Source organism: Lissotriton helveticus, chromosome 12 (genome assembly GCF_964261635.1).
Source record: "Lissotriton helveticus chromosome 12, aLisHel1.1, whole genome shotgun sequence".
In the NCBI taxonomy this organism is placed as follows: Eukaryota; Metazoa; Chordata; class Amphibia; order Caudata; family Salamandridae; genus Lissotriton; species Lissotriton helveticus.
Window position 1 is genome coordinate 704,547,096 of NC_136073.1, and position 144,179 is coordinate 704,691,274.

At 43.4% G+C, this 144,179-nt stretch overlaps 1 protein-coding gene and 1 long non-coding RNA gene across 2 annotated transcripts; both read right to left on the reverse strand.

The window, feature by feature from the left end:
- Window positions 1–4,141: 4,141 nt before the first annotated feature.
- On the reverse strand, window positions 4,142–112,287 carry LOC144798099 (maestro heat-like repeat-containing protein family member 2A). Its single transcript, XM_078668862.1, has 11 exons — window positions 111,635–112,287; window positions 109,189–109,296; window positions 107,232–107,352; window positions 105,088–105,128; window positions 104,664–104,805; window positions 101,728–101,780; window positions 100,373–100,480; window positions 89,909–90,028; window positions 88,865–88,963; window positions 67,174–67,257; window positions 4,142–4,396 (listed from the first exon to the last, which is right to left on the reverse strand). Exons 1-11 carry the CDS (start codon window positions 111,728–111,730, stop codon window positions 4,142–4,144), a joined length of 1,227 nt encoding a protein of 408 aa, XP_078524988.1. The 5' UTR covers window positions 111,731–112,287.
- A 1,992-nt stretch (window positions 112,288–114,279) lies between these two features.
- LOC144798801 (uncharacterized) lies at window positions 114,280–116,437 on the reverse strand. The gene is made up of 3 exons (XR_013603652.1): window positions 116,383–116,437; window positions 114,786–114,864; window positions 114,280–114,369 (listed from the first exon to the last, which is right to left on the reverse strand). It is a non-coding gene; the product is annotated as an uncharacterized LOC144798801 (long non-coding RNA).
- Between the last annotated feature and the right edge of the window lie 27,742 nt (window positions 116,438–144,179).

Genomic DNA, 144,179 nt, shown 5'->3' on the forward strand with positions numbered 1-144,179 from the left:
ATAAAACTACAAGAGCACCATTGTAAGAATTGCACCACCTTATAAGAGCTGCTTTGTCATGTATTTTGGCTTATGGAATAATTAAATTGCATGATATGTTATGTTATGTTGTTCAATAGTATGGTGTGCCACATTTCTCTATGTGTTATGTTGTCATGCTTTTATATTGTGTTTTGTTACCGGGCTGTGATACGCCATACCATTGCTGATTTAAAGAGTGCTGCAGGCAGATATAGGTCTCCTTAAGTGCACTAAGACACAAGAGGGAAGGGGGTGGGCGCAAGAAGGTTTATACAGCCAGCTCCCTTGCGTAGGTGAAGGGCACCATCCAGCAGTTTTAGAGTTGCATCGCCACAAACTTCGTGGGTAGTGCCAGCTCCTCTGAGGCATATTTTCACCTGAGCAGGGAGTAGACCCAGAACCTCTTTATATTCTTCCTCTTTCGTGGTTCTGTATTTCTCTTATCAGGGAGAGGTGGTGGGAAAGCGTTCCTTCTATTGGGATGTTTACAGTGTCTGGCAACCCCCAGTTGCACAGGCTGCTTTCCAAATGAGGCTTGATGGGAGGTCGGCTCAGCCTGGCCTGTTTCCTTTCTCCTGATATCCTGCTTTCAGTTGGGTGAAGGGGCTTAACCAGCTCCGGCACAGCAGCTAGATCGGACCCTCCGTGCAGTTGATTGCTCTGGGTCTTCTTGGTCAGAACCTCGAGACCAAAATGAGCCAGACTTCTCTGTGGCTTCTGTCTAACACCCACATTCTGCCCTCAGGTGCCAAACATTACAGACAAAGCAGTGACCTTTGATGGAAAACGTGCAAAAGAAAGAGATACAGATTTAGTGGTGCTTCTCTGGTTTATTTTCTATGTTCCCTGTAAGAACGTGGGTATGACTGGATATCCCGGTGCACTGTAAGGTCATAATTTACTATGTTTTAAAAGTTAATACATTTGAATATACAATGAAGAATATGTTGTATAATACACAACTTTTGCACCGCTTTTGCCTTTTAAAAAAACATTATTAGGGGAGAACCACCCCCTAACCCCCAAGCCCACTTGCAAGAGTCAAGCCAGCTTACTACGTACTATAGAGCATAGAGGGACTGCTCTGACAAACTATGCCAGGGCTGCTTTGGTTTCCCAGTCTGGCCCTGGCCTGAGAGCTCCTGACTGTGTCCAGAGCAAGGGGGGCCTCCTCATGTACTTTGCAGGGAGTCCCCTCAAGTTTTGTTACGTCACTGATACACAGTCACCCCTACGTGTATCTCCGCCCACTTCCCCAGCAGCCCCATGTCAGCCCACATAGGCCAGGAGCCCACCTTCTCAGGACTAAGGGTTCCAATACATCATTATCCAGAAACTAAAAAAAGTCAACAGAAAAGTGGGCACTGTCCTTGAGAAGCATCACCAGCAGGAAACCCTGTTGACAAACCTAAAGATGGCTATTGAATAGATAGCTTGCACAGCTGATGTGAACATTTGTTGTTTTTTTTTGACAGTTTTGTATTTTGCATAGTATTTTAGGTAGGTTTTAGATAGGGTTTGTTTATTTAAGGTAGCTTTTAGATTTTTATATATTTTGTAATAGGTTTTAGTTTTTACATTTTTATGAGGATTTAGTCGTTAGGGGAAAATGTTTAGGCTTTAAGAAAAAATAAAGAAAGAAAGAACAGAAATACCCCCCAAAATTTCTTTGATTAGGATTTGATGTGTATGTAGTTTATTTATAAGTGTAGTTGAATTTTGCAATGTGTGACTATGTGTGTTAAAGGGGGTGGGGGTTGATGCTTAACATGTCTGTTGTAGTATATGTGTAGCATAGGTTAAGATGAGATTAGGTATGCTAAGGTAGAGTTAAGTTAGTGTAGGATAGGATAGTTTAAGTTAGGTAAGGCTTAGTTTAGTTTACTTAACAGTAGTTAGTGTAGGGTAGCTGTTTTTATTCATAGGTACTTTACATTTCTTTGATTTGAAATAATGGTTTCGGCTTCCACGAATGCTTGGTGTTTTACTGCGGAGGAGTTGTCATATTAGGTTATGTCAATTTGAGCACATGATGTAGGAATTCCCTGCTGTGTTTGTACATATGTGCAACTTTGAGATACCTATGTACAAGAGTCATCAAATTTGCAATGCAGCATTTCAAGGGATCTTCAACAATCTTTGCCCGCTGTAAGTGGGACTCTTTGTGTGAATGGATGCACTGCCCAACACAGGTAGTCACCTACTGTTGCACTGTGTGTGTACCTTTATGCTACATGTATTGTACGGATGAATTTCTCAACCAATAGTTACCATTGATTGCTATTTTGGGACACACACTGGTGCCTGCCACTTACGCACTCACCTTTGCACCATTTTACTATGACATCAGTTTTTATTGGTGACTAGTATCTATTGGAGTGGCCCCCACCTGGCCAGAAACTCCAATCATACTTGTCATCGACAACTTGCTAAGTGTGGCACTTCTTGCTTGTGATTTTATGCAACCACTTTCTAGGTTAGATGAACATTGGTCACACAATTCCTCTTCCCCTGGGCATGTGTAGCTTGTTCCATGGTTCTGTGACCTAGCTCCTAATATTTCATGTGTGTATATAGTAAAGTGTATGTCATGTGTGGTTACACTCACACTCATTGCATGTGAGGGCTCTCAGGGACAGAGTAACACATTGACCATGTGTATGTCAGTGTGCCTTACTACACCATACATCATTTAACACAGGAACCACATTGCTAATAGTTGCAGGTGATGCTTAAAGACATCTAGGGGGTAATATGGAGCTTCCAATATCCTTCAGTGGCACAGGTATGATACCAAATGATAAAGAGTCTGGCCATTGGTATCTTGTTGTTATCATTGCATGTATTAATATAGTAAATATGTGATATCTTTAATGGGCTGACATGTGTGCATTATTATATTGTCATGATTACTGAGCGAGTTATCTGTGGTTGTCTGGGAATGTATTAGTTGCTCATATGCCTCACAGGACCCAATTTGTGCATGTATTCAAATGCATAATTGGTTGGAATTATTAACTGTCCTTCTAGGTACTGATGCCTATTGTAATGCCAGGAAGTTCAGTAGTTCAAGAAGACTTTTAACTTGATGCCATGACATTGGAGGTACTTGATGCTTGGCTGTGTCCAAACAGACCATGTATTAGGGACTGTAGTGCAATTTCCTTCAAATGCTGAGAAGTGGGTTTTGTATTCACACATCCGCCATTGTCTAGTTAGTTGTACCTGCAAAATAAGTACAACACATGGGTTCATGTAAGTGCTTTTATATTCAAGTGTTTAACTGAGCAATTTGCAAGTACCATTCCTTGCAGCAACAACCCCAACATTGTTTGAGAGCCAGGGGATGTCCAGACAGAGTTAAAGGGGGAGACATGTCCTGTGCCATGCTGAGAAGAGAGTGTTTCAGTGAGGAGGAGGTCCACATTGCCATTAGGAAAGGTAGGCCACATCAGCAGTCCACCAATGGATTTGATCAACAGGAGGGCATTCAAAAAGGGGACAGAACCAGGTGAAAAGGGCGGTGGCATGATCCTAAACATGGGTCCAATGAGAAATGGGCCAAGTGGCACAGACAAATGTTAGCGGAAATTGCTCCATCGGAGAAGGTTGAAGTCCCCATCTTTGTCCAATGATGTTTGTGATTCCTCAGCTGAGCCTTGTATTTGTAGTGCTAGAGGCATCTGAGGCACACATACATCAGGGGCAGAAGATGTGGCTACCCTGACTCCTGCAGCATTTACCTGTGCCAGCAAGGAAGGCAGTAGAGTGCAGAAAAGGGACTATTGACTTGTCAGCACAGCAACAATGCTGCGGTGGAAGGCACCCATTGTAACAATATAGGAGTCCTTCTTCTGCTCCAAAGATTCAAGGATGGTGCATATAGCCCCCAACTGGGTGCTAACACCACTGGTGTTACATCAGCAGATCTGTTGTTCTTACCTCATGACACCAGCGATGTCAGCCAGGGACTGTTCCAATCTGTCGAGTTGAAGGTAGATGCCTCTTATTGCCTCAGGGGTGTCCTTATCTGGACTGAGGCACTCACAAACCCCATCTAGGCTGCCTATGATGGTCTCCATACCCACTCGCACCTCATCCACCAGCTACTACTGAACTCCTACCGCCTGCTGTAAGAAGATAACAATGGGGTCCTTGGAGTCCAGGGCTGGCTTGGGTTGGCAGATGGGGTATGTCCAGATGTGGGCAGTTCCTCTGGATACCATGACCCTCTGTTATCCCCTCTCGCTACCAGAGAAGGTGTTCCAATGGCATAGAAGAGTTGCCGAAAGGTGTAATTGTCCATTGGGAGCAGGATGTCATCACCAATAGGCTGCTCATCCAGGACAGGCAACTGTTCGTGTTGTTTCTCCCTCTGCAATGAAATAGAAATATGTTAATAGTGATCTATGCTAAATGTTGACATGAGTAATCTGGGTGACATACAGACTTTATTCTCATTAACTTCGATGTCTACATTGATGTGTAGGACATGTATGACTCTTAGGAAATATTGTCAAGTTGCACTCTAGTTGCCTTGCAGATGGCAGGATCTTAGCTTTGGTCACACTATCACTGTGTGACAAGGGTGACTTTTTAGACCAGACTTTGAAACATAGATAAACAGCTTGCTGGCCTGTCCTGTCTGTGCTGGTATGTTGATGTGAGATCCAAATCTGCCTTGCTGATTAGATTAGTATTTGTTTTTCTTGATGGCTATTCTGAATGCGGTTTCACATATTGACACCACCCCTATGCACATTGCACCACGGCTCCCGGGTACCTGCATTTCCTCTAGGCACTACTCAGCCCACAGCTCCAGGGAAAGAGATGTGGGTTTGGTCATGTATTTGATTTGATCCTGCACTCTGCCTTTCACACACTACACCACTGCATTCTGCATTGTTCTGCTGTCTTGCATGTACATTGTGCATACATGTGGCCCAAGTCTCATATTTCAAGTGCGCGCACAAAACTCACTACACAGTTAGCAACCTTGCCATACTGCAGGGATGTGTTAGGGCATGTACTTACCATGGTTTTCCAATGTTTGTTTACTCATGTGATGTAATTACTAACACACTCTGCTCCATAGTTCAGAACAGTATGCAGTGTGTACGAACTCTGAAGTGTTAGGCCCAGTCAGACTAGGCAGGTTGCTAGCACTGACGCCCACCTATTTCATCATTACAAAATGTGGTTATCCGCAGAGTATTAAACATCATTTGACTGAGACCTGCTCACTTGTACATGTACAAAACTCCCCTGGCAACCCTCAGTTTGTCCCTGGGACTCCCTTTACTGTCACACACTGATGGCACCCATATCATACATTGACTCTCATGTGAATTCAACACCAACATAGTGAGTTAACATATCTAATTGACTGACAAGGCTGCCGATATTTGAGGGCTATGGGTCAAGCTGTACCCCACATGCTAGTAGTCATGATATTCTGTGACATGTACCTACCCAGGGTTGCCACACAACTAGGCCCATACACCTCACCCTCCAACCATCCACAAATCCAGCCCCTAGTTGTGGCAACCTAGCTCATCCTGTCACTTCACAATTCCCATTTACACATGCTACTGCTTTGACATATGTAGCAAGGTAAGATATTTATTTTTTCAGCACCCTCCTGACACGTGCAATATCTTCACCCAGGTCCACATCACATTTAGGATGTAGAACACCAATGACCTCATCTTTGTAATTCATTTACAGCTGCGACACAAGTGTGACACTATCACACACAGCAGTGCATGTGTTTTGCTCAGGCAATCTTGCAGCACTCATGTCACTTCTAATCTCCTTGCCGTGCAATGTCTCTCCATTCAAACACTGTACCAGTTCAATGTACTCCAGGGGCACACCGGGCTCACACACCATCTATTCTTTAAAAAAAAACACACACACACACATGGGGGCTTATTATTGAGAGCCTTGCATCATCTTTGTACCATGTGAAGAGGTACATCCGTGGCGCAGGGCTCTAAATCATATTTCCTAAACTAAGCAAAGTTACCCTGCATGGCTTTGAGTGTCTTCATAAATGTTGATTAAGGCAAAGCAGTGCCTATCGGTGCCTTGCCTTACTCTGTGGTTGGGATATCTTCCATGGGAGTTGGCAGTGGGTGTTTCCAACAGCACCCTTGGATTTTGATGCTGCCCCAGATTAACACATGATTGCAAAAAACCTGGGGAAGTGCAAAATCCTTATGCCTCCTGAGGTGAGGCCTAACAAGTAGTAATTTCTTTATTTCTCCTTGTTCCTTCCTCTTTCTATTTGTGATGCATTCTGCAGCACACATACAAAGAAGAAAACACCTCTAAGCAAAGTTTCTGTGCAGGAAGGTGCCCCTTCCTGACAAAATGTGATCCTGCATGCAAAATATGCACACTTCCACTATGGTGCAAGGGTGCATGTGCTGGCACTAGCCTGCCAAAAATCCACAAGTGCAGGGAGAAAAGACAGGAATGCATCATATTGCATACAGGTGGTGCATTCCTGCCATTTAGCTTTGGCCTAGGGCAGCGGAGCAAGGTGACTGCCTTTCACCAAATTCCTTTCAATGAAGCTCATGATTCTCTGGTGTGCATCACTTACATTCAACCCAAACCCCAGTATGAATTTGCACATGGCAGGATTTAGGGTGGTCTCTACCATGGCAGGCAACACCTGTATGCGCTCATCCCACACATCAGGACAGCTGCGTGCAATGCAGTTTCGTTTTAGTGACTATGCACGCAGTTCTTCACATGTTCCTATGTGGTGATACTTCACATAGCCCGCACTGTAGTGAGAATATGGGGTCAGCTGCAGACATTGTTAAGTTAGCATAAGTGAAATATATGCTTAGACACCATTTTTCTGCTTTTGCACACGACACTGTATGACTCTCTTCTCGTAAATACAGGGCTTGCCTTCTTCACATGAGAAGGGTCTGATTTTCACATATCTATACTTACACTGTGCTCTCTGTCTGCACAGTGTGTTCAAGGTCGAATAACAATGTATGCTGTTGATTCATGTTAGTCAGTCCCACGCACATAAACATAACAGGAGGCACAGCTGCCCAAAAGAAACTCGGGTGCTTTTCAATATGGCATTATATGCATGAAAGGGCACTTGGAGAAAACCTTTCCAACTGAGATGACCTGTGATTGTCCTGGGATGTGATCCATTGCATCTGATCTTGGAGGTATGGGGTCCCCCTGACAAAGCCTAGAAGTATTCTATAATTATAATAAATAAACTAGCTTCCAGCACAGGAAGGGTGGTAAAGGCGCTATAGTCCTGTTTCCACTTTCATTATAATATGATTTGCCCTTTTGTGTTTTATGGAATTGTAACAATGCTGATTGTATTATTCTTATGCATTTTGCTGCTAGTGTTGGCTAGTGTACTGTACATTAGAGAACGTTAGTTAAAATAAACATTTTAAACTATACCATTGTGGACTAGTAGGAGTGTTAGAGTGAAAGAGTGTTCTTGTTTTCCACTATTCTTGATGGGTTTACTAAGTCGCATGTTCTAGGTTGTCTTATCATTGGTAGCTTCGCTGTAGTACGGAGAACGATTGAGACACTAATGCTAGTCGGACTGGGGTTCTAGGCACTGAGGTGGCTTTTTGGTACACCACAATACATCGAGTTCTGTGCATGAGCAGAATCCCTGCAACATGGCGCACCTAACGTTTGGTCTGGTACTTATTTTCGAGACACTTCGGTAGTAGTTGTACTTGTCCACAATACCCTCACTCCTGTTTTCCGGATAAACAGTTGTGATGGCATAACCTACCTATATTGATATTTTATAGGTTCTTTCAAGCTTGATATTAAAAAAAGGTTCTTGTTATTAAATTACTGACCTTTTTGTGCTGCTTCGCAAAAAAGTTGTTTTACTTTTCTTTGTTCTTATGTCTGATATCGATATCGCTGCGCCTAGTCGCGCACCACTCCATCCTCATTTGGCTGCATATGGAGTGCCTGACGAGGGATTGTGCTTATTTTTTTGTGCTTATTTTTGTAGTTGGTGCTAACCCAGATTACCACCTTTTGGTATCCTACTCTTGGGTAACCTTTCCGGCTGTGAATGGAGATGATAAGTTGTTCCATACATACACTCCCACTGAAGTACCTATAGTATATCGGCCATATACGACACTCGAAGTTCCGATATCGGCATGGCAACACTGTATTTGGTCTAATGGCGCCCTCCCCCACACAGTGACTCCAGTCCATTTAGGCCCTTTGTTGATTCCTGGGGCCACTTGGCCAGTTTTAGCCGGGTACACATCTCATCCACGTTATGTAGCAGTCTCTGTAGACGAATAGCGTGTCTTACATACCTCTTTAATTGGGGTACATAGGGCTCTAGTCCAATAGGTTTCCCGCAATCTCAAGGTGGGAGCACATGGGGTTGCGGCACAACCAGCTGGCCCGGTCCGGATCTCAATTAGTCCCGTCATGGTTAATTCGGTTATGGGCAAGCGTCCCCAGAATAAGGATGATTTACCTTACTGGCTTGCTGAGAAATTTGACCAGCTAGAAGCAGTATTTCCTAATACCACTCCTGTGCAGGATCCTAACAATTAGTTTGCACTTTGCAGAAAGACTTAATACCAGATGTAGCCGATTGTGAGAATAGGGGTAAAGTATTCGCAATGGTGTATGCGAAATGTTTCGGCACACCTTCTATGACTGTACTGCCCTCCATGATTAAGCGTGTTCAAGATGAGCATGGCCCCGAGACGGCGGTTGAATTGGGAATGAGGCTTGTCGGAGTGTTTGACCTGGTTGCTGATCTCATACTAGCAAATGTGAAGGGAGATGCGGTTAACTTTCAGGTGTCTAATGCTTTGCGCCTTGTCCCAGAGGATGAGATACCCGGTGACTTACCGAAAATTATTGCGGATGCTTACAAGACCATTGGGTTTTAAGCCTTTTGCTAAAATACAGGCGCAACAGCAAACTCAGACGGCGCAGTCTAATAAGGACGACCGTCCTATTTTTCCTGAAAAGAATTAGAAAAATAAAAAACAGGGTAAGCAACAACAGATACAAGGGTTGCGTGCTGCTTCACTAATACCCAAGTATTCTGAGTACACTTATGATTTGTGCAACCGTGCTAGAATTAGGTCTCCTGACAGGTTTCATATCCCTGATCAGTGTTCTCCTTGTTCTTCACTGGAAAAATCAGGCTCATACGCCAGTGGAGGAGATCGCCAGGTTTACAGCAGAGGTCGAGGAGCCCCGCAAGAACGCGAACAGCCTCGTCAGACTAACGGTATAGAAAAGAGCGATTTTACTCATCTGCGCCCTCAGTTTCAGAAAAAGAATTTTGCTGCTTTTACAGCACGATATGCCACGGACGGTGAAAACACAACTTCAGAACCTAACATGGGCAGTAACGTGGCTAGACAGCACAGCGGTGGTTACCATGGTGAGGCAAGCACTGCGTCCATTTTTGAAGGTGACAGCAACTGACACATTCATCACAGTTGAGACTGCTGACACCCGAGTGGGTCCCCTTCACAGATTATATGAAATAGTATTCTTAATTGAAGGTGACATCCAACGTGTTATTAAAGGGATTTTGGGGAAAAATCAGACTTCTTCTTATGAATTCTTGTTCGCTGAGGCAGATTGGCCCCCAACTTTTGTTTTAACCGCTCCGAGGGGCGAGGATGTCATCCTCCCTAGTTTTTCACATACCTTGCGGAAAGAGCAGGCAATGTCTTTTGCGTTATTGTGGGTGTGCGGTGTGCTACGCCTCGTTGTGCTTATGTGCAATTGTGTCTATCACCCCCCGTCCCCCAGTACCTGTTCGTTACTCACCCTGTTGATGTTGTGTCAGGTCATGTCGAACAGTGTCCGGACTCCTGACTCCTTGCACCGTCTCCACACTGATGACTGTGGCTACCATTTTCTCCAGCTCCTGCTATGGGGCAGGACTCCCAACCTCCATTCGCCGTTGCTGCCTTCCTGTTGGCAGCAGGTTTCTGCTTGATTTAGCTTTTCACATTGTGCCAGCGCATCTTGGCCTCCTCGACACTCCGACTGCATTCACTCTGGAAAACCATTTTTTCATCTGTGTATCCAATGACACGGTGGAGGTGACGGACAGTTGTTGTTAGTGTTCTGTCACCTCTGTGACGATGATCCTGTTGTCATGCGGACTGTCCCCGTCTTCCTCTTCCTCTTCTCCTTGGCCTTCCCCGAAACCAAGGTTCCTTACAGGTGGCCTGTGAGGCTTGTGGGGTTCAAGTTGACCTGAGCACTCGTTACGGGTGCATCCATGTTGCTACGCAGTTTATTTTGTTTATGGTGTGTTTTTCTTGTTCAGCATTTTCCCGCATTACGCCTGAGAATTGCAGGCCTGTCGCTGGTTATAGCAGATTTTTGTAGTGCGGTTGGCCAAATCTCAACTTTATTCCTGTTCGTGTTTTGCATTTTTGCGACATCGTATTGATTTTAACGCAGTCATTTGACGCATTATCGTGGGGCTATCACATGGTGCTGCCAGGTTGAAAATACTACTATAATACTGCGTTGCTTTCCCGCGATAGACTACGATATGCAAAGTTGCAATAAGCTAAATTTGCGATGGTTATCATACGTTCTTGAGAATATCCCCTAAGAAAATCTTTATTGTAAACATATTAGCACAAGAAAGGGGTAAATTCAGCATTTTCATCCACAGGTATATATAATGGTGATAAAAAGTTCAAGTTCTCATATCCTCTTTTCTATTAAATTATGATGACTAGTGATGATAACTGGAACCCGAAAAAGAGCACCTTACAACCAGTATATTTAAAGATTCATTCTGAACCCCAACATCTTCAATAAACATTTGCCGAACAATGGATGTATATTTTAACATTTGTCAAATATTATAATTCTGAAAAATCTTGCAAATTACCCTAACAATGTTATTGTTCCATTATGTCTCCCTCGATTGTTTTTTCTTTATTTTTGTCCAGAGTATTATTGCTGTACGCTGTGCAGCCTACAAGACAAAGATGTTGGGCCAAAACAATTTCAGAAATGCGCCCAAGGGTAACAGAATTAGTAGGTAAGCAACTGTAAACCTGGAGTTCGTTGGCACCTGTGGAGAAAGAATATGTAAAAGATGTGCAGAAGGTATGAAGATGTTTCTTTTTCATCAAACTATATGTTCATCTTAATTTTGGTAGACACTCCAGTTGTAGGGAACAATAGAGTAAATTTTCATAGCCCCGGCACAAAAGAATCTTGCCCAACGGACTTCACAAAGTCTGGAGGAATGTTCTGCACTCTCAGTGGTCCAGAGAAAGCACTTCTAACCTGGCTACTACCAGAACAGAGCTTAATGCCATATGAAACTCTAGTACTATCAGAAAAACACCATTATTGCACCTAAACTAAGCCACTTAGAATCCACCGGATTAAATCCTGTATATTCTAAAGCACTACAAACCCCGTGAGAACAACTGCAATTTAAGGGATGAGCATCCCTGTAGATCATCTTTTTGGGTCTCCATAGTCTCTTCTTTAGATACACCAGGTCTACACAGATGATCTCCTAATTACTGTATTCACTGCAGGAGGTGTTTTGAAAGATCTCAGTAATCACTATAAACTCAGCTTGCCAACTGCAGAGAAGTATATTGCGTAGAAACCCTATCTCATGTTTTGTCTCTGACACCATCACATGATAGGCTCACAACTCTGGTTACTCAGACACAACTCATGTAGGCTTCCCACAAAGAATAGCACTCTTCCAAACAAGCACTCCTCACTGTGTAGTGTGCTTCCTGGACAATAATGTGCAATGGAGAGTGAAGCACTGTACAAGTGCAAATACTACTATGCATATTTCCACTAAAACAGGTCTCCATAAAATGTACAAGACGTGAACAGGAACTAAAAGCAACTAGATGGCAGGAAAAAGAAAATCACAAACAGTCAGTCAATTAAAAAAGTCATCATCGCCCTGAAGGTAATGTATTTGACTATAATTCCAGTATCATAGGCAACATAATGCCAAAACAGTAATTAATGAATGGCATATAAGAGTTCTAGAATGGTGTGGACCCGTATTGGGAAACAATATCGAATTTTAAAATATTGAGATACACAAATATTGAGTTCTTAATATTGTCATACATAAAAATTGTGATGCAGATATATCGTTGACAACAATATTGATTTTTTTAAGTGAATAATGTAGTTTCCAGAATATTAATTTTTTTAATATTGTTTTCAATAATATTGCAGATATAAATGCCAATTTTTAATTATCTTTATGTGTTTTAGTTCGAATGTCAATTTCATATGTTACATATTGTTTGTAGAACTGCTGACAATCTTTTTGAAAACAGTTTGCAAGTTTAGGTTATTTATAATTTTAAATTTAATTGTTAATAGTAATTTATAGTGTCCTAGAAGGTTTCGAGATTTGTAAGGGTGCAAGGTGGGAAGTTAATTAAGTATATTTAATGAATAATGCATTTTTAACTTAGTAATAATTTGTAACTGATATTTATTCATGTAAATTGTGTAATTATTTTTTTGTCATATTTTAGGTGTGGTTCGTAGGGTTTGTAGGGGTATGTGTTGGGAAGTTAATTAAGTAATAAATGATTAATAATGAATTATTTTTTTAATAATAATTATTTAATTGATTTTCAATTATTCAAATTGTGTAAATATAATATTTTTAATGTTATATTTTAGGTGTGGGCCTTTTGGATTTGCAGGGTTATATGCTGGGAAGTTAGGTAATAATTTATTAATAATGAATTATTAATTAATTATTTGTTTCGTTTCAAAAACGTTTATTTCGGTCACCAGGACTATAAAAAGTAACAGAAGCACAAAATGGCACACATTATTAAAATGATATTTATCAGAGTTAAAAAGGAACACTCCATTTGTAATACAATTCACAGTTTAGAGGCGAGTACAATGGGTTTTTACCGTCAAGCCAAGAGTGGGGGAAGGAGGAACAAAGGATTTCACTGCGGGAGAAATTTATATCAATTGATGTAATGTGATCTACCATCAGCTAAAGGGAATAGCAGCAATAGTTCAATAAATAGTTTAAAATGACAAGATATAAAAAATGAATACTATTTACAATTCTATATACAAAATAATCAAATGCTAAAAATTAATATCTAGGAAAAAACTGTACATACAATAATCACGTTTATAAAATGCTGCTGATACACTTTTTATACATTTCTACCCCTCTGAATAAAAGCCCACCTCCTGCGCCACATTGTGTTTAAATATCTTGAAACAGCGAACATAATGGGTTCGGATGTATCATATCTTAGAACCCGAAAGGCCTCCCTACAAAGCTAAAACCCCAGATTCCGGCATAGCTGCACAAGCCAGTAGCGCCTTGCATTTTGGTAGCCAGGACAGAAAAATAATACATGCATTTCTGTTTCTTCTTGTGTAATGCATACGGGACAACCCTCCTCTTTCTGTCCGGCCCATTTATTGGTGACCGCACGTACAGGCAAAGTGCCATGTCTAAACTGTACGTACAGCTTTCTTGCAGCCTGGGGAAGGATATCATCCAAAAATATTTCTAGCTTATAGTTGTTCTTCACTCTAAGAAACTGTGTTGTTAGGGAGCCTAATTTATGATTTGCTTGGAGTGCTCCAAGCTTTAAGGCACAGTAGGTTTTGGGCACTAGGGCACGGGGGACTGACGGACAGGTATCACCCGGAGTGCTCCACATAAAAGGTTGGCCAAGCTTTTCGCACTCGTGCTTTACATGAGCAAACCAAGGTACCCTTTTCACCAAGCCTGGGTAAGATAAAAGCTCATTTGTATCTGCCTGGTATGGTGCTAATTCGGGAGTTGCCCAAAGTCTTCGCCAGAACATCAACGGTTTTAGGGCAATCTCGTCCTCTATCGGTGTAATACCCAAATCTAAGCGCAAAGAAATTAGCGGGGTACTGGCCGGGAGACCCATTACTTGTCTTAAGAATCTATTCTCAGTTACAACTAAAGTAGAAACCGAGGAATGCCCCCATAATTCTGCCCCATAGAGAGTTGCACCACGTGCTTGAGCCCTATACATTTATTGATTATTTAGTTGATTGTCAATTATGTAAATTGTGCAAATATAAGATGCGGGTTGTTGGGTTTGATGGGGTATAGGGTGGGACATTAATTAAGTTATAATTTGTTAACAATTCATTATTAATGTATTATTAATTATTTAAATCATAATTATGATTCACAGCTATCCACCCATCAACTAGTCTGTGATTCTGTAAAAGTTTCTGCAAGGCCCTAAATACTTTAGGCTTACGCCCTTTATACTTAGCAAACTGAGATTCCCATGTCTGTGCATCCCCATGTATAATAAAATCCCCAAGTATTATCAATGGGGTCCCCCAAAGTGCCAACTCAACATTCAAAAACTCCAAGATCTCAGACTCATCCAAACTTGACCCATATACAGTACAAAGCGCGATCTTGGTACACCCTACAATACACTCAGTAATAGCCCACCTCCCGAGATTATCCACCCTCAATCTACCCGTACCAATTATGCCATGACGCACCAAGATCGCCACCCCCTATTCATAATGGATTGTTTCGAAGTTGATAACAATGTAAATCCCAGCTCAGATAGTATCCTACTTTTAGACCAAGGAACATGCGTCTCTTGCAGACAAAGAATATCAGGGTTTGTTAGCCGGAGTTCAGTGATAACACTTTTCCTCTTTGGGACATTGTTCAGCCCACAAACATTAAATGAACATATTCGCAGCCTCCTATCTGCCATTACTATATGAGTATCTAATGGCCATCAATATATACGAGAGATTTACTCTAAGATTCCTACCGCACGTGCTATGAACTACATTTTTACACTTTAGTAGATTCCCACCCAACCCCTTACTCCCCAAGTGGCCCTCTACACCCCCCCACCACCACCACCCAAAAGAGCCCACCCACCCCCTGCTTGTGACGCTCCCCCATCAAAGAGGCCTTAGGGCCAATCGCCCTTGTGATGCTTGGTGAATAGCCCACTTGGTGATTGCCTTTCCCGCATCCTTATATGTGCAGCTTAGGAAAAACAGAAGAAAAAAAATCACAGGAAGTGGCAAGAAAAGAAGTCATATCACTACATACAAGATCCATTAGCCTGTATAATTATCCTCAACCCAAGAATTGAAGATATTCTTTGGCTGTAATGACCGAAGTGAAAAAACGTATATGTCCCTTATTAACAGTCTTTAAAGTAGCTGGTTGTTGTAGAAACACCTGTATGCCTTTTGCTTGGAAAGGAGTAATCAGCTGCCGCAGCTGCCATCTCTTTTCCTCTGTGGAGTGGCAGTAATCGGGTCTCACAAAGAATTGCGTCCCTTTACCAATTCTCTTCTTATCTGGTCTAGCCAGATCGTACAATGCCTGTCTAGCCAAGAAATTATTGAGGGAAATCAAAATAGCCCGCGGTTGTTGCACTGCTTGTCCACTCCTTGCTGGCCATTGCCGAAACAGAAATCTATGTCCCCTTTGAATTTCCTGCGGCCAATTCCATTCTTTCAGCTCAGGCAGCGCCTCTTCAAACAGCTCAGCTACAAATTTTTGCACATCTTGCCCCTCAAGTCCTTCTGGCACCCCTAAAATATGCAGGTTGTTACGGCGCAGACGGTTTTCTAAGTCCACTAGCTTATCGTGCACATCGTCTTTACTGGCTTTTATATCTGCAACAGTGTCTTTTTGAACCACCAACTGATCTTCTAGGAGTGATATGCGAGTCTGCACTTCTGCCATCCTCTCGGTAAAATCGTTACACGTTTTTGCCAGCCGTCTAACTGTGTTTTGCTTTTTTTTTATTAATATTTTTTTTAATTTATTATTTTCAGGAAAGGTACGTCAGATACATAACCTTTCATAAAGATCCATATACAATAACAATAGAATACATAAATGAAGCATTTTTTGGATCAACAAAATTCACAAAGGAACAGTGGAAGAAGAGAGAGCCCAATAGGAAAAGAGAGAGAGAAAGAAAGAAAGAAGGAGCAGAAAAATGGAAGAAGCAAAAGCACGGAGAGGGAGGGAGTTGGAACCCAGACAGAGGGTGAGGAAGAGAAAAAAACAAACATATACAATTCATTATACCCACAATCCACTCTCTCACCCCCTGCCTCCTCGCCTCAACTCCCCCCCCTTCCTAACCCTGTGTCTGCAGCTCCAGTAAGGGTCCCCAGATTCGATGCCCTTTTTTCCTCGCTCTGCTCACCTTGCATTTGTATAACGCAGATTCCAAATTAAATATATGAAGCAGTCTGCCATACCAAGCCTGATATGTCGGGGGGGGGGGGTCCTTATCCTTCCATTTGGAAGCAATCATTATACGGAGGGCTGCTGTTACCATGAAACAAAAATAAACCTGCGTTATTTCTAGCTGCAGGGATTCGTCCCATCCCAACATTATTAGAGTGGGAGTTAGTATGATAGAACATCCCATAATCTTACTAAGGAAGCATTCAATCCCCACTTTAACCAGCCCCAATTCTGAACATTCCGCAAACATATGGATCATGCTGGCCGGGCCTTTCCCACATCTTGGGCATTCGTTCAAATCCCTCTTCCCCCAGGTCCAACGTTTGGCCTGTGTAAAATATAGACTATATATAGTCTTGAAGTGTTGTGCCTTTAAGTTAGCCGATAAAAGGACCATGTTGGACAATTCAAGGGACCTACATAGGTCCACATCCTGGTTTCCAAGCTTAGCAGCCCAAGCACATTCTACTTTGACTATATCGTCTTCGTTAGCTTCGATCATCATCGCATATACTTCTTTCACTTGGGGATGTTTCCGGACCAGAATGTCCAAGAGCGGGAAGTTAAATGAAAAGTAGGGTGAGTCATAGCTGTTTTAGTACATTCCCTTAGTTGCAAGTACTCAAATAGGCTTTGAGGATCTATCTCAAATCGGTCCTGAATCTCTGCAAATGTCATAATGCCAGTTAAATTCATAATATCACCTTCTGAATTAATTCCCGCCTGTTCCCACTTACTACCGATCCTATCAAATATAAAACCTGGGAAAAATGAAGAACGCCATAATAAAAGGTAATGATGTAATTTAGGGATATTCAGCAATTTACTAGTTTTCTGCCACACCCTCCAAGCTGCTCTAAGAGATTTAAAGCGGGTTATTTTGTAATAGCTATTATCCAGTTGTCTAAATAATAGACCTGGAGCTTGGTTACCCATAGCTAATTCAAAGATAGATGGTGGGGTCTCTGTCTGGTGTATTACTGGGATTGGTCTAAACAATATAGTCATTTGTTGCAGCATAATAGCCCAGTAATAATATAGGATGTTTGGCACTGCCAACCCCCCTCGGTTTTAGGGGAGGGACATAAATCTCAAGGATCTCCTTACCTTCCCATATCCCCAGATAAACTGTGAAAAGGTCGCTTCAACTTTTTTAAACAGGAAGTTAGGGGGTTCTAATGGTATACAACGGAGTAAGTAGAATATTTTCAGGAACATTGTCATTTTTATGACATTTGCCCTACCTATGATAGATAAATGTAGATTGTTCATCCTATTAAGATCTGCACTTATTCTACTCAAAAGAGGGTCTACAATAATATTCCAGATGGTGTTAACATCGGCTGCTATTGAGACCCCTAAACAGGTTGCTGCCTCTTTCCTCCTGGGATCCTGCCACAGAATTGAGCTTGAACGGATGATTTTAGTTTTATCCGCGTTTAACCCATACCCGGGCAAGATCTTCTATTCTACTAATTGTTACCTGGGGTCCGGGGTAACAACCGCGATGTCATCTGCGTATGCTAGCACTTTGGAACAGTAACCCCTGACCCCCACCGGAGGAATCGTCGGATCGTTTAAAATAGCTCTAATTAACGGATCTCTGTATAGTGAAAAAAGGATTGGGGAGCATGGGCAGCCCTGCCTTGTCCCCCTTGCAATTTTTACCTGTCAAGAATGCTGCCCCATCAGTTGTATTTTTGCGTATGACTGTGCATACATTGGTCTTAGGGCAGTAAGTATACGGGGTCCAAAGCCATTCGATCTTAAGTTCTGCCAGAGGTATCCCCATTCCACTTGATCGAACGCTTTTTGAGCATCTAATAATATTAATGACATTTGTTGCCCATAGGTCTCAGCGATGTTAAATAATGAGATTACCCTTTTAATATGGTCTGTTGTACTACGACCAGGTATGAAGCCGTGTTGCCACGGACTTACTAAGGAATCTAAGACCTTTGAAAGCCTCCTTGCTAGGATTTTAGAATAAAGCTTCTTGTCCGTGTTTATTAACGTAATGGGCCTATAAGAGGCCGGATCGTCAGCCGACTTCCCCTTTTTCAAAAAAATAACTATACTAGTCTCCTCCCATGACTTTGGAGGAGTGCCTTTCTGCTGGACTGCTAAGAACAAATCCCACAACAAAGGGGCAAGTTCCTTATGCAATATCTTATAGATCTCCATGGGTAGGCCATCTGGGCCTGCCGCCTTTCCGGAGGCCATGGATAGCAATACTTCGTTAACTTCTTCCATTAAGATGTCTCCCTCTAGTTCTTGTATCACAGGCAGAGACCTAGTCCCAGGATCAACCATGGTTTGATGCCTGGACTTATAGAGATCTTGATAAAAGTCTTGGAAAATATTTACTATCTCGTTAGGATCCGAGGACACTGTACCGTCCTTCCTTTTTAGCTTCGTAATGCTGCTTGTCGCTGTTTTTTGTCTGATCCGCAGTGCCAGATGTCTCCCTGTCTTTTCCCCGTATTCATAGTGATCCTGTCTACTTGTTTGAAATCTTTCAGCTATAGATTGATTAAACAACCCATTTATCTTCGCTTTGGTACTAATAACTTTTAGTTCAATCTCTGATTGCCGCTGAGTCTGTTTTTTGACAATAATAACCATATGTTCTGTCTCATATCTACTCAGGTCTAGCATCAGTGATCTGATAAGCTCTAGTTGTTTTTTCCTATGAAACCCGGCAAAGCTAATTACCTCCCTTCTAAGCCCGGATTTATATGCATCCCACACCATCTCCCGTGAAGTACTATACCTATTACTGTAAAAAAAACTGTATAGTCCAGCGTTTAATATGATCGGTGAACCCGTTGGTAGCCAGCAATTTCCTATAGAAGGTCCACCTTGCTGGGGGTTTTAAATACCCTGAGATCTCAATCTCCAGAACAAGGGGGTTATGGTCCGAAAAGAACCTTGGGTAACTTCCTTATCTGAGCTTTGTTTACTAATGAATTCGAAATGTAGAAATAATCCAGCCTAACATACTTTCTATGTGAACACGAATAATATGTATAGCCTGGATCCCCAGATTTTGTTATAGACCAAATATCTACCAGCCCATGGCTTGCGGCCAGTGCCTGTACTGCATAAAAAACTCGTGGTTTCCTGCCTTGATACCGACCCTCCCTAGCCCCCCTGAATCCATATGAATATTAAAATCTCCACATATTATCAGTGGTGTAGGCCAGGAGGCGAGCTCTACCTCTAGTTCTATCAATAAATCTGCATCATCTAGATTTGATCCATATATGGTGCAGAGTGTACCAAGGGTGGGAATTACAGCAATTGCCCACTGGCCCCATTTATCGGATAGTTTGTGATTGCTTCGCGGAAGTCGGTTGGAAACATGTATTGCCACTCCTCTCGTATTTGAGGTTTGTGAAGAGCAGGGTACTTGTGTGAAGCCCGGGACAAAGTTGAGACTTCTCTTCTGCCACGGAAGGTGGGTCTCCTGCTGACAAATGCCATCCAAACCCAATGCTCGCAGTGCTTCACTCATCCTATCTATCTTAGCTCGGTCATTCAGCCCCCCAATGTTAATCGTACAGACAATTAGCTTACCCATCCCTAAATCTATCTTGGTACCCCCTTCGCCTGCTCTGCTTCCTGTACCATACCATCCAGCTACATTGAGCCCCGACTCTAACCACCCAGCTATCCAATATGCACTGATTTACTTTCCTGAACATTTTTTGTTTTTTGTCCCTTCCTCCGCCTCCCCCCACCCGTCCACACCCCACCCCCCACCGACCCCCCCCCCTGCATCGTGAAGCAACAAACCTGCTTTGGTCTGTGGGTGATGGTTAACGGTGGATCCCCCGCTAGGGTGACATTATACAAGGGAAAAAATAACAAAAAACCCAAAAAAAGACAATACCCCCTCCCCCGGCTCTCTCGTCAGATCTAGACCTACACCTACCCCTTCCAGATTAGATCACCATTGTTTTAGCTCAAAGGTAATAGGGGAAGGTAAGCAAGACGAGTACATAGAGAGGTTTCCCATCAGATCCGAAGGGCCATGGTATTAAGCAGTCTTAAGTCCAAAACAGAAAATTCTGGAAAAAATTCAGATCAGTCTTACTATCCCTTATCCACCACTTGTCCCCTGACCTACAGCCCCATCATAATTAATTTACAACCAGCATCGAAGAACTCTTTAGCCTTGATTTCCGATGTGAAGACTCTGACCCGTCCTTCCAAATAATTTTAAGCCGGGCAGGGTTTAATAGGAAGGCTTGTGCTCCCTTCTCCTGAAACTGAGAGATCATTTGACGCAATCGCCACCTTCGTTCGACAGTGGTGTGGCAGAAATCAGGCCTTGTGAAAAAGGAGAACCTGTCTACTGCCCGTTGTGCATCTGGTCTAGCCTTCTCGAAAATCAGTTGCCTTAATAAAAAGTTCCCAAAATAGACTAAAATTGCCCGAGGTTTGGCATCCGGGTGGACTGGTTGGCGAATATTAAATGGGGCTCGGTGCGCCCTTTGAACTTCATGGGACCACCTCCACCCTTCTAAATCTGGAAAGGCTTTTTGCAACATCTGGACCATGAATGCTCTCATATCTTGCCCTTCCTTTTCTTCCGGTACCCCCAAAAATCATAAGTTATTCCTTCTTTGGCGGTTCTCGCTCTCCTCAAGCTTCCATTGGATATCTACCAATTGTGCCTCTTGTGCTTCAACTACCCCCTTTGATCCTGCGATATCCTCCTCAAGGGTTGCTGTTCTAGTTTCCACTTCAGATATCCAATCGCAAATGTTGCTGCAGGTTCTTCCAATTTTCCTCACAGCCCCCTGCATTTTTCTGGCAACATTTTGTGCGCGTTTGCTATCCATTCGGGCTTCTTCCCGGTGCGCCACGACACACTGAAGGATAGATTCCAGAGTAGGAGGAACCAGAGCAGTCGCCGTATTTTAGGTTGTTTCTCTGAGCTTTTTTCGACCCCTACTAGTTGATCCCCCAGTGAATAATCCAACCTTAACTCCTGTGATTCCTTTGATTTCGAGTTGTCAGCTCTTTGGGCTCTGTTATTTAGCTTTCGAGTGGCCTGAGAGGCTTGCCTGCCACTGGAGCCTTTGTCTGACCCACTGTCCTCACTAGATTCAAATTCGGAGCCTGACTCTGAATCCACCCCCGACCAGGTAGCATCTGACATGGAGTAGAAGTCGTTTGCTTTGGAGTCTGCATCCTTCTCCCCGGGGATCCTATGTATTTTTTTGGGACCAATGGGATCCTTCACTGCTCCTTTCTGGGGTCCTTCGCCCCTTGATTCATGTCTATTGGGGGTACTCTGATCCGTTCTGGTTTTAGTAAATCGCCCCCCCCCTCGGTTTCTCTTGAGCCTCCCCCATGCTAATAGAACCCCTCTATGCATCAGGCTCATCTCCAGGCTCTTGAGGGGGCCTCCCCCTCTCTTTCTGCATTGGAAGCGGCCAGGACTAAATTGTCAGGGTTCTGAATGTTAATGAGTGTTGGGGAGGTTAAGACTGTAAGTGTGTTGACAACACTAATAGGGAGCCCTTCATTTCCAGTTGTTATGCCCCGCTGATCTTCTGGCTCACTGAAAGGTCCCGTGTCCCCAAATTGCTCTCTTTCAGGTGTATGCACAGTCTCAGGTATTGACCACTGTATTGGGTCAGCCTCAAGCCCCGCTTCTTCTGATCCCGACGGTGGCTTACCCAGAATCTTCCTTCTCTGGCCACCGGCCCCTTTCTACTCCTCTGTTCTCCCTGATGGCCGGAGTAGATCGATGACAGTCCGCTGTTGCTAGGGCTGAAAGGTCGGGCCCCTCCCCTTCCTGTCAGGATTCTCCGTTCGGAGCTTTCGCTTCTTCTCCTGGACTGCCACTGGGGTCGTCTCTTGCACCCCACCCCCTAGGAGAGCCAAGGGGGCCTGCTTGCACTGACCCCGTGCTGCTCCTTTCGGCGGCATTATGATACAATTCGAAAGTGCTGGGTCCCACCGCAGCACCTCCGAGAGACTGCTCTCAAACGCCGAGCAGCCGGCATTCAAAACCTCTGCAGCCGCCGTCAATGCCGCAACCCACTCAACGATGCCTGGTATGAGGGGATCTCTCCGCTTCCGATTAACTTGCATTTCCCAATGTGGGTGCTGGGGGTTTTATCACCTTATCACCTGTTTCATTTCAATGATTATCACCCCTGCGGGAGCCACCTTCGGCCGTTTTCACTCGGCCGCCATCTTGCTCCTCCAATGTATCTCCTTTCAAGGCTGTCCCTGTGTTTTGCAATGACTGCTCCCCACTAGAGATCTCCCAATCAGGCGTTTCTGTCATCCGCCCCCCAAAGAAGAATTCTTGGTATGGCTTGCATCCATGGTTGTAGGGGTCATGTCTCCAAACCCTTCTTCCTGCAGTTGAAATTCTCCTTCCATATCAGACTCCTCTGCGTGCTCTGAAAGTGAATAAAACTCGTTTTCCTTACTACTGGTGGGTTCATTCCTATTGTCACTGATAATGCCATTATCATCCATTAATACAGGCTCATTAACAATGTCTAAATCAGCCTGCAGTGGCTCACCATGTTCCAAAGACAAGTGACTCTCCTCAAGAGATAGACCGGTCAGTTCACCCCCCCCCCCTCGGCTGGACGTCAAGAACACTGGGTTTTGAAGTGATTGTCAAAGAAGTTGCAGCTTTTTTTACCAGCAGCCACTTGGAAAATCTGCGGTATCTTGGGTGTCACTTGTACCATGCCCTTGTCCTGTACAGTACTTTCCAGGTGCTCAGCCCCACCAGACATTTCTTTGGAGCTCTTTGCGGCGAGTGCTGCACGTGTTCCTACCGCAGACTCCCCAGTGGCTCTTGTTTTCCCACCTTACGCAACTTTAGGTGCCATGCCAGACTACCTATAGTGTCCCAGAAAAACTGAGAACAATAGATTTCAAAGAGTCCAGCTGCTTATTTTAATATAATGAAGCCCAGCAGAAAAACATCCAATGAAAAGTTAATGTGCTTTTACACGTGAACTCTCCGGAGCCTTGTAACCTGAGCCGCTCTCCCGTAGTCTGCTCACAGCCTGGCATCAATGTCTTTGTAGCAAGAATTTATCAGAATTTATCAGAAAGTAACTTTATAGCAACAGATTTAACAGAAGATGCTGCCTCTCCACAACAGTAAAGGTTAAATACTCAGCTGCTTTCACTGCTTTCGATATTAGGATTTTCCAAGCCCGGCTGCGAGCTCAGCAGTAGACTCCATTAGCAGCCGTTAGCAAGCCGACTCAGGTGAGGCTGAAGACCGGATGCCACTCCCCTTCTACCATTGCCGTTTTTGCTAGTTTTACAGCGGGGAGCGCGGCGGTTCCTTTTTACTGTCCCGGCTTCAAAAAAACTTCCATACGGGCAGCAGAAACACTCAGAGTGAAGCCCCAATCCACTCCAGCCAACACCGCCGCTTCTGCCACCGCCTTGCAGCCTCCTCCATGGAATAGACGGGAAAAGCGAGGTAACCAGGAGCTGCTCACAAAAACGTCCGCCGTGCGGACGCCATCTTGCCTCCGTTTACCATCCACCGGACCCATCTTTTTGGGTTAAAATATATTAGTATTATTTGTTTGTTTGTTTACTTTTATATCGTGTGTTTATACATAGATTTTTTAAACAATTGTAATATGTTTAATATTTTTTTCATTTTTTGTACTTGTGTTCTAATATTATTTATATTTTATTTAAAAATATATTATATGTATGTTTTTTTATAACAGTAAATTAAAAATATATATTTTTATTAATTGTGTTAAATTATATATAGCTGTATAGGTATATGTATGTGTATGTATGTATATTTATGCATGTATGTATATGTGGGGCATAAAGTGCAGCATAAATTATGCATAAAAGAAGGAGAGAACTCTGGTTAGTTCCAAAGTTTAGGTGGAGAGCAGATCCTATGTAGAGCACCCTACAACACCAGTGACACTCTGAATTTGCTCACCTGATATGTTTGCTTTTCTATCAAAGTATTTAAGCATAGAATTAGCACACGGACATCCACAGTACAGTGCTATTCATGCCAAACTGTAAAATTACATAAACCTTTTGCCACTCCAGGCCCTGTATTACCGCTATGGATTAGTTAAAAACCATCCAAGGCAACCTGGAATGAACAAAAGCAACCCTTGACATCTGTTTTGCTATCATTCTAGCTCTTCAGCGAGGTTTAGCTTTGTCCAGACACAAGGGTGTACTTAGTATAAGTCAAAACAATACCCTTTTAAGGATAGGTTGCTTCATAAATTATGCTAAAAATAAGCAGATTACTCTGAATAGTTCCCAAGTTTAGGTCTTGAGCAGCTCCTCTGTACAGCACCCTACAACACCAGCGACACTCTGAATTTGCTCATCTCAAATGTGTGCTTTTCTATCAATATTTTTGAGCATAGAATTAGCACAATGCCATCCACGTTGAGATAGAAAGGGCCGAAGTATTTAGCCATTTCTACAGAAAGTTTTTAAGCATAGGATTAGCATAGTGCTAGCCATGCCAAGCTGTAAAATGTCAAAAGTCTTTTACTACTATAGGATTCATCAGCAATGCAGCTTCTTATCCAATTTTCTCGTGGTTGAAATTTATAAGACCCAAGCTTGTAGGGCAGTGCTATACGGGGCTGCAATCTCAATCAGTTAGATATTCGTAAAAACACTTTTAATAAATCTCTTATGAGATTACCAAAAAGCACTCACTTCCTCTGAGGTTTGACTTAAACCTTACATACCTCGCTAATGTAGTCTGTCTGAAACCTATCTTATATGGACAATACTCTGGTTAAATGAAGACGTGGCCCTATATAGAGACTATGTCAGTGAGATAATCAACAATCGCCTAGGCCTCACGATCCCCGGGTATCTCACATCAAAACCTGGCTGTTCAAGCGTTGCCTTTCTGCATACTGTCAGAATTCTTCTTCCATGCCCAAGAATGCCCATGAAATTGTTAAATCATGTTATTGGAACATCGTTTTCTGCAATAGGATTTCCATTGTTCCTGCAGGTAGTTTATCTGATCTTTATTTATCCACCAAGTGTGAGTCCCACTTTGAAGATTTTATGGATTTTCTGAGTGTCTCTTCAGTGAGATCTTTGTTTATTAAGTTCAGACTTGGAATACTCCCACTGGCTGTCTTTACTGTCACATGGAATAAAATCTCTGCTATGGCCAACAATAATTTATGCCCTCTGGGATGTCCAAATATTGAAAATGAAGAATATGTCTTATTCTCTTGTATTGTTTATGCTAAGCAGCGCACACGTTGGATCATCGCTCTTTGCCAGCTCTTCCACTTAGAGGACTGACATTTACCTTTAAGAATCTGTTAGTCACATGCTAGGCCCAGTGTTGTATATTCAGATTCCAACTTTTTCCATTCAATGTGATATATTACACAAAAAGTTGTTGGGGCAAGCGCCTTTTAGAGCTGTGACCTGTAAATACTAGACTATATTGGTTAAACTTTTACTACCTTTTTACACTGTGCACTTTAACACACTTGTAAAACCTAGTGATATGAGGGGAACCCAAATTCATATTTTTACTTTAGCTGCCCGATAGCACAGTTGGGCCACTGAGAGCTTAGTTTAGGCTACTGTTGGAGGGTGCCAATCTGTGATGATGTTAGGACAAGGGGGTCTGTGTTTCCTTTTATTAATTGCAAACTTTGTGATCCTAATTATGTTTTTATGAAGGTTTTTATAACTTTGCTCAGGAATGTTGGCTGCTGCTGAATGTTTCTTTTTTTATGAGAATTGTATGTTCTTATCATGTGTTTATTTTATTATTTTTCCTTTGTATGTGCTGTGTTATTGTGTACTTTTATGGCTCTTGAGCCGAAATAAAGATGATGATCGTGATGGTGTCAATACCATACCGATGAATTCCAAGATAATTGTATTTCCTCTGTATGTTGCCTACATTTACTAAATTCATACGGAGTCTCGTAGAGTTTTCAGTTCTAGCAAAGCTAGTGCAGTGACAACCTAATGGTTGAGAGTTCCAATCCTCTCAAAAGGAAGCAAGATCTAATCATGGTCAATATACATGCCCAAGAAAGTTAGAATTGTATGCTCTTATCATGTGTTTATTTTATTATTTTTCCTTTGTATGTGCTGTGTTATTGTGTACTTTTATGGCTCTTTTGAGCCGAAATAAAGATGATGATCGTGATGGTGTCAATGCCATACCGATGAATTCCAAGATAATTTTATTTCCTCTGTATGTTGCCTACATTTACTAAATTCATACCGAGTCTTGTAGAGTTTTCAGTTCTAGCAAAGCTAGTGCAGTGACAACCTAATGGTTGGGAGTTCCAATCCTCTCAAAAGGAAGCAAGATCTAATCATGGTCAATATACATGCCCAAGAAAGTCCATGTGAAGAAAGCTTTCCCGGGAAAAATCTTGGGGAGGTGCATGAAAGACAATTAGTATCTGAGTCAGGTTGTCAGTCCCCATTCAAGGTCCCCAGGGTAGACAGGAGTTACTGGGCCCCAACCATGGTGGTTGAGGTCATTTGCAACTGGTGTCCTAGAGATAATCCTTCTATGGCTCTGGACAGTAGGCCAAGTACAACCCTTTTTGCACTTGACATTGAGTGGAGAATTTCTCTTAGAACTAGGAAGTATGAACGGCTTAGTTGGCCTTACCAGGATTCAAACAGTTGCTAGCAACGGTGGTTAGCTCACTAAGCCATATCGATGCTTTCTCTCAAAATACCCTACGAATCAGCGGGAAGGTTGATTGACCTGAAGGGATGAGAATGGTTAACACTGTTAATGGGGAACTGCTGCTGCTTCACACCTCATATACAGCATGTTCGTTCCAGTGGAAATTGAATATACTCATATTCTGTATGTAAGTTAACCCTGAAAGGTAAAAAGCATTTACTCAAGCTTAGATCTTTCTTCATGTCCATTAATAGAATAGATATTCCTCAAGCTGTTGTCCATTCTTTTGAATGTGTTTGAATCACTTTTTTCAAGTAACTCTTTTAAACCATTCCAATTCTGCATTTTGTGTTGTCCATTGGTTTGAGACTACCCTTGATGGCACACAATTCCTCTTAAAAAAACAAGTACATACATTAGAATAGTAATAGTGTGCAGCTCATGCTCCCATAGTTTTATAGAATCAGTGTTTTAAGTCGATTTTGTTTGAGATTTAAACATTCTGTACTCTATTCCTCTACCACACAAGTACTAGGGAACCTCATTCTACATCAAGACAGTGAGGCTTTTATTGTGTTTTTGTCTTTTGTTTACTAATCATTTATAGCAAAAACATTTACAATTCACACATTGCAACTGCCATTTAAACCACAGACTTCAAACAATGGAAATCCTTCACAGAATCTATTCCTTCATTTTCTCTAACCTCTCTTTTTGACTTTTCTATGGTGCTGTTTGTGGTTTAGGTCTCACACTGTATTATAAGACCTTTCAAACTGTATGAATTACTGCTTTCCTGCAAGGTGTTAAGCACTTATACCTGTTACCTGGCTTAAGGTGTTTCAGTTAATACAGATGTGCTACTTGTAATATTCGTAGCCCAGCCAGAGCCCTTGCTGTGCCTTCTTTGTAGCCTGTACCACTAAAGGCAAATTGCTGCCCGGAGGCCATTTTTCCAGGGGAAGTAGGTGTTGTGTATGCCCAGGAGACTCGGTTTTGTTTAAAGGCTTTATTTAGGGCAAACAAGTTGACCATAAAAGAACAATATTACAACATTATTAATAAAAGGCTATTAACTAATGCCCGGACCATTGCTTTGTGGTAATAAAATACAGTGCATACTTCAATACTACTACAATTCTCAATAATTAGAACAATACAGGGGATGCATACAACATATATTACATCCCTCCCTTCACCTCGCAACCCAAGCACACCATCTGCGGAGTCCCCCAATGCTCATCCCTCAGCTCAGCCCTACCCTCTTAAACATCTTTATGACTCCACTTGCAGGTATTGTCAGATTGCACATCAACATCCTCTCCTACGCCAACGACACTCAACTCCTCCTCTCACTCTCAACAAACCCCACCTTGACAAAAACCAACTGGCACAACTGCATGAAGATTGTCGCAACTGTCTGAAACTCAACATGGACAGAAGGAGGTTCTGATCTTTGGCAACCATACTGCCCTTTTGGAATGACTCCTGGCGACCAACGGAGCTCGGACCCATCCCTACACCGAAAGACCATGCTTGAAACCTCGGCATTGTAATGGAGAGCAAACTCTCAGTGAAACATCAGGTCAACACCATGGCCTTGGCCTTCTTCTATATGAACGGCATGCTCCACAAAATCTTCAGATGGATCCCCATCAGCATGAGGAAAACTGTGACGCAGGCCCTCCTCACCAGCCAGTTTGACTACAGCAACACACTCTATGCCGGCACCTCCACCCAACTCATACAAAGACTCCAGAAAATCCAGAATGCAGCAGCCAGACTGCTCCTCAACCTGCTCAAGACGGCACTTATCACCCAGCATCAAAAGACCTTCACTGGCTCCCCATCCAGAAGAGATGCCAGTTCAAACTCCTGACCCACGCATACAAAGCCCTCCACAACCAAGGACCAGACTACATGAACCACCGCCTGATCGTCAACCAACCCCCAGAAACCCCCGCTCCACACACCTTGCGCTCACTCAGACACAGCATATCCGCCACTCTGAAGGGCACTCCTTCTCCCATCTCTCCGCCAAAGCCTGGAACACCCCCCACCTCCGCACTTCTCCCTCGCAGAACCACTTCAGGAAGGAACACAAGACTTAGGTCTTCACCGTATACCTTCAGCACAGCACCCGGATACCCCCCAGAGGGATTAGCCGTGCTATACAAATAATTGATTGATTGATAGGCAGCAGATTTGGAGGGCCCCCAGAACTTCAGTTAATGGTCCCTAGAAGGACGATTCTTGACAGTGTGTCTTCAGTTCATCATATGCTTCTAAAATATAATAAAATACGTTAAATGAGTATGCTCCGTATTAAGCTAGAAAATAAATGCTTTTCCTAATTTGTACTTCAGCCCATATAAATGAAGCAATACTAGAAAATAAAAAAGAGTCCGTCAAGGCATGTAGGAATTTTAGTGCAGCTTTGTGGTACCTGGCATTATTTGCAATGAAAAGTGGTTTCAGATAAAATCATTGCAGTCCATCATAAAACATCAAAAAAGAATAAAGTGCTTAGTGCTCAGCTTTGAAGTGCCATCACATGGGCATGGTGGTCACATCGCCAGGTCATTGTTTCATTACTGGAAAGGGGACTAGAAAGTGCACAATTCGATTTTCGAAGCCTGGTAAGAACGCAAGCCCATAGACTAATACAGTTGGAAGCCTTCCACGGATTAAATTGACATGTATAGGTTGACCATAGGTTTACTACCCTCCACCAGTGCCCTATTTCCAAATCTGGAGCCTAAAAAAGGTCTTTAAAATCACTTTTATGCAGGTCCATCACACTGGATGGGGATTGAATTATGAGGGAGTCATGCAACTTCTTTAGCACATCATTAATATAGAAGAGCCAAGGAATGTTCAAAACATGGTCAAGTGTATGACAGTCCATGATGATAGATCTAGTAAAGGTCATTTCAGGCTTAGCTCAAATTGACCGCCAAAGCAAGATCTGCTTTAGTAAGAGTAAATGCTCTAGATAGCTAAGTCCCACCTCATTATGGGTAATGTATGTTGAGACATAGGTAGGGATTCTTAGCAGATGCTCGAGGAAGGCATTCTCCTCTGTCTGTAAAGAGCCACTCAGAACATATCCGCAGATGCCTCCTCCATACAAGCCATCAGCCAGTGCTTTGGCTTCATATATATTTATCATTTCTCTAGTAGGATGACTACTGAGCTTCCTTGAAGATCTAAAGACACCCATGCAGACCCCACTTATTTTTAGCCTACCAGTTTGTATGTGATTGACCCATGAGCCATTGCTGGCAAGCGATATACCCAAATAATTGAATGTATTGATCCTTGTAATCAGGGAATCTGTGATATAGATGCTTCTGCTCCTCTAGGTCTTTTTACCATATGTTCTCGTACAGGTTTTGGTAATAATGATCTTCAATTTCCTCCTCTCCATAAAATCGACAAAGGTGTCCATAGTCTGTGCAGGTCGACAGTGTTCTTGCCATCAAAACTGTGCCACTGGTGGAAAGTTCCACAGGGACCAACCGGCGGGCGACAGTAGGCGCGTTGGCCTGCAGAGCCCTGAGAGCATCATCAACCCCATTGATGTAAAGGGCAAAAAGAAACAAGCAAGAACATAACCCTTCCTTATTCCCTTCTTGACTTTAAAGGAGTGAGTACATTCCCAGCTTGAGCCAAATCTATCAAATCAAAGGCACTATTGAGGTCAGCAAAAATAAAGATAGTGAGCCAGCTTTGACCTTTGTAGATTTCCAGAAAAGAAGGTCCAGGTTTGCACACTGTTTTAAGGTCCCCCAACCCTTTCTTAAAACCAAACTGGGCTCCTGACAGGATGGAGTTATCGGTGGCCCACTGCTCCAATTTTTGTAGGAGAGCCCTGCTGATTAGTTTGGCTGGAGAATCCAGTAATGAAATAACGAGGAAGCACTTCAGATCTGATCTATCCCCCTTCCTAAAGATGGACACTATAATAGAGTCAGCGCAGCTAGGGGACATCATACTCTCTGCAACTATGTCAAGAAAATGAGGGCCCAGAGTTCTCCCAGAGCCTTGAAGGCATCAACCAGAAAACCATCTGTCCCGGGCAATTTACCCCTGCACTGTGGTGGAAGGCCAAAATAACTTTCTCCAGGGATGTTCCTAGAGGACTCTTAACAACTCAGCTGCCGATCGGCTCTGTGTCACTCGCTAGAGAGACAAAAATGTCTGAATAATGCTCAACCCATGTATAGGGGGGAGACATGCAGAGTGAGCTCTGGAACTGTTTCACCTTTCAGCAATGGGGCATTAACAGTATTCCAAAACAGAGTGGTATCATTGGCCTCGATTGCCTGGGTTAAATTTGCCCAAGTCTTTACCCTGAGAGCCTACTTACTATTGCCTGAAGCTGAGTTGTAGTTCTTCCTAATTATTTTGAAGACAGTTTGCTCCCTTGGTGAGCTATACAGTGCTGTCCGTAGCACTTTAGCATCCTGAATGTATGAATGATGAAACCAATCATGCTTTGCTATGGGCCGGGTGTCTAGGCTTTTGGGTTAAGAAAGCATTAAGTGGACTAGTAATAGCTTCAAATGCAAAAATGAGTAACATATCTACCTTGTCACCCAGGCAATACTTAAACTCTGCTTCATTAGTAATTAACAGCTTCTGGAGCACAGCTGGAGGATCTATCCCCGTCTACTTATGGCATCCATGTTAGCAGTCTTGGAGCTAACCCTCTGCTTTTTAGTCTACAATAACAAGAGACAACTAGCGGCTTATAGTCACTTAGTGCACTTGGTATTATTCCATGATCGATAACAAGGTTCCTGGTTGAAAGGAAGACTAAAATGATCAAAAGTCATTCTGGCTCCTCTACCAATAAACGAAGGGATCTGGTAATTTATTTAAAAACAAACAGGTATATCCTGAACTAAATTCCAATACCAATCAATGTTACAAATAAATCAAAGTCGTCGCAATCTTCTCATATTCTTCATTTAATATCTTTATTCAATGGTGATCTTCAACTCCAAACCTAGCCAACACGTGTTTCGTCTTTCGTGGTAACAACCACAGACTTCGTCTAATTCTTGTAGGATTATAGCGTAAAGCCAATTAGTAGTTTTCAAATTCCTAAAATAGGGAAAATTCCAGTTGTCGTGATTTTGCACTATGTCGACTTAGCCATAAAGGTGTGTGGCCTTTCCTAATTATGTGTTGAAAGTACGATCAGCATCAAACCGGTCAGAGCAACATATTCAGCGTATACGTGTGAGTCGGCGTTTCATTTCCTCTGTAATTTTCTCCAGTAATAATCAATCGTACTTAGGGATTTAAGAGAGTACCCATAGGAGTTAAGTGAAAAGTGAGGGACTCCGTCACCTGCTTACGGGTTATACCACACGCCAATTTAGCAGCAAGCATACATGTCTGTATATTAAAATCCCCTATTAATAAAACAAAACAATTTGAAGAACTGGTTTGTAAAAATATATCTAAATCCGCCTCTAACGAAGTAACAACCTCACTACATGTGGAATCAAAAATATTATTATAAAAATTAATTAAAACCAGGTGAGATCTGCCTGAAAAGGACAGTCAAACAAGCTTGTAATAGGGTGAGGCCGTAAAGGATCTCCTAATAACAGCAGGTAACACATTTGAAAATGGAATTTAAAGACCACCTTTTGGCCAACCTGATAATGATGGAGCAGCGGCCTTACAAATAGAAGAGAATCCTTCCACGTAGTAGGGGACTACATCCCAGGTTTCCTGAAGACAAATCACATGAGAAGTGGAGGTACTATAGACTCAGCCTGGGGTATCTAGCTTGTTTTTAAAACCAAATATGTTCCATGATGTAAAAAAGATACTCCTTTATGTCCCACTGATGCTGGTAGTGGGGATGCTAGACTAATTTCCTTAGGAAGGTATTCATTAAGTCAAACTCCATGAACATGTTACACATAGAACTCAAGTTACATCATAAGTGTACCCCAGTAGTTCCTCAATTCAATTAAGCATATCCTCAAAAAGACACACAAGCACCCTAAATAGCTTCAATAGTGACTGTTTAATCTCACCGTTATTATAACAGATCACTGTCAGGAACGTTCCAAAAGAGAAAAGTGGGTTGATCCAGGGGGAGTGTGGAAATGGATTGTGCTCGTGAGAATAGAAAAGATATATAGGGAGAGAAATCAGAGATTAGTTAAATAAATTACACATAGTAATGTCCTTAGTAATTAATTGTTTTAACTACTGTCTGGTTACCCCATTCCCCCTGATTGGTTGAATCCCCAATGATGTTATGTCATTCTATTACCTATAACTCGCTTAGTGCCATAAATCTTTTGGTTGAGGAACCGCAGGTTGACAATCAGCCGCTGGAAATTGGGAAGGTGGAGCGGGGGCTGGCATCCTGCAAGAGTGATGCATGTGGTGATAGAAATACCCCAGAGCAGAAGAGCTATGTTATTAGGATTGTTACTAGGCATGGAGACCTAGATAGATTCTCACCTGCTACATGGGGGTCTTTAACATTTATAGTAACACAGCCCCCCTCGATACTTTTCCTATTAGGTCCAATCCACCCAACCCTTCTGGTCATAATTATTAGGTCCTCCCTCACTGTTGGAAAGAGGCACTTAGATTGTAACCAATAGAGGACCATAGTTGGTTAGATGACTCAGCTACACCTGGGGAAAAGGGGGTACATTAGTCATTATTGCTGCATACAGGAAACAGGCTGGGGGTAAATAATGGTAAGATTGTTAATTATCTCCCACGCAGAGCTGCTAGTCTTCCTTGTTTGCTGTGAGACACTTCTTGGAGAGATATCAGGTGTACACACAATGTCAAAGAGAATAAACAAATTGTCAGCTCTAGTCCGACCCAACTGAGCAAGGCATGGGTCCATAGAGGGGGCATTAGTGGTAACACTGCTGGATGATGCTCAACAAAAACACTACTGGATTTGTCAACCCCTCTTCTACTTTCTCAGAATGAGCCAGAATCGATGCCTGTACACTCGTAACACGTTACCACCCCTTTCATATTTCTTCTACCTTGTTGGGCACAGTTTCCGTGGGCTTACCCATATTGTGACTGCTGGGTCACAGATAGGACTGGGTCTCGGTCACGCAGATGCAAAGATAGTAACAGGCACCAGAGAGGCATAAACCCAAATCAGTTCTCTGCAATAAGCAGTGTGCTCATTGTTTCTCATGTGCTTTGCAGAGATTAAGTGTAATTTTTTTTTTGGCTGCCCTTTAACTCTTTCCTTAACTTCCATTTTTCTTAGAGTTTTTAACTTGTGATATTCAGTATTTCAAATGTTCCAGCTCTGATTTCTCCACAAGAGATGAAGAGCTTCAGTCGAAAGAGTGGAACTCCCTCCGGCCCATAAAAGTAAGAATGTTATGGCATGTGTTTGCAGGTAAGTGCACTGTTTGCAGTCAAGCTTGCATGCAGAGGGTATTCTGTGACATGTTATGACACCCAGAGAAGCTCTTTGGACTAGAGTTCAGCATGACCATAACATTGTCCGCGTATAGGCTAATGTGGTGCTCCCCCCTCCATGGGCATCCCCTTAATCTGGCTATGGTCTCTGATGTGCTGGGCAAATGGCTCCATGTATAAAGCAAACAAAAAGCGCGATAGGGGACAGCCCTGCCTAGTGCCTCTACCAATAAGGAACTTTTCAGAACTCACCCATTGACTCTCACAGATGCCTGTGGTGCCTTATAAGCACTAAAACCAAGGACGAAAGCATTACCCAAAACCAAAATGCTCCAGTGTACAGTAAAAAAAGGGCAGTGGACCCGATCAAAGGCCTTTTCCGCATCCACTGTAAGCAACATACTGATTGTGATCTTTGTCGATGGCATGTAAAAGTATTTTGGTGTTGTCTGTGCAGATTCTGTGTGTGGAACAAACCCGGCTTGGACGGGGTGTATGAGGCACTGCATGAGAAGGTTAACGCAAGATGTCAGTATTCCTGTGAAGAGTTTAGAGTCAGAGATAAGGAGCAACATTGGATGATAGTTCGCACAAAGTGTGGGGTCTTTCCCTGGCTTTGGGATAATGGTTATGGGAGCATCCAGCAGGGACGCTGGAAGAGAGCCAGAGTCAGTTATGAAATTTAAAAAGTTGGTCAAGATTGGGGCAAGGTCAGGGCAGAATGTCTTATAAAACCCGGCGGGAAACCCATTTTGGCTAGGGGACTTCAGCAGCTTCTGTCTGGCTAATGCCGAAAAGGCTTCCCCCTCTCTAATAGGAAAGTCGAGTGATGACGCCAAGTCATCAGTGAGCTTAGTAACAGTAGAGGTAAGCAGATAGTCAGTAATATCGTTGGATGAGGTGGTCTGTGCAATGTATAGGGAGGAATAAAAGAGTCTAAAGTGCTCAGCAATGGAATCGTCCTCTGTAAGGTCAGTACCCCTCTCAGTCAGTAACGTTCATATTATGTTAGCTAAGCATTGGGCATGCAATTTAGCAGCCAAGAGCCTACACTTTTGTTACCACTAAGATAATACAAATGCTTGAGGTGAAGCAAGCTGAATTCTGCCCTGTCTAAGTCCAACCCCGCCAACTGTTTCCTGGCAGCTTCCAATTGGCGCCACACTCTAGGGGTCCCTGTGCGATGATGAATCCCCTCCAACTCCTTAACTTTAGATTGGAGTACCCTCGTTTCCATTTCCGGTCCTTATTGTCAGCAGCTGCCAAGGAGATAAATTCTCCCCTGACAACAGCCTTAATTACGTCCCAAACAACAGCCAGAGGAACTTCTGGGTTGTCATTAGTGGCTAGATAGTCAGTGATAAGTTTCCTGATCTTCCCCTGGGTCTCTGGTTTGCTTAACAAGGTCTCCTGTAAGCGCCACTGTCTTCTAGCCTGTTGGTGGAAGGGGGGTCCGAACTCCTAAACAAGCGCGGAGTGGTCAGAGAGGGTGTGCGGATCAATTTCACTGAAGTAGAAAGCCTAAGGAAGTCCTGAGAGCCCATGCAGTAATCAATTCTAGTGTAGGTCCTGTGTGCATGAGAGAAGAAAGTAAAGTCCCTAGAGTTTGGGTGGTGAACCCTTCAGAGGTCTACAAGTCCAGCTGCCTTCAACCAAGAAATGCCTGCGTTCCAGAAGGCCCCCGCCCCGCCCTCCCTGTGGTGCGAACCGCCCATGAGGTTGTCCATGACCAGATTGAGGTCGCCACCTATTAGTATGAGGCGGTCATGCGAAAGCAGTGAATAAGCCAGAGCGTCCCAAATAAAACGTTCTTGCTCCTCGTTCGGGGTATATATGGTGCCCAATGTCAAATGCCAAAAGGCGACCCTTGAGTTTTGCCAGTTTTGGACCAATGGAACCCCTAAAGGAGTGGGAAAAAAGGATAGCCACCACGGCCTTCTTATGGCCAGAGGAGGAAAAGAATTGTTGCGGGAATTTCCTGGATTTAAGCCAGTGTGCGTCCCCGGTCAGGAGGTGAGTCTTTGGCAAGAGACAGATATCTGCTCCTGAATTCTCTAGAAACCGGAGGATGGCCCTCCATTTACCCGGATTGTTTAGGCCCTTTACGTCAAGGGAGAGAACTTTCAGCCAACCACGGGGCGCCATACTAGGGGAAAGAGAGTATACCATGTCAAGGGGCCTAGCCCTCAGTCTGTCCTCTCAGCAAAGGTACCCCATGAGTACCCTGAAACCCACAGAGCGTAACCTGAGGTGTCCGTAGGTGTGTCAAGCATCAGTGCTCGGTGCAGAAGTACTTGGCGTGGAAACAAAAGACATAAAAAGAACCCCCACAAACATGACCAAACAGTAAGAAAAATAGAACCTCTGGGGGGATAGGCCCTGGAAAGGGGTCCCCTACTACCGATGAGGAAAGGTCCGGATGGTGTCGATCATGGCCATAGTCAGTCCGAACGCTGCTCTGCCCTGAGGCCCAAACTGCAACCAACAGGCCTCCGAGGCCCTGGAAATGGGCCCTGTAGGATCAGTCTGTCCTTCCCACCAAGGACCTTCCAGTAATGCTCTCCAAGACTGCCTTCCGTTCTTGGATGATGACCTTGGGCTAGACTTTGAAAGTTTCTTGCCCCTCCGTGTTCCCAGCTGCGTCTCCCAGCACCCACCTCCCGCCCCTGGCTCATCCAAGCTCCCAGCTTGAGATTCTGGCTGTGCGATCTTAAGGAGGGCATATGCGGCTTGGTGCGAAAGGTTCTGGCAAGTCTGACCTTCGTTCTCAGTAGAAAAGTAGATGGAAAGGGTAGCCCCAAGAATAGGGGATGCCAAGGCTGCGAAGATGCAATGTCACTGGGCAGAATTGTCGCCGCTTCTGGATGGTTACACCAGAGAGGTCTTGAAACAGTTGGAGGGAGTGACCCCGAAAGCTAATGGAATCCGACCCCCGGACAGTTCGTAGAATATGTTCCTTCATGGGGAAGCTGTGGACACAGGCCAGGATGTTCGGCGGGGGCCTGTTGGAGGCACGGGGGAGTCCGACCCGGTGCACACCGTCAAGGCGTATCTCAGAGACGGGTACATCCTCCAAGATCTGTGCGTAGAGGGCCTAGACGAACTCCTCAACATTTCCTGCCTCCACTGAGATCAGCACATTCTGAACCCTCACATTGTTGCGTCTGACCTGTTCTCCAGGTCTTCAGCATGTGCCTGTAAATCAATCTATCTATCAGAAAGGCAAATTATTTCTTGGCGGAGAACTCAATTTCTTCACCCCTATCAGTGTTGTTGGATTCCAAGGAGTCCACTCAGTCCTCAATCTCTGAGACATCCTGCGGGACGGCCTGCAAGTACTTAGCCAGGTCGTTCTTGATCTGCTGGTGGTCCTCCTTCAGCGACAGGAAAAGTGCATCCATACAGGAGCGAGTGATGGGGGATTCCCCATCTAAGCCTCCCTCCGGGGCCGAAGGTTTCGTAGAGAGCGCTCTTGGGGTGGGGGTTTAGCAAGCATGTCCTTGATCGTATGCTCCTTCTTAGCCCAGGCAGTGGTCATCTTCGAGGCTGAGGTGGGCTCCGAGGGCGCAAGGGCGACGGACAGGTAATTAGTCCAAAGGGAGCATGGAGCGTTCCGACCTGTGAGGCACCAGAAGAAATTGCCAGCACAGAGCTCACCAGCAGGGACCCGCAAAGCATCTGTTTCCAAGGGGAGCCCCAAAGGGAGAACCCCCTGAGTCACCACAGGCAGTGGGAGGGTGCAACAGCCTGGACCTCAGATAAGGCGTTAGGAGCCAGTGAAGCATTAGGTCCCCTCAGAGTCCGGTCCCACCGCCGGGGCACTTCCAAGCTCGGCCCCATGCCATCCTGCCACACACTGCCGCTGAATACTGGAGGCCACTAAGTCAGCCCTCCCCAGGCCCTCAGCATGATTCACTAACTAGCACCTTTCTCTGGCAGTAAGGGCCAAGACAAAGGGGGGAGGGGCGGAGCCACAGTCCTGTTATAGCCCCCAGGCCGCCTGGTGTAGTCACGGCGAGGTAAAGAGCCTTCTTGAAGGAGGGGGCCGGCCTCCGGTCGGGCCTCCCACTGCTGATGGACTTGGGAGTGTCTTTAGGGGGAGCACAGCGCCGCCCCCCCTGGGGGCCATGGAGCCAAGCTGCCAGATGTGCGGTAATGAGAGGGGGGGACCGCTACCTCCAGGAGGATCCGCCATACCTTCAAAGACCGGCAAGGAAGGCCAGGCACCGCCGCCTCTCCGACGCCTCTAGGCCCTGCAGGAGAATGTCGGTGGCAATGCAGATGCAGGTGGTTGTTCCGACGACGACCCATCCTCCGCGGGCCGCCGCGTGAGATATGGATGGGGGCCAGCTAGCAGGCCTGAACGTCGTGGAGGCTTCACACTCAGTCGGCTGGGCCTCAGCTCCCTATTCCCACGCCATTCGCAACCCACTGAGCCACAGCGGAGGGTGCAGCCACCCGCTCACTCAGGTCCAGGCGAGCCGGCTCATTAGCGCTGGTGCTTCGTCCAAGCCCCCGCAACGGCCTCCAAAAACCCCTCCGGGCCGTCCAATGTGGCGGAGAATATTCAGTGCGCAGCTGCAGCAGATGGGCCCCCCAGGACCCTGGGATTCAGCGATGTAGGTGCAAAAATCCGGGGCCGGAGCGGAACAGTTACAAAGCACGTATGCTCACAATGCCATCTTGGCCACGCCCCCTATTTGCCTCCTTAGAAAAAGTATACTTCCTCACGCTAGGAAAGGTAGCACATTCCTTTAATGTAATTCTGAATGGTGAAGCAGTACGAATAAGACTACATACATCATCTGGACTATTAGTCCACAAGGTGTCTGGTACATGGGACAGATCTGCTTCCCTAACAGAACCAAAAACTCTACCTGGTGTGGGCATCCTTACTTCTAATACTGTCCTCAATGGTATGTCATTTTGAAAGACGACAACTGTTTTCATGGAATCATCACAAAACAGTTGGTCATCCATTTTTCCTGCTTCAATGAAGATAACACATACCCATAAGACATGATTATGGTCACTGGCTGTTAGAGCGCCATAAGTTGGTATCACCTCTAAAGCCTCTATTTGCAGTATTAATTCAGCATTAGGCATCTAAGAGTCTTGCCAGTGTTGCCAAAATAGAAATTCTTTAGGTAACTCTTGTGTCTCTGCTATGATTGTATATACTGCCATAGTAAATGCATCCATATCTGCAGGTCATTCTCTGATCTGACCTTTGGTAGAGGAATCTACTGTTAATGCCATGATCCTGAAAGGTACTGGGCTAACCCATACAAAACTCATAGGACCTGGGTAACATGTGGTATGTAAAACAGTATGGTCCTACTGGTACATGAGCAATGACAAATACAACATTTAATTTGAGCTTTAGTTGAGCACAAAACAAATTCAAACACAAAAGGCAACAACATAAATGAAATGCACTTAATGAAGAGTCAAACAATGGGATTCAGTTTTTGTGTCAAGATTCATTAGTTATAATTCAGCAAAGGAATACATGAAATTTATTGTATAACGGTTGCTCCAAAAAGAAAAGATGTGTTTCAGATGGTGCTCAAGTGCGCAGTGATATGGAGAAGGTGAAGAAAGGATTAATACAAAGGTAGCCTGTCTACAGGATTTAGTACGGTCTCTTATTTCTCCTTGTTCAATAATCAGTCCCGGCTTGTTAGTCTAAAAAAGTCAACGTTTAGACCCGACTGTTGCACAAGGTGACTTAGATCCTAGCATACCAGTCTTCATCAGGACAGAGAGAAGTGCGATGAAATGTAGGGCAACCTCACAATGGTGCAAGCGCTCCATGTGATGCGGGAGGTGTAGAATCAATGTACATTCTCCCCTAGCAATTTCAAGAGTGATAGGTGTTCGCCTTAAGTGCTAATTAAATGTTGCATTTGTCATTGCTCACGTACCAGTAGGACCCTACTGTTTTATGATCCTGGAAGGTAGCACTCCAGGGGTAGAACAATTCATGGTACCATCAGATTCAAAATGAATAGTCATATTTAACTTGGCCTTAAGATTTCTCCCTAAAAAATTGGCTAGGGCAGCTTTCGATAACAGTAAACAGCCATTAATGTACCTCCCTCCTACTTCCACCTCAACTGGTTTAGTAAAGGAACCCTCAATACTTCCCCAGAGAATTCTTGAGCGTCCAATGAGCTGTTGGAAATCAGAGGGTCTCCCTCTCTAATACAGGATCTTGTTGCTCCTGTATCTATGAGTAATGCATACCTTTTGACATTGAGAGCTACTGTCACAGTGGGTTCCCCATCTGGGATGTATGTCACTGACAATAATGGACACATATAAATACTCTGTGGTTACCTTCCTTGTGTATTTCCTCACACAGAATTAATCTGGAAAGGATTCCCTCCTCTCATAATGATACCTCCTTGTTCACGTTGAGGTGGAGTCACCATTGGGAGTGTTTGGTAATTTTGCTAAGGCGGTACCTGTTGTGCTTGAAGCATTACTGGTGGCTGCATATTTTGTGATGGCGTCTGAGGCACATATATGGTTTGCAGATTTGGCTGTGGCTGTACTATTGAGGTTCCTGGCTGATTGTAAACTTCTGCTCTTCCATTTTGTTCATCCCATCTCTTAGTTCTGAAGTCTCTAATGAAATGTCCATACCTCTGACAATATTGACCTACTTGATCCATCCTTTGATGCCGTAGCCTACCTCTTCCTATTCCTCCTTGTCCTCCTCTAATACTTCCCTTTATCCTTACATTATCCTGTTGTTGAGGGTACTGTTGTCGAGTAGTCACTGGGACCAATCCCACAGATATTGCAGTCATCTGAGTCGTGACTGCCACTTAAGCTCCTTCTATTGCTCCTTTCTTTGCCAACTTTTGATGCACTAATTTAGCTGCTGATTTTTATGTCACCTCTTGTTTGTCCATTTTTCTTTCCTCCTATCAAGGAACTGCGCTTGATCCTCATTTTGCTACATTGATTGAGCCATGAGAGATCTAATGTCTAGCCTATCAGGATATACTTTCCTCAGCTGATCCAAAACCACTGTTCTAACCAAATCAAATGGAGACCAATCATATCTGGTGTCAGTGAGGGCAACGTTTCTCATTTTAGCTTTTCGAAAATCAATGTCTGTTTCATCTTCTATAAGCGAGTTAAGAAGACACTTTATGCACCCTACTTCCAAGGTGATACCTCCAGTTTGCTGTTCGAAAGCTCAAATCCATTTCCCTGCCCCCTCTGTAAGCAGCGGTAGTCATTTCTTGGGTCCAAGGAACATAACTAGGTGCCCCAGGTCCCCTGCTTATATGGGCGCATCTGTAAGGGAGTGGTAGAACGCTGGGGATAGTGCTGTCTAGCATATTTCTGACATACAAAGGAACATTTCAGCATGTAGGGATAATCCCATTCTAGATCTCCTTCACTTAAAAGAATGCAATCCTCAGCATTCGCCATATCATATGGATCAAAAAGCCTTCCCTTCTGTGGTCATGGATTCATCTGTGAGGCTAACCTTTCAGTCCCATCTACTAAATTATCCTCATATGGCACACCACTGTGCCAGCTATTTTCTTCTCCTTCAGCGACTATCTCACTAGGGGTGAGATCTGTGCTGTGCAAAACTGATTGAAAATTAATTTGCTGTACTGGTCTATCATGTAGTGTCAATCCTGCAATGGCCTCACAAGATTCCATCCTGAGGTCTGGGTGGCCTTGTATTCCCCGAAACTGCAATCGCTCGAGCTCTGTTGCTCAAGTTTTCCTAACTCTAGAAAGCATTTTCTGCACTCCTTTTTTAATATCAAGATGATTAGGCATGGCCTTGCACTCTTTGTGTGATCCAAATCGATAATGGTTTTTTCTTGAATATTAACATCATAGGTAAGGTGCCTAGCCTTTGGTGGTTGAAGCATTTCATCCATGCTATCCACACGCTTAAGTATATACTCTTCCATTTGTTATTCGCCCAAGTCTTCCCTGAATCTGTCCTGAAAAATTATTGTGATATCCCTCTCTCCTCACTTCCCTTGCCTCTCTTCTACTCTCACTTCGTGATATCCATTCTTAAACACTTTATGGTGAAACTATTACGTTCCCCTTCTGCCAAGTAAGTAGACTACCTTCAGTCCTATTCCTTTCTTGGGATACTGCCCATTCAACCTTACCTACAGCCCTATACACTAGTCACTATATCAAACATCATCTCCATCTCTTTTCTGTGGGTGGACATCTGCTTCCTAACTGCCCTTCCTTTTGTGTCTCTTCTGTGCAACAAAAGCAATGTTGCTGATGAAACATGTAACTGGTCATCACTATCTCATGGTCTTTGCTGTCGCTTCTGTCTTCCTGGGGAGAAACTGGATCTAAATGTATGTTAAATGTGTTTCTAGGTGTCCTGAAAACTGGTAGTCACCTACCCTTACTTGCTGCCTAGATATACTTGCATGTTTTTGCTTTGGCATTTGTAGAGTAACATTAGAGGTAACTTTTAGAGATTGTAAAGGGGTCTCAATGTCGGGGTTCTCAAATACCACTGAGGTTTCCTGGAGCTGTACCAGTGAATAAATAGCAGGTACCTTGGGAGAGGTGTTCATAGGATCATGTAGGGGTGGGGGAATAGACGGGGTACTATGGATATCAACTTTCGAGGGGTTCTTAGGCTTCTCAAAAAAATCTTGCCATAAAGCTAAAGTGGCTTCTCACTTCTGTAATTTGGCTCCTGCATATTTACTTCTGAGTGTGTACCAATATGCTCTAGTATTTTGTCGTCAAGTCTCCCTTCTTTTGGCCTGGGATTTGTATGCTTCTGGGAGGCTTTAAACCGTTCTAAATAATATTTTTGCAATTTTCTCTGATCATTTGGAAATATCTTTTCTATATGCACTAAGGGAGTCTCCATGATTATTCGTATTTCAAATTCTTCTACAATGTAATTTTTTTTATCTTTCTGATCAAATATTACTCTTACTTTAAAACTTACACACGTTTTTAAAAAACAAGAACATTCATCAACTTTGCCTTTATCAATTGTGCAATACACATGAAAATAACATTATGCAGCATTACACAACATCATACTGAGGCCACATTTTATTTATATACACACACACGCACTCACCATTAGCATAAGAAATATGAACACTTCAACTACTTCTAAATGTTAATCAGCATTATTGTACTCTTAACGATAAATACACCTGGCAACCACAAGTCATTTGCCTCTGTGCTCAGAGAGGATAATCTTTTCAAACCATGTCTCTCTTTCGAATGACTTCTGGACATAAGGTCCAGGGCAGTAATTTGCGTGTTCAGATCGTACCTGGGGGTAAAGTGTGGCTACATCAGCTTTGCATCTGTCCCTGTATGTCAAACATTGGAACACATATTGGCACCTTCCAATTTCAAATTTCTCATATTGACCAATTCCGACTTTATATTGGGACTAACAAGGTAACCAGTTATGTAGCGACTTTCCTGACATTGTGCAACACATGTACACAATCTTACATGCAATACCCTTATGTCTCTTATAACCTTATATCTCCTATATCTACATCTGTGTTTACTATTGCCAAGGGAAACTACGGATACAATATATACAAAAACAAGGACCATTGTCTGCATTGTCCTCACGTTAAAAAGATGGCAATCTCTGGATCCTACCATTCCCCATGTACAGCCAGAAATTCAGAGAACACAGTGGCTGCTTTCCTTATCAAAAGGTGTGCAATAATCTATGCAGCAAGGGTAGGTGGTCTTACGGCTTTAGCAGTCAGGTGAGGGCAAGCGGGACTTCCAGGCTGGCTTGCTAACTGTTGCAGGGTGACTTTAAAACTTAACAAAATTAAAAAAGACAGACTCCTCTTTTGCAATGTAAAGACAGCTTTTTACTGTTGTGACCTGGAAATCGGCCCTCCTCACACAGGCAGGCAGCCGGTCTCAATTTGCTGTTTCACAGTCAGCTTCTTATATACAAAATAAGAAAGTACTTTATTACAGACCAGAAAATAATAATTGACTTAGTAGTTACAGATTGAAAGTAGAAAGCATTAAAATGCACGTGGCCCCGTAACCTCAAACTCAAAACTAATCCTCTACCCAGTCTTTATTGCAGTTTCCAACAATGCTTAACAAACTAACCAGTCTTCATTCTTGAATGCATGTATATTTGTGGTAAATACAATTTTAGTGGTATGTGTGCTTTATCTTCGTGCCCCTAAGACCTTAGTATATTTTTTTAAAGTAATTTTATCTCCTGCTCTTACTGTCTAGTCAAGCTTCAATCTATTTGGAAACCCAAAATAAGTGCCAATAAACCAATGTGCTAAAGCCATACAGTTCTTTAAGCTTGTTAAACACGAGTTGCCTTTTAACTGCATCGCTTTCAAGTTATTTATTTTATGATGTCCTCATGTGAACTCTTCGAATATATTCTTTTACTTCGCATGCGTTACATCGCATGCCTTTACAACGCGGTTATTACAACAACCGCGTTGTTACCACACCAACTATCACATCACTAGTTATTTCAACGACTTGCTGTGGGGGCGGGCTGGACTTAGGAATTGTATTATTTACTATTCCTACTTCAGTTTGTGCAACAGCAGGGAAGGTGTTGGATTCTAAATCCAAAACCAGTGCGCCCCCTACAGCAAGTCATTGAAACAACTTGCGATGTAATGGTTCACGTTGTAACAACGCGGTTGTTGTAACAACCGCATTGTAAAGGAATGTGATGTAAGGCATGCGTTGTTATGGCTGTTTCCCAAACTCTTCGCCTCTCTCTTGTCTGTACGACATTTTGGCCCACACTGTTCTCTCACTATGTATGACTGTGCAATGCTTTCTGCTGGTGTTTGTTGTTTCGCTATGTTTTCATATTTCACATTTTCCACATCAGTTGTCTCATAGTGGTTGTAGCGGTGAACCCCGATCGAGAACATCATGACCCATTCCCACACATAGCATTTGACAAATTGCCTCTTAACTCACTATGAGAGAATTATTTTGGCAGCAGAAAATGTTTCCATCAAGAGATGTAACACACTAAACCCATCTTATCTTTTGCCGAATCCAGAGGGAGATGATGAGGGCAAATTTTACCACAACTGTGCTAGCATTACCAAGTTTTTGCACAAAACCGAGACCTGACAAACTAGATGTACCTCTTCCCGAATCTGACCGCACTCTTTTTGTTGATGGGTCCTGCCTCAGAGACCGACATGGTATCTTAAGAGCCGCTTATGGTGTATGTACTCTGAGTGGAGTCTTGGAAGCGTCCTACCTGTGCCATGTAAGCTCTCCACAAGTAGCCAAACTGATTGCCCTGACAAGATCTTGCTGTAATTCAGAAGGTTCACGAGTCACCATTTACTCTGACATTTACTATGGGTTCAGAGTGTGGATGACTTACGATGTCTGTGGTCACAGCGAGGCTTCATGACCTCTTCTGGTTCTCCTGTTTTGGCACTGCATAAGTACTTTACACATTACCCTAAGGTATGCCTGCCTGCTCTGTGCCACAACTACCAGGAGGTTGAGTTCAGGTTTATTTAGGGACTTTATGGTTTACCCTAGCCAGTTATTGTCATTATTCCTTGAAATGGGCAGCTCCCCTCCTCAAATAATAATCCACTTCCTATACTAGTCTCCTGAGGTGATGGAGCATCAGAAACGTCTCTTTAAAGGGCGTGCAAGTGTACATACATAGTATGGTAAGAGCTTGTCAGTGGCGGTTAGCAGTGAAAATGCATTCTTACAAGGGAAGAGAGAGGATCAGCTCATCTGACCACTTTCAGTTCCAATTTATTAAACAAAATGTGGGGTCCATCAGATTTATTAAACCACTACCTGACATCTTGTCTGCCTTCTCAACTTCCCTCTGGGCATCCCTCTGCATACCTCCCAAAGAAAAGAGAGCTCGTACCACCTTCTTCTGTTTGTCGTAGGCCTGTAGAGGTCTGCCCCTTGTTGGACAACTATTATGTACATAGGTCTACAGTTGAGAGGGGTCTTACTTACAAGGATACTGGCACATTAAGAGCCCACTCAAAATGGTCTCTGTGCAACAACATATATTTAAAACAAATTTATGGGCATGTGTGGAATTCTGCATGTGCAAGCTTAGACTAAGAACCTGTGTGATCTTGTGCTGTGATATGCTGTCAACCTATGAAACCCATGACCATGGTAAAGTATTAGAACCCTAAGCTGTAGATAAGGATACCAAATTGACCTTGTGGGTGCTCGCTAATTCTAGGCGCAGAACACCACCATTTGCTAATTTTTTGTACTTGGATTGGGAGTCCCACTCAGATTACATGGCTGGACCGGGCTTTCCTGTGAAGATGGAAAACGCCATTGGTGAATGATAACAGCAGCAATCAAAGCAAAAGGGATGAGGCTAACACATCAGAAGTGCCAAGGCACAACCAGCAGTCATGTCTGATTTTCCCTATAAGGGGAGAGGAGGTACTGGATGCCACGGTGATTCTCAGCTACACTTGGCTTTTCTCCTCTACTCATCTCACTATCTGATATGTGATGAACATCTGTTTTCCCTAGGTGAGACTGCAGCTGGGCCAATTGTTCTCCAATCATAGAACCGGAAGTAACACTGGGAACAGGTACAAACAAGGAGAATCTAATACTTGTTTTTGGCTGTGTTTCTTGCTACTGTTTGAGTTTTTGCTTCTTTTACGACTGATGTGACTTGCTCAAAGCTAGTAAAACAAGCACTGAGAGACATTCTCGAGGGACGAGTCTCAGTCATGACACCCAAGACCAAAATAGGGAGCATTTCTATTGTCTTCTCACGTACTTCAGCCAACAATTGGCACTCCAGAATTGAAATCATGTTGAACAGTGCAGATATGATGATCCAGCCTTTTGACATACTCTCCTGCTGGAACATCTCGATAGCTCATTTTAAAAATTACCTGTCGGCTAATAAAGAGAAAGATCTATCCAATAGGTCTATTCTACCACCAAAAGGCCTATCCCACTTCACCTGGTGGGGGAGAAATGCACAAATGTTCTTCACTCTTCCAAACAAACGCTGGGGAATAATTATAATGCCTAATAGCAGCCATAAATGGGCAGCACAGCACACAGTCAAAATCTGACTGCGAGAGGTTCATTGTCAAACTAAGCAAGGTCTGGACAAAACTATAATCTCATTCTATGCTCGCCTGTGCAATCCTGCCAGCACACCTGAGCTAGACCACACAGATGAAGAAATTCGAGCTGAAATAATCCAGGTCTGCTAATCGCAAAAACTAAGGAGAGAATTCTACACCAAGTGAAAATGACACTACTGGCTATGCTCACTCTAGAGCATTCTCTTGAATTATCAGAGGTGGGTGCTGCTTACATGGTAGCCTCTCTAGCCACTGCCCCATCAAAATAGAACTGGTTAATCAGTGAGCAAAGAAAGTGATGTGTGTTACTCGAGATGCCTATCAAGTAACCTAATAAATTCTGAAGTAAATATAGCAACCCTGAATATAGGATGTGACCTGCCAGCACAAGGAAAAACTGTTTGCCAAAGCCTGCCGATCATCAAGTGGCAGCAAAGTGGAGATGGACTTTGTGTGTATGCCTTTGCTGGTGGTTTATTGTTTTCTGGTTTGTTTATATTTTTATTGGATGGGGGGTCCTCTCTCCGGTGAGCTTTTTACTTGTGGCCCTTTTGGGAGGGTCCATCCAGTCACATCTGTCTGTGTGGTCCCTTCCATGGTCTGTCCCCCTTTCTCGGCTCCATAGCATAAGACATATATCCCCATGGTTCTTTACAAGCTGATGGAAGTTAAGGTAGTCAGCTATAATGTCGGAGGCCTTATCAATCCTACCAAGCGGAGGGCAGTGCTCTCCTTACTCGAGCATTCAGAGGAGGATATATTTTTACTTCAAGAAACCCACCTGCTTCACAAAGATAGACACCGTATGCAATCCAGGGGGTTACCCTTGCAGTTCTGGTATTCAGGGAAGAGTAAGAAGGGTGGGGTGGCCATCCTGTTTTTCAAACGCTTTAGAAGTTCCATGGAGGGCTCAATGACAGAGATTAAGGGGCACCTCTTTCCCATGAGGCTACAAATCAGCACCTACAACCTCACAATAGCCTCAATCTATTTCCCAAACGAACATCAGGAGAAGTTCCTGACTGAGGCCCTGGCCGAGGTTCTCCACACGCCCGACTCCTTGGTTGTGGTGGGTGGCAATTTAAATTTGGTCATGGATGCAAGGATGGACCGCTCTAACCCGAGGACTGGGGGGGCAGGATCTATGTCAGGGAGTGGTAGGGAGTGGTAGGAGGATTGTGGGATCAGGGACGTATGGCGGAGCCACCACCCCAGTGCTAGAGACTATACACATTACTTGATAGCTCATAAGTCTTACGCCTGATTGGACCTCTTTCTTGAAACCCAGGCCGCATGGGTATGCACATCTTTTCCGCACCCCAAAAATAATTTTTTACTTGAAGGTTGGGGCTGCTGAATGCCAGCTACCCTTTGTCATGTGTGGAAATATGGAAATTGGTGCTCTGTAATCTGTCAGGAAAAGAGATGCTGGAGTCTGCCTTGAAGAATGCAGCTGGCTGACTGCTGAGGAAGAGTGCTAGAGGTACTCTTGCCTGAAGAAGATCATACCTATAAGGAGTGAACTGTGAGGAACTGGGAGTGGAACAGCTTGGAGCTGTGTGCTGCTAAACAGAGATGTATCTGCACCTCAGGCTGTGTGGAGAGGTTTCGAGACCCCAGCATTACTGCTTTGTGTCCAGGAAATTATCTCCTGTAGCTGAGACATGCCCAGGGATACCACAAATGTATTTTGTGGTATCCCTCCCATGAAGATATAGAGCCTGTGATTAATTGGACTGAGAAAATCGTGATCACATTTGACAGCCTTATCTGAAAGTGCCCTAGGCAGCTTAGCACTAGGTCAGACCACTCTCCAGAATCAGTGGTGGCCTCAGTCTCTATCTCCTGGACACTACTGCGACATATGGTGGGCTGGTTGTTTGGGTGACTGGGTTGTGTTTGGGTCCGAGAAAGATTGCCCCAGTGAAAATTCAATGGAACACAACCAGAGAGCAGAGTGAAAACTCCTCATCGTTGATGGTGGTGCTGCCTGTCTTCGTCAGAAAGGGGCAGGTGCACCACATGCAGAAGGCTTGGTCTGAGGCAACATCAACTGGGCTGAGGCAGAGCAACTGTGATCTCACTTGTTGGGTTGGTAGGAAACACAACATTCAATAAGGTCTCATGTTCTAGTGGCACTCACAGCCTTGGTCTGTCTGAGGAACAACAAAGATAGAAATGTAATGTCACCCAGGGAGAATTTCATTGGGTACTATCCACGATCCACCTTACCACAGTTACTTGAGAACGAATTGATGGACTTAAAAGAGTACAAATAAGAATTGTACCCACCACTTATTCAATGAGGGCTAATGCCCTAACTTTCATTTTAGAACTATATTATACCTTTCTCAGAGGAGCGGCATAGATTAGTTCTATGAGTCTCAGCACACAGCGATTATTGCTTTCACAACTTTGTATTATTTGTTTGCTCTCAATTGTATGAACTGTTTAGATTTCTATGTTAGAACTAGGACTTTTCATGTGCACCCACTGCTACTTTACCAGCCACGGCACAAGGACCAGCACACCAACCAGCCCTACCCCGAACACATCACAGACACCACCTGTACAAAACACCAACTCGCATGTGCCCTTCTCAACCCACGCTTACTATGCAAGCATTCTTTTGAATTATGGGACCTCATCGCCACCCTCACACTGGGCATCCATTATCCACAACAAAACCATACAGTGTACTAGCACCACCGACAACACCACCACTCCCATGGAACATCTCAATTTCATGCTCCACATGGATGACAAGACAACTATCAGAGGTACCCTCACATTCTGACCCATGGCCCTTCCTCCAGTTTCTGCAGCACCATCGCCGACTACAATGAACCCCTCTTCTTCAGCGACCTAAATTTCCACGACTCCAATGACAAAAACACTGCACCCCCGAAATATGAGCAGCCTCAGATTGACCCAGATTGTCCACCACCCTACACACACTGCTGGACACACACTAGACCCAATTTTCACCTTCAGCAACCGTATCAAATACAGCCACGTCATAGAATTTACATGGACCGCTCACTCCATCATCCACTTCAGCATCTCCAGCCCCCGCACCATCACCCCCAAGATGACCAACACCACCCACTGGAGGTAGAACAAAATCTCTGAGACCCGAGGTGCAAATGCCCTCAACACCTCCAAGCTTACTACCGACACCAACCTCGCACAGTGAGTGAAAAACTTTAATGCATGGATCACAAATTCCACAGACAGAATCATCCCTCTCAAGAGCAACATCCAGAGAAAATCCTCCAAAATGGCCAGATGGTACATCCAAGAAGTCAGGACAGTGAAATAAGACAGCAAACAGTTGGAGAGAAGATGGTTCAAGGACACCTCGGACAGGGCAGCCTTCAAGCCCTCCCTCAACCTCTACCACCACCTGCTGGGGGCAACAAAGGAGACAGCTCTTTCCGCACACATGGAAACCAGCATCAACAACACCAAGGAATCTTTCAACATTATTATGGAATTCTCTTACCTGTCTGCCAGCAAAAACAACCTCACACCATCACAGGAGTTGTGCAACAACCTCGACCACTTCTTCATTGACAAGATCGCAACCTTATACAGGAACTTCAAACCCCAACCCACACCTACGGACTTCCTTGACAGATACAACACCACCGTAACTGACACACACTGACCATCTGGAATATCCTCTCAACCCATGACACCACCTCCACCATGAAATCCATCCACTCAGGAGCTCCTACAGACCCATGCCTGCACCAAACCATCAACCTCATAAACCAAAGGTTTAGCCAGGAACTCACCATCTTACTCAATACCTCTATCACTTCCGCAACATTTCCCGACACCTGGAAACACGCAGATGTCAGACCACTACTCAAAAAACCCTCCGCTGACCCCAGCAAACTCAAAAACCTCTGGACAATCTCTCCCATCCCATTCCCAGTGAAGGTACTGGAAAGGATTATCAACAATCAACTCTTGACACACCTGCTACTCGACTCCTCCCAATCTGGCTTCCGCAGCAATCACAGCACAATCGCAAGCACTGATGACATACGAACCCTCCTCAACTTTGGAGAAACAGCTGCTTTGATCCTCCTCGACCTCTCAGGAGCCTTCTACACCGTATGCCACCACACTCTGCTCGAAAGGATCTAACATATCGGCATCTAAGGGGACGCGCTCAGAATGATCATCTCCTTCTTCACAAAAAGAACCCAGAGGATCCACATCTCACCTTTCACCCATGAACAATGTTGCACCCCATATGTTTTAAAGGCAAAAGCACCCTCTCAGAGGCTATTTGAGATAACCAAGCCTGTTTGGGATGTACTGGCAGGGCAGGTGGTGCCCAGCGGTACACCCGCAACAATGGAAGAATGGGGGCAGGAGTATTGCTTTCTTGGAGATGTTTCCTTTAGTCATAGCGATCACAGTGTGGATGCAGAGCCTAGCGCATAGAAAGTTCATTTTTGGGGTGGTTAACATGGCAGTGGTGCAGGTGGTCAACAAGCAGTCAGCAAGAGATGAGCAGGTCCTGAAGTTGATGAGAGTATTCATTCTAAGTTGTCTGAAGTGTGATAAACAGTTGCGGCCGAAGCACATCCCGGGAGTGGACAATGACATTGCAGATGCTTTGTCTCGTTCACAGTGGGGGAGGTTCCGTGGACTGGCCACGGAGATGGAGTTTCAGAAGACGCTGGATGCTGCAACTGATGGTAGGGCCATTAGGAATTTCTACGAAACGGGCATATGGCCAGGATCTGGCAGGCCTTTATAACAGGAGGGGCAAGGAGGAGGACAGGGACTTGGGCCGGAGAGGAGGATGTCATACAGTTCATTATGTCTCTGATAGGGGTTTGGTGAATTTCACTGTTGCTGCCAAGCTAGCGGGGATAGCACTCATGGACAAGTTGTGGTGGGGATATGCCCCTTCGGCAGGTGAATTAGGAAAGTGTATGCTGAAAGGTAGGGCCAGGCAAGCAGGGAAAGGACAGCGAGCCAGGATGCCGGTGTCAAAAGCATTATTAGGCAGGATGATAGAGGAGCTACCCAGGATATGCATTAGCTTACAGGAAGCAGATTTATTTGCTGCCTTAATGTAAAGGCTGCATTTCAGAGCATTCAGAGTATCAGAGTTGTTGGGGAGGAAATGGATTGCAGACCTTCATTGAGGGAAGTACACGGAGTGAAGCGGTCATGATCCTCCTCACGCACTTGAAGACGGACCAAAGGGGTGTGTTGAAGACAGTATTACTAGGGGCCAATGAAGAGGCTTTGATATGTCCCGTTCGATGGGGGTACGTATTACAAACATGGACATGTGTCTTTTCAGGTGCAATAGCAGGGCCAGAGTCGGAGGCGCTAGCCATTTGCATAGTCGGGCATTTATTCGTCAAGTTGGCAGAGAGACACTAGCTTCAAAAAGGGAAAGGTGTTAACTTAGGATTGGAACCTGCCTTGTTTAAAATAATTTGGGATGGGAAAGGGGGTTTGCCCTGGCACAAGCTCAATCCCAGTTTGAATAAATTGATGCACAAATGTTCTAATAATTAATTTGGGGAGAATGATTTAGTGGTTTGCAAGGGTTTGGCCCTACTAAAGCAAATGAAAAGGGACTTGAGGGAGATTAGGAAGCAGTGGTCGGGATGCTTTGTCGTTTGGACTGAATTCATCCCTGGAAGACAATGGAGGGTACCGCCATTGATAAAGCCAGGAGGAAGATAAACAGGGACATGAGGGTCTTTTGTGGTGAGTCAGGTTTCGGTAGAGTGGAACAACCAGAACTAAGATATGCTGCAGTGTACTTTTTCAGGGTTGATGGCGTTCATTTGTCTCACTACGGGATGGAAATTTACCTGATATACAAATAAAGGACGTTTTAGACAAAGCACTATACATACGAAGATACCCAAGAATAGCCTAGGTGATGGGGGGGGGTTGGCAGCAAAGTTATAGGGACTGTTTCTGAGTGGCGTCTAGTAGCTGGGTCTGTACAGTTTTCCTGTTCACTTTATGGTTGGGAACAGGTTACTCCAGGCGCAGATAATAAGGGTAGGATATACTTAGTTAGGTAGATATTTAGACAGGTAGAGAAGATGTTACAGGATTTAAAGGGTCCCCAGTTATTGACTTAGTTGGGGTTGTTAAATAGTTGCAAAGAAAGGAGAAGGGCGGGGAAACTTTAGGGGTGGGGTGGAGGATATGTAGATGAAAGATTTATAGCGGGGTTTAGTCTTGTGAGGCATAGGACAAGGTTATGTTTTTTGTAAGATGCACCTGTTTTCAATAAAGTGTACTTTTTCACACATCTTGAAATTTGATTGTGGTCCATTTGGGGCAGGTGGCCCAATGGGGCTTTGGGGAGGCTCGCACCCCCAGGGTTTTTGGGCCATTGGTGCAGCCTGCGACAAATTGGTCTCTCTATGGGCTGCACTTGGGCTATGTGCTTGGGTGTTTAGCTGGAAATTTTAGAGGCTGTGTTACCATTTTGTAAGGTGACATGGCAGCCGGCAGTTAGGGACAGTTTCCGATCCCCTCCTACCGACCCTTTAGAAGGTAAGATGGGGGGGTTATTTTGGTTATTATGGGATGGATGGCCGAATTTGTTGGGTACAGGTGCATCGGGGGAGTGAAAATGCATTGTAATTGGTTGAAGCAGGTTCATGGCGTCTGGAAGCTAGTTCTGTTCAATTTTACAGTTCACTTTATAGTTGGGAACAAGTTACTCCAGGAGCAGGTAATAAGAGTAGGATAGGAGATACTTAGGGGGGACGCGCTTTCCAGCACCAGCCTCACCTCCTGCTTTTGCTGCTGCCGTGAGGGGAACGGCCCCAGGGGTCCACTCGCCTGCCTTGCTGCCTTGCTCTCTGCCCCGGACTCTGAGCTCCCGCACCTGCGCTCGCAGCCCCCGTGACTACACTTCCCAGGGGGCTGCGTGAGGCGCGTGCTGCTACCATCATCAGGAGGGCGCCGGTGGCATTTAAATCCGGTCCGGCCCTCCCGCAGCGCGGGACGCGCTTTCCAGCACCAGCCTCACCTCCTGCTTTTGCTGCCGCCGTGAGGGGAACGGCTCCAGGGGTCCACCCGGCTGCCTTGCTGCCTTGCTCTCTGCCCCGGACTCTGAGCTCCCACACCTGCGCTCGCAGCCCCCGTGACTACACTTCCCAGGGGGCTGCGCGAGGCGCTTGCTGCTAATAGAGTTCTTCTTAAGAAATTAGAGAATTTAGAGAGGGATATGCTCTCCATAAAAAAAATGTTGGAGGCGTTATCCCAGAAGGGAAACACCGATAGGGCAAAAACCCCGCAAACTGTTACACCTGCAACAGTATTGACACTACGCAACCCAATAGAACCTCTAAATCCTTGTTTTTTGTCAGAAGCAGGGCATCTAAAGAAAGGGTCCCTGGATCAAATGCCACATGATAGGGACTTTTCAGCTGGACGGCATAGTCTTAGTTTCAGGTCATATGCTAAAATTATGAGAACACGGGGTACAGTATCTGGAAATAAGCCATCTGAGTACATCATCTTTTAATGACACTAGGTCCGTTAGTAACGGAATGCCTAGGGCTGATCTAAACACTTCTCTGCTAGATAATGCCAAAAGAAACTCTAGTGCAATAGTTTATATGACCGGGGTCCCAAAACCAAATACGAACTCTGGGTATGAAACTGGCTCTGACATGTGAGGGGATGCAGATCCATCATCAGGGAGGATATGACTAGCGTCAAGAGATTGTCCCTGCATAGCTCGCACACAGACTGCATCGAAATCCAACTATGCAACGAAGCACTGGCAGAGATTTTAGTGACCCTTGAGTTTCAGACTTGCCCTCCTAAATATTCTAATATCCAGATCAGATGCCTGCCCTCCTGGTCCGTAGTGGGGGTTAATGACTACTCAGATCTAAATAGAGTAGATTGACTATCCGAAGATAATTGTAGCATTTTTCCGGAAGTCAGTCCCAATATGGGTGTTATGGAGAATACTTCTGGTGCAATTAATGCATCTTTTAGCTCGCCTGTAAGGGAATTATTGAATCAGGAGAGAAGGGAGTTACACACGGGAGGGGAAGGTAATCTAGGGGTGATCCGGATTCTCTCCTGGAACATTGCAGGCCTCAAAAAGAAACTGGCCATTCCAGAATGGAATTAATTTATTGACAACTACGAGGTGCGCATGTTCCAGGAGACCTGGAGCACGACCTCCCTTTATAAGATAGGGTACTCCACCTTTTTTATTCCTGCGGTAAGCCTTCGGGGGGACTCCATATTTGGGTTAAGGTATCATTGAACTGGGATATCATTGTTCATAACTCCAATTCTGAAGATATTTTACATCTATCCTTTAAAGGACCCTTGAACGGTAATAGAGTAGAGCTGTTCAATGTATATGCTAGAGGAACCCCGGGGGCTAAAAACTCGGTTACAATTTCATTATTAGAATTGGCCCTATCAGGTATCCCCCCACGATCCAACATAATTGTGGGAGGTGAACTGAACTGCACGTATGAACCCCTAAGTGAGGAAGACCTATTGGGGTCCAATGAAGAAGACTTGAAACATTCTATTCCTGCGTTGAGTCCAAGACCAATCAAGAGGTGGTCGGCTAGGGCATTACAGATCAATGCTCTAACATTGGAATATAATTTACGTGCACTAAATGGTAGAACGCCCTCGGATCCAAATGGGGCCATGACTTTTAATAGACTTAGCGCCCCTCGCGTATTGATTACATTCTCCTGGACACAAGATTATGGGGGAATGTGGCTGATATGGAGGTCAAGCAGATGCCGGATAGTGACCACAACCCCCTCTGCATGGAATTCAGATGGGACCGCAAGAGGAAGACAACAAGTGGTCCATTATTTACAAAAGAAGTAGTTCCATCTAATTCCAACCGCAGATGAAAATGGGATAAGGTGGCATGCCAAGAGAATATCCTGACTAGCATAGGCGTCTTGGTTGCATCAAGAGTGCGGAACTCTCCGAGCTCAATGCTGTGCGGGATGAAGGAAACGGACCAGATCTTAGTAGAATCTATGGGGATCTTATAGTAAATTTAGGTTCATATTTTATGGTCAAGGTTGCTAGAGGGTATAAAAACAAACTAGTTAAAAGTGGTAATTTATGGTTTACAGCTGATTGTAGGAAAAAGAGAAAGGCTATTTCACTAGCTCTCCGCAAAAAAAGATCCTATAGCCGTAAGGTTGGCCAGAAAGGAATATACCAGTACCATAGAACTAGCAAAAGGGGCATGGGAGGAAGACCACTGGCAGGAACTCAAAAGGGCGGCCTCTGTAAAAGATTCTACTTTATTTTGGGACTTAATAAACAAACTCACTAGAAGGGGAGCAGAGTCTGTCCCAAATCATATAACTGAACAGCAATGGTACTCCCATTTTTCGAACCTTTATTGCTGTGAGGCTGATTCAGAGCAATTGCTAGATGCCGAATCAGAACTAGAATTGGATTAAACCAGTAGATCCTTTTACACTTCTTGAGGTTCAATTGGCCATTAAAAACATAGCGCCCGGGAAGGCCGCTGGCCCGGATGGCCTGCCAGGTGATTTACTCCTACATGATCCCACTCTATGGGCTAATTTTATCCTTCTCCTGATGAACCTTCTGGCCCAGGGCCACCCAGTCCCTGAGTCATGGAAAGGAGCAGAAGTGGTCACAATATACAAGAAGGGGGCCAAAGAGGACCCTGCCAACTACAGACCTATAAGTCTAATTGATGTAATACAGAAGGTGGTTGGCAGGGTTCTCATCTCTAGAATGGTGTCCTGGCTAGAGGAGGGAAACATCCTAACGCATTTACAAGCGGGGTTCAGGCAGAAGGTGGGTACGATGGACCAGGTTTTCAGATTTTCTGCGACATACTGGAAAACTGTGTCCATCGGGAAAGGCTCCCTATATCTAGCCTTCATAGATCTGAAAACCGCCTTCGACCTTGTGCCCCATGCCAAACTTTGGCAAGTGCTTCAGGACATGAGTCTCCCACGATACCTCTTCGAGTTGATAAAAAGATTACATGAGGGCACCTATGCAAGAATTAGATGGGGGAGTCAGGGCGAACTGATTAAGAGGATACCAGTGAACAGGGGGGTCCGTCAGGGCTGAGTGATGGCCCCGACTCTGTTCTCCCTCTTTGTAAATGGGGTGGCAGACCATTTGAGAGAGGATCCAGCCAATGCCCCCACCCTGGCGGGTGAAAAGATACCGACCCTCCTTTTCGCAGACGATACCCTCCTGATGTCCAAAACTCCCTCTGGTCCTCAGAAACTTCTAGACAGGTTTAGCCTGTTCTGTGAAGAACGTGGACTAATCATCAATACTACCAAAACAAAACTGATGGTATTGTCCCAGACCAAAAAATCCAGGAAGATTAACGTTGCCCTCAATGGATCAATGCTAGAGGAGGTGGATGCTTTTGACTACTTGGGAGTAAGGGTCAATTATAGAATGAAATGGGACACCCATGTGGCCAAAATGCTTTTAAATCTTAAAAGAGTGTCGGGAGCCATTTCAAGAGATCATCGAGCCTCTTTTAGTAGACCCATCGCCCCTGCTTTAGCCGTCTATGATGGGAAGGCATTGGCCGCTACAGTCTACGAGTCAGAATTATGGGGTTTTGATAAGACTGCAGAGCTAGTTAAAGCTGAGAATACGTTTTTGAGAGACCTAGTCGGTCTCCCATTCTCTACCCCCTTAAAACCACTTCTTCATGACATGGGTCGACGATCAATCAAAGACATAGTCTGCCTTCGCCCATTATTATATTGGGTGCGCCTGAGAAGGACACCGGAGTTGGCAAGCTAAGCAGCAGTCTTTGACGAACTTATCACTTTAATTAGTTCAAAGAAGATCGTATGGCTGAACAAATTGAGGCAGTTGGTTAACAATCTGGGGTTGAGTGAAGCGTGGCTATCCCAGTCCCCCCCCCGCCCCGAAAGAAACGGTTAAGAAAATCTACTGAGAATGGGTGCAGGCTAAGGATCTAAAAGACACCAGTTGGGGTACTTTAACTGATCAGTTCTTAGAGCACAAACCGGTGAGGAAGCTGGAACCCTTTTTAGATTTCATTAAAATACCCAGGGACAGAACTCTCTTTCTAAAATTGTGGTATGGGACACTCCCCCTGAATGAATTTACTAAGCGCTGGAAATCCCCCTTGTCCCACCAAGCTACTTTTCCGGGATGTGCAAACCCCACCGAGTCCTTAGCACACTTCCTGTTTGCCTGCAGTGCCTTTTGGGGGGTCAGGAAAAGATGGTTAAAACCGGTATGTAGGGAACTAGGAGTGAGGCACTGCACGATGGCCCTTCGCATTCTGAGAACGGACACAACATCTATGATGGTCGTTTGCGGAGTTGCAAAGTATCTGGGGAGAGCCTGGCAGATACGCTCAAAGCTTATGCAATCGAAAATGGGGTAGAAAACTAAGATTAATCAATTTGGCTGTTTAAGAAATGAATATCACTGCACTTTATGTCCTATGGCCTTTTAATTGTATATACTGATACTGTATTTTAACACATTCTTTCTCTCTGTATTATGAAATATGATTAATATGAATTTTATTCTTTTATGATGAAACTGTATCTACTTTTATGATAAACCTTTTATCGAATAAAGTATTAAAATACAGATACTTAGTTAGGTAGATCTTTTGACAGGTGGAGAAGAGGTTACAGGGTTTAAAGGGACAACCGTTCTTGACTGAGTTAGGGTTGCTAAATAGTTGCAAAGACAGGAGAAGGGAGTGGAAACCTTAGGGGTGGTCGAGGGGGATACGTAGATGAAGCATGTATAGAGAGGTTTAGTTTTGGGAGGCAAAGGCCAAGGTTATGTTTTTTGAAAGATCCCCCTGTTTTCAATAAAGCAGCCTTTTTCACACAGCTTGAGAGTTGACTGTGGTTCGTTCTGCGCTTGTGGCCCAAAGGTTATTCTTTCAATGCGTTACAGGCATGTACTATTTAACAAGCGGCTTCACTGAAGGTTGTAAGGCTGAGTCAGAGATGACTAAAAACAACGTTCATAGAATTCTTGAGCTGGGTGTTTGGGTTAGGTTTTTTATAAATAGTGTTTGATTTTAACACAGGGTTTATTCACTTTTTGTTTCATTCACTTTTTGGTGCTTTATTCATTTTGCGGTGTAAAAGCACATATGCATATATGAACAGCATGGGTAATTTTTCACTAATTTTCAATTTTAAGTAAGATAATAGGCACACATATTTTGATAAAATATATGTTTGAGTACAATATGCATACCATTTTACATTAATTTTGAAGAGTCTAACAATTTATACATGGTTCCTGATGGGTTGTTCTAAATTTCCAGTTACCCCTGACGAAGGGCATGTAGCCCAAAATGCATTGGGTGGACTTTAAATCTGGTTACTCAAATTGAAATGTGATACACGGAGCTGTTGGACAAAGCCCAGATGGGCATTCTTGGAGCATTGAAAGATTTTAAATCACATTCTTTCTGTCTGAACTTTAAATTGAACACAGATAAAAATAGATGAAAAGGATTACTCATAAGATTACTGGATTTTCTACTGAGACGATTGATTGTCTGTATGCAGTGCAGCTGTAAACTGGTGCATGCCGATGCCCCAGGTACTCTTTGTAATTGAGTTTGTGACTCCAGAAAATCTCATTGTACCCTGTAACCGTTATAGTCAATGAATTAATCGGGGTAGGAGTAACAAGTGAAGTAGGCCTGCTGCAGTCTTAGTTCATGAATACATATGGTCTCAGCTGTCAGTAAACATTTATAACCTCTTGTAGAATGTTCTTGCTGACCACTAATTACTGTTGGTCTCTTGCTAGGTGAGAGGTGTATTCCACTAAAGCTGGTCATTGCTGACTGCTAGCATTAATAGACTCACCCACCCTTGCTCCATGATATGTGGTAACCCTCCCTGGTATTACTTTGTGAGCTCTGAATATGCTAAGAGAAGCTCTTTGCTTCAGTAAGGATGATTTTGGGCAGGTGTAATAGCAAGTGATTTTTTTTCATCAGGTATTACTGTCAGCTGCAGCTACAGCTACTCATTAATGATAGATTTAACGAGTGAAGATGTCCCTATAATGAATGAGACCTCTTCTTCTGTCAGCAGGATCTCTATTCCCTGTCAAGTAGATAGTAACCACAGGATGCATTTTCTGTGGAATATTTACTTCATCAGCCACAATTTAGTAACATTCAGGTACTGGTTCTTATCTCAGGTTTCTTTTGTATCTGTTACACTTAAAAAGCCCTAAGGGATAAGGGGACTTGATTCTATGAAAGATTTATAAGTACACATGGGTCTTCCAAACACATTAGTATGTCACTCAAATTTTTAATTTGTAGCAACCAGTGAACTGGCCAGTATAGGGTCCAACTGGTTCATATCACTCCTTTCTAAAGGCACACCTGGCTAGGTTTTGCTAGTTCCCAGAGCTGTAGGAATATGTGTGCGTTACTGCAGGTAAGGGAAAGCACACAGTCATCTCATACCCGTCCCCGAGGACCATACACATTAGAAGAAAGCCCATTTGTGAGCACACCTAACAGAGTAGTTGGAGGAACCATGATGTGCCTACCCCAATTGTGTCTACTCAATTCATTATACAGGCAATAGATAATTAATATAATGTTTTTTTATTAAATCCTATCCTCTAGTATTATCTAAGTATTACAACAGTCATCTCAACAAGATCAGTACTAACAATGTCACAATAAATTTGGGATAAAAGAATAAAAATACTAAATATTATATTTTGTTAGTGAATTCAAGCCTACCATTGTTGTCAGATCAGCAAAGCTATGTAAAACCACCTGCACTCCTTTTTATGACCCAAGAATGGCCTCTACCTCATCAGATGGGATGTCCTTTGAACAAGTACTGCTCCCAGTTCTCTAGAAAGCCTTTCTCCCTCTCCTTAGGAGAGAAAGCGTTATATTGTACTTTCGTCCGGTTATGGCTGTTTCCTATTTGAACAGCATGAAAACCCATTGTTTGGTGAGTGAGCCTGGCAACCTGTTGTTGGGTGAAGCACTTTCTTTTCAGTTTTATATAGGGCACACTTGACCCAAAGGTATCAGAGCTCCTCACATGAACACCAGTTGCATTACAGAGGGACACATTCATTTTTTAATGCACAGGGAGATTAAGTGAATAAACGTAGCACTATCATATTGTTATGACAATTTTCACACAATCAAATCTCCTTAGGCCTTCAAGACTTGTACCCCAAGAGTCAGTTAGTAAACGCCTTTGGTGAGGCACTATACCATATGACATGAGTTTTCATGTATCAAGTAAAGACAAAGTAATAAGGGGCATCATGAGGAAAGAAATCCCTCCAGAGATTGCAGTATTAAGCCTGCCATAAAAAGCACCAAACCCTCATCCTGCTTATCTGATCCCATCCCTCCTACTTTTGCTAAACAACAAGCAAATTCTCTCTCACAAAGGACATTTTGAGACACACAGTGGCAGGGGTTTGTTTTCTAATTATCTCGTCTCTGACCTGTGACAGAGAAGTCGTGTGACCCTGAGGTATATATATCTTCCTTCTTAGAATGAGTCAGGAGTAGAAAAAATAATTTGGGGTAAAGTTCACATGCAAGTTAGGGGCTTGTGCACAGATTCATTTTTTTTAGTTTTGTCCTTTATTTATTTCTTTAAGAAAGATGTATGTTTAAACAGTAAGATTGTATTTGTCCGTTGAACACCCCAAATTACGATGATCGTTGAGAATAGTCAAAGAAGATTCCTAAATGTGATCAACATGGAATTTATTTTTATAGTGGTTTGTGTAAATGCGGTTTCCTAGATTCTTAATGGCTGGCATAAGCGTTTTCGTAAACAAGGGACAAAGTAGGAGGCCTGGCCAGAGTTTGCGGAGTGACCAAAAAACTCTCCATGGAGTTCCGCAAGCGATGGAGTGAGGTAAGTTGCACTGCTGATTTATAGCTCAAAAGGGTGCATCCTTCTGCCACTTGAGATGTTCTACTCAAGTGGCAGCTTCCTCAATCCAAGTGGCATGTTTCTCAACATGAGCAGTAATGACCTACCGCGACCCTTCGCAATGAGAAATCTCGCCAGGAGATAGTCTAGCATTGGATTTTCCTAGCTCGATCTTGCTAACTCAATATTGGCGAGCCATGAGAGAGGAAAGAATCTGCTGCACACCAATATGCAGAGTTTTTAGAAGCTCTGCGGTCCATGCGGAGTGCAGAGTTAGAAAAAGTCCACAAACTCCTCAAGGGTAGCAGAGTTTACCGCCCAGGCCTACAAATTAGTCTAATGAACAGAATTGTTTTTTTCATATTGCTTCCCTTGCACAGATCTGAGCCAAGCGAACTAATAGACAAAGACCAGTGGGTTTCTTTGTTTCAAACTTTTGAATGTGATTGAAGAAGCATGTTCCATCCAAATCCTAAATTCTGCATAGAAAAACATTGCTGAGAGTGATTTTTCAAGAGTGACGCATTGTGATGCAACATGCCCCACACCTTCTTAGTTTTGAAACTCTGTCTTGAAGGATTATGCCAGTCATGTAGCCAAGAATGTATGAGAGTCATCATTAAAGACAAGAGTGATTTAATTTTTAAAACATTTTTGTTTACTGCCAAGGGCCCTTAAATTAAATTAAATTACATAAAATAATGTACAATGTTCACATTCCGAGAGTTTGCACAAGAGCATTTGCAATATAAACATGTTAAACAGTAAGATTTACATTACAAATAGTAAGCAATTTAAAATTCACCATGGCTGTACAGTGACTATTGAACAACTGCTTAATATTGCTCAAGTTATTATGAACTAACATGTCATGGATGATATTGGCGAATGATTTGATGTAGGAGCATCAGACCACGGGGAAGTAGTCCTTCGTTATCATTCGAAGTGATCCTCAGTCATACTCCTGAGATGCGGTTGTCGTCCTTCGCCAAATCACAAAAGTCAAATCTTCATGTTTCTCTATGGCTGGTGTAGCTTTACTGTTCAAGGATTTCTAATGGTTGTCTGGATGTCCTCTGGTGGGATATTGTGTTTCAGCAATGAATGTTTATGAGAAAGGGAGATGGTTAGGGATCCTCAATACATTTTGTCAGTGGTATCAGTCGCAGTGGTCGAATCAAAGGCCAAAGAAATGGTAAGTAGGTTGAAACCTGAAAGTTGAAAAGTACAAGGTCAGATAGGTCAAGTAAGCAATTGCCCACCCTCATTGTCCAGCAAGCAATGGAGGCACCAGTAGCTCATAAAATATATTTTGCTCTGTGTTCAACTTTGGCTTGCAAATAATTTGAATAACGTTAACCAAGGTGACGGGGGAGTCAGCACTGAAGAGATTGTGACTTCAAATACGACAAGAGGTAATGCAGTTTATGAAAATGTGCTGCCATACAATATTGTACTCCAGCAGGTGCCTCTTGTCTTCTCCAGTGTCACACCCTGTTGTTTTGGAATCATACAGATTATTTTTAACAATGTGAAACAGGCCAGATAAATGTCAGTCCTAGGGGCCGATTACGATCTCGGTCGAAACAGAAGCTTTCCGACCGAGATGGTTGGTTTCACTATTGACCCCCTAAATACAATTTCGGTTGTCGGAAATGAAACTGGCCAGTTATTCCAGCTGGCTTCCAACAGGCTCAAGGAGCCCGTCGGCCTGTCGGAGTCTGGCCCGTAATTCATATGGACGCATTTTTATACCGTCCATATTATTATTAGGGTTCCCTGATTTCTGCTTTGTCTGATTTTTGCAGATAAACACAGACAGAAAACACTGTCTCCCCTGTCTGTATTTATTTTTGAAAGTGGAAAAATACAGAAAATTTAGCTTCTTTTGAGTGATTCATCATGCTGAGATTAATCACTTTCAGGCCAGTAGCTGTACATAATGACAGCAAGGGGAGCTACAAAACTCAATGATATGTCCTTAAATTACTGCATATCTCAACATGTATATGTGTTATTACACTATTTCTTTAATGTGGGTTTATTATGTTTATATTTTTTACTGTGTAATGTGCTAAAACCTGACAGGCATTTAAGTATGAGTCCACATTTATCTGTTAATTAAATGCAGAAATACATGAGTTATCACCTCATCTATTTAAACAACACAAATTAAATATGAATAAATACCAATAAGCTGGCCAAAAAAGAAATATGGACAAATACAGATGGAAATGTTCAAATAATAAATACCATAAAACCGTTAGACCTAATTATGATGCACGGTTTCCGGGGCAGACTTTCCTGGCCGGCTTCCGACATGGAAAGCCTGTTGGAAAGCGTGTTTGGGGGCCTCAAGTAGGGCCCCTTCTGTTGTGGCCTCCGGTTGGGGTCCAATGGGGCACGTTGATCCCAGCACTGTGTGGCAGGTACCTTGAGGTGCCTGCCACGTGGTGCAGGGAGGAACACAGCCTACCATTTCTCTATGGGAGCTTGTGATACAGCTGATTTATAGCCATAACACATGCTCCCATAGGGAAATGTAAGTATGTGACCGCACCATGTGTGGTTGCATCATAATTAGGCGGTCGGGACTGCCAACTAGAGGTCAGTTGGTCCATGTTTCCATGACAGTGTTGGGCGGACTCAAGGGGGCAGATAACGATCCTTACTCATGGGCCCCCCCCTTTCGCATCTGTACCAAATTTGCAGAATTATTTTGCTCTTCTGTGCAATCACAAATCATCCATAGAGGAATTACAGCCAAGCTCTTGGTGGCTCTATTCTCACATGATGAATCTCTGAATTGGTAAAGTAGTTCTCTTCTAAAAGGTTTTACACCCAATCTTTCCAAAAATAGAGGTGTTTCTTTTATGATGATGAGTGCTTTGGACAACCCTACCCCGAAATCTCTCCTCCTTCAGCACCAATGGGATGTGATCGCTCAGTCTCGCTAGTTCCATTGTTGGTTGCATATTTCACTAGGCTCTTGAAAACCTATGTATTTCGTTCCTTTTCAACCCTCCTTAACTGTAATGTAATTTAAAACAGTAACCAAAGGCCTTATATTATAAGTGGCTCTGGAATTATGAGACTAAGAAGGGCCGATTGAACTCTTGAACGTCTAGTACAAGAATATCGTGGCACAGTAATACTGTGGACAAAATATCGAGGGACAAAATATTAAAGGGTAAATGCACAAAGGGACATATACATTTGCCATTCTTAACTCCAAATAAATAAAGATATATGTATATGTATTTTGGTACACATATGTTGAATTAGGTACAGAAAATCTTTACATACTTACCTTTTGATATTTTGTCTCTTGATTTTTTTATCAATGATATTAGTGTCCCACAATATTGTATTCATGAGACACATAGGAAGGCCAAATTATGGAACACGGTGCAAATTATGCAGCATAATGTAGTACATTCTGTGACAATACTATTTTGCTGTTTTATAAAATATTAATGCTGTTCTCGCAAAATGTTTTGCCTCTCTAGTACTAGTATACCAAATGGGTGATAAATTCAGGTGAGTAGTTAACGTTTGCCACAGAGCAACACCATGTGTAATTTTTGATTCTTCTAAACTAGCAAAACATTTATTTGTAAAAAAAACTGTAAACTATGTAGCATAGGGTGGATTGTTTGGCAAGTATAGTAAACCCATTATTGTATGGAAGAAGTGCCTGGAGACCCTCACGGGTGACAAGCAGCTCTCTACAAATCCACCCTACATTTACATTACATTCCAGTGACCCCCATCGATAAGTGATGGTTTGTTGTGTGATCCTTTTAGTCTGATAGTACTCACACTCTCACTCACATTGACAGAAAACAGCATCAAAATCTTACCTCAGCCTACTTAGAAAGTATGAACTCGCACAACCTGAGAGTGCTTTTCATCATTTTGATCATGTCCTCAAGCTGGTAGATAGAGAGAATGGAAACAAGAAGGCTATTTAGACATGACAACATGTATAACAGTTGACTTATTTTTCTCAAAAAACGCATATTGTGGGCATTGCCAGTAAGTGGTTGACCCCAAGGAATAGGAGCTTTTTTCTCCATTGATTAAAGCCAAGGCAAGCCAATTCTTTGTCTAGTCTAGAAGTGAGGATAGAAAAAGCTAAATTTGCTCCTATTGTGAAAGGGAATTTTTAGCCCATAGATCCTTGCTCGCCCACAAATTGGATCAACCCCAGTGTATTTTGTTTCACAGAAGAGGTTAGTCTAGTAGTCAGAAGGGTCATTGTTTTAAATAATCTCTTTTTCCTTCAGGACATAAATTCCACCTCTGTACATTTACACTGTACACTACAACCAGCTTTGAAGTTAAGAAATCAGATCTAGCTCTCTAAGGGAACCAGTGGATGAGAGACGGATTGAGTTGCTACACCATTCACTCCTTGTTAATAACGTAAAGAATTCCTTGTGTTTCTGAGAATGGAGTATAGTTTCCATGGGAAGTTATTTGTGTGATATCATGTGGATGTTCTTTGTTTGTGAAGATGGTATGGAAGAAACAGAATTTGAGAGAGAAGGCACATGAACATGATGGTATTGTATTTTAAAGAAAACTCACATGTTTCTCAGGTGAAAAGTTGGGGATGTGGAAGTCATCCCTGTATTCTGGTGGTGGTACTTCTTCAAGCAGATTGTCTGGATCCTGAAAATATAATAAAAAAAGATCAGCATTACCAAGACCGTTGTAAACAAATGTAGACTGTCATGAGTCTTGAAGATGAAAGTCATGAAAGGCTGCACACCTCAAGCAAATAAAAAACATATGTACAAGAAACAGCATACTATGTTCACTCCTATTTTGGCATTTCACATCCTTAGCACCTTGTACTCATCACCTAAAAGCAGAACAAATGTGTGAGTGAAATATTGCTTTTGTGAGTAATGGATCAAAGATGCAGTAACAGTGAATAATAGTGATTTAGCAGTGTATACGTGTGCTGCTACCATAAGTGCTCACTCTGCTCTTTACCTATGAAATCTTGTATGGCTCTTTCTAAACAATACAGTTTCTACCTTATATGATAAATACCATCCTGGCTCCCAAAGGGCTCACCTACCATTGACAGATCACTCACCTCCACTACATTGTAAAGAAATCAAGAAAGAAATTACTGGGGGACGCGGCCAAGCAGCCTAAGATGGTAGCCGCATTTTGAGCGAGCTACATGCCAGCTCCTAGAACCTTGCTGAATCCGAACTTCAGGTGACCTATTTTCAGTTGCAGGCACCAGTGCAGTGGCCCTATAATCACCCCCTTTGGCCCACCCGAACCTATCCAGGGAGCCCTGGATGAGAGAGACAATTTCTGCAATCGACGGCCTGGGTGTGCATACGGCCTACCTGTAGATGGGCCTGCCAGAGGCAAACACCACCTGGAGCTGTGAACCCACAGTGGCAAACCCTCTCTGCATCGACTCCAGGAGCGTGAGAGGGAGAGAAGACAGGCGCGTGGCTGAGGTGTGCCACATTGCTGCTTTCACTTCCAGGTGGTGGCCTGTAACAATGTAACGGGCACCTTAGAGTGGAGGAGATGGACTGGTCACCACACGTGGCTAGAACTGAAACTGCAGCCTGGTTGAGCCAACTATAGGGCCACCTTTTCTTGGATGCATACATCCATGTAGTGCCCACTACACTTGTCCCCTTTGGCCAACCTAAGCCCATGTAGGGAGTCGGGGATGAGAGAAACTTATTAGGCAAACAACGACCTGCCGGGAGATGGACATAGCGCCAACAGACACCACCTGGAGCTGCAATCTCACTGCAGCGACTTACCTCTACCTCTGCATTGACTCTTGACTCGCTAGGGAGAGGATACAGCCACATGGGAGGGGAGTGGTAGGGACCACCTTTCATTTTAAGCCCGCTCATGGGCTTGTGACAGCCGAGCTGATTTGGTGGCCCAGAGTAGAAAAGAGGGGGTGGGCAACATGAGAGAAATTCCCCACAGAATACTTCAGAACCAGCATCATGGATTGTGAGCTATCCTCCTACTTCATTCTGGAAAGGGTGCACAGGGCATTGGCCCTAAGGCCACAGCCAGGGAGACCGCCTAGAGGCATTACCATCAGTATACTGTACCTTATGGACAGACTATATCCTGCGGCAGGCACAACAACGTCCATTGCACCAACTCTATGGTTATGCTCTCCCCCGATTATGCAGGTAAAGTGCAGCCCCTTCTTACATCTTTCTTAGAGGTTAAGTGAAAAGTTAGGGATAAGGACATTCAATACATGCTGATGTACCCTGCCAAACTGAAAGTAATGTATCAGTGGAGAACCATTTTGTTTAAGAGTCCGGAAGAGCTCTGGGACTGAGCTGCGGAGAGGAAATAACTGCCCATATCAACTAAGGAACCAATGACAATTTGGGAGGCCGAAGGGGGTCAACCATCCCACTCTAGGAGGAAACTCAGCAGACTGATAAGAGGCCAACTGTGGTCACAACTGGAGGACAGACATAGGGCATCCTCCTCAGAGAGCTCTGGTGATCATGGGGGAGGGGACGCTACCAGTGGATGATGAGATGTTATTCAGTGGTATAGAGTTTGGTCCCTTTCCTTCCTTTCATCCATGTAGAGCTACAAGTTTATTCTCATTCACAGACAAAGAAGAGACACATTGCATCTGTAAAGAGGGTCTGTCTTGGGGCAAATCCCTCCCTGCTACACAAGACTATGGTGATTACTTTATTTTACTATACTATGTTGTATTGTATGTTGTTCCTATTCAGGTTGCTTGTTTTTGGGGCGGCAGATGCTTCCTCTTTAGAAGTGTTGATTAGAGGGTTGTTGGGGGAAAAGTTGGGTTTAGGGTTGAGTTAGATCACAAACAACGTCTCATGCAAGACCCATTGCACAGGCCCTAGTCAAACAGGCCCTTTTTAGGCTCTATTTATTTACAGCACTATTAGAAAGTAGACATTGCACTTACTGATTTTTGTGCGTGACTGCCCGTCTCTAATATACGTCTGGGGTGGGTGACAGCTACACTTTGTGCATTCAAGCAAGACCACCACAACACATAAAGGATAGATGGATCTGTGTACCCATCTAAATATATCTGCATTCTGATGGCCTTGCTTGGGCGGGGTGGAAGGGAGGGTCTAACACGTCACTTGAATAGGCAGTGTCCTGTCCTCACAAAAAGGACAGATTATCCCTGATGGACAGGACTGAGTTGAAAGGAGAACCTATGCACTTCAGAGGGCTGATTTGAAGTCACACCCTCACATCAAAGGCACTTTTGGGTATAAGTACTGGGTCTTTAACCCCCACCCCGAAAATCAGACACTTATAGATCTTGATCTGAATCTATCAGGAGGAATGTTGTGGTGCTCAAATGACTCATTTTTAGACTACAAGCTTGAAAGGCCTGCTTCTATCTAGCGTTGCCCTGCTGTCTGCTGCTCTCGGACTCTGCTGAAGGAGAGCTTGACTCTGCCTTACCGCCAAGTGATCTCCAGGTGCTTGTGGCTTGCCTCCTGTTGCTTGAGACTCAGGGATATCAAAGTCCTTACCCCTGCTCCTGTGCCTGAACTTACTGGAAGTGGTCCGGTTAGAGGCTACACGCAGGTATCGAACGGGTGCCAGGCGTTGCGGGCAGTGTGCCATTTTCACCTCCACCACCCTCCCGAGACCTATGGGGAGTGGATCTTTTATTTTTCAAACTATACAGGTTCCTCTGATTATGAGGTAATTTTCCCACAACTTGTTGGTTTGTTCATTTTGCACTGATTTTTAACTTTCACGTCCTCTGGTCAGGGTGGGCCTTAGCGTGCCCATACTCCCCATGGTCCTGACGAATGCCCAGTAAATCACACATCAAGGGCAGAAACATGTTGACCCCACTTTAAGTGGAAATAGCCAAACAATTAACTTGGTAGTTTCCTAAACCCATTGCTTTTAATATGTCAGATTGGCCACAGAATAAAGTTTTTATGTGAGACACAATCTGGACATTTTTAAACCCTTTTCACATTTACATAATCTTCACAACTAACCAGCTCCACAGTAATCCTGGCGTTGTAACACACCGGGGAGGCATTCGGCTTCTCCCTGTGGGCCCGATGATGAAGCATGTCACCAACCAGGGTGGTGAGTGAGGGCTTCCTATACAAATCTAATAAGACTTGCATACTCATCTTCTCTCCTTTTGTGCTTCTATACATTTATTGATTTACACTCTTCGTTGTTTGAAGCTTACTGGAAGTGGCCCAGATACTTGCAACATGGAATTTGGCGCATCTCCTGTCTGTGTGTAATAGAACCGGCGATCAACACTGTTGCTGGAGTTTAATTGCCACATCACATTTGAACCAGCACTTTGCCTCTAGAGATTAATGCATCGGACAGTGCATCTCCGCCACATCAGTTTGGTGAGATCGAGGCATCCCCTCGACTGTGTGGCAGAATCTGGTGAGGCACATCACTCAACACCTCTCGACTCAAGCACCCATCTTCCAAACTAACACATCGTCATCACTACGTGGGACAGATCGACCCATCTCACTGTTTGTGACCAGGAAAGGTACTTTGATCACTTGGTCCTGCATGGGTCCTGTAGCTGGCCTGCCCTTCCACGCGGTCAGCCTGAACGTTGACTTTGACCCGGTCCAGCACAATGTAAAGTAACTTTTTTAATGCTACTTGCTTCTAAGCGCTTCACTGCATGTATTCCTTTAACATTTAATATCTCAACTTCTATACATTGGATTTTTGTCATTTTGGTCTTGTTTTGTTTATAATAGTGTTAGTATTTCTAAACCTGTATGGAGTCTTTTTTGGGGTATTCTTTCTGTTGCTGTGTGTTTGTGTGATGCACAAACACTTTACACGTTGCCTCTTTATATAACCCTCACTGCTCTGTGCCAAGCTACCAGAGGGTGAGGTTATCCTTTAGTGTGGATCGAGCTTACCCTGACTAGGATTACCGCTTCTGCTTGGACAGGCTGCATTCTTTTGGCAACCAGAAACCCAATTTCTAACACATGAGACCCATAGGAAACCTGGGATAGGAATATGACCCCGTTGACACGCAAAATTAAGGGAAATATGGTAAGATAGATCTCCCCCCGATCATGATGGAGTATAGAGCCAGTCAAGTCAAGAATAACTTTATTTTAGCTCAGAGAACCATGAAAGATTTACAAATTAATATGATTAAAATACAATACATACACAATTCATCATAAAAAGGTAAAATCTCTGTACAGATTTTACTCCTAAGGCTATCTGATCGCAATGGAGTCTCTTATGTAGTTAGCCACTGCAATACAGATTTCAGCCGTAGCCAAAGACGGTAAGAAGTTAAAACCATCAATACGAGCAAGAGTGAGTATTTCTTAGTAATGGGAGCAGAAATCTAGTTCTCCCTGATTTATACAATGTGCAAAATAATACAAAGTCCATAGTTCTTTAAACTGAGACATTATCACATGGGCAGAGCATAACCTTGTTTGACCACCCTTCTTGGTGAGGAAATGCCGGCAACAAAGTGCACAGTGCATAAACAGAACCTGGTTAGATAAAATCAGAACTGGAACTTAGTAGAAATAAATAGATAACATTGTGCAGGGGCAGGAAGCAAACAGGGGACTCCAATATTGTCATGTTGGTAACTAATAAGCCTATTGCCCCTGGAACAGTATGCCTCCTTGAAAACTCCTTTGGCATTTAGGGGAATTCCTTCAGGGTTTTCAATAAAGTATTCCAGACCAATCTCATGGTAAATCCTCTCTAAATATTAAAACCATGGAATCTTTAAAACATTGTCTTATTTTTGGGAATCTTTATTAACATCACATGAGAATATTAAATCCTCAGAGGTCCCTATCTTGGCCTATAGAAGTAAAGAGTCTTCCATAAATTCTAATTAAGTTCTGTATGGCAAAAGAGGTAGGAACACTTTTTGGGAGCATCAGTAATCTTTTCATGAATTTATTTTCGATTCCTACAAACTGTTGGTTTTTAGCGTAGCCCCAAACCCCAGCTCCATACCTGGCAATAGAGAGACATTTGGCTATAAAGGGTAATTAGTTCCTTCACAGGCTTGTGTCCCAATGTATGGTTTAAATCTTTTATTAATTTTCAAACAGGAAAAAGGACAAGACCCCCAGCTCCCTAGGGACAATGCAATAAAGACAAAAAGTTGTCCCCAATTTAGAAGCAAAACGGAATAGTGCATCCATCAAGCTCCTTGTCTGCTGTGCTCTTATGGTTAAAAGAGGTTCCCATCTCAACAGTTTGCTAAAAAGATTGCCCAAGTATGAGAAGTTACTGACCTTTTCTGTGTAATGTTCTAAAACCTGACAGGCATCTAAGTATGTGTTTTTTCCCCTTTACGGCCATATCTTACTATGACTGTGGTACCGGAGTGATGACTGGGGAGTAGGGTTACTAACGCTTTTTCCACACCCATACCTTCCAACATAGCCCATAATTTATCTCGGTTGACAGTGTCAAAAGCACCAGATAGGTCCATGAAGGCCAGATGGATAGAACTCTTCAAGGACCTTCTGTGCGTATTAATGATTAAAGATGAATTAAGATATTGTTCAGTTGTACCCCGCCCTCTCCTAAAACCATATTGAGTATTGGACAGAATCCAATTTTCTGATGCCCAATCTTTCAAGCGTGCAAGGAGGACTCTGCCCAAAACCTTATCTGTGGCATCTATCAACTAAATGGGCCTTTGGCATGCCAGGTCACGTTTTGCACCTTTCTTTAAAGATTGAGACCACTGTTGCTTCCTTCCATGATGAGGTTGTATAGCCCTCTTCAAAATGGTGGCATTGCCACAGCTGTTGTATGTTTTGCCACACTAGCTCCAGAAAATCCTTACCCATTGATTTACAACCCTACAGTTCAACATCAATAGCTACAAGTAGGGAGGACCGGTGCCATGAATCTCTCATAAGGAGTGCATTCAATCCTTTGTGATGGCGGACTAGGGGCAGTAGACATCAGACTATAATACTGGGCAGCTCAGCTCAGCTGCTGGCGGTTAATGACTGGATCTTTGGGGACCGGGGGGATCGGGGAGACCCAGCCACGAAACTTAAGCAGACTCCTTTTACCGGGTAAGCACCAGGGTTTTGGCTGTATGGGGAGTTTCTCCTGCCCACTATTCCAGCCATTTTAGCTGTTCCAGCCATTCCATTGATTAACTGGAGGTTGCCTACTAGGAAGAAGCTGTTGTGCATGGGTACATGCCCAAAGGAAACGGTAGGGCTGCAGGGCACTGAGATAAGTTTGGGATCTGTAAATAGGGAGACATCTGGCAGACATACCATATGATGTTCTACGACCAACTTGAAGCTAAAGTGGTTTGTTTACCTACTGTGCGGACATGCACTGGTTAGGCACACGGGCCACATAACAGCGTTCACAAGAGTACAGTCCATTAGAAATCTGACTCATGATGTTAGCTATTGGTAGGAAAGGCAGATCTTGCTTATACAGAATTCTGGTGCTAAATGTCCCAGACCGGCTAAACAAATTGCAGGAAAGATATGAGTCAGACCTGCAGCCCTTGGATGATGACAAATGGATTAAGGCAAACAATGGCAGCCGAAAATGGGTAATATTGCCTCACCTGAGGTTAGACCAGGTTAAAGAATATATTAAACCCCTGAGAGGCTATGAAGGATGGGGAGGGACAGCTGCCCTGAATATTTTCGTTATGGACAGGCCAGAAGCTCCTTCATGCATGTGGTATGGAAATGCCAGGTGATTCAGGTGTATTGGATCCTGCTATACCCTAACCGACAAAGGGTATGCCGATTTCTGATAGAACACAATCCCATGTTGGCTATCATGGAAGTATTTCTGGGATGGGATGGGTAAGGGGACAAAAACTGATGATTGGGACCAGTTGTGTTTTGCTAAACGTCACAAAGCAGGCCATTGGAGATGCAGGCCCCCCACAATCTCAAAGTAGCCAAGAGGGATGGTATAACTGCTCTTTAGCTGCGGAAGAAGTGTACAGATCCAGAGGGTAACCACAAAAGTATGATAGAATCTGGAGGCAGTGGAAAGTACAGCACAAAACACCCAGAGCTGGCCACCCATAGGAAGTTCTTGGTGGAAAGTGCACAGTTGTCCATGGCACATATCCATCTATAGTGAACCGGATTGGTAGCAGCAGACTTAACTGACTTCTACTTCATGGTATTCCAGAACTAAATGGGATGTTGTGCAAGGGGGCATGGGATGGAGTGCTATGCAGTGATACAGTAGTGTGATCTTAAATGTGTTGAAAACTCAATAAAAAGAATTTTCAAAAAATAAAGAAATTACTATCCAGCTACAGGAAAACTCAAAAAGAATTTCCTCTTGCGCAATAACTGCTCTTGAACCAGGGTGAAATTGCAGCAATGAAACTCAACCAATCTGTTCACTTCGCTGTCAAAGCTGACCCTGCAGTTGCGCCAGCTGGACTTTTCCCCAACTTTTAATATTATTATTATATCATTGACTGAAGTCCTACAACCTATCATGGGATTTTCAGGCTGTCAGAAATCCCTCAATACGGTGAGCTGTATGGCTACCAGGTCAGTGGAGTACATGCTTCCACTGCCCTGCCCAAATGGAGTTCATTATTTGACGGACTGGCCCATCTATCAACACTCCAATATTTCTGCAGTTCAGATTATAGAAATATCTATGCATACATACATGCAATACCAGTGTAAAGTGTTAGAGTAACTAGCTAGAGCTGGGACTGCTGTTGTGACTGACATATTCTAAGACACCTTTCTCCCCCCTTGTTTGGTGCTGTTGCATTCCTCTAAACTATTCATCTAATCTGAGCCTTTCATTGTCTTGCTTTTGTTAGCCACTGATCATCTTAATCACCATTGTCATACCCCCAGCCAATGAGCAGAGACCTTCACATATATTAGCTTGCATGATTTTAGAATAGGTCTCAAATTTGCACGGGTTAGAGCTATAGACGTAAATGACAGTGTCTTTTACTCATGTTTTTTGGTTTGGAGTGTAGTGGATGTATGTGGTGTCCAGTGGAATTATGTTGGTTGTATTCAAGTTGTTAGTTTTGAAATTGTGTGGGGTGGAAGTGTGTGGTGTATTTGTGTAGTGGAATTGCGGTGCATTGTGAATAGATAGGGGTGAGAGCTGCACAAAATAGATAGAAATGGATGATAGAGAGGGATAGGTAGTTTGTGCAGGAAATGGTGATTGAAGTTGAGATAGAAGAGCAGAAAAAGTATGTGAGAAAGAAGGGTAGAGCAGGCCACAGATGCATAAAAGGGAGCACATGTGTATGCGGAAAACACCTGAAGAATAAGAGGAGAGTGTGGGTTTGAGGGACAGAAATTTGAGATAGAGGAGCAGAAAGTGTATGTGAGAAAGAAGGGGAGAGGAGGCCATAGATGCATAAAGTGGGGGCAAATATGTATGCAGGAAAGTAAAACACTTAAAGAATAAGAGGAGAATGTGGGTTTGAGGGACAGAAATTTGTGAAAAGGCATGGTATGGAAACTGTGCTTGAGAACTCAAGTGAACTGTATGAGAGAGGCGTGAAGAGTGCATGAGAGAGCGAGAGAGAGCAGTGAGAGAGAGTAAGAGAGAGAGAGATAGAGGTACAAGTGGAAGGGGCACCAATAATAGGGGGGAAAGCGAGAGGTGGACCAGTGAAGAGCGTGAGGAGGTACAGGAAGGTAGCGGATGTGAGCAGGCAGTATAGAGAGAAGACAGGGAGCGTGAGGGAGGGATGGGAGAGATCAGCGGGATTGTAAGATGAGAGGGGGTACTGGGAATCTGAGGGAGAGATGAGAGAGGCAGTGGGTGTGTAGGGAAGTGATGACAGGGTTGATGATAGTGCAAGGGAGTGAGTGATGTGTTAGATTGGAATTGTTTGTTGTGGAATTGTATGGCATGGTGTGAAGCTGTGTAGAGGAAATATGTGGCATGATGTGCTCTGGAATATGTGGATATAACTGAAGAGTGATGATGGTGGCAGCAAATGGGAAGCTCATGGGCAGGCTAAAGCCCATCCAGTGGATGCAGCATGTCTCGGTTTGAGACAGCCCATATGCTCCGTCTAGAGCTGAGGTGTAAAAAACATGACTTTATCCAGCTGCGTGGTTTACCATCAGAGAGATACCAAATAGTGCTGCAATACTTTGCCTGCACAAGCGCATATGTGTTCTCTTCTGTGTTCTCAGAGTGAGACAGAGAGCAAGATTGAATGAGCAAGCAGACATTGTAGTTTATGAATTGGTGGTAGCAGCATTCCCGACAAACAAAATGGCTGTGTGTGTTTTGACCACGGTGTGGGGGCAGTTGACAGATTTGTAGATGCAGAAAATATGGGTGTCACTAAATGTTTAGTATGTTTAGTATGCCCTTGGAAGAATGCCGACGAACGTAATCCTAGAAAAATCACATGTACATGCAATTACGGTATAATCAATATAATAACAGAAACATATGTAACAGGTTTCATTGGATCAGATAATGAGTGTTAAATGACTTTGACAGTTACCAAAATGTTTATTGTGTAGTACCTTACAGTTTGCCACTCATTTCCATACACATACTAACCGTTTGACCTACTTTCTGAGAAAAATAGGCAATGTTCATGTTTTATTGACCAGGCAGTGCACGGAGTGGGAGACCACTTCAGTGCGGGCCACACTTTGCAGGAAAAGGCCCTACCTGCAGGTCCCAGGTGGGCGGTGGAAAGGGACAATTAAATGCTCACACTTTCAATTCCACTGCAGTGTGAGGGGTGCAAGGCCACAGGAGTTAGAATCATAGAATAATGAACAAGACTAGCCTCAAAAGAATTGAAACAAATATTCCAGCAATTTGCGGCAGCCCCGGCTGCCAGTGCGTGTTATACAAATTTCCAACATGATACGACTAATGCTGAATTACCATAAACATAAAAGTCTACCACAGTTGGCAGCTCATCATGCTCAGAAAGAAAAAAAAATAAATGTAGCTAGTTACTGTTTGTAGCATGCTTCATTAAATAAACCCTGGCCTACGACAAAAGGCCTATGCAGGGCTTTAAGTGTTATGAAAAAACTGGTGGGTCCCTCAAAGGGGTATGGCAAGAAGATTACGGATGTGGCTTAAAACATGTAAGCTAATAATATGTGCTTCTATATAGTGTGCCTCCCCACTAGTAGTTTGGAGCTGCTGTCATTGCACCCAGATAGATAATACAGCAAGTTACAAGGCTGATACAACAAGCCCAGGTTGTCAGCTTTGTCAATGGTGTGTATTTCCATTGGCTATATCTGAGGGTGAACATTTCCATGCCGTTTTCAAATAATTTGTTTCCTTTTAAGTCTTTTCTCTCTCACTGGGGGCTGGTTATCAAAGGGAGGATTTGAAAAGGTTAGTTTAAATAGGCCATCTTCTGTTTTTCCTGAGTTTAACGCAGGATATCCAAGTAAAGCCCTTGCCTTTCTCTCAAAACTTTTTTTCCTGCACAACTTATTTTTAACAGCCTTGGTGTGTCACAAAAGATATGCTTCAATACCTCGATTACACACTCAAAGCATTTCTTCCTGCAGAACAGTTGTCATGTAAAAATATATGGTTTACATGTAAACCTTTAGTGCCCTAGGGCCAAGTTTACACTATATAAACTGCCAGAAAAAAAAGAAAGAAAAAAGCATAACCTGATCTTTGTGTGGCCTGGCAAGTCATATGTCCTTTTGTGCAACAACATCATGTAAGCATAATCGTTGCCTTAGTTGCAGAAGTATACAAGCACATGAAGGGCAAAAACCTTCCCTAGTAGAGGACAATGACAGTTAATGTAATTTGTAGTGAACACTGTAATAATGTACTCTGTATTATATTGCTGTTCTGCAGAGTATGTTGCAATGGTAAAAGACCCCTTACCCTGAGCCAAGCTGGTTGCTGCATTTCGGACCCCCATTGGAATCGGATTTCGGACCTTATCCCAGAGGATTCCTTGTTCCCGAGTGCTACAAGCGCTGCTAGCGTTTTGAACCTCGCCGGACCCGCTTCGCGGGTCCCGCAGCGCCGTGTGCTTGGAGGCGCCTGTCAGTGTGGGTCTGCTGTTGCTGTTGAGGAGGAGCAGGCAGGGCAGAGTGTCGGCGGGGCTGCGAATAGGCAGGGACTCCAGTGTCCAGGAGCCCCTGCGCGCCCATTGAACACACCTGGGCTGCTCTCCCCGCTGGACACGCCCCCCGCCTGATTGTTTGAAAAAGCCGGCACTCGCATCTAATCTCTGGAACCCTTACCCTGAGCCAAGCTGGTTGCTGCATTTCGGACCCCCATTGGAATCAGATTTCGGACCTTATCCCAGAGGATTCCTTGTTCCCGAGTGCTGCAAGCGCTGCTAGCGTTTTGAACCTCGCCGGACCCGCTTCGCGGGTCCCGCAGCGCCGTGTGCTTGGAGGCGCCTGTCAGTGTGGGTCTGCTGTTGCTGTTGAGGAGGAGCAGGCAGGGCAGAGTGTCGGCGGGGCTGCGATTAGGCAGGGACTCCAGTGTCCAGGAGCCCCTGCGCGCCCATTGAACACACATGGGCTGCTCTCCCCGCTGGACACGCCCCCCGCCTGATTGTTTGAAAAAGCCGGCACTCGCATCTAATCTCTGGAACCCTTACCCTGAGCCAAGCTGGTTGCTGCATTTCGGACCCCCATTGGAATCGGATTTCGGACCTTATCCCAGAGGATTCCTTGTTCCCGAGTGCTGCAAGCGCTGCTAGCGTTTTGAACATCGCCGGACCCGCTTCGCGGGTCCCGCAGCGCCGTGTGCTTGGAGGCGCCTGTCAGTGTGGGTCTGCTGTTGCTGTTGAGGAGGAGCAGGCAGGGCAGAGTGTCGGCGGGGCTGCGAAGTAGGCTGGGACTCCAGTGTCCAGGAGCCCCTGCGCGCCCATTGAACACACCTGGGCTGCTCTCCCCGCTGGACACGCCCCCCGCCTGATTGTTTGAAAAAGCCGGCACTCGCATCTAATCTCTGGAACCCTTACCCTGAGCCAAGCTGGTTGCTGCATTTCGGACCCCCATTGGAATCGGATTTCGGACCTTATCCCAGAGGATTCCTTGTTCCCGAGTGCTGCAAGCGCTGCTAGCATTTTGAACCTCCCGGACCCGCTTTGCGGGTCCCGCAGCGCCATGTGCTTGGAGGCGCCTGTCAGTGTGGGTCTGCTGTTGCTGTTGAGGAGGAGCAGGCAGGGCAGAGTGTCGGCGGGGCTGCGAGTAGGCAGGGACTCCAGTGTCCAGGAGCCCCTGCGCGCCCATTGAACACACCTGGGCTGCTCTCCCCGCTGGACACACCCCCCTGTCCTTCCACCAATTGGCTAGCTGCACCAAGTATAAAATTGATTACATTTCCCGCTAAGCGGGAGCGAGCGGGAGCACGCCGGGAGAAGCCCGGGACAAGGGCAGGACCGTCTGTGGCCGTCCGGGGCCGAGGGAGGCCGGGCTGGGCCATCCCATTGACATTTGCCGCACTGGTACTGTAAGCAAGTTATTATAGTTGCGACAGTAATTATACTTGTTGTTATATATTGAGGTGCCTAGGGGTTATCTACATGGCCTGCTCTACAAATACATCCACTTTGCTGCCGTTGGTGGGTGAAGCGGAAGCAGCTGTTATGGGCCCCCTAGATACCTATTTTAAACGGCTGCCCCAGGACATCGACAGGGAAATCTCCTTGGCAGAAAGACTTGCAGGGCGTAGGTTGTCCATAGAATTGTTGAAAACCCCTCTTGAAAAACGCAAAAGCCAAAGTTTCCCCTCATTGGTAACCCCCCTATCATCTATCTTGCTCCCTGCGGTACACGACATTTCAAATCTTTCACTCCCAGTAAATGAGCCCTCGGATACCTTCCCTTTAGAAATAGTAACCACTACTTTGCCTGCAAAGTCCCCCGGTGTTCCAACCAACTCACCCACTGGGCAACATCTTACAACTCAACCCAGTGTTCTAGTACATACTATAAAACCTAAACCTTGTACAAAAAGGAAAAGGGGTGTTATTGCAAAGAAAGGCCAGTTTCTAAAACCCCCAAAAAAACATATGAAACTGAGCCGACATATTACTGGGGATAACCTTATTGGGCTACCGGCGGGCGAGGGAGGAGTTGTTTCATTAGGATTGGATCCCGTAACAATGGTATCCCCTGGGGTACCATTACCATCAGGCCCAGATCCCATTGTCATAGCATCCCCTGGGACACCAACACCCAAGCCACAATTTCTTCTAGAAGTGGAGAAACTAATAAGGTCCCTCTTGAACCCCTTTGAGGATAGACTTAAAAAGCTGGCGGAACAATTGGACCATCTAGAACAGGCGAGCTTAGATCATTTCTTTTCCACCAAATCTCTAATTAAGTCTTGCCTTAAAACGGGAGGAAATGTGAACACCGAACAATCAGTTGAGCGAGATGTGGGTGCCCCGCCGGTTGTCTTACAACCTCCTACTGCGAGTATTGCGAGTAGCTCCCAGGGAAAAGGTCAAAGTAGTAAGACTACCAATGACCAATCAACTGCTCTAATTAATACTAATTGTGGGAAAACCAAGCCCCAGAGCACTGCAGTCAAAGGTAGAAAAGATTTGCCAAAGAATGCCACCCCTGTTATTACTAATACTTTATCCCTGCAAAGTACTTCGACATCCAGCCATGGTCCTTTGGCAAGCAATGATAAAAATCTAGGTAAAAATAGTGTTGGAACATATAAGTCCCATGCTCCAAAAGTGCCAAATAGAGGTGGCCTTGCAAGTGATGGAAGTAATATATTAGTGGGGAATAGGGCTCCCATGATGCCAAAGAATGTTGCCCCACCATGTCCTGTTGTCCAGGAACAAAGCCAACCAATACCCTATGCGACAAAACTTCCGACTAGGATACCCCCGATACAACTTACCCCTGATTCCTACCCCTATGTGGCTATCCTTACCAATGTTCCTCCCCTACTTCTAGGGCAAAGAGAAACCTATGAAATGCTAAAAAACAAGGTCATGAATTGGTTAAGGGTTAACAGACCTCTACCTGGGGAAGTGGATGGATTGATCATCGGGGTTAGAAGGGTTAACTGGATAGGCAGTACCCTGAAACAACTGGGGGGTGAATGTATCATAATTAACTTCCAAGACCCGAGGGTGGTAGGACTGATCACGAGACCTGGTTGGAGTACTAGTAGTGGTGGGATTGGTATTGTGGACCTCACTTTTTTTTATCCAAGACCAGTGGACGCTCTTCTTGGTGGGAATAACGAGCCAGGGAGATTCAGTTTTTTTCCTTTGGCAGAGATGAACCGTTCCCATGTTCCTATCCCACAATTAAATGTCTGTTATGGACAACCATACAATCCTCATGATGGGTTGGGAAATTTGAGGTGGGGATGTTGACGGAGACCGGCAGATCCAATTGTAAATGTGGGCATTGTGGCTAGGGAGAATAACCCAGAGAAATCACTGGCAATAACAAGGGATGTAACAACAAGTCCAAATGGAGCGACCACCAATATGGAATATGGAAATGTGAGAAGGGATAGCATGATATGTAGGGGAAATATGGTGGGTGAATCAAGGTTTTCATTAGACACGGGTGTCACCGAGGGCAGGGTTGGTAATTGTGTGGACACTGTTATGGAAGAGGAATGCAACTGCGAGAGCTTGATCAACCACGCGTCTATGCCAGTTATCAATATGGGGAGCTGTAATAGCAATACCATGGGGAGGCTCCTTTCGTGGAATATCGCAGGGCTGCGTACTAGATTGCTGTCACAAAATTGGATAGATTTTGTCAACGGGTTTGAAATGTGTTTATTCCAGGAGACATGGGCTTGCGACCCAATTTTCCTCCCAGGCTATTTAAATTTTTGTATACCAGCGAGTAGAGGCCCAAGGGGCAGACCTATGGGAGGATTAACAGTTTGGATCAAGCAAACTCTACAAGTCAAAATAAAAGTGCTTGACCTGGGTTGCAAGGATATACAACTGCTTAGAATATCATCAGATAAGGGGAGTGTGATAGACATATACAATATCTATGCTAGGGGTATGAGTACTGGGAACTCCCCTACCCTAGAGGCTCTATCCTCCTTCCTAGAATCGCAGTCCCTGGGAAATAGAGTGGTTATGGCTGGCGACTTTAATAGGACCTTCGAGCCGTTGGAAAACACTGAACATCCACTAGGGCAGGAAGAAGACGTCCAATGGGGTGTCCCAAACCTGAATCTTGTACCAGTTAAGCGGTGGACAAAAGATATCTTGCTATTGAATGCGTTATGTTTGGAATATGGCTTGAGGGCCCTCAATGGAAGGACAAAGAGCGACCAGGGAGGCAATTGTACATTTGACAATGGTCACAGTAAAAGCAGAATAGACTATGTCATTTGTAGCCTTAATTTATGGTGTGGGGTGGGTGATATGGAAATTAAGGGTAGATTAGAAAGTGATCATAATCCCCTTTGTGTCACCCATTCCTGGTGGAGGGTCACGCCTGACAATCCAGAGCCGCGTAGAGAAGTTGTACCGGTTATGGCCAACGATACACGAAGAGTTAAATGGCCAAATGTGTTGGCAAACGTGGCTTCCATGGACTACATAGACTTGGAGGTGGATAAGCAATTGCAGCCATGGGGATAATAAATCCTGTAACACCTGGATCCTCTTTAATAACAGCTATACACGATACGTTCTTTTCTCTTATAAAACCACATTTTACCAGATTAAATAAGGTAAATAGAAAAGCCCCAGTTAAAATGGCGAGGTGGTTCAATAAACAGTGCAGGTCATCCAGATTGGAATTGGGTAGGGCACTTAAAAGCAGAGACAAGGGTTTGATTAGTGTAGCTAGGAAACACTATAATGTTAGTATCCGCAAGGCCAAGAAAAAGTGGGAGGAGGAATATTGGGAAGAGTTGGTCGAAGCCTTTGGGTCAAGAAATTCTAGACTTTTTTGGCAAATTGTGAAGTGGTGACGAGGTGGTACCCCTAATAGCACAGATAATAATATTAATGCGGCATCATGGGTTGAGTATTTTAAACCCCAGTATGCAGAAAACAGGGATATTGTGGCAATAGAACCGATTTCAGTGGTATTTTGTAAGGGAAACCTGTTTTCAAACAAAGAAGCAGAACTGGTAATTTCAACCCTACAAGGGGGGAAAGCACCAGGCTTAGATGGGATTCCCTCAGATATTTTTAAGCACGACAAGGTACGGTGGGCTAGGTATGTGACCTCACTGGGGAATGCTCTAGCCAAAGGGGCTGAAATCCCAGAAATATGGAAGGGGGCAATAATTATACCAATATATAAGAAGGGCGATCGGTCACTCCCGGCCAATTACAGGCCGATAAGTTTGATTGCCACTATCCAAAAAGTGGTTGGGAAGATGGTGGTCAACAAACTTATGGATTGGGTAGACGAGAACAATGCCCTCTCCCCCTATCAGGCAGGCTTTAGGCGGGCAACCAGCACGGTTGACCAAATATTTCGATTTACCATGTTGCGGTGGGGGACTGTACTCCTGGCCGAGGGCAGCCTTTATGTCGCATTTGTAGACTTGAGGGCTGCCTTCGACCTGGTGCCAAGGAGTAAGCTTTGGGCAGTCCTGAAAAAAATAGGGGTCCCACTCGAGTTGCTTACTCTTATAATGCGTCTTCACGAAAGCAACTTCGCCAAAGTCCAGCGGGGGAGTAATGGGGAATGTACCGTTAATTTTCCTGTTGGACAGGGTGTACGGCAGGGATGTGCAAAGGCACCCCTGCTCTTCTCCCTGTTCATCAATGGTATTGTGGATATGATGTTGGATGCAAGTGTGGATGCACCATCGCTAGCGGGCATCAGGGTCCCTATCCTGATGTTCGCTGACGATACCCTTATTGTATCCAAGACCCCTGCAGGACTCCAGCGCGCCCTGAATATATTTGATATGTTTTGCGGGGAACATGGTCTCGAAGTTAATGCTAGCAAAACAAAGTTGATGGTTTTTGGTCAAAGGCGCCGATCCCAATCAAGGGTATCTCTGAATAATATCGAGCTTGAGGTAGTAAATGTTTTTACTTACTTAGGGGTAGAGATTTCAAGCAAGCCAGGTTGGTCACGACATATTGAGAAGGCGGTACTGAGACACCAGCAGATTTCAGGGGCGCTCCGGGCAGAACAAGTGAAATCAAAAATTCGGCCTGTAAAACCGGTCCTCAGGGTCTATGATGCTAAAGCCCTGGGTGCAGCCCTGTATGGGGCAGAAGTATGGGGTTTCGAGAGGCTCCCCGCCCTACAAATATCAGAGAATAGGTTCTTGAGGGGAATAACGAGTCTCCCCCAGAGCACACCATTAATACCACTTGGCTTGGATCTAGGGAGGAGACTGGTTAGTGACCGTGCCCGATTAAGGCCTATCCTTTATTGGAGACGACTGTGGACGACCCCAGAGATCCGACACTATGCCGATGGGTTTTTAGCCCTAGTTAAATCGGATATATTCCACAAAATATCATGGTTGAAGACGCTCAGGGTGGTTCTTGCTGAGCTCGGTCTCTCTAACCTTTGGGAAAATCCGGATGGGGAAGTATTCCCAAGCAAAAACATCATTAAGGCCATATATTGGGATTATATAGAACAAAAGCTCTGGAGGAGTACACATGCAGAAACAATGGGGGGTGGATTTATGGAAATAAAATCGAGACCTGTACTAGAACAGTATTGGGACAGTATAACTGTCCCGATAGATAGGAAGTTCTTTTTTCAGCTAAGGTCAGGTTCTCTCCCATTGAGGTCATTGACGGGCAGATGGAGGAGTACTAATAGCTTGTGTTGCCCGGTATGTGGTGCCCTAAATGAAAGCATTATACACTTCTTATTTCTGTGTGAGGCCTATGCAAACTCTAGGAGAGTATGGCTAGCCCCAGTTTGCAGAAACCTTGGGGTATTAAGTGGTGTTGAGGGGTTGAGAATCATTTGTACCTCCACCGAAATGCCTATAGTGCTGGGAACAGCAAAATACTTGGGGTGGGCATGGTCCATTAGGAGGAGGGCTCTATCTTTCAATATGCATTAAATTTTATATTTATTTTAAAAACTCTTTGTGTCAAAGCTTGCACAATTGTTTAAAATGTATCTCATGTGTCTGAAACATGAATTTTAATTATTATGTATTTTAAAATGTATGAATTTTAAATTGTATGTTTGTGCTTTTATGAGTGTATAACTCGAATAAAGCTTTTTCAATCAATCAGTAAAAGACCCATGCTTCCCAAGGAACTTTCCTTAAGCAGCGGGATCGGAGCAGACATTCCAGCAAAAAAGAGGAATCAGACAAAACTGAGGTTTCTGCCTGGAGGGAGCGGGCAAAAATGGAGACCCCGTTAAGGACCCGTCCCAGCACTTGCTTTTTAGAACTGCTGGTGCACCAGCAAGACCCAGCCCACTTAAAGTCCTCGGCCTATGTGATATCTATTTGTGCCTGGGTTGTTAAAAACATTATCTGCAAGACGTGCGGCAATGCTATGAAACTACAAAAATGCAGTTACATGAGCTATAAATGAAAACATACATTATTATTATTACGGTGTTCAGGCTGTTAAACATGAACATGTGCGCAGAGTCAGAAGGAGGAGAGCAGAAAGAAAGTATACGAGTAAACTGAATGTTTCTGCTGGGTGAGAACGAAACCTGCAGAGAAGACTGCAGCCCTATGCAGCGTGTACCCCATGTTTTCACATCTTCCTTGGTCCCATCTATGATCTTACTGACAGGTCCTATAGGCAGGCTTGCTTCCAATGTGATCTGACTGAGCGCTCCTATTTGATTTTCACAACTTAGAAGCGCTGTTTTAGCCAACACAGCATTGGGCATTGTCAGAATTATGCTCTCACTACAGAAAAACAGCTTTTTACACGACAGGCATTGTGCTGTTGAAATTCCAATTTCTTTGCGATACCCCTTAGATCAATGAAGCAGTGGCCATAAAGGGGCACCTGCTGAACAACGGAAACACCACAAACGGAAAACAAACCTGAGCCAATAATGTGTTGAGATAAAAGCACAAAATAACAATAAAAAAACAAGCATTTCCAAGATCAACGAGAGAGTGCACCTGTAACCACCGTGCACAGTAGTTCTAACCAATGGAAAAAGTATTCCCAAAATGAGTACCTAAAATGGCCACTGTGTTAACACATAAGTAATTGGCTGGTGCTTTCAGAGGTTCAATACAGGAAGAGGCATGATGTATTCATGCCACGGACGAATGGAGTGACGATTGGGGCAGCAAAAGGGAAGCCTATGGGCAGGCTGGTTAGAGCAGCGCACACGCGCTGTCTAGAGCAAAGACCTATGAAGTAACCACTTTTGTAAGTTAAGAGCTTTGCCAGAAAGCGGATCTTTAACCTGTCGGAAAAAGTAATTTCATCCATCTAGTGACGACTTCATGCAGCTTCTGGGCACTGCTAAACTTCAAACGAAAACCTACATTTCAGATATCGATCCATCACACTTAATATCATTTATAAACTTATACAGCTTATTTTTATTTCATTTAAAGGGTGCAGCTCATAGGTTTCATGCCTTAACAAACACATTTTTTGTCATAGCTATTGGCGCATTTATTTGAGTGCAGCTTCCACTTGCCCTGGTACGCAATGTACTGTGAAATAAGTGAGGGATGTCTAATGGCTGTTGGTTATGATAAAGTTTAAACACCATTCTTTTTCTGTGCTAGACAATTGTGATGGCGCAGGCGACATAAATAATTCACTTCAAGTTTAATTATGGTGTCAAAGAACTTTTGGGCAGCACTACCTCATGCACCTGTCTGCTCAAAAGACACTTGTCCCCTGCCAGTGGTATTTAGGTTAAAATTTAGAAATTAAATATTGAGGAAAAAAATACAAAAAGAAAAGTGAGAAACTAATATTTCAAATGCTAATGCTGTATAAGTATCTGAAAATGATTTTATAGGATTTTATTCTTATTGTAAGGTACACAAATCCAAAATCCTATGCCTAACCATAATGCTATCACTATCACTTGCCTATTACTATTATGTACTATAACCGAAACCCAAACCCCCTAACACTAGGAGGATAATATACCCACCACTTTTCATAGACCTGAACCTAGTTCATTCCAGCTAAGTATGCTGAACAAAATTCTTTACCCTAACCCTGTATCATGCCCATACTTCATCTCTAGCCATAAAGTTATCCCTAAGACTAACATTAAACAAGAACTGTTCCTTAACTGGCACAATATACGCAACCTGAAGTCAATCTCTATCCTTTATGCTTACATTAACTCTACACCTAACTTTAATGTGTACCATTGCCCTTACCCTAACTCTTATTCACACACACACACACAACCTCAAAGGCGGCAGGAACGCCACGAAGAAAATGCCCTGCAAAACCAATGATCCAGAGAATATTGCCTTACCTGGCTGCCTAAATCAACCCTGGCCTCAGTGTCACCCAGCCCCCAAATACAATGATCCTCCCTGGCCTTGTCCTAGGCATAGGGGATATGTGTGGTTCTCTGCCCCTACAACGCAATCACACTGCCTTACCCATGTGTCAGGGTGGGTTGCTCACGTTGGCCTCATGAAGGCCCATCCTCAGACAGGAGAGGTAGTCCTGTAACACAACTCACCAGTGCTGGTGCCGGTTGCCTCCTGGCCCGGGCCAGTCACTATTTCAGTAGGAGTTTAGAACACAGTAATGCTGTGTGCTATAGAATATGGACTCAGCCGCATACCTTTCCTCAATGTAACTGTATTCTGTAGATACAGAGCCCAGCCTTTACCCAGGCCAGTTGTTGGATAGCGAGTACCACTCCACCCTTGAGTCCAGGGCCTGGTCTTAGACCCGGTCTTGTATTGTACACCCACATTCCTAAATGTAAGTTGTCTTGGAGGTTGGCATTTCCGTTGGTGCTCTATTACTTCTGAAGTCATGAGTAACTCAAAGGAGAAAGTAAAGGTTGAATGACTTGTTTTATGGTAAATTTAATAGATTGTTGCATTTGGTATCATAAGCCCCTTCAAAATAAATTTTCTAAACAAATTTCTAAATTTCTTCAACAAATGTTATATACACATGAGGAATGGAAGCTGCACTGGCCATTTATTTGATACCGTTTTGTTTTCAGAATTACGTCTTTAGACATATTTTAGCTTTTCTTTCTCGTAAACTTTTATCTAATTGTAAAATACATTTAATAAATGTGAACCGCCGCTGCTGAGGAAAGTTTGAAATATGAGACAGAAAGAGATGCATGGTTCTTACCAGCTCAATATCAGAAAGACAACCCTTGTACGCTTCAAGTACCTGCCGGCATGCGAAAGGATGAACCTTGGCACATGTTTGGAAACCGATTACTATGCCCTGTAAATAAGGAAAGACAACTCACAGCCTCAGGGAGACAATAGACATTAACCAAACACAGGCATTTAGTACAAGAGATTTCATGTTAGAAAGAAAGGATAAAGCTGGTTCTTGATTTCACATTCAGTGTTTACAGCTGGTATTGGTGAATGATTGTCAACTAGTAAAGCAAATATATTCAGTGGCCTGAAAGCATGATTTAAGGATACCTTTATACAGCTATGCTGGAGGGCCTTTACCATGCTACTTAAAAAGCATCTTTGGACAATAAGATGAGAGTTTCGTCACTATTTGTTTTCTGTCACTTTGTTCTCCCTGGTGTTTCACATAAAGGAACTGCAAGGACAGTTCAATACACAAGCCTTCTTTACAACAAAGGAGTGTGATTTCTTTAGAAGGGATGCTTATCCTTTCTTCCTCATGTCTACTGTTGTCTATTTTGAAGGCCTTTCTGAGAGAGTAATTTCAAAGCCTTCACATAGCTTTATGTCTTTCACCGCTTTATCTGCTACATTGATTAAACTTGATTTATCTTGTTCAAACACTGGCTTCTATCAAGAGAGATCACCTAAAGAGGCTCCTAACTATCCCTGATGAAATGTATTATTAGTCACCTGAAAAAAGGAGCTCTACATTTAGTTTCTGCTAACTTAGTCCTCATCTACTCTGTAGAGGGGTTTCACTATACTATAATTTGGCTATGCACGGAGTACAACATCACACTTTTGGGTGAGAGGAAGTACTGAGTGAGGAATGTTTCACCAGTCATCAATATTTTACCATCAAGCTCTATGAATGAAGTTACAAACCTACACAATGTACATCCAGAGGCTCCACAGCCCCTTTATGACTACCTTCTCAACTTGTTTTTGTTGTGGTCTACAGGGTGAAATACCCTAGGGAAATAAAGCTATGATAATTGTAAGAAATGCACTTGATACTTACTGCATGGTAAGGCGTAGCGATGAACCAAGTAGATTCGAACATGCTTCGAAGGAAGGGTAAGATCAGTGCAGTATCATCACAGCTGGCCATGCACTTACCAAGGCACTGGAAAATAAAACCCTAATATGGGAGTGAATTAAAGACAGTCTGAGTTAAGAATAAACAGCATCTCCTGCTCACTCTATGAAAGTCTTACTTATATTGGAGTATTCATCTTTGATTCACTCTACACACATATTTGTCTCCCACTTTCAAATAGCACCTAATAAGTTGAGTGAAATGTTTGTTATCTTATGTATAGTATAGTTATATTTTCTGGACATTGTAGAGATTTGTATATGGCCCTGAATATGACTCAAAACAAGGAAGTGAGGGGTAATGTGAGCCAATGAAGGTACAGTACCTAGGCCCTGAAAGTGCTAATGCAGAAACCAGTGGAAATACTGCTCCTTTCAGAAAGCAAAGTAGAAAGAAAGGTGGACAAAGAAAGGGGAATCCTAAGGATTTTTTCTTGGTGCCTTCACAAATCCATGAGCATGCAATGTCTCATCATCAAGGGTGTTCTTCATAGGGCTGGCAATGCAATGCCCTATGGACCCCACGAAGGGTCGCTTTAGCAGAGATCTTTTTAGTTTTTTCCATCTGATGAAAGTGCCAGTGTGAGGGCGTTTTGAATGTGTGAGGTTGAGTGAATGTGTATAGTGAAATGAAGAGAGACTAAAAAGAGGTATTCAACTGGACTTTAAACTGATGGTTTCCTTGGCAGGTTTAAAAAAAACATAATTAGGTACGGGCGACTACAGGGAGGTAATGTATCCAAGTAGCCTAAATCTGTGAATGTGGTCAGGTCAACATGTTTCTTGCCTGTTGGCCCAAAAAGTATCTGTACCACTTCTTCAGGACCTAAAAAAGGGAGAGCTAACCCTACCCCATATCTAAGATGTGATATAAAGTGTAGGTAATCCCCTAAAAGAAAATACCTTTGTTCAAAAAGTTTAAAATTGATCGTCCAACTTAGAAAAAAATTGAGAAAATGAAGAAAACACACATTAAACAAATGTTTTGCATGTATGGGCCAATGTGTCTCCAGGATCGCTTTTCCGGGACCCTGTATGTGCATGCTATTGTTATGGCTGATCAGTCGCCACAATGGGAAGGAAGTAAAAAAAACACTAGAACATGCAATATAACAGAACAGGCAAGTGGACATACAGGTACAGGACAACATAAAACCAATCTGTGTTGATGTGACACAGTGTATCACAAGTTGTCCTCAGGAGTGAGTGAAGGGTCTTACCCTTTGGATCAGTGACCCATAGGTCAATAGCAGAGTGTAGCACTCAGCTGCTAACTGTGGAAAGAACAATGATAGTCAACATAAAGAAACAGCAAGTCAAGGGGACCAAAATGCCTTAGGGTGAGAACAAAAAGAAAAACAGAGAGTTTTCAAGAGATGCAACCATACTCATGTGGTTTCTGTGCAGAGAGCGCAGGAGACCTACCATCCTCTGTTCATCTGGATTGAGACTGAGCAGGGGAGAAGACCCGTCTTTTAAGGTGCAGGTAATTGTAGTGATTGTCCTTGGGTGGGGTGCATGCGACCGTGGGAAGGAGTGATGACGCACTGGGCCCCTTGAGATTCCAGAGCCATGATTCGCTTTTAAGTGTACCCAGAAACTGAAGGACCTCCTGGTAAACACCAGACCTCATATTCAACAGTCCCACATGCAGAACACCTTTTGGACCTTACCACCTGTCACAGGGCACTATCCCTGTGGGTCCTACGGGGTATGCCCACTGACTAAACATTCCTAAGAGGTCAGGTTGGGTCCCCAATTCGCCTGGAAACAGAAAAGTCACAGTAACTGCAGTACAAAAAACTGTGTTTACCTGATCACCTGCCTTTGTGGCCTTCATTACGGGGGAATAACCTCGAGCGCTATCGAACCAAGAATAATGGAGCACTGGAGCAACATATGCTGCAGACACAGCACTACAAAAATGTGCCATCAGTTTTCCAACTCCAACCACTCTCCAGATGACCTCCGGCAGATAATTTTGGAAGCTATTAATTCATGGAGCCCTTTAAATCTTTTCAGAATGGAGCAAGGGTGGATTTTATGCCTCTCCACCAACAGCAAAGGTTTGAAAGATGAAATCCTCTAGTGCGAGGTGTAATTCAGTCCCCTGTGAAATCAGATACTCTCTTACTATGGCTGGATTGACATTTTCTTCATACATGTGACCTGATATACCATATCACCATTGACACCATGTCACATATGGAATGCCCGGCTATGGAGTCCCAGACACCACACTAAGCAGTGCTTATGATAAGCATTTTGCGACTTGGCATTGGTCTCTTCTTCAGTAACACAAATGATTCTGTTGATACCAATGAGGTGGTACCCTCCAATAAGAAACCATTTAACTGTCTTAGTCTACTGTTTGAGATGAACAAGTTACTTACCTTCGGTAACGCTTTTTCTGGAGGATACAGTATCTGCCTGTGGATTCCTCACCTTGTGAATATCCCCCTGCGTCAGCAACGTTCGGAAAATTCTTTGTAGCTTGCCGGCGTGGACGGCGTCACAGGAACGCACGACATCACGCGTGGCTCCGCTGACATCACCGACTCCATAATAGGCCTACGCTGGCGTGATGACATCAGTTCCGCCCTTTTTTCCGTGCCTTCGAGGCACACGGACGAACCAACAACAATAGATATATACACAGTATACACAGTACAAACTAGTCAAGTGTGAATATAACATAGTAAATCATGTACAAGAACACACTTCCTTTGAGGATAACATGTATACATTAAAAAAACATTACCAGAAATTCAGGTATAGAAGAGTGGACAACGGGGAGGCGGGTGGGCATGTGAGGAATCCAAAGGCAGATGCTGTATTCACCAGAAATAGCGTTACCGAAGGTAAGTAACTTGTTCTTCTGATGGATACATCTGCCAGTGGATTCCTCACCTTGTGAATAGATTCCCACAGCAGTCCCCACTCCCGGAGGAGGGTGTCCACTCCTCTATACCAGAAAGTCCTGAAGGACAGAAAGCGCAAAGTGGCCGTCCCTCCTCACTTCGGTATCCAAGCAGTAATGCTTTGCGAAAGTGTGCAGGGAGGCCCAAGTTGCCTCTCTACAAATGTCCTCTACAGGAACACCCCTAGACAAAGCAGATGTTGATGACTTTGCTCTAGTAGAGTGAGCTCTTATGCCCTCTGGAGGTTCCTTACCAGCCAGGGCGTAGCAGATCTTGATGCATAGAATAATCCATCTCGAAAATGTGCGCTTGTGCACAGCTCTTCCTTTTCTACAGCCAGCAAATCCAACAAACAACTGGTCATCCACTCGATAGTCCTTTGTCTTATCAAGATAAAAGCTCACCGCCCTCTTAGGGTCCAGGCGGTGAAGCCGTTCCTCCTCCTTGGAAGGGTGAGGGGGAGGATAGAAGGTAGGAAGGGTAATAGACTGTCCTAGATGGAAGGGAGTTACCACCTTAGGCAAAAAAGCAGCTCTGATCCTAAGAACCATTCGTTCAGCATGGATAGTCAAGAATGGGGGCTTCAAACTATGAGAGTGAAGCTCACTTACCCTCCTTGCCGAGGTAATAGCAACCAGGAAGACCGTCTTAAAAGACAAAAGTCTCAAGGGACACTTGTGCAAAGGTTCGAAAGGAGAACCCTGTAAGCAGTAAGCACCAGATTCAAGTCCCATTGAAGTACAATAAAGGGAGTAGGAGGAAATTTATTCGTAAGGCCCTTTAGAAATCTTAAAACAACAGGAGACTTAAATAAGGACGGCTGATCCGGCAGGCAGAGAAATGCCGACAGAGCCGAAAGATAACCTTTGACTGTAGCAACAGCAAACCCTTGCTGCGCTAAAGAAAGAGCAAATTGAAGTATAGCTGATAAACGAGCCCTCAAAGGATCGATGGATTTCTCCCCACACCAGGAAACAAACCGAGACCACCTATAAGAATAGATAGACTTGGTGGAGTCACGTCTGGCCGATAGAATGACATCCGCCACATCATGTGGGAGAGAAAAGGAATTCAGGTTGCCCCGTTCAATCTCCAGGCATGAATGTGTAAGGTCTGGAGGTGGGGGTGTAGAACCTGCCCCTCCATCTGAGAGAGGAGATCTACCCTGAGAGGGAGACGGAGCCGCGGGCACGAGGAGAGGTGGAAAAGATCTGTGTACCACACCCTTCTTGGCCAATCCGGGGTGATCAATATGACTAGGGCCCGGTCTTGGCGAATCTTTCTCAGTACCCGAGGAATCAAGGGTATGAGAGGAAACGCGTAAAGGAGTTGTGAGCTCCAACTCAATTGAAACGCGTCCCCCAAAGCTCCCTGCATCGGATACTGGAGACTGCTGAATGACGGGCAGTGAGCATTCTCGTGAGTGGCGAACAGGTCCACCTGAGGAGTTCCCCACATCCGAAAGACGTGACAAACTTCCTCTGGATGAAGCCTCCACTCATTGTCGGCCGAGAACTGCCGACTGAGACTGTCTACACGCACGTTCAGAACTCTGGCCAGATGAATTGCCATCAGACAAATCTGATGGTCCTGACCCCAGGACCAGAGACGCAGAGCCTCTCTGCAGAGGCACTGCGACCCCACTCCTCCCTGTTTGTTTTCATACCACATCGCGGTGGTGTTGTCCGTCAGGACTTGAACCGACCACCCGCGAAGGGAAGGGAGAAAGGCCTTGAGTGCTAGACGTATCGCCCGCAACTCTAGAAGGTTGATGTAAAGCAACCTTTCCTCTGGAGACCAATGACCCTTGATCTCCAGATCCGCCAGATGAGCACCCCACCCTAGAGTGGATGTATCCGTTATCACCGTGGCAACCGATGGAGGTAGATGGAAAGGCTTTCCTTGAGACAGATTGCCTTCCATGCTCCACCAAAATACATCCATTGCAGCTTCTCTGGAGATCCTCACAGACTCCCTGAGATCTCCGTTGTGCTGATACCACTGCCTGCGGAGACACCACTGGAGTGCCCTCATGTGCCAGCGTGCATGGTTGACCAACAGAATGCAGGAAGGCATCAGACCGAGCAGGCAAAGGACCTTCAGGACTGGAACGACCGCTCCATTGTGAAATAAAGGAGTCATTCCCTGTATGTCGAGAATCCTTTGAGGTGGAGGGAATGCTCGATATACAGTTGTGTCCAGTACCGCACCTATGAACAGGTAGCGCTGGGAGGGCACCAGGTAAGATTTGGGTACATTTATTAAAAAACCCAACCTGTACAACAACTGAGTTGTGACTTGCAGATGATGGAGCACTGTCTCTGGAGATTCTGCTTTGATCAACCAATCGTCCAGATACGGGAATACAGGTTTCCCCGACCTTCTGAGATGTGCTGCCACCACAGCCATCACCTTGGTGAAAACTCGAGGTGCAGTTGTAAGACCAAACGGAAGGACCGCAAACTGGTAATGTTGCGATCCCACCATGAAAAGGAGATACTTTCTGTGTGACTTCAGGATAGGAATATGGAAATAAGCATCCTGCAAGTCGATCGACACCATTCAGTCCTCTTCCAGCAGTGCCTGAAGAACCTGAGCAAGGGTGAGCATCTTGAACTTCTCCTTTTTCAGGTAAAGGTTCAATATCCTAAGATCCAAGATTGGGCGAAGTCTGCCACCCTCCTTGGGAATCAGGAAATACCGGGAGTAGCATCCCTGACCCCTTTCCTGCTCCGGAACCACCTCTATCGCACCCTTTCGTAATAGTGACAGGACTTCCTCCTGCAGGAGAAGTAGGTGGTCCTCTGAGCATAATCCTTGGCAAGGAGGGTAATCTGGAGGAAATTCCCGAAAGGGAAGAGCATACCCATTCTCTACAAGATTGAGAACCCAAAGATCTGATGTAACCGATTCCCAATCCCATAGAAAATGGGTAAGCCGACCCCCTACAGGACCCGCATGATCCGGAATGGTGGATCTAGGGGTGCTTTGCTGATGGTGAACGGGGTTGGGAAGAGGAGGCGGAGGCTTGACGTCCTCGAGGACGAGCTCTTTGTTTGCCCCTGTAGGATTTTGCTGTTGCTGCTGCTGTTGAGTTTGACGGTAGGTACGAAAGGACAAACGTCCAAAACCTCTATATCTCTTAGTCGCAGAGCCTCTGGACTGCAGCCCCAAAGATCTGGCAGTAGCCCTACTGTCCTTAAATCTTTCCAAAGCTGCATCAGATTTTTTGCCAAATAGTCCAGCACCATCAAATGGCAAATCCAACAAGGCAACAGAAGTTCCCATATTGTGAGCAACTGAATCAGCAGTGTCAAGACCACTTTGAATCACTTGACATGCAGCCGCCTGTGTATCGGCAAACACCTCATTAAAATCCTTCCTGCTGTCCTCAGGAATTTTAGGAGCCAACTGCCATACAGAGTCCATCAGGGCATGTGTATAGCTCCCCAAGAGACATGTGGCATTGGTCGATTTTAGAGCCATACTTGCTGAAGAGAAAATATTCTTCGCAGTCTGATCCTGTTTCTTGGACTCCTTATCCCCAGGCACTTGAGGGAAAGCACCAACAGTCTTCTTCGAACAGGCTGCCTGTATAACCAGACTTTCAGGCAAAGGATGCGAGGATAGAAACTCAGGATCACCAGGTGCTACCCTATACCTCCTTGCAACACCCTTAGCCACGGCAGGAGCTGTAAGAGGCCTGTTCCAAACCTCCAATATAGGCTCAGTCAAAGCCTCATTAAAAGGAAGCAATGGTTCCACAACTGAAGATGGGGAATGGAGGACCTAAGTCAAAACATTAGACTTGTATTCAGCTGTAGGCAAAGTCAAATTTAAAAATTCTGCAGCTTTTTTGATGACCACATGGTATGGTGCAATGTCCTTTGAAGGGGCATCAGATACAGAGGACAGCTCTCATTCAGGGGAAAGCTCCAAACCAGTAGCATCCCTCAAATCATCAAAATAGTCCTCCTGAAGCTCACCTTCTTCCACCTCAGCCTCTCTAAATCTTTGCTCCTCTATAAGGCGCTGAGCTTCTCACCTCGATCTCTCCTTCAAGAGTTGCGCCGTCGGATCCGTGACCGACTCCGACGGAGCCGGTGCCGGCGTCAAGATCGGATCCGGAAGCCCAGGTCGCTGCTCACGAGATCGAGTCGGAGCCGGCGACGATGGAATCAGCGTTGACGACCTCGGAGGCACAGAGAAATGCCAAGGCGGAGCCGGCACCGGCATAAATGGCAAAAGGAGCTGGAGCATAGGAGTGGGGAACTACTAAATTATATGCCAATGGACCCATGGGACCCGAAGGTGCACCAGAGGGGTACAAAGCTCTCGAGTAGGCTCCATACATTGCGTTTAAAAACAAAGTAGGGTCTTGACCTGGAGCTGGGAAGGGTGGGTAAGGACCCACAGGATGCTCTCTCGGAGGTTCCAGATTCGCCTCCTCTTCCACAGGCGGATGGACTGGAGTCATAGAGCCCTCAGGTAATGGAGCCTCTTCTTCCTCTTGAGCCGGGGACGGCGCGGAGAGGGATCCGATGCCGGAGAACGCACTGGCGACTCCAAGGGCAAAGCCTCACCTTCTGGAACACCAGGTAAAGGAGACTGAGTCCTTACCGGAGTGATGTCGAGATTCATGCCTTCGCTTCTTATGCTTCTTCTTCGTTGACCTCGAAGCATGACCAGATGACTACCTCGAAGGCGACGCCGTGCGGGACCTCGACCTCGACCTCGACTTCGACCTCGCCCTACTCGAACGCGATCTCGAAGTCTTCTTCTCCTTTCTACCTTTCAACTTCGCCACCAGAAGTTTTGCTTGCCTCTCTCGAAGAGCCTTCGGGTTCATCTTCTTACACGAAGAACAGCCTTTGACATCGTGGTCCGAACTCAGGCACCAGATACAATCCTCGCGCGGGTCCGTAATCGACATCATCTTGCCGCACTCCACACATGGCTCGAACCCGGTCTTCTTAGACGACATCTTCAGCGAGAAACAAAGAAGCAAGAAGACCCCAAACAGAGAAAAACAGTAACAAAGTTACTAACAGCTACAGAGGTTCCCCGAAACCGTTTGCGTCGACGACGTGGAAAAAAGGGAACTGATGTCATCATGCCGGCGTAGTCCTCTTATGGAGTCGGTGACGTCAGCGGAGCCGCCTGCGATGTCGTGCGTTCCTGTAACGTCGTCCACGCCGGCGAGCTACAAAGAATTTTCCGAACGTTGCTGACGCAGGGGGATATTCAGAAGGTGAGGATTCCACTGGCAGTTGTATCCATCAGAAGCCGCCTTACTAATACCATTGACAACTTTGGTCAGCCTTCATTTGACCGCTACACACTCCAAGATGTCCACCACGGAGGGATGATACTTTTGCTACACAAGCACATGAGGGGTTTGCTCCTATTGGCTCCAGCCTACCTCTTCTCTTTCCTCTTCTCCTCATTTGACATTTCCCAATAGTGTTCACCAAGCATCCTAATCCATTGGGAATAGACCACTTGGCCGCCTCGTGTTACTTATTACATGAGGTGGCCTAGATTTCCAACATGAACACAGATACCAATATGCCTAGATTCCACCATGAGGGATCGATAGGAGTTATGTGCACCTGATTTGCTCTCCATCACTGTATATGCAAGAGTACTTAGGTTTACTATACTTTTCTCTTACCATTACCCTTGATTAACAAAACATTCAACTGTCTTAGTTTACTACTTAGAGGCCACCTTACAAAAACCATGGATGACTTCGGGATGCCCAGCTTTTAACCACTGCACACTCTGAGGTAGGCGCCACTGAGGCATGATACCTCTGTTACATCAGCACGTGAGAAGCTCACTCCTTTTGGCTCAAGCTCGCCCCTCCCCTCCTCTCCTCTCCTCATTGTCCACTAGGTCATCACTCCTTCCAGCTTCTGCCCACACCACACCTGAGGACAATCGCACCAATTGCCCGTACCTTCAATGACAGGTCTTCTCCTCTGCTCAGTCTCGAGCCAGGCGAGCAAAGGAGGGTAGGTCTCTTGTGCTCTCCGTGCAGAAACCATGTGAGTATGGTTGCTTCTCTTGAAAACTTTTTCTTTTTCTTTTAACACTAAGTCATTTGGGTCCCCTTGATTTACTGTTTCTTTTTACTGACCATCATAGCTCTTTCCACTGTCAGCAGCTGAGCACTACCCTCTGCTTTTGACCTATAGGGCATAATTAATTGATCCAAAGGGTAAGACCCGTCACTCACAATGGAGGACAACCAATCAGTTATAATACGCTGAGTAACACAAACACAGATTGGTTTATTTTGTCTGTTCCATGTATGTTCACTTGCCTATTCTGTTATATTATATGTAATTGTATGTTTTTCACTTCTTTCACTTGTGGTGACTGGTCAGCGCCAAAAATAGCATGTGCATGTCTACCTTTAGAGACACTATGATACAGTGAGTTAGAAAATCGATTCTGGTGACACATTGAACCAAACATACAAAACATTTGTTTACTGAGTGTATTCTTTATTTTTTCATTTATTTTCTAGGTTAGATGATCAATTCTAAACATTTTGAACCAGGTATTTTCTTCTACAGGAATACCTTAGCAGCATATCATGTCTTAGGTGTGGGGTTGGACTATCCCCCATATTTTTGGTCCTGACGAATCATTGTGGAACCTTTTTAGGCCATCGAAACCTGACCACACTCACAGATTTAGTCTACTTGGGTACATCACGCCCCTGTTTTAGCCCCACCAAATTATATTTTTTCAATCCTACCAAGGGAACCATCACATTACAGTTCAGTTCGGTATCTCTTAGATAGTTTTAGTATCCCTTTACTTCACTGTACACATTTACTCCACCCCTCACATTCAAAATGCCCTTACACAAGCACTTCTCATCAGACAGCAAAAATAAAAAGATTTCCCCTAAAGTGACCCTTCGTGGGGCCCGTAGGGCATTATAGCGCTGGACCTATGAGAAGCAAGCCCACTATGAAGCATTACATCCTCAGTGATGTGTGAGGGCACCAAGAAATAATCCTTAAGACTCCCCCTTCTTTGCCCGCCTTCCTTTCTTCTTTGCTTTTTTGATGGGAACAATATCTCCACTGCTTTTTGCATGAATATGGCCTCACATCCCCTGAATGGGGATTGGCTCTAACATGAAGACTACCTATTGGCTAAAGGAGATCCATTAGGGAAATGAGTATAGCCCTGAAATGTTGTGGCTTTTATTGATTCAAGTGGAGAGGATTACCTCAGGGAGTTCATCTCCATCTGCTTCTTAGTAGGTCAGTCCTTCCAGGGAGTGGGAGAACCACACCTGATTTTGCCAACAGGCTAAGCCCAATGCTGTGTACCCATATTATAAAAATTACCTTTACTAATGGGATACACAGTTCTACCCTTCTCCGACTTTGTGTTAAATTGACTTCCCCAATGGTTCAACACTGACCCTTGAGAGCACTAACCTCCTCATTCACATGATGGGCAAAACTGTCAATCTGTTCGGTGAGTTCTTCCATGAAAGAGACATGCCATTCTCTGTATGGGGCTTGTTTTAGGATAGTCCCCAGGAACTGCAAGGAAAACAGTGAGAGACTTTAATGCAGTAATAGAAACGTAAATGCAGTATCCACGGGTGACGTCTGCAGTGATTTTGAGAAGATAAGGGTATACAAACTTCAGCTAACAACCTCTGTAATGACGAAATTATATTTGGACAGAGAACCAGAGAACACATATAGCAATGCTTAAATAGTGTGGTGTGATATCAGTGCTCAGAAGAAACAGGAGGCCTTGACAGTGGCGTTGATTTACACAGAAACACAGCTGCCCACAAATTATTGTGAAAAGAGCAACAGTGCAGCCATCCAGACAGAAAACACATTGGGACTATGCAACAATATCACATACTTAGAAGCAGAATGCAAAAACATTTTGGGTATCCAGCAAGGGGGCAGACTGTAAATTTCGTGTTAACAAGGGTGAAGACTGAACACAAGGAACATACAATTGCATCTCAGGAGCACAATAGAAGCTCAGTGGAGTGTGATGGCCTGGCGAAACATACAGTGACAGAGTGACAATTCAAATGAAGATAGGGAGCATGGATCATGTGCCAGTCCGATTGCAGAATATGAATTTACTGATAATGTGGAATGCAGTGGGAAGAGTGATAGTGTGACAGTCCAGGGAAAGAAGAACGTTGTGCTATTGGGACTATCCTGGGGGATAAAAAAGAGTCCGAGGAAACAATTACCAGTAAGGGGCTACATTTGTAGCCCTGTGCAACAACAATTTCAAAAAGGGGGTGGTGATGGACAGAGTATCTGAGTTAATCAGAACACTCCTACCCAGTCAACAGATCAGGGCTTGATCCATCACCGTTTTTTAGCTCACTGCACCAGTCAGATTTATGAGTAATGCAATGATCACTGTAGAGCCTGTAATTTACCTGGGTAAAACATGCAGATAAACTCTGATACATGTAGGACTAGGTGTCGTAAGCATGCAATTTCCAGTTTTATGAATGTCAACTTGGGCCCATAAGGTTTTTAATGCTTCTGGTAAATATTGCATATTAGGGAAATGTTATGTACCGAGTACAGCTGCTCCCCCTCTGTGCCCAATCATAATCAACATCATAGTAACGATCATAATCCATAGAAATAATAGGGATATGGTGAGAATATTGCAACCTCATAGCAGAACAGCACTATGATGGGGTGAATGTAATATCTTTATATATTCACGCTGAATGAGTGGCTTTGGAAAACAAAGAGACAAGCGTCATGTGTGACATTCATTAGCAATTCATCCTTACTGAAACAAGCGTGCATTTCCACTTTGCCAAGTCAAAGTTTCTTTCCGTGGAAGCTGAAATAGTAGTTGGTAAAAAAGAAATATATGTAAGTAAAAGTGAATAGCAAGCAACATTTCAAAGGCAATGTGCTTACATACCAAGCACTAGCAGAAGTAGATTCACACAATTCAAAGTGTGCAAAATGTGTTTGTTGGCTCAGCCTGTCCTGGGTCATTAGTTGTTCATGTGCCCTTGATGTCACTCTTAGCTCCTTATATCTGGTTGTAATTTTAGGTTTATATATTCTGGTTTCCTTTCTTATATAACAGAAAGGTCACCACACCACTTGTTTGCAGAAAAACAGTTCATTACAGAGCTACTGCCAATAAGCATTTCAGCCGTCAGATGAAGCCTTGATCACATAGGGGATCGCCGTTGTGGTTCAGAGTAAAAAAGAGCACATGCGCTCTAAAATTACATACACATAGAAAAATATTCCTTTATTATATCAAAGACCAAAATATTTTATAACACTTCTTAATTTGCTATAATACCCAAATGTACCCCAATATAGTCCTAGGTAGTCGCACAAGCTTTTACCGACATTTGTCCTACCTTGCTCTTCATAACAGTTCTGGCCCTGACCTTTTACCTAGTTAGGTGCTGCATAAATGTTGTGTAGTTTTTTAAAAAAAACTGGCCTAATTTATTATGCATGAGGATTCTTAGTATCACAGCAGGATTACAATCTTGTGCATAATAACTCTGTATAAGGGTCACCACTATCGTCATCCTTGGCTGACATGCCCACAGTACCATGGCACATCTAGGTAGAACCCCTGATGGTACCTTTCAGGTATATAAGTAGAACATCTTTGCTGGGCAAGCCGGAGGAGAAAAAGATTCTATGCTGACATGCTGACACGAGACGCTGAAGTCCCTGCATGCAGACACTCCAGTTAGCAGTCGTCTGACATTACTTGTGGGTTGTCCACTCAAGACCAAGATGGGGTCCTTTGCTTTCTCACATCAGGTATTGGGGTTTGCTCTTTCCTAGGAGGTTCTTGGCTATACACCAACATACATGCTAGGTACACTTAGGTACATCTAGTTAGGGTATGCATCGTAGGAGTACGCACTATTAACTTCATGTATTTATGTGTCTGCATATATTCACTATTTTAGCACCATGGTAGATTTCTACTTTTTATTTACTCTATTGGTGCTTGTAATCGTCTATATCTGTTTCTGTCTCGTGGTTGTTGCAGCACATGTATTTTATGCTAGAATGACTCTGGTTCAATAAATACTTATTGAAAACGCCCCCACCATTTAGTCTGTGTATCTCTCTGAGATAAAGTGAGCACAAGTGACCAAGAAAAAAGTATTGTACTGTTTCCATGATCCCTGAGGGTCAGGGTTCTCATGTTCGATAGTTGCCAGAAACTATTCTCTCCTTGGTAAGGTTGTGGGGCTTTTAGTGGCACTGTGAGCTAGCTGGTCTACATACTAACATATCCTTTGGGGGTGTCTGGAATCAGTCTGGCCACCAATCCCTTAGTTTATGTTGTCTAAAACGTAGAGATCCTTTATAGATTTGTATGAACTACCCGACTAATTCACATAAGTGACATTATAATTTGCAATTAATTCTACCTTAAAAACACAATAAAACACTTCCGCATGATATCTGCTACACAGGCTGAAATACAAATCTTGTTTTTCAGAAAACAAGGGTGTCTAACCTTACAGAAATATGTATCAATCAATTTATTAACAACATAATATCACCAACTTTTCTAAATGTTCCTCCATGTGAACTTCTCACATAGTAGGATTCAATTATGCAACATTTTAAACATTACTTTTAACTGCAACATATGGTTGAACCAGAGTTCTAACATTTTCTTTCATATTAATTGCTGTGAAATACCCTGTTCATCCTTAGTCATCACACAAACAATGTTATGCCCGTGTAGACTAATCTAACCTACCATATACCCTGACTAATACCTACTTCTAATACAAACGCAGAGAGAGCGTTTGGTGTTTATAAATGTGTGTGCAAAATCTCTTCTATATTGAGGCCAACAGGGATATTTGTTTCAAGTTTAGTCATTAGAAGAGTTGGTGCTACTGAGTTGTTACAATAAGTCACAATTGAAATAAAAGAAAAGGTGCCAAAACAGGTAGTGCTCTAAAATAATGTTGACCTTGGATATACTGAAGAAATATTTTTTTCTATGTTTATGCAATTTTTTGGCACATATGTACTTTAAAAAACTGAATCAAGATGCCGCATTCTTATGTGATCAAGGCTGAGTCTGACAGATGAAGCGCTTCATGGCAGAAGCTTTGCATTAAACTGATTTTTTCGGCAAACCAATGTGTCAACTGCCTTTCTGTTATACGCGGAAGTAACCCAGAACTTGCAAGAAGATACCTGACTCCGTTTCTGTTATTGCCTCATTCGGTTTGGAGTACGGCATCGGCCAGCTACAAAGAAAGACTGTGACTATTTCTTTTTTTGCTTACTTATACAAGCCTTCAGCCAGACCTCCTCATCTGCAGTGTCCTATCATTCACATTCTCTTCTGTCCTCCACAGCATACATCATGGGCCAATTCTGACTTTGGCTAACTTTACTGTGAACAATGGCGTTCTGCTTTTTCACAAGGAGCACATCCACACACAAATTATTTTCATTTAGTTCCAGGGACAACAATAAGAATGTGACCTTTTGAGACCAAAACAGTATTTTTTACCTTGGTATGTACCTGGCATCACCTCCCACAATACAAGTTTATAAAAATCGTGAAAAAAACATGAGTGGACAAGGTCTAAAAGCTAGAAGCCAACACCAGACTTAATGGCTTTGTCATTGGTCAATGGTTGTTTGAAATGCCATTAATACTTGTTAAATTGTGTGCTCACTGGTTCATGCTTTGGCGTCTCACCTTCTAAATATTTTATCAGCGGGGGGATCTTCCTTCTGAGGAGTTTTGCTAGAAATGGGTAATTTGCAGGAATCAGGTGCTTGAGAAGAGCCAAGACTGAAGTTCCCCTTTCGACATCCCAGCGAGGATATGAAGAAATTACCTGAAAACCCACAACAAAGAATTCAGAAAGTGATTCTTTCATGAGTTCCTATTCTCTAGCCTTTGAAACTTCTGGAAATGCTACCTTGTTCTCTATGCAGTACTTAGTACCAACCACATTGGTACTGATAACCAATTTACTGGAAATAAAACCATCAAATTCAAAAGGATAAAAGCTGAGTTGAATTTAAGATCTCTATTAGTAGGTTGCATAGAAATGGCAGCAAACAACTTGGGAAGAGGGATCTGGTGGAATATGATGGGGGTAGAATGTGATACTCACCAGCAATCTTATGAAGAGTCTGTGTATCGGAATTTCTTTAGCTGTTTAGGTACAAAAGAACGAAGACATGTCATACTCAATCCATAAATTACTGAGCAATACTTGCCAAAGGAAGACATATGGCTGACACACACACTTAAGACACCCAGTAGTACCTGTAAACAAGATGATGGGTGGCATTTCAATGAGCCTCTAGCGGTCATGAGGATTCTTTGAAATTCCTGCAAATACTGGCAAAGGCACCCTTACCACTAAGGAGTGCCCAGGGGTGTACAGTACCTTGACAGCCTATGCTGCAATTCTCTTCCTCCCTCCCTTAGTGGTTGCTGTCAAGGAATGAAAGCTGGAGGAGGAGCTACCTAAGGTGCCATGCACAGATTCCTGCTACAGCTTTCATTGAGGGATAGAAGACTCCAGTGGGATAAGAGAGGATGCGTCATGAGCCGTGGACGTGCTTTACATCCTGAAGGACCATGGAAAAATGGGAGCCATTTTCTGACAGCGGATACCCCAGAAGAAAAGAGGACTCCAGAACATGTTCTTGCATATCTATTTTCTAATAAGGTTAACGACCTGGGGCAAGCAAGAACGAGCACATATTTTGCCTGTTCGATTCTGCTCAGGACTCCTAACATGAGTGACAAATAAATAGACTATGATACCATCTGACCAGGTCACTTGCACTTTATCAACACATCCACTGGAAAGTTGAGTGGGGAGAGCTAATTGGTTCCCTGGAATTACAGCAATTACAGGTATTCACCACCAGATGCGAATCTCCTTCGTAACCTTGGAGTCAGTCAAAATATTTATTTTCACTTACCATCATTGAGCATGCATCCCTGCTTACAAGTGAGGGCCAATAACTAGCATTTTAGTATGGAGTTGAAGTCCAAAATGTTGAACCAGGAACATTGCAGAGACAAATATCATAACTAAAAGTAACTCCATGGAGAAATAAAATACATCCCTGTTGCGGTCGGCAAAAGTAACAACACATAAATAGGTACCATGCCCAGCAGGGCATGATCAACATACTAGACTGAAGTAAATCATGCAGAGCAAGAATACTCCAAGGATTGAAGAGGAGCATTAGAGCCCTGAGTAGCCTCATGGTGTGTGGAAACCTGGGACAGTTAGTACATTGCATTAACCAGACTAAGAGCTGAAACAAACAGGAAAGCCACTTTATGTCTGGCAAACTACAAAAAGTATATAGGGACTATTTACAAGCCCCTTGTGCCACCTGTGCATCACTTTTTGAGACACACCAGCAGTGCAACCTGCTGCTCCATATTTACAAGGACAGGTAAAGCCACCCTGCGTGGCTTTTATTGCCCTTGTAAATATGGCCCCTTTACACTCAACACTTTGTGTGGAACAGTTGTGCCATGGGTTTTGCTGTGATATTTCCTGCGCAACACCCAAGGCTTCTGCCGCATTTCCAGATTTACAAGAAATAGTACACCTGGAAATGTGTCAGAATGCTACACCTCCCCAGGGGGAGGTATAGGGAGGTGCAACAAGAACAAATATTTTTATTTTGCCTCGTTGTTTACCTCTTTCTACGCATACTGCATACTGCAGGACATTTAGGAAGAGGAAATTACCTATTGTGATTGTTTTTGTGCACAAAGGTATGCCTAACTGCATAAAAATAAAGATATGCCTTACTTCACAAAAACAACCATCCCTGTGATGCAGCCACCCTTGCACCATGGTACAAGGGTACCTTCATAGGTGCATGGCAGCTAATTAGGCACCAGCACTGGGAGAGCAAAGGGATCCATTATATCCTTGTAGATATGAAGCATCCCAGTGCTTCGGAATTAACGCAGCGTGGCACAGCCAAATGGCTTGAGGCACAGCAATTAGTTAATTCCTTATGAATAAGGCTCACAGCGAGCAGCAACATCAGCACAGACACATATATCTCTAAAAGGAGAGCAATAAATGTTGTTTGAAATATTGACACCCACGTTCTATAGTAACTCAACCATCACATCCTGAGCTAATGGACTGGTTCTTAAACTCATGCCTGATCATGACAAAGTAAGAGGGGATCTGGGGAGTGGAGGAGGAAGCATTAACCACCTTCAATGGTAGATCCCACTGTGTCAATGAGTAGGATGCTTAAGACTCACCACATTCATGAAAGTTGATGCTTGCTTTATTATCTACAACAAGTAGCATCTGGCACAGTGCTGGCACAGATGAAGTATAGTCATCTTCCAGCATGTAGCTCAAAATCTCTTTCCAAAATCCCTGCAAGAAAGAGCAGCGAATGTGTTATTAGTATCATTAGCATTTAATAAGGCTGCATTCCCACAGATAAACAGTCCTAGCCGGTGGGAGGGTTGCTGGTGGGTCTTCTGGCGATGGGGCTATATTTGAATTATTCCCTTCCTGATACCATTCCTTGCTGATGGGGTCCAAGACAGATTGCGGGTATTACACTGATGTAGCACCAACCCTGTTCAATGCTACAATCCGTGATTCTATATCCGAGCAATTATTTGCAGAGAATGAGTGCAACATTTATTCTCCAAAAACCCTGTGAGTGAGCTGCTTTGTAAATTATCTCATTATCTGCTGTTATCCTCATAACAATCACAAAAGAGAACTATCTTTATAAATGTGCCAGAGTGTGTAAAGCTATGGCTGGGAATGAACGACCCTGTTGATATGAAATATTGGTTCTTGATTTATAATTGGGCAAGTAGCAAATAGGAGATGCAGATTGAGTAGCTATGTTTTGCAATGTGACTGATGTGCCATTCAATCTCGTTTCAAACTGGCTATTTAGAATAATTTGGAAAACCTCCTGCCTCATTAAAAAAAATGAGGTAGGATTCGACAATCTTCTATAAATGCTGGAAATGCTGGGAATGAGGACTGCATGGGACAGCAGACCTCTATCCCTGCAGCAGAGGAAACAGACTTTACATCGCGTCTCAAATCACGCTGTGCCTTAACAACTTGGTCCAAACCACTAATAATGATAATAATAATGAGATTTATAAAGCACATAGCTGCGTCAGATGCGTGTCCCAGCACTGGGGTATCAGTCCTATTATACAGAGTAAGAATATGAATTCCCCTAATCTAAGTTAGCGTGAAAAAACATGTTTTTAAATTCTTGCGATATCGTATTTCAGATTTTTCTTGCCTAAGCCGAAGTGGTAGGGAGTTCCACATCTTGCCTGCCAGTAGTTGAAGAAATGGCCTCCAATGTGAGCACTTTTGATTCTGGGGATAGATGCAAGAGAGGCATCAGCTGATCTCAGATTTCTTTTAGGAAGATAAGGTGTGATGAGAGGTGAAGATATTTCGGGCCTTTATGATTGAGAATCTTGCGATAATAGCACATGGCTTTGAAATATACCCAATGCCTTAACGGAAGCCAGAGCACCATTGGTAGAGCTGGGGCTGATGGTGAGTGTCTAGGCAGATGAAATAGCAGTCAAGCTGCCATATTCTGCACCCACTGTCGTCTTCTTCATCATGTCTGTGACACTCCGAGATACAGAACAATGCAGTAATACAGTCTCAACATGATTAAAGACTTGACCACTGTCTTTCTGGCAGCTTCTGGCAGGAAGACAAGATGTTTTTAAGGTATTTAAGATCCCAACACATTGCCCTGCAAGACTCGTAATTGCTGTACGTGCCCTAATGTGTCTTTTCAATGCATTCCTTTATCAAGCAAACCAATACAACCACTTCCCAGAAGGAAAGCGTTGTTGGACTAATGTTGTACTTTAAGTCCAACTCTTTCCCTACAGTTGCTCAGACTGGAGTTGGAATAGTAAATACTATTCCAAATTCCAGTGCTTTCCCGAAGGCAAATCATGGTAACGACTTGGGTGGAAAAGGAATGCATTTTAAACATGAATTCATGGTTCAGATTACTATGTGCATATTTCCCACATACAAACCTGCAGCAGAGAGAGCTTTACTAAAACATGCTATTATGTGAGTTAGAGGATAGAGGATAATGAAGTTAACCTGGGAATTGAGGAGTCTTTGGACATTCTGCAATTTATATTTTGTACACTTCTGGTTTATTGACCCACCTTATTTCACATCCTTCTCACTTACCTCGTCAGTATTTTTATAGCGTAATGCAATTTTCTTGAGGAGCTGAGAGATTTGGATGTGGATGGTCTCTTCTTCAACACCAGATTCAGGATCCATGTGACTAGTGCCCTGTGAAAATGTGGAAAAGCAAGAGAAGTAAAGTAACATATATTTTCACATCATTTTCACTGTGTTTTCTCTCCTCATGGAGGTTCAAGAGATTTGAGAGTGAAAACATCACAATTTTCAAATCAAGGTTGTAAGCACAGCGAGAACCTCTTGGCTTAAATTCAAATGTGAAATTAAAACCACTAGCCACAAACATGTAAATAAAAATGTATAGATGAGGTTATGCACCCATGCTCCGCTCTACAGAGAATAAACGTATATGGTAATTTGGCGGAGAAGTGTATAGCATTCATATACAGTCAAAATTCCGGTGGACTCACTTATAATATGTAAGGTTCTGATGCACTGGGCACTACATCTGATACATTGCACCTCTGGCACCACAAGGTAGTCTCTCTTGCTCACTACAAAGATTGTGATGCCCCATGAGCCCTCCCCTTGCTGCTTGATGGGGAAGTATGTGCTACATTATGGTACTTCTTACACTCAATAAGACAAAACCAGGAACTGCATTTTTGGGAGGCAGTGTTGATATGAAATACTGATTTGAAGTATGTTTGTGCTACTTTGTGTAGGATTTGGTAGTTTGCCCTGTTAGGCATTTCAACGATAAAGCGGGGTATGTAACAGAAAGGAGCCCACTTGATAATGTGTTATCAGTGAAAAACACAGCTTATCAGTGCATTCGCTGAATGCCCATGTGCCTTGTTGCCCAATCACCCAAGAAATTTCCCAGTTAGCCCCGGCAAAGTCTAAAGGCCAGTTGTCTCACATAGGCTGGATTGTGTGGTAGGCCTATGTACTGCATGGGAGCACTGCTGTTGAGACGTGTATGGAGCGAGTCCCATTCTCACAGTGTCTGAGCATTTTATTTCTTTGCACTCATGCCAGTCAACATGTGCATCTGGTTACTAAGATGGGATCTAGGTATTCAAGCACCATTGTTACAATGCGATGCAACATAAGGACAGGCCTCTGGCCTGTGGTAAAAAAAACTATGGACAGTGTCTGGCTCATCTATTAGTTGAGCTTAATGGGAACCCAAGAGTAAGACTAAGCATGGACTGCAGACACTCTGGATTATGGTCAGGCCCCAAGGAGATGGATACCAGACGTCATCAGTGGTGCCCAATCCTCACACATATTACTGAGCATGGACTTGAGTTGTGCATCTTGGTACAACTACTCTGTAACATGGATGCATTGTCCAAGCATGAGGAAGTCCTACCTGGTTCACAGTGATCAAGAAGGTCTTGGCACCCCTGCTGTTATGGAGGAATTGGTGAGACCATAAACCACTGTGGCCTACTCTCCCAGAGACACTGACAAAGCCAAGAATACTGCAGTTTTCAGACACCATGCCACCTGCCATTGCCCATGCTGCCACATATCACCTGCAGCCCCACAAGCACCAGTGAAGAGCACTTATCCAACACCCATTCCTGGCCCCTAGTCAGATGACAGGTGTTTCCTCCAGCTACTAGAGATAGGATCAAATTGTAAGTGCCCAAAGGACTTGAGATGGTCCAAGAAAAGCGAAGAAATAGAAGAAGTGCCCAATACAAAATCATACATGAGGCCTGTGGAAGAGGAGGGCAGTGAAGGAGAAAGAGAATAACTGAAGGATATTATCAGACCACTTTCTGAAACTCGTTGTTCACAACAGTGGATGATTTTTCACAACATAAGAGCAGGATAAAAGTTATAAAATTGCCGGAAGTGCCACAGTCTGAATCAAACCAGCTGCAATAGTTAAACTTCGGGACAACGACTCCACTTGCATTTGACATCACTAACTCAGACCCCACAATAGTAAGGGTACACTAGGTTAAACTTTTCACAATAATGGAAAAACCATAGATTGGGTGTACTGGAAGAATGACTCTTGAAGTGAAAGCTATAAGTAAATTCACTTGAGTGGTTTGGTTCACATCATAGGCACCCTGGAATAACAAGACATGAAGAAAAGGCATGTACAGTGTTGGCACTGATGGGCAGCTGCTGAATTTCAGGTGCAAATGTAAGCAGACAAATGGATAAGGGACACCTATAAAAGTAACGGAGGGAGAAAGACGCACTGGAGTGCAAGTAGGGAACATCAAGCTCAAATGAAGAACATAGAATGTCAAGGTGAGACTATGGGAACTAATGAGAGGGACATGAGGTCTATATTCCACCACCAGGGGCAAATATGTGACACTGCCGATGTATATTATATGGCAAAGTAACTACATTGGGGCACAAGGGGGCTAAAAGGTCCACTTATTTCTTGTGTGCTGACTACTGTTGCTGTTCCCTAACACATTCAACTACCCAAATATGTACATCTGCCACTTACCTGCTCTTTGATAAGGAGGCTGGTTTTTTTAAGCACATAATCCATCACAGCTCTTCCATTCACATCATAAAAACCTTTGGCTGTTAAACTGGACATTAAACTTAAAGTGGCAAGAATAACCTGTAATTGAGAAAAAAGGTAAGCATGGTTAGTGAGAAACCCTTTAGGTGTATGAATAGGAGAAAATCACACATTCTAGTGAGAAAGTAGCAAGGGAGTGTGAGAAAAACATGCATTCTCTCCTTCCTTTTGTCCACAGAATAGACAGATATACATTGTTATGTGTGGAAAGCCAGTACCTGGATACAACCTTTTAAAGTATGTTGCAAAAAGGGCTATTATGACACTCTGAGAATGAAACTAGAGTCAATTTAATTAAACTGTTTTTACAGAGTGTCTGACTGAAGTGTGATTGAGGGAATATTCAAATATTCCAGGTGGGCTACACCTTCTATAGGTGCCTGAGATCTGATAAAAGATTAAAAAAAACATTGCAAAATATGCCTAGGTAGGTTACATCCAACAAAAAAGCTCTCAGGACCTGATATTGATTACACAAATGCAAATGAGAATTCAATAGGCTGTGGATCCCACTGCTGAGGGAATTAAAAAAAACTAGAGTCATCTGTGGGAAGAATGATGGCCGCTGTCTAACTCCACCTGTAAGATTGAGCAGACATCACAACATGTACAGCAGATAACATATGGGTTGCAGTACTTAGAGTTCATTGTCCCACACCTTGTTGTTTGGTTGATCCATATCACTTTCAAGAAGTCGTTTTTGCTCAAGACCATAAATAGTCACAGTCTCCTGTATCCAGCTATAGTAGTTAAAATTCACATCCCTAACATGGTTCTGCACGCGGTATATTTACACAATCTGGCCACAATGGCTTCAACTGCCAAAGGATACATCCATGCTTGATTTCTGTGATTCTAACATTCCTAGCAGAGTCCTGTCTCTGATGTTCCTGGTTTAATCTGAAAAATATCTAAGGATAACTTGGTTTATATCGTGCCCTGAGGTTAAAAATGACAAACCCAATACACCTCTCAAAGAGAATCCATTAGAGACAAAGTTATGGCAATACAGCCTTTTGTTCGTTATCAAAAGAAAACAGCTTTGTTGATTTTCCTTTGTGCCTATGTCCTGTGCTTGCTAACATGGTGATTCTGATACGGAGTTACTTGCTTTCTCCATGGCACTGAAGTCAGGCACATTGTGGACATACATGGCATCAAGAAAGTCACATATATTCCAATTTCTACATAAAATACATCTTTTATAACACAATCAGACTTTTCAAACGTGCACATTGAATATTATCCTGTATTATCGATCCACGTTTGGTGAGATTTCGCTGAGACATAGCCCAAATATTATTCTTGGTAGAGACATTTGAAATACCCTACACCACGGTTGTTAAAGATTTGAGGAGATATTAATATTCTGAACTTCAAAACCCCTTATTTGATCATCAACATTCTCCTCCTCAGTGAGGGGTATTACAGATCAACTCAATGTGAAATTCAGACTAAATATGTTAACAGCATACACAAACTTTCTTTTAACACACACTTATTAAACAATTAGGGATCAGCAACCTCTGGGATTGGGTCTGAAAATAATGCATTGACACAGACTAGGGCAGGAAAACTGGGATATGTCCACTTGGACAGGGAGACAATGGAACACAAGACACACTGAACTGACAGAAATGGCTGGAGGTTGCATGACCCAACACCTCCACTGAAGACTTGCCTTGGAGAAAGTCAACAGATTGTGGTGTGCAAACCACAGCTCTGAGTCCATGTAAGTAGGACTACTGCACTATGCAAAAACTGCATAACTTAATTAGATTGAGTTGCTAATTATGAAAGTGCTTTAACACACGTATAATAGCTTGATGGTACCTTGCGATTGTCATCCTCAAGTACGTGACGGACAGCATCCAGATAAAAGGCTCCTTCTGAATCTATTAAATAAAGCCATACACCAAATGTTCATAACACATATATATTGACTTTGTCTAGTAAGATCAAGATTAATACATAAGTAGTAAAGTTTCCACTATCAACTGTGATTACCACCCTGAGGGTCTTCTCTTTCAGTTTTGGTTTGTGAGTCTCTTACTGTGAGCCACATGAGGCTATCAATGCCTTCCTGTTTTGCCGTGCATGTCTGTGTCATCATGTACCACTGAGCGTGTCTGTGTCGACCTGCTCCATATTTTATTTCCCTTTCTGTTCCTGTCCAGTGTCTATGTCAGGATCGGTTTTCACAGTGTCCCTGTCCCATTAATGGCTCACAATGGGAACAATTAACCGAAAAGAAAACAGTGGCACTCCTTTATTTCTTCACCATGATTCACATAATTGAAGTTGATGTAAGCAAGGCTTTATTAATAAATTGCAGTGCTCTACCAGGAAAAGTTGGCAGTTAATGTAGCTGAAGAATATAAAATTGAAGTATTTTGCTTATAGCTGCACAATGTTGGACAAGTAAGGGAGTAAGTTGGGAATACAACTTAGGGCTCCGGATTCTATGACAAGCATTATATCCCTTTAACTATTTTCCCTGCCTAAATTACACACTGCCACCCACCCACTGACAGTCTTACCAGTTTCCAAAAGGAGCTTGCAGAGCAGCTGTAATGTTGTGGCACGGGACTCTGCACCTATCTGCATCAAGCTACTTTCAAAATATTTATGGACCTCACTAGAGTGAGAATGGGCTGAAAGAGTAAAGTGAAAAGAAAAAATAGACATAATTGAAAAATTACACAACATAAAATTATGCAAGAAGGAACTCAACGCTGGGGAGCAGCCCATCAAGGCCATTCTTCAACGCATGTCCAGGAGGTATGTTATCAATGGTCTGCAAAATTTAATGATGATCTTACGAGCACATGGTACTCATGTGACTACTATAGCTGTATATAGTAAACTGGGCACCATATTCCAGTAGCACGCCAACCAATGTACTGGGGGGGCGATAAATACTGAAGCAATAGTAGCTTTTAAGACGATCAAGTTACGTGCAGGGCAGTGTACAGAAATTAATGTTACAGAGGACCTGATCCCTAGTAAAGGCCAATATATACTTGCATTATCACAAATATATACATACATACATTTATGACCAACTCACCCAGTGACAGGATAATAGCCGTGGACAACTTGAGTGGCTCTTCTGTTTCATCGGAAACCCCACTTGAGGGTGTGCAGATCTGCCAATAACAAAGCCATAATAAATAATAATAGAAGCTAGGCTATCTGAAAGCCAATCCCATACATCCAGACAGCAAATAACTTCCAGTGGGGGAATGACAGCATAGGAGTTTGTCAGGACTTGTGGGACCATGATCCATACCACGCTACAGAAAAATTAATTGTGTGGAATACAGCATATTCAGGGTGCCCGATATTGGTGGAAGTGCAAATTCTCAGTTACCACTCTAAGATGGATGCCTTAGTTTCCTATGGTTTTTGGATAGTTTGTAGACTCAGAAGTCTGGCGAGATTGCCGAAGGTAGTGGTACTTAATGCTTTTAACAAAGCTGGCACTAGTGGCGGCTATTCAACGTAATCAAGACGAAGGCTGTTGTTACACTTCATCTTGGTTTATCTCTGGGGACGGTAAAGCTGTTCCCCTTTTGCGTCCTACGGTGTCTGGCCAGAATAGTGGGTTGCATGCTTTTCAGAGCAGGCCTTTTTTGCTTCATTTTTTGCCCATTTTACGTCCCAGGTCTCTAGTCAGCAGAGTGGGGAGCGAGTGTTTCTGTCGGTGGCTTCATTAGGGCCTTTTTCTGTTCTCACCGCCACTTGCTGTTTCTGCTGTACCAATTCATTTTTTTTCTTTACCGGCATTCAGTTCTCATACTTTGGTCCTCATCTGAGATGCTTGTTTCCCATTCATTCCAGATTCCACGTGCCAGCATTGCTATTTGGAATTTCATGCTTATGGCCGTCAAGTTGTGCACCTGTTTTCAGAGGGCCTTCTTATTTGTGGACTGGAGTCTTGAATGCTTCAAGTTTGGATTGTAAGGATATTCCAGAAATGTTGTGTATTTGGATTATTTGAACTAAATTGTGGGGTAGTTTCTGCACATATTGACTTTAGGAACCTTAGCGGGAAAATACTGATTTTCCTTTGATTCATGGCATTAATCAAATGTATATGATATAGACATATTATTATTAAATATATAGATTTAAGATTGGGTGTACTGTTGTTGGGAAACTCATGAAGAGTCCAGTATATGTTATATGGTAAAGTCTAACTGGACAATTGAACCTCCGAGATAAGCTTTGTTAGTATTATGTCTCTGTTGTAAACCATTGTTATTGGGTACAGCTTTTTTCTTTCAGGTCTCCATCCTTGGTGTTCCCCCTGGGTCCCATCCCTTCCCTTTCCCTGTCACTCTGTTCCTCTGTTACCTATTATCAGAGCCAGAGCTGCCGAGAGGCAGACTTATGGGTGGTTCTTGCAGAGGAACTCTCAACACTGACAGATTTATATCCATTGTCTTCTTTCTTTGCATCCTAGAAGCAAATTGGTTCATATAGGATTTTTATGGATTATAATTTAATATTTTATGCAAGAGAGTTCCCAAATGTTGCCCTTTAAAAACACTCCTACTATAAATTGGATTAAGGTAGAAACTTTATTTGTTACAATATGTTACACAGGAAATATCTGTCGCCTCCCACTGAAATACTTTGTTTGTCCTCATGTATATACTTACCAGGTGATGCAAGACGGCAAGCACGGTTGGCACAGTTCCATTCAGCGCTCTGCAAGGAGATAAGAAAATTGAGATGAGGCCAAAGGGCAGTTTGTGCAAATGATGATGGTCAGTGGTGAATTACAAACTTCAAAGTGTAAATTCTGTCTGAATGCAAGAGTGGGTTGGTGTGCGAATGAGCTCTTTTTTGTACTAATTCTAAATACATATGACCACAAGTAGATTTTGACAGATGACCGTGCTTATGTCTAATTTTTTCTTTCCTGGTTGTTCTGTTTTCTTGACTCACAGTGCCTTAAGATCTCTCAGATTCACGTAGTGATTTCTGTAGAGGTTATCTGTTGGAGTCAGATGTTGGATTTTAGTCCATCAAGGAACCAGAAGAGAACATGTTCAGCATTTAACAGGGGCATGACCAAACACATGTAGCCTAGACTCACTTGCCATCGTAGGCCCTGTGTTCTTAGCCACTGTTGATGATGGCCCTTGCCATGGTTGTCCTCGTTCTCTTGGTGGTTCTAGTTCTCTTGGTTGTCTGCTACTCCTTCTTCTTATGGCACTGTCTAGATCCTCTTGGCCATCTTAGTCCCTTCCTTCATGGCCTTGGTCTTCCTGCTCCTGGTCTTCCTGCTGGTCTTGGTCTTAATGGTACCCATCAGTTTTGTTGATCTCTCTTTCCTTTTCAAATCATCATTCTGCATTTGCTTTTCCTGTCCCTAGTTCTCCTGATGCGTGTCCCGTTGTGATTCCCTTGATAGTTGTATCCTCTTGGTGGACTTGGTAATCCTAGTGTTCCTGATCTTCCTGGTTGCCCTGGTCCCTCTACTCCTCTTGGTCATTCTCCTCTTCCTGGTCTTCCACCTATAGGTTTTCCTCTTCATGCTCCTGGTTTAAAAGGTCTTCCTTTTCATAGTTCTCCTAATCTTCGTATTGATTTTCATGTTCTCCTTTTTCTAGGTCTCTTCCTCCTGATCATCCTCTTATTCTTCTTTCACTTCAGTCAACTCATATTTTCCTCAAAATCATCCTACTAGGCTTCATCTACATATTCTTGGTCCTGGTCTCTAGGTATTGGTCATTGGCCATAAGTAGCCCTTATCCTCCTGAGATCCTACTTCTGTTAAAAGGATTATCTTTACCATGGTGCTTATTGCTGTGTCCCTCCTAGTTGTTCTTCTGGTGCTCTTGCCCTGGTGTTCTCCAATCTTTTCATTCTTCTGGTCCCAGTCCTGCTGGCCCTCATGATCTTCATTGTCCTTATGTTCATGGTCCAGCTAATCTTGGTCATCCTCTTCCAAGGTCCTCTGGATCCTCTGGTGCTGTTACTCCTAGCAATCCTGGTGTTGGCCTTCATGTTTTTCATGGTGGTCATGGTGGTGGCTGCTGTTCTGGACCTCCTAGCCTCTGCTTTCTCTTCATGGTCTTCTTCCTCTTACTGGTCTCCCTCCTCCTGGTTTTCCTCCTTATTTTCCTAGTCCTCTTAGAAATCCTTTTCCTATTCTTCCTGGTCTTGATCCTCTTGGTTTTCCTAGTTCTTGGACATGGTATTGGTCCCCTGTTGGTTTAAGTTTTCCAAATCCTCTGGTGGTCCTGGAGTTTCTAAACTTCTTGGCTGTCCTGGACCCTCACCTCCCCTTCTACTCATCCTCATGGCCATCTTCCTCCTCCTCATTCTGTGTAGGGTCTTCACAGTGGTGTAGGTTCTCCATGTTGACCTGCCAATCTTCTTCCTTCTTGTTCTGGTGGTACTGGTCCTCCTGATGACCCTCCCTTTCCACTTGCACATCCTTCTTCTCCATTCCATTCCATTCCAAAGTAGCTTTATTCGAAGTATACTCATAAAAGCACAAAACAAACAACATTTAGATACAGTTAAAAATGCCTTGGCTGGATAGTTAAAAATGTTTGATAAAACTTAGATCTCAGAGCAAATGGACGAGATAAAAGTTACACCCAGTTAAAATAATCAATCACATGCAGTGGCCAGGCTAGGGAAGTTCAAATTAATGCTCACTAAAGAATTACCCAGATTTAGGTTTCAGCCTTATAGCCCACGCCCATCCTAGGTATTTGGCTACCGCTATTGTGATAAATGGTAAAGTGTTGGTGCGCATAAGCCTTTACGCTTCGGCACTCCTAAATGTGCAAAGTAGGTTGCACACTGGAGCCAGCCAAACTCGCCTAGGGAGTGCATAGGCGGGACAGGCAAAAAGCACTTGGGCAACTGTTTCGCTATGACTCCCACAGTCAGGACAGATGTTATCACTTGTGGGAGTCCACCTGGACATAAGGGACTTTAAAGGTAAGGAGCCTGCCCTGAGTTGGAAGTAAAGCTTCCTATCTCTCGGCCTGGTGATATTATCCCAATAGGATTCTAATCTGGGTGTGAGTTTTGTTTCTAAGAAGATTCCCACCATAGAAGATGAGTCAGAGTTACTCCAAGCATTAAAAGCAGCCCACTCCCAATGCTTTTCTTTTAGGATGTTTTCAGAGGGAAAAGAAGCCTCTAATGGGTTCTCCCATAGCATTCTCATTGCCAGGCCAATCAGGCTATTCCTAACACCTCTTAACCAACCGATTTTGTGGAAGGCATCAGATTTATGATGAGAGTTCAGATGTCGTTCACAACCTGCACCAATATAAAATCGGACGCAACTTGGGGACATCAATAATAGCTTTCCTACCCAAATCATATCTAAGTGGCTTAAGAGGGGTGCTTTGTGGGAGATTGGTAATGCTACGGAGGAACTTATTTTCAGAAAGAGTTAAAGGAGCTGCTTTCTCAAACCCCCATAATTTGGCACCATAAAGCGCGCAGCTAACAGCTTTAGATTCATTAACTTGGAGGACTGGTCTAATTGGTTTTGTTAGAGACCTTTTATGCTCCAGACTTAAAGCTCCCGTAACTTGTCGATGTTTCAGGGCTGCTATCTATATGGCAGTCCCACTTAAGGTTCTTCTTTAACTGTATACCCAAATAGGTAAAAGCCCTGACCAGTTCAAGTGTTTGTTTATTCATAAAAACCCTCCCCTTAAAACTTCGCTGCAGATTAAAAGCCATTAATTTCATTTTTGACACATTCACTTCCAGGCCTCGAGCAGCACAAAAATCTTCAAAAATTGATAGAGCTCGCTGGAGGCCATTAGGAGTCTTGGAAATAATTAATGTGTCATCTGCAAACATTAAAATCGGAATTTTTACACCTGCTAGAGAAGGGGCATCTGTATTCACTGGCAACAAACGGTCCACTATTCCATTAATATACAAAGAGAATAACGTTGGTGCCATGGCAAAGCCTTGCCGTACCCCTCGTTCAACCAGAACTTGGTGGTGACCCTACCCTGCCCACCCCAGCGGATTCTAGCATGATTGCTCACGTGTAGCCTCATTACGAAGGTTAGGATGTTGTCCGAAAGTCCTAATTCCCTCAACGTCACCCATAACCGGGAACCGGGGACAAGGTCAAAAGCTGAACGTAGATCAACAAAGGAAGCGTAAAGGCTGCCCTTGCCCAATGTCACAGTCTTCCACTATAAAAGAATAAAATGAATGACTTGATCAATGGTGCTAGTGTATTTACGGAAACCCTCTTGGAAAGGGGACAATATACAATTCTCTTCAATCCAGTCTAAGATATTGTTCAGGATCAACCTCCCAACTACCTTCTGAATCGTATCTATCAAGCTGATAGGTCTGTAATTCCCCGGTTGAGTTTTATCTCCTTTTGTATATACTGGAATTATCACGGCCCCTTTCCAGGAAACCGGGATCGGGCACCCTGGGCTGTTGCATTTGCCATCAACAAGATGTATCTACCCCATCGTATTTTGTCGTAGAGGAACACATCCGCAGGGACACCATCGGGTCCTGGCGCTCTACCTCCAGCAACTGCACTAAGAGCTGCTAAAACTTCTTTGTCATTAAAAGCCTCATCAGTATAAAAAACATAACTAACTTCTTCCATTTGATCATCTAAAGGGTCACGCGCATATTGGGGCCTAAAGTAATTAACCCATCTTTCATGAGAGACATGACTTAGGGGATGATCAGGTTGACCCCCTCTGCCTCACTTAATGATATTCCAGAATAATTTGGTATTATTTTGCAAACTAGATTCTTTTAGGTCCTGCCATCTAAGCTCATCCCATAGGCACTTGGCTTTATGGATAGCTTTTATGTATTCGTATCTTGCAGTACGGACAGTACCCATTTCCCCAACCCTGATAGCATTGCCAAGGGCAATTCTTGCTTGCATAAATTCATTGTTATATCACCGAAAGGGTTTGGAGTCAGCTAGTTTCTGGCTTCTATGGCGCTTAATAAAGTGGCTACTTGTACATCTTCTCCTCTTTGGCCTCCTGGTTCTGGTCCTTCTGGTCTACTTCATTCTACTTATTCTCCTGTTTTTACTGATCCTCCTCTTTGTCTTGGGCATGCTGGGCCTTATGTCCTTGGGGTCTCAGTCATCCTGGTCGACTGTGGTTTTTGGCTGCCTGATCCTCCAGGTTTTTCCCATGGTCCTCCTGCTATTGCTTTCTCGTCATTATCTTGGAAATCCAGTTCCATGTGTTCCTAATCCTGCTAGTGATCTTGGTCCTCCTCCTGCTCCTCCATTCAGTTGTACTGAACTTTTTGCAGAGTCTTGTTCCCTTGTCCTCCTCTTCTGTTTGACCTCCCTTTAACCCTCCTGTTTCTCCCTGTTCATCCTACAGGTCCTCTAGTTATCTTCCTGCTTCTCCAAGTGATCCACACTCCACTAATGTAGTCTCATCCAAAGTCAGCAAAATACACCCTCAAGCCAAAGGGCACACTTAGATGTAGCATGGGTGGATGAACACTATTGGAAATACATTTTCCCCTTTTTTCCTGTTAGATAGTAAAATACAGACATAATTTGGGTGCTCCTCTAAAACCTGGATCCATGTATGCGCCGCTACATCTGTTTCACTATTAACAGTTGTGGACCAGGATTGCTCAATGTCCCTCTTGCACCCCTGCACACTGTGAATCATGGGAGTACAGAGGAGCCTAAAAGGATAGTGTTTGCTTATGAGAATCAAAGGCAACGTGGAGGCAGGAGCTGCAACACAGAAGATGGGTGACGACTAAAAGCAGTTTTAGGAACACATTTAGCTACACAGATGCTAATGAGGAGAATGATCACCTGCAATTAAGGCTTGTAAGACTCATTGGGGGAACAACCTCAAATGATGTATATGTTCAATATGCCATACAACAAAATTCGGTCATGTTTTTATGTTTGTAGCTGGTATTCAAATTTTTATTACAAGTGGAGACTGTCAAAAGAAGGACTTGTAAGGAAATTTGAACATCCTGTCTTTTTAACTGTAAGTGCTCAGACCTAGCAGAAACTGTTCCACTTTGGGCCTCAACATTAATCTACAATTCTCAAGCCTTAAAAATAATAGTTCTGTGGAAATGAAAATTGGCAGATTGGAGACGTAATGATTCTAATAGTGTGTCCACCAAGGTCTACGTCACTCTTGCCTTTTCAGCTAATACAGTTCGCACGTCTCTAACTACGGACTCTTTCCTTTGCTAATATTTGTTTTTATAGCAACTAAAAGTAGTATTCTATAATTCCAACACATTATTGATTACCAACATGATAAATTTCCAGTGCTCCTCTCAAGACTTCACTGTTTTACCTGTATGTTCGGTCACCAGGAGTGCAATGCAAAGTCATTGGGCTCCTTAGTGAAGGTCATTTGTAAATTTACTTGTATTTCACAGGGTGTAAGCAGCCTCTCAGACTAGAGAAAATGCAATGGCACACTGTTTGTTATAAGAGGTCACTAGGGCTTTAGTAAGCCCAATTACTGCTTGGGACCTATGTCAGGGCTCTAGTGACTGACGATCTGCTGTTTTGTTATGATTAACACATCAACATAGAGCAACAGTATGCTCAATTTCACTTCTATAACCAATTTTACTTACCCAGTATCACAACAACAGGTGAAGCACATTTCAGCACTGTTGATGTTTATTTAAATTCTAGCACAATTGCTTCGGTACACATTTCTCCTTTATTAATCCCGATTTCATATGTAACAAATACAAATGTGCATTTTGCTTCTCTGGCTGCCTTCATGGATTGTGTACTAATCACAATTGAGCTGGTTCAGTATTTGGAATTAATGTTGGAAAACTATAGTCCCTGTAATCCAAAACAATACACCAGCTCAAAACTGAAATAATTACCAGGCGTGAATGTGTCAAATAGTGGGGAATTACTGTCCAAATTGGTGTGGTGGTTCTATTTCCCAGGGGTATCTAAGGGGCAAACTTGGAATCATAAATGTTTCCTACATCCCAAAATTTCTGATACCCACAACATTGGTACTGTTGGGAGTGGAATGCCAATATGTTGGCCCAATGTACACATGATGGAGGCCTGAACCATCTCACAACTCCACCTGTGGTGTAACTAACTCACCAATGGAATCCTGTAGTTCTGTATTCAACCCTCATTTCTCAATAATGTAGTGTTTCATTGCAGCTAATCTCTCATTATGGGATACAGTGTTCCTTATGAGTGGATCATTTGGGATTGGTTGAAGTGGCAAGCATGGACAGCAAATAAAGGTCACACTCACCGTGAGCAAACGAAATGCCATATCAGCAGGCAGCTGGGGCTGGAGCCTTTCAACTTCATTGACCAACCAAGGAAGCTCCTTATCTAGTTGCTCCTCTGGCAGAACAGAGGCCAAATTTCCCAGAGTGGTGATGACCTGCCCCCAGACCTGTTAAGATAAATTACACCAGGTTTTCAGTTCCACACACTAGACATTAACTACTAAGAAAAGATGAGCCACATGTGGAAGTAGAGGGTTCCCCGGAGAGGCAGCTGCACTTGACATCTGTTCACTAGGAAGTGATTCTGTCATGCAAAGGCAGTGGTTTGTTTCACTGGCAGAATATTCCAATAGACAAAACTGATTCTCTAAAATAGAAATGTTATCCATGAATTTGTTTCGCTCTTGTCTTATTTGGATGAGGGTTCCCCACCCACTCTCTCTATTTTCTCCCTCTGCCCAGCTCTTTAAAAAAATATATTTCCCCTGCCGCCTATATATGGACAGGTTGTGGTAGACATAGAAAATACACTACTGCAGCTGCGATTTTATTAAATTGCCCTAGAATCTAATTCTGTCACTTTCTTTTTCAAAAATACTTATTACACTTACTGTTCCCTAATACTTAAGTATTATAGCATGGTTTAGCTTTGATTTTGTTTTATATATCTGACCGGATAGGAATTTGATACTTGGTCGGGTACAATAAAGGTTTTTACACATTTTATTCAGCTACATAAATAGAGATCACAAGTCTGGGTCAAGAGAATGAATTTCATATTGTTTTGTATTTCATCAAATGAAGTATATATGCAAAGGCAGAGGAAGGGGTAGTCAATGTGTATGCATCAGTTATCTCACAAAACGTAACAGCTCTAAACCTTCATCCACTGCACTCTGTTCCTTCCCCACTTTACCAACTCACCTCCTGCAGACTGGGGATGGTTTCAAGAAGAAATACCTTACAGGTTGAGTAGGCTTCAAAGAAAAGTGTGACTAGAGGAGTGTCTACACTGAAGCAAACTGGCCTGATAACATCTCAATGACTGCACAAAAATAAAAAAATTACAGTTAAGTTCAAAGGCTTAAGTGTTGCATTAATCTACACATGTACCACCTTGTCTGGTAGTGCATAGGACATACTGAGGAAAAACAGTGCAATGTTTCTGCTGATAGGAAATTATTTTTTAGCAGGTATTAGACTCAATTCACATAGGTATTCTCTGACTCTCATAGATACTGTAATGGTATCCATTTCGATCATGCATCCTATTGCACTTTTGAAGCATTCTAGACAATATATGGTAATAATTCCACATTACTGCATCTCATTGTATTGAACTAAAATGAAGGAAAGGCAGAATATGTGTCACCAGAGTACTTTTTACATTCAATTAGCAACAAAGCAATTTAGTTTGTACAGTTTTGTTGTTTATGAAATAAGAGTGGAGAAATCGGATTTTGCACAACTTATTACTGTATGACGATATTTGCCCTCTTGGCAAAATAAAAAAAAGTATGTAAAAATATAAAAGATGATGCATCCGAGCATTCCTTATCAGTAATTTTGTGAATCATTTCATGTGGTTAACAAAGAAGTGCTGGTTCAGATATCACCAGAGTAAAAAGTGGTGTAATGATTTTGCACTATTCTGCTAATCAGGCAGGAAGACACTACACTGGTTTTAATCTCACATCTAAATAAACACTGATTCATTCAATTTCCTATATTAAGCATAGCAAAACGTGTGAAATCACATTGCCCCTTTTTCTGTCCTAATATTGAAAATGTTTAGTTGGGAGCAAATCTTTCTTCCTGCATTCTTTATTTTTCAAGAGGCAAAAATGGTAAAAATATGTTTACTCCATGATTTGCACCAGTCTAAATCTTTACTTAACACGGTGACTAGTTTGCAATTGTGCGAGCTCTAGGTTGCAACAAGATGTCTGTGCCATTGAAGTGAACAATTACCTCTGGGAAATGATGTACAATTTCTACAGGTTTTAATGCTTCACTTCCTAGGGAGGTAAGTTCACAACATAAGGCCTGATTCAGGCTGTGGCAGATGGGTATCCCAATCACAAACGTGATGGGATAGCCCGGCCCTCTTATTACACATACAATAGGATACAACTTGTCCATCAAACTCTAAATCAAGCCCTTTGTTTTTTATTACTGAAAAGAATAGGGTTTTTCCCGGAGGTGCACTATACAGACTAGAGATGTGTTCCAGTCATTACATGGCAAACTTGACACAGCAGCTCAGCATGCCAGTTCAATTGGCAAATGTACTAGAAAGTAGTGGAGTTACACATTATGCAGACCATTGTTGCAGTTGAGTTCTGATTTGTGCCACAAATGAAAGTTTAGTGCAGATAAGTAATCAGTTGTTGAAAACAATGGGATGAATAGAGACTGTTATTCTCTGCACCAATCAGACATAAGAAATTGCATCTCTTTGCATGAAGGGTGCTCTCAGGAAATGTTACAAAAGTGAACTTAATAAAGTGTCCTCTCCCAACACTCTCCCAACCATCAAACCGAACGCGACCCCTCCACCAGCGCAGGTGCACACCAAGACTAAACCAATATTTCTGGTTGATTGTAGAAGCAGTCTTCATTACAGGAAAGAGCGTTCTGAGAATCAGATCTAGAGATGGTTCCATTTCCGGTCCTGTAAGAGAAAATAGGATAAACAATATTAATTAAACTAAACACTAATACCAACTTAAGTTGATGAGTGTGCTGCAAAGGTGGTGTTGGTCATGAAACATATTGTAAAAAAATCTTGATGCATGGCTTAGTATATTTTCCACCCAGCAGAACATAAAACGTAATGCAATAAGCGGAAAAGAACGTTTCAAATTGTCTTCTCCCAGGATTCATTTGCACCTTTTTATGACGGTGATGAAGGAGTTCGGAATTATAGCAGAGTTGCTGCATTTACAGAAATTCTAAATCCTTGTACAAATAAAGGCTTAATAGTTAAGTAGCTGGTTGGTGTAGAGCTGTTTCTGTTTTTAACAGTTTTTCCTCAAGAGACATAATGAAACAAAACCTGTAAGGGACATCTGGTACTGGTATGTGGTGCTAAAATGTGAATCTAAAATGTGAAATTACTAAATTTCAACAAATCTAAAACAATATGTATCATTTGAACATAATAACCAAAATAGCAGCAATACATTTGCATCTTTCAAAAGTGGCTGTCAGTGGACCTGTATTTAAGATGCAACCATTCACTTCTAAGGCCTCTTGCTGGAGTTCCATATTTTGAAGCCTTCTGATGGCATTAGCACGGAGATGCTTGTTTCTTTAATTAGCACTGTACAGAAAGTAATCGTTTTGGAGCTTATTTGAATTACCATTATGACATGGGGTTGCAACACATAGTGGTGCTGTTGTATTTCCTTCCAATTAATTGTCACTTCCTTAAAAAATTAATTGTTTTAACTATGCGGGCTGAAATGGCAAAGGCATGGGCATGGGACTCTATTCTGAATGCCACAATCAGTTTGAAATATATGTAGAAAATAATTTTAATATACCCTGTGGCTTCTTTCCTCTATCAATTTGCATTGTATATGCAATGCTAGTGATTGATCCATTCTCAATCACCACTGTAAAATGCATAAATTCACCATACTGTTATGGGTTTTGTACAAAATGTAGAAATACTTTAAACAAGCAATGGAGTAAGGGAACTGAAAGAACAATGGAGTAAGGGAACTGAAAGAACATGTTGCCACATGCTTCAGAGCCCACTCTGTGTATTTGAGTGTTGTGATGACATGAGCCATAGACAGATAAAACTATTTGCAGACAGACCTAAAATGAATGTAGAATCCGGTAGACTGCCACAGAGCACAGTGTTTGATAACAACATAGCATTTTTTCAAATTACCGTATTGAATTGTCATTTGATGAATGGCCCAAAAAACAATTTCCTCTGGAATAGAAGGCACCGTAAACAGATTTACAATCTTAGAAGATATTGACTGTGGTATCCACTTGGTAAGAGAAATTTGACACATTAAAGCCATCCTTTCAACTTCATGCGAATTCTCCTAAATATGCAGAAATAGGAAATATTGGTAATTTGAAACATTTGTGACGAACAAGAGGAGAAAAACAAATCCAAAACAAGTATTAAGTACCATGGATCAGGTATAGAGTGAACATTGTGAATACAGGAGATGCTTGAACAAATCAATAACGGCTTGATTATGAGTTTGGTGGATGGGATACGCCGTCACAAACGTGACGGATATCCCGTCCGCCATATTACATGTTCCAACTATAGGATATAATGGAATTGTAATACGGAGGTCGGGATATCCCTCACGTTTGTTATGGAGTAAACCTGTCCTCCAAACTCCTAATCAGGCCCTAAGACTCAATTATCAATAAGATAGAAGCGGAGCAAATAACAACAATGTAATCACTCCTTGAAATAGACCAAGTAGAACCAGCAGTTACCAAAACAGATAAGGCTGTAGTCTGAGATTTCTTGACCCCTAGCAGCAAGAAAGTTTACAGGATAAAAATGGGTCATAATAAAATTATAAATATATTGGTACCCCCCATGAATGAATAAATAAGTCCATCAAAATATCAGAAATTCTTGTCTTTTCTTAATTTCTCATCAAAAAGGCTTTTCTTTTTTTATAAATGAATGTCTTTCTGCACTGCAGAGGTATCCAAAAGTGACTGATACCATTTAGGATGTGCACCAAGTGTATTGCTTGGTACAGGCTGAGAGGTGCGAGCTATTCAACCCAGTCGCTTTCTGTATTGGCATGGGGCATATATCATCAGAAATAATTAATTCTATTTGGCTATTCTCTAGACCTGGATTACCTTAGTGTTTTATACTTATAAAATATCTGTACTAGGGGTATGAGTTTGTGAAATATTTAACCTCTTTTCAACACAATACTGGCCTTAGAGACTGCAATATCTTTTTGAGCGGAACAAAAGGTAAACTGGCTTTAAAAACACTGAATGATTATATTTACAAATATTTTACCTATTTTAAGTCTAACACAAATGTATTTTAAACACTCTTATTAGGATGGACTGTCTTAGATAAAAATACATGGAAATACATGATAAAGCACAATGTCAATAAATCAACAGTACTGTAATGGTATAATACATTAACTACATGCTAATAACAATGTGGTGTGTTACGAAATAGGTCTACAGTTGTTTCATCTCCTTGTGTATCTTGATAAAAACATGACCTTGCTAGTGAAGTCCTGAAGTCTCAGAGGCCAGAGAGGGTGCAACAGTAAAAGATGTGTGGCACTTCCAAGCTGCTGTTCTGTTTTGTACTGCCAGCATATCTAAACACATTTGGAGGTGGGTATATTACTTAACTTCATTTTCATGGGGATGACTGGGTTTCTGAGACTCTCCGTAGCACCTCCCAAAGTGTGCCTCCGTAGGCGTGCTACCTTTCCACCGCTTCCCTTAGAGTTAGACATCTTCTGCGATCCAGTTTGCCTTTGCCAGTGCTTAGTAATTTGACAGAAAGACCTGGACAAAAGTGTTCCCTCATTTGTATGGGCCCTAGCCTCCTAGCAAATGGTGTAATGCGTCTTGACACAGTGTGGGGGGTGAAATGGGTGCAAGTACAATGCTTGTTACAAAAGGCCCAGCACATGCCTTGGCAGAATCTGCTGCAAAACAAACACCACCTACCTCCTGTGGTTTTTGCCAACGTAGTCCATGATTTTAAATGAGTGCAGCCCCGAACTCTCATCCCCTTTCTTACTCTCTCTTCTCTCAGTTTCTCACACACATAAACAACTACACACACAAACCAGTACAGACTTGCACACACATTTCTGTGTGCAAATCTGGTACTAAAATAGGCAATTCATTTTACAAAATACAAATCAAGATCTATGAGAGAGCTTTACCTTTGAATCTATTAGTTTGTTATATACGGATTGACTCTATTTTGTGTTCTCAGCCCTTGCCTACCTGTGGAATGTAAAGAAGAATCTGATTCTCGGTGTTACAATATTGCTACCTTTGCTAAGATATTTCAGAAGTTCTTTAGGAGTGAAAATATGGAATTTGGGGCCTGATTTTGTATTTTACAGGCAAAGCAGTGTCCTCCAGGGTGTCAGAGGACATTGCGTCCGCCACCCCAATGGTATTTGAGTTGTTATGTTTCAAGCTGACCTCTTGCCCAGCGATCATCTCTGTACTTTGAAAGGAACCACTGTCACAGCTGTTTCCATCAAGGTACAAAAGGTTTGGTGGATGGCCATCCTCGGTTTGACAGCAGTTCACCAACTATTTAACTTTTTTTTTTCAGAAACCCATGAAGCGGCAGTTTCTGAAAAACAAAAGATTCATGACTTCCACACTCTGGGAGTTTTCTCCCAAGGTGTGGAGATCATTATTGTTTTTTTCCTGTCCCTCACAGACAAGTTTTTTTGCAGTGATTGGCAAAAGAAAATGATTCTAGGCTTTGGTCGACTGAGCCATCAAGAAATCCACTGATTGGAAAGTTGTAGTCTGCCCACCTGTAAATAAGGCAGGTGGACAAAAGCTTGGAGGGCAGGGTACTCCGTCATATTTGCAACGGTATAACCTGTACGCCAACCTCTAAATCAGGGGCCTAATGTTTGTTATAGTCTTATTAAAGGCTCTGCAAAATATATAAAGAGGTGAAACAATTATAGACCGGCGTTGAAATCCACCGGTTTCTCTCCTAGATATATATTGAGCATCATATTGTTACAAAGAAATATTTACTTTGATGAATGCTCATTTACTTTTTAATTGATCTATGTATTTACAGCTTTCTGTTGTCGTTAGTTGTAAAATAAACCTTTACTGTCAATGTGCAGAAAAAAATAGAGTGGATAACATTTGAGATGTTATGACTTTTTCCATTTGACCAGATTAATGTTTTTCTATTGTTTAAGGTGTGTTAGATGTATTCGTAATTCAAAACCTCTGAACACAATATGCAAAAAATGTATTTAATAGTTACAAAAATCACAACCAAGTATACCATTATTTTGCAATAGAATCAGAGATAAAGCAGAACAGTTTTATTGTTGCATTTTTTATGGGTATCGGTGTGGGATGTTGTGTTTATGTTTGAGATAAGCTGTATAGAGTAAAGTTTGTGAGACTTATGATTTGGCGGGTATTGAGAGTGACAGTGGTGGTGCAGGAGTTGTTGGTCAGTATGTAGGTATAAATTATAGGATGTATGGTCTGGGGGTTAGAATTTACAACAAGGCAGTTGATTTATTTGAGGGTAACATAGGGAGGGCACTGCGCTCAACCAGGAGTAACCTTGACTTCTGGGCCTCCATGCCTTTGTCGGTTGCGGGGCGTGTGGCATTATTAAAAATTATAACCCTCCCCCGTTTACTCTATTACTTTGTTACCCTGCCGATTTGGATACCTGGAAAGTGCTTTGCCCAATTCAACTCCATGGTTTCGAGCTTCCTGTGGGGAACGGGACGAAGAAGAGTGTCTCTGCCGACCATGATGCTCCCGCGTTGGGAGGGAGGCTTTGCAGTGCCGGATTTGAGGGTTACTACAATGCAGCCCAGTTCCAATGGCTCACACAACGGCTGGCAGGGAAGCTGGGAATGGAGACAAACCAGAGAAGAAGGGACCTAAAGCTTCGTCACTTGAGTCGGATTTTGCTACCGTTCCCGATGCGGGAACGCGAGGTATCCAGGGATCTATGGGTCCTGAGGCAATGTTGGTATAGGGCTATATGATGCAATAAAGGGAGCCCGGCATATACCCCTGAGATCCCGGTGTGGTTCTGTGAGGAGCTCACCCATGGAGGAGATTGACAGCGGCTACATGACTGGGAGGAATCGGGGATCTCCTCCATTGGAGATCTGTATAAAGATGGTGCACTTTTACCATTTCAAGACCTCATGCAGAGGCACGAACTTTCTGCTCAGGACTTTCTCTTGCACGCGGGATTAACCGCTGCTCTGCGCAAGCACTGGAAAAAAGGGTTAGAGAAACCACGGGTCTTACTTCCCTGCCAATATGTGGTCACCTCTGTAGGTAGGATCAAGGCGGTGACGTGCTTGTATCGGAGGTTGACGCAGGGCTTGAAGACACCTCTGGAGGGACTGCGTATTAAGTGGGAAACTGACCTGGGAACGCCTATAGAGGAGAAACCTTGTGAATTGTTAATGGAACGGGCCTGGAAATGTTCCCGAAACGCGAGATTCCAACTTATTCAATTTTATGTGTTTCATCGGGCATATCTTACACCTCACAAAATTTATGAGTTTTTTGGCTCCCACGCTACCTGCCCACGATGCAGACTGGAGGGTGCGGTATGCTCTGGGATTGTCCGCTGCTTCGTGGATTCTGGGGAGAGGTACTGGCCAAACTGACGGAGGTGACGGAGAGGGACCTGCAGAATACTCTAGGGGTGTTGCACTGGTTTCCCCACACTTCCCGCAACAAAACCACCAGTAAGTTCCTAGACCTGGGGTTAGTTCTAGCCAAGCGTGAAATCACTAGCCATTGGAAGGCGTCCACGGCCCCTAGCGTTGCGCGCTGGCTAAGTGACTTTACTAAGTGGGAGGATTGCGAGGGGACGCTCCGCCTCCAATTAGCTCGGAGGACTGACAACAACAAATTCTGGGAGTCGGCGAGAGCCTGTGTGGCGTTGGTGGATTTGCAAAAGAATCCAACTGAGGATGTTGACTGACCTCGCCGGCTATTGGTGCCCTCTTTATTATATGAGACTGCAACAACAGGTAGTGAGTTGAGAGAATGGGAGGACCGAGCGTGGAAGTGGGAGTGTCCCTCCGGCGGAGATGTGGGCTACTGACATAGGACTAGGGTGGAGTATGCAGAACACATTATGAGCATTACATGCGCGGCTAGGGAAAGCGACATGTCTGAGGGGAGGTAGGTGGTAGGGTTCGGGGGGTAGAGGGCGGGGAGTTTGAGTTGAAAGGGGGATTTTGTTCGTTTTTATACATGCTGAAACATGGAGGCTGAAAGTGCCTGAATAGGCTAAGAGCAACACAATTTAGCCCTGTAGAACTGTGTCTCGGGTTCACTGGGATATAACTCTTGCTATTAGAAAGGCCTCACTCTATATGTGGAACAAATGGATGGACTAACACAGACTTGGCGGGGCGAGGCAAAATCTGGATGGGGACACAATTATTGGTCAAGTGTTGCGAGACTAAGGTAATGAAGTTGCATGTATCGGTGAATTGTTTGTGCATTGCATGAAAACCTAATAAAATATGTTTTCAAAAAAAATAAAAAACTTATAGGATGTCTGGTGCAGGTGTTAATGTAGGGCACCGAAGGAGGAGGAATGTAGGTACAGAAGTAAGAGAGACTTAAAGAGTAGGACGTGGCGTGTTTCCTATTGGTGGATTAAAAGCAATGGTCTCTAACTAATCAATCACATGTTACTAGTAGCTCACACTCTGCCATTGAGTAGCTCACATATGATAATTGCCTGTCAACAAGCTTGAGAATATACAGGTGCCCACCTGATAACACAGCTATTTAAAACACAGCTCCCGTTCCTATGATTTACTCAAACGCTGACAGTGCTTGAGGATGCAGACTACCCTTTTCTGAAAATAATTTCTTCTTTTTCTACTTCTTTCTAGCCTCTTTTTACATGTCTTTCTGTTTTCCTTGCTTTTATGTCTCTCTTTCATTTCTCAATGTATTTTACTCTCTCTTTCTTGCTGTCCTCTTTCGTTATTTTTCCCTCTTTCCCGCTTCCCCCCTATTTGTTTACACTATCTCTTTCCTTCCCTCCTTTGTTGTGCATTCTTTTTCAGTTCTCTTTCTTTTTTTCTTTTTGGCTTAATATTCTAATTGATATTTTTCTTTCTTTTTTTCTCATTTTACCTTTTTTTCAATTTTTCCTCCATTTTCCAGTTCTTTGTATCTTTATTACTATTTCTTTCTTCTCTTTTTCAATCTTGTGTCTCTCAGTAATTCTTTCCTTTCTTCTTTCATTTTTTCTTTTTTCTCCAATTTCTGTTTTTCTCTTTTCTTCGTTTATTATTCTTTCTTCTACTCTTACTTAATTTTCCTCCCTCTCCTTCTTTTCTTTTGTCCTATCTCCATCTTTCTAAATGTTTTTCTTTCTCTGGTTGTTTCCTTCTCTCCCTTCTTTTTTTCAGTCTTATCTGTTTTCTCTGCCTTCATCTTCCCTCCTCTGTTATTTTTTTTCTATATTTCTCCTTTTGGTGTTATTACTTATTGTTCTGTTTCTTTCTTTTGCTCCTTTCTTCATCCACAAGGATCTTTTCTTAATTCCACCTCTGACCTGATCTTCTCCCTTCTTTTTTCTTCTACTTTTTTCTCTTATTTTTTTTCTTTCTTTCCTTCCATTGTTTTCTCGCTGTCTTTTTCTTTCTCTCACCTTCTTCCTTTATTCTTTCTCTGTTGTGCTCTTCATTCTTTCGAGTACTTCTTTTTTACCATGCCTTCTTTCTTCCTGTATTTTCATTCATTCCTTTCCTAGTTTGTTTCTTCGTCTTTCATGTCTTCTTAATTGCTTTCTTCCTTAATTTCCTGCATTTGACTCTTTTCTCTGGGTATTTTGTCCTCGTTGTTTTTTTCCTTTATTTTGTTATTTGTTTTCCTATATTTCTCTTTCTTTCCTTCTTTCTTTCTTTCTTTCTTTCTTTCTTTCTTTCTTTCTTTCTTTCTTTCTTTCTTTCTTCCTTTCTTTCTGTTTTTCTTTCCTGATTTCTTTCTTTATTTTGTCATTCTTTCTTTTTGTTTTATTTATCTTCCTCTTTTATACTCATCTCTCTTTCTCTCTATTTAGGTGTTTCAAGAGCAAAGGGACAACACTGATCCTCAGGGACTCCAATTGTAAACCTTTGCATTACAGCTCCTGTTCTATTAATACTTTATGCTCCCTGTATCTGGAATGAAGAACTTAAGGGTACTCTAGGGGCAGTGTTTAAGTTATTTGGTCTCTGTGTGCATTTATAAAATTCCTATATTAGACAGTAGCTCAGGGAAGGTTTGAGACTCCTGATTTAAAGAGTGTAATTGACCTCTAGGCTGCATGTGATAGGGAAAGAAGTATATGCTAGCTAGTTGAAACTGATGTCTTTTGTGATGCAGGAGTGTAGAACAGCAAACATTGGGATGTAGGTTTCATGTACGATGTAGGTAGTGAAGGTGTGGTATGGAAGTGCAGTGTAGATGCAGGTTATAGTTTAGCTGGTGGTGTCAGATTTCCCTACAAAATTATGAGAGTGTCATGCTTACCCTAATGTGCATTGCATAATGATGTTCAGTACACTCATTTTCTACAGGCAGACCATTTAAGGCACACTATTTCTTTCTTCCTCAGGACACACCCTAATATCAATATAATAATTCATCACTATCAACTCTAAAGTACTACTACACCAAACTAAAGGACCTGGAATGATAAAAAACATAACATTCAAACACTAGATAACAAAAAATTAACTGTTGTCTTTTGAGTGCTAACAGCAGAGAAACTCCTTACTAAAACTTTTAAAAGGGAATAATTGAATATTGCACCCACAATAGTATCAGAGATGGTAGTTAAAAAGATCAGCACATTGCATTTTACTCCTTCCTAAAGAATTCTTAATGGAAATACATGAGAAACCGGTGTGTACATAACAAAACTGTTTTAACATACCATATTTTATAGTTAATTACTTTTTTATCTGTACAATGGTTTTAATTAACTATGCACTTTACAAATAAAACGGACTTACTTAAACTTACTTAGTTAATAAGACCATTGTAAAAATAATGTATATGGATACAGTGTTACGTTAAGTGTTTGCAGTTTAATTGAAATAGAAATACTATGGCTGAATTTCAAACTCTGTGAAATCAAATATAACTTCTTGCTGCAGACACAGCTGAACTAGCACCTAATCTATCATATAGGTCCATCTGACATAATGTTGTGACACAGTTGCAGCTGACAGCCCTTAATTTATTAAATCTGTCATCCTTTGTCAAATTCTATTGAAGGTGTTGTACCTGAATAGCATGGTCAGAATATTGACTGACATAATACTCTGTACTAAACATTGTTCATAAACATTATTGCCACATTTAGGACATGATTTTTATGTCAAATGATCGACTATTTTTAAATTTTATTAGGATTCCATAGCAGCAAAGTAAATAATACATAACTGAACACATACATCAAGACTTCCACCATTGCCCATTTTAAGCCCCAATCCTAACCAATGCCCTCGACATCAAGTTAACATGAGGTACAAACTATATGATAGATAATAGACTTAATTACCCCGTCATATACTCCCTCACGGATGTACGTGTTACGACGTGTGGTATTACCACGCGTACCGTTACAACGCGTCTTTTACAACGCAAGTCGTTACCACGACTTGCGCTGTAGGGGTGCGGACTTAGGAATAGTTTAATTTACTATTCCAACACCAGCCTATGTACAGTAGGGAAGGTGTTGGACTAGTAAATCTACTATTCCTTGTCCTTTAGCGCCCTCCAGCGCAAGTCGTGGTTACGACTTGCGTTCTGAAATACGCGTTGTAACGGTACTGCGGGGTAACATCCGTGTCGTAAAGCATGTTCCCCCTCCCTCACCACCCCCCAAATCATTAACCCTAATCTCCTTTTTCTATATCCTTTATCGGGATATAAACTGTATTCCATGTGGTACTCATTGAGAAACTTGGCCCGCCACATCTCAAAGGGCGGAGCCTCTTGCTGTAGCTAAAGTGAGGCAATTGCCAACTGAGCAACCACCGTGGCCATAAAAATAGGATAACGGTGTTCATATAGTAGCTGCCCCTGGCGGAAATCTTCCCCAATACCAAGCAACATCATAGACTGAGAAATTTTAACACAGTCCCCGGTTATTTCTGACAAAAACCTCTCTATAGATTCTTTCAGAGTGTCCAATACCGCACATGCAAAAAACACGTGCACAATGTCTGCACTATCCTTTCCACAGAGGCAACACTTCCCACCATGCTGACCCCCCCCCCCACTTCATCATTTTAAGAGGGGTATGATACAAATTTAATAACATTTTATAATGAGGACTTTTAAGGCTGGCTGCAGGAAAGATCCTCCTGTCAAATCAATGGATTTTTCCAATGAGATTTCAGGGTTCCCCAACCATGTTCTCCATCTCATATTATATTTTTCTAGATCATCCGTTCTGCCCTCTAACAGTGTTTTATAAATTAGCTCGATGTTTCCCTGCTGACTAATAGATTCTACAATTTTAAACTTCATAATGCAAATAGGGTGTTTTCCCAGAAAGTCCCTTACTTGTAAGTATTTAAAAAATTGAGTTGTGGGCAGATGGAATTTATCCGCCAACTCCGCAAATAAGTGTAATCTCCCATCATCATGATATAAGTCGCCAAATCAAGTAATCCCCTTCCTTCTCAAGCCTAAGGCCACCTGGTCCCAGAAGATCGGGGGCAGCACTCCTGTGGCATTATAGTGGGGGTATACATGGAAAGTACTGGAATCTCGAAGCTTTTCCGTACAGTCTTCCAGACTTTAAACACAGCATTTAATACCTTGAAGTGCGTTCTTTTAAAATAACTGCTGTCCACTCTTTTGAATAGGCAATGCTTGACCTTTGACCCTAGAATCATCTGATAAATTGAGTGGGCTTTGGCCAGATTACTAATCTCTTCTCCAGTACGTAAAATACGTGCATTAACCAAAATACAGGAATAGTAATACAAAGCAAAGTCAGGGATAGACCATCCTCCTCTTTCTCAAGAAGGAGTCATATATCAAGCAGCCCTACGAGGTTTCCAAGGGGCCCACATAAAACTTAGTACAGAGAGATTGTAAATATGTAAATATTGAATTTGCTTATAGGATACCTCCAGGGGCACAGCCCTAAAAAAATACATAACTTGCGGTAAGACATTCATTTTCAGAACGTTAGCTCTGCCACTAATGACAGATGGAGATTCTCCTACCTTTCAAGTGAGCATTTTACTCCCCAAATAATATCGCCCCAATTAACCTCAATGATCTCTTTAACAGAGGTACGGATCTTAATACCCAGATAGATAGCTTCCTTAACACACCTAGCATCCCCATCCATTGCTTGACTTGTACATAAAATTTGTGTTTTAGCAGTATTAAGTTTATACCCAGAAAGTGCCCCAAAAGTCTGCGCCAGGGATTCTATTTCAGGTATAGCGAGACAGGGATTACAAGTAACAATCGCTATATCATTGGCATAAACCATTACAGAATACTGTTCTTGTTGTACTTTACAGGGCAAAATCTTTCTACTTTGTTCTAGCCTAAGAATAAAAGGGTTAATATACAGCGCAGATAAAAGTGGTGAACAAGGACAGCCTTGTCGTGTGCCTCTAGAAATCGCGATGGTCTCGGAGTAATATCCCATTGAGCAAATTTTCACTGAGGGGAGATGATAAAGGGCGTTTAAAGCACGTATATAGCCCTGCCTGAAACCCATGTGTTGCAGTCCCCATGAGAGGAAATGCCACAAAACCCGGTCAAGCGCCTTTTCGGCATTGAGTAAAATCAGGCCACGTTCTCGAGATTCTACCTGTACGATATCTTGGAGAGTAATTACTCTACGCACATGGTCTACGGTCCCTCTCCCAGGTATAAAGCTGTGTTGTTTTAACAATACTATTGATGGTATAATTTTTGCCAACCTGGTGGCCAAGATTTTTGCATAGATTTTACCGTCGGCATTAAGAAGAGAGATTGGATGATAAGACCCCGGTAATTCAGATGGTTTCCACTTTTTCTTCAACACACAAATATTGGCCTCGGACCAGGTTCGTGGAATCTCCCCTTTTTGTGAAGTTTGATAAACTTTAAGCATATCATTTTTTATCTCCTGAAAAAAGATCTTAAATACTTCCAAGGGGAGTCTGTCTGGTCCCGCAGCTTTCCCTACTGCAAGAGAATTTATGGCCTGCTCTAATCCCCCCATCCTAATAGGTTCAACATCCGTTTGAGCCAATTGGCCCCATAAAGTGGCTGGAAGTCCCATATCTGTCAGAGAAAGGCCCCCAGTATCGTTCTCTGTATATAATTCTGTATAAAAATCATGAAACACTATAAGAATTTCCTAGGGATCAGACACAATAACCCCATCCATTCTTTATTCGTCCTCTTATATTTGCAATTTCTAGGCTAAACATCGGCCCGTGGTCTCGCCATACTCGTGACACTCTTTTCTATATGTTTGATATTTTATGGTGCTCTCCTTGCTCCATTCTAGATTAGTTTTGGCCTTACATCTCGCTAGATTATTCTGAAGTGGTGTGGTGTTATATCCTGCAGCTAACCCGTTAACTAATTCCTCTTCGACAATCTTAAGCTCATCATAAAAAACCTGCAATGCCTGTTTCACTAATTTAAATTTTAAATACCCAAGGCTCTGTGTTTCCCCTCTAAATCCAGCTTTGGATGTATCCCATACAGTCCCTCAGGACGCGGAGTGTCTATTAATTTGCAAAAATTCCTTTATCCACACCGTCATGTGGTCAATACATTTTTTATCCATCAAATGCTTCCTGTCAAATGTAAACATTCTCGGGGCTACACACCGAGCAAGTGCCGGGATTTCAACTACCACAAGTGCATGGTCCAAGGTCACCCTTGGGTATACACAGATTTTCAGCCCAGTAAACACTGATGTAGGTACAAAACAATAATCAAGATGTACAAGCCTGTTGTGGGGCTGTGAATAAAATGTATATCCTGGGTCTTGCCTATGCAAGCAGTTCAACACATCCAATAGCCCATGATCAGTTAGTAATTGAAATAGAGCCTTGATGATCCGGGGTTTCCTACCTTTATAGTTTCGCCTCCAATTTTGAAAAGCGTCAGAGGTCAAATTTATATTAAGATCCCCACACAAGAATAACAGAATGGGCCATGTAGCAAGCTCCCCATTCAAATATTCCAATATTGGGGCTTCATCAAGGTTAGAACCGTATATTGTACAGAGGGTAAATATACCCCCCCTGTCCTACATTCCACAATGGCCCAAAATCATCCCGATGTGGATACACCACATCGGGCTGAATCACCCGAAGCTCTCTGGAGACCCTCTGCCTTTTAATATAATTATTTAACCCTCACACATTCAGTGTCCATATTCGAAGGCCTAAATTTGCCATAAATTCAAGGTTGCCATACCTACAGGCCTATACGCAAATCTTTTTAACCCTCTGTACTTTTCTTTGCTGCTTTGAATCTTCCTTTTTCTTTTACTTTTGCCCTCCTCTTTACCCTCTCCACCACCCTCCCCCCAATACCACCCCTACAGCACACCCCACAGCCCCACTACCTTGAGGCTTTAGGACTGTTAGTCCTAGCGGTGACATGCTCCCTATACCTAAAAGTCCCTCCCACACCCATGAAGTCCCCCAACAATTGAACCTAACAAAAAAAACATTAACCTACAGATCAACAGCTGGGGGTATACAACTTCATAAACAAATAATTAGGCATAAGAGCACAAAAGGAAGCTGCAAATCTGATAATAATTCTATAAGCCTAATCCCTCCTTATCCTTCTTTGAGGGTTTGCAGAAACTCTTTCGCCAAAATTTCAGAGGTGAAAAACCTAGTATTCCCTTTATGGATGATTTTAAGTTTGGCTGGCTGTAGTAAGAAAGCTTGGGTCCCCTTAGTTTGAAATGGTAGAATAAACTGAGGTAATTGTCAGCGTTTCTCTACCGTCTGATGGCCGTAATCTGGCCTAACAAAAAATTCAACCCCCTTGCCAACTCTTTTCCTATCGGGACAGGCCAGATCGGAAACTGCTTCTCATGCCAAAAAAGTTGTTAAATTAAATCAGTATGGCCCTTGGTTTAGCCACTTCTGCCGACTGACCTGGCCGGGCCCGGACAGAAAAGGGAAAACGGTGAGCCCTCTGAATCCTCTGTCTGCCAGTCCCATTGAGTTCATTCTGGAAACGCCTCAGTAAACAATTCAATAATAAATTTACAAGGATCCTGTCCTTCAACCCCCTCAGGAATTTGAAAGACTCGCAGATTGTTCCGCCGAGCTCTGTTCTCCAAATCAATAAGTTTCCATAGCATATCATCCTTCACTGCACGTAAAGTCTCATTCATCGTCTTTTGTGAAGCTAGTTTATCCTCCAAATACGAAATACAGGCTTCTGCCTCGGTAATTCTTGCAGTAAACTCTGAGCAAGTCTTGGCGATACGCCGTACTGAATTTTGTAATTTACGACAGACATTCTGTGTCCTTTGGCTTTCTAATCGCGTTTCCTCCCTGTGAGTAATCACTGTTCGATATATAAGACTCAAGGATACCTCTTCTGATGGCTCTAGTGTTCTTCGCACCACAGAGGGGTCAGATTTATCCGGGGTTCTAACCATTGACTTTTGCACCGGTAAAGAGGAATTGGCAAAGTAGCAAGACTCCTCTGTCAAAGCCCTTTTATTCTGCATTGTCTGGGGGCTCCCCTCCGATGAATCCCTTTCCGTATCCTCAGGGGGTGTAGTACTATGCTCACTCAGTTCATCCCAATGTTGAGCCATATGCGTTTTGCAATTTCTCATCATCTCCTCATTGGATATATCCGAATGATCTGATAATGACAAGAACTTATCCACAAGATCCACCAACTCCGCCTCCTTCGTTAGTGAATCTAGACTGAGTGACTCTGTCCTATTAAGAGCCCCAGCCAAGCCAACCGAGCCATTTTCACTTCTAACCACAATGTTATTATCATTACAAAGCTTCTGTGGTACAACTGGTTCAGTATCTTGGCAACCCAGTTCCAGGGGTTCACCCCACTGTTGTTCACTCCTGCAGGATTGCGCCCATCCTTTTTACCAGCGCCATTAGCCAGATCCATATTGCTGCCAGATATTAAATTGTCCAAGGCAACAGCGTCATACAGAGAAATCTGCTGAGCACCTGAACTCTCCTTCATGATGACCGGGGGAACCAACAACAGCTTCAACACTCAATGTTCCTAGGAGCTTGTCTGTTTGGGGATTCGGAACACCCTGGATCCCCGTTTTCCCACTCTTCCCACCTTTGCCTTGTGAGAAAATTTGCGGGATAGTGCATTTTGCGGGACTGACCATGCCCGTAGAGTTACCACGGGCACAGCTCTCGCCTTTATTTGTTTTACCATTGAGATTAGAGGCTTTCTTACGGCTCAGCGGCTCCGCGGTTTTTCCTACAGTTCCAACAGCTGCCACTGTAGCAGCAGCAGTAGCACCATCAGCCAGGGCCTGGGCTTTCCCTCTAGCTCCTTTAGGCGGCATTATCGGTGTTCTGCGATATCCTGTTCTCGACTCTCCAGTAGTTTTGCCTGCAACAGTTGCTGCTTCTCGGCTCGGCGTCTACGCCCGGCCCCTTGTGGCTACAATGTATCTAAATCGGATTTTGCTGAGATAACCTGAACATGCCAATAGTACCAGGACTGAGCTTCGCACACCTCGGTAAGTGCTCAGACCCACTTTCACCCTCTCATCCTCTCACTATCCACAGTACATCTTCTTCACGGGTGTAGGAGGACAGGAGCTACCAGCTCACAGGACTGAGCTGGGGGCCGCCATCTTGCCTCTGTCAAATGATATTCTATATGTAATATTCTGATATATAGTTCTGTTGATTTCTACATTCCCACCCACTGTAAAACTAAGACAGTGTTCTCATTATAAGAGCTGCTATATTTCTTGTAATTCCCATGATATCCCCAATTCCAACAAAATCCCTTCTATTTCCTTTGGGTAACTGATTAGACTTTTTCATGTCAGTAATATCTTGGTTTTTTTGTGCCCCATTGCGTCTCCCATGCACTACTTCTGCCAGGCTCTCTACTCACATCCATTGTGGCGACAAGTTAATCATCCTGTGCAAAATTTTTCAGATACTTTGAGAGAGCCATCTGTATAACCCTGTTAACCATTCAATCGCAACACTGCTAGTTTCCATACCGGCTGCAGACCATGATGGAACTATCTGGAATACCAAAGTTCTGACTGAAGGATCAGAAGTAATTCTGCTTTGCCCTGAAGGTTCTGAGGTTTTCCAAGACTGAATGAATGATCACCATCTGTCGGTGAGAACCTGTTACTTACCGAGTCCGTCAAGATGCTATCCAGAGTGTCAGCAGTCACCAACATGTTGCTCATTGTCACCTCCCTTTGAGTGATGGTAGTATACATAGAATGTACAATGGCTAGTTCCTGCATGAGTGTTAACTGGAAGAAAAAGTACATTTCATACATGTGATTAACAGAGTCAATCAGGAACTTATTCACAAACTGCAACATACTGCAAAATGCTTATCCCAAAACCTTTGTCTGAAGACCTCTGCCTCCACCTCTCTTATCTTTACTACGAGATCTTTGCCCTACACATACAACTATAATTTTGTACTACCCGTGGGAGGGATGGGAGTGAGTGGCTGGAAAACAGGTAATAGTTATTACTAAATGGGAGAGCTTTAGGTAAAGGTAGTTAGGGTATATATATTCATTAAAAACCAAAGGTTATAGGGAGGTTACAGTTAGGTTCAGATTTTCCACACTCAAAACCATAGAAATTCAGCAGTTATAGCTAGAGTTATCTCAAGTAACTATAACTTGTGCCTAAGGTAATTATAACTCAACCCCGCCATGAACTGTTATCTCATGAACAATTTGACAGCAAAAGTTGCACTGATATTATCAATAATATCAGAGAAGATGCCACGAGTGAAGTAAAATGTGAGGTGCATGGTGACCTTGTGAGTTATAGTTGCCTTAGGGCACAAGGTATAGTTACTCCCCATTAGTAACAGTGCCAGACCATTGGGAACGGGGTCCCTAGGGCTTGAATCAGCACGGGGAGGGGGTCTGCGTGCCCCCTCACCCTTCTTACCTTTATCTGTTCCCCAGAAGATGGAGTCCAAGGCTGAAAACGGTAAGGGGCCTATGAGCTGCCCTCTCAATATTTTATAAAGCTGGTCCCCGGGAAATGGGGACATCAGGGTTGGCTCATCCTTGGGAAGTGGGCCACGTACACCTCTGACCTATATGCATATACAAAAATTAATGTGCCCTCAAGTAATACAACTGGTGCTATGTAAAGCGCTTTGATACCCGATTCGGGTCAAGTTCGCGCTATATAAAACTCTGTAAAAAAAACAAAAACATGGGACCTTACCCGCCCAGGGAATTAAAGAAAACAAGCACAGGAGACTGTACTTGTTTATTTTTTTTTTGATTTGGCAACAGATGCTCTGAGGCATCCGTCTGCACGATGAATTCTTTCTGGAAGTCAGGAGTGGCCAGCACCGGAGCTGTGCACATCGCGCGCTTCAGTGTTTCGAATGCCTCCTGGCAAGCAGCCGTCCAGATCACCTTGCGGGGCTGCTTCTTGGACTTTAGCTCAGTCAAGGGGGCTACGATGGTACCATATCCCTTGACGAACCTGCGGTAGTATCCCGTGATGCCGAGGAAAGCTCGGACCTCAGTTTGGGTTTTGGGGGGCTCCCAGGCCATGATGGTCTCAATTTTGGCCTGGAGGGGTTGCACCTTACCCCCGCCCACCAGGTGTCCCAGGTACACGACAGATCCCTGTCCAATCTGGCACTTGCTAGGCTTGATGGTGAGGCCAGCGCATTACAGAGCCTGCAGCACCTCCTGGAGATGCTGCAGATGGTCTTCCCAGGTGCTACTGTAGACAGCTATGTCATCCAGGTACGCCGCTGAGAAGGACTCCAGGCCAGACACCACCTGGTTCACCAACCGCTGGAAGGTGTCCGGAGCATTCTTGAGCCCGAAGGGCATCACTCTGAATTGGAAGTGGCCCTCGGGGGTGGAGAACGCTGTCTTCTCTTCGCTCCATCGGCCATGGCAATCTGCCAGTACCCTGATGTCAAGTCGATGGTGCTGAGGTACTTAGCTGCTCCCAGCCGGTCAATCAGCTCATCCGCCCGTGGGATCGGGTGAGCATCTGTCTTGGTGACAAAGTTCAATCCCCGATAGTCCACACAGAACCGAAGTACTGGTGTGGTGCCCGGTGGGGCCGCTTTCGGCACCAACACAACCGGACTAGCCCACGGGCTGCTGGAGGGTTCGATCACCCCCAGCTCCAGCATTTGGGCCACCTCACCCTGGAAGCTGTTCTTCACTTTCTCGGACAGCCGGTAAGAC

What these genes read in the sequence shown, in the direction of transcription:
- LOC144798099 (XM_078668862.1), bottom strand. Translation starts at nt 111,730, where the DNA reads ATGTCCAGTTTAACAGCCAAAGGTTTTTATGATGTGAATGGAAGAGCT. An exon ending in CATCAACTTTCATGAATGTG is followed by an intron (nt 105,129 to 107,231) that starts GTGAGTCTTAAG and finishes GTACCTAAACAG; the next exon opens with CTAAAGAAATTCCGATACAC. An exon ending in TCGCTACGCCTTACCATGCA is followed by an intron (nt 88,964 to 89,908) that starts GTAAGTATCAAG and finishes CCTTATTTACAG; the next exon opens with GGCATAGTAATCGGTTTCCA.